The following is a 108,723-nucleotide window of genomic DNA, read 5'->3' on the forward strand; positions in this document are numbered from 1 at the left end:
ATATATATACATATATATACATATATATATATTTATTTATTTATAATATGTTTGTATAAATATAGAAAATTAGAGGGGGAAAAAAGGAGATTAGGTTTAGATCAACATCTCACACCCTACACCAAGATAAATTCAGAATGGGTGAATGACTTGAATATAAAGAAGGAAACAGACAAAATGGAGTAAATTTATATTCCATAAAGAAGTGCATGGAGCGAACAGGGGAGAAGATCAATACACTGGAAGAGTAAAGAGTTTGGAGAGAGGAAATACGTAATACTTAAGTGCAATGAAATTAACTTAGAGAGGGAAGAACAATCAGATCCATTGGGGCAGAGAATTGATTTGTTCCCTATAGAAAAGTAGAATGCTAACAAAAGGACTGGTAGGGAGGGAAGCAACACTAGGGAGGGGGGAGTAGCTTAAAGAAGAAGAAGAAGAGGGGAATAAGAAAGGAGAGGGGATAAAGGAAGTACAATAATGGAGGGGATCAGGGGAACTTATTAAAAACAAAACACTGGTATAGAAGGAAATAGTGAAAGAAGAAAGGACAGAACTAGGAGAGAGAATCAAAATGTCTGGGAATACACAGCTGATCATTGATGTGAATCAGATGAACACACCCATAAAATGGAAGCAAATAGCAGAGTGGATTAGAAACCAAAATCCTACCATATGTTGTCTACAAGAAAAACACATGAGACAGGCAGATATACATAGAGTAAAAATGAAAGGCTGGAACAAAATCTATTGGGCTTCAACTGAGAAAAAGAAGGCAGGAGTTGCAATCATGATTTCTGACAGAGCCAAAGTAAAAATAGATCTGGTTAAAAGAGATAGGGAAGGTAATTACATCTTGATAAAAGGCAGTATAAACAATGAAGAAATATCAGCACTCAACAAGTATTCAACAAATGGTATAGCATCCAGATTTCTAAAGGAGAAGCTAGTGGAGCTCAAGGATGAAATAGATAGCAAAACTATACTAGTGGGTGACCTCAACCTTCCCCTATCAGATCTAGATAAATCAGACCAAAAAAATAAGAAAGAGATAATAGAGGTGAATAAAATCCTAGAAAAATTAGAGTTAATAGACATGTGGAGAAAAATAAATAGGGACAAAAAGGAATACACCTTTTCAGTAGCACATGGAACATTCACAAAGATTGACCGTGTACTAGGGCATAGAAACATGGCAAACAAATGCAAAAAAGCAGAAATAATAAATGCAACATTATCAGAGCATAATGCAATAAAAATAGTTATTAGCAAGGATACATGGAGAGGCAAACCAAAAACTAATTGAAACTTAAATAATATGATTCTCCAAAATAAGTTACTTAAAGAACAAATCATAGAAACAATTAATAATTTCATTGAAGACAATGACAATGATGAGACTTCTTACCAAAACCTATGGGATGCAGCCAAAGCAGTTCTAAGGGGAAAATTTGTATCACTGAGTGAATATATTAACAAATTAGGGAGGGCAGAGGTTAATGAATTGGGCATACAACTTAAAAAACTAGAAAGCGAACAAATTAAAAATCCCCAGATGAAAACTAAATTAGAAATATTAAAAATCAAAGGAGAAATGAATAAAATCGAAAGTAAAAGAACTATTGAATTAATAAATAAGACTAGGAGCTGGTATTTTGAAAAAAAAACAGATAAAATAGACAATGTACTGGTCAATCTAATAAAAAAAAGGGAAAGAAGAAAATCAGATTAACAGTATCAAAGATGAAAAGGGAGGTATCACCTCTAATGAAGAAGAAATTAAGGCAATCATTAAAAACTATTTTGCCCAATTATATGGCAATAAATATAGCAATCTAGGTGATATGGATGAATATTTACAAAAATATAAATTGCCTAGATTAACAGCAGAAGAAATAGAATACCTAAATAATCCCATATCAGAAAAAGAAATTGAACAAGCCATCAAAGAACTTCCTAAGAAAAAATCGCCAGGGCCTGATGGATTCATAAGTGAATTCTGTCAAACATTTAAAGAACTAATCCCAATACTATACAAATTATTTGATATACTAAGCAAAGAAGAAGTCCTACCAAATTCCTTTTATGACACAAATATGGTACTGATTCCAAAGCCAGGTAGATCAAAAACAGAGAAAGAAAACTACAGACCCATTTTTCTAATGAACATAGATGCAAAAATCTTAAATAGAATACTAGCAAAGAGACTCCAGCAAGTAATTAAGAAGATCATCCACCATGATCAGGTGGGATTTATACCAGGAATGCAAGGGTGGTTCAACATTAGGAAAACCATCCACATAATTGACCATATCAACAGTCTAACAAACAAAAATCACATGATTATCTCAATAGATGCTGAAAAAGCCTTTGACAAAATACAGCATCCATTCCTATTGAAAACACTGAAAAGTATAGGAATAGAAGGACCTTTCCTAAAAATAATAAACAGTATATACCTAAAACCATCAACAAACATCATATGCAATGGGGATAAATTAGAAGCCTTCCCAATAAGATCAGGAGTAAAACAAGGATGCCCATTATCACCTCTATTATTCAACATAGTACTAGAAACACTAGCAATTGCAATTAGAGAAGAAAAAGAAATTGAAGGTATCAAAATAGGCAAGGAGGAGACTAAGCTATCACTCTTTGCAGATGATATGATGGTCTACTTAAAAAATCCTAGAGAACCAACTAAGAAGCTTGTAGAAATAATCAACAACTTTAGCAAAGTTGCAGGATACAAAATAAATGCACATAAATCATTAGCATTTCTATATATTTCCAACACATCACAGCAGCAAGAGTTAGAATGAGAAATACCATTTAAAATCACCCTAGGCCAATGCTGGGCAAACTAAGGCCCGCAGTCCAGATGTGGCCCCCTGAAATGTTCTATCTAGCTGCACATTATTCCTAATCTGACAAATACAATGAGTAGGATACAGTACAATGAAACTTCGAAAGAGTTGCCTTAGAAACAGACTGATAGATGAGCATTTACTTTCCTTTGGCCCCCTCTTTAAAAAGTTTGCCCATCACTGCTCTAGGCAATATAAAACACTTAGGAATCTATGTATCAAAACAAACACAGGAATGATATAAATACAACTACAAAACACTTTCCAAAGAGTTAAAACTCGATCTAAACAATGGGAAAAACATTGATTGCTCATGGGTAGGACGAACTAACATAATAAAAATGATCATTCTACCCAAATTAATTTGCTTATTTAGTGCCACACCTATTAAACTACCAAGAAACTTTTTTACTGAATTAGAAAAAAACTATAGCAAAGTTCATTTGGAAGAACAAAAGATCAAGACTATCAAGGGAAATAATGAAAAAAAAACAACGTGAAGGAAGGTGGCCTAGCAGTACCAGATATTAAAATATACTATAAAGCAACAGTCGTCAAAACAATATGGTACTGACTAAGAGACAGAAGGCAGGATCACTGGAATAGACTTGGGGTAAATGACGTCAGCAAGATAATCTATGACGAACCCTAAAACCTCAACTTTTGGGACAAATATACACTATTTGACAAAAAGTGCTAGGAAAATTGGAAAACAATATGAGAGAGATTAGGTTTAGATCAACATCTCACACCCTACACCAAGATAAATTCAGAATGGGTGAATGACTTGAATATAAAGAAGGAAACTATGAGTAATTAGGTGAACACAGAATAATATACTTGTCAGATCTCTGGGAAAGGAAAGAATTTAAAACCAAGCAAGAGTTAGAAAAAATTACAAAATGTAAAATAATTTCAATTGCATTAAATTAAAAAGGTTTTGTGCAAACAAAAACAATGCAATCAAAATCAGAAGGGAAACAACAAACTGGGGGGAAAAATCTTATAACAAAAAACTCCCACGAAGCTCTAATTACTCAAATATACAAGGAGTTAAATATAGAAATCAAAACTATCAGTAAGCACAAGAAAGTGTTCTAAATCTCTAATAATTGAAGAAATGCAAATCAAAACAACTCTGAAGGGGGCAGCTGGGTAGCTCAGTGGATTGAGAGTCAGGCCTAGAGACGGGAGGTCCTAGGTTCAAATCCGGTCTCAGACACTTCCCAGTTGTGTGACCCTGGGCAGGTCACTTGACCCCCATTGCCTACCCTTACCACTCTTCCACTTATAAGTCAATACACAGAAGTTAAGGGTTTAAAATTAAAAAAACAAACAAACAAAAAAACAACTCTGAAGTATCACCTCACAACTAGCAGATTGGCTAAAATGACAGCAGCAGAGAGTAATGAATGTTGGAGGGGATGTGGCGAAATTGGGACATTAATGCATTGCTGGTAGAGTTGTGAATTGATCCAACAATTCTGGATGGTAATTTGTTACTATGCCCAAAGAGAGCTAAAAGATTGCCTGCTCTTTGATCCAGCCATAGCATTGCGATGTTTGTACCCCAAAGAGATCATAGAGAAAAAGACATGTACAAAAATATTCATAGCCACGCTCTTTATGGTAGCAAAAATCTGGAAAATGAGGGTATGCCCTTCAATTGAGGAATGGCTAAAAAAATTGTGGTATATGTTGGTGATGGAATACTATTGTGCTCAAAGGAATAATAAATTGGAGGAATTCCATGTGAACTGGAATGACCTCCAGGAATTGATGCAGAGTGAAAGGAGCAGAACCAGGAGAGCATTGTACACAGAGAATGATACACTGTGGTAAAATCGAATGTAATGGACTTCTGTACTAGCAGCGATGCAATGACCCAGGACAATTCTGAGGGATGTATGGTAAAGAACGCTACCCACATTCAGAGGAAGAACTACAGGAGTGGAGACACAGAAGAAAAACAACTGCTTGAACACATGGGTTGATGTGGACATGATTTGGGAAGTAAACTCTAAACGACCACCCTAGTACAACTATCAATAATATGGAAATAGGTCTTGAAGAAATCAGTGGAAAGGTGTGTTAGCTACGGGGGAGGGGTAGAGAAAGAAAATGAATCATGTAACCATGGAAAAAATTTTTCAAAAAACATTTTTAATTAATAAAAAGAAGCATCTGATCTTTTTTCCCTGGGTCATACTTGTATTATTATGCAAAACACATATCCATATTGGTCACTGTTATTAGAATACACTCATACAAAACCAAAACTCCAAAATAAAACTGTAAACACGCTCATGTAAAAGAGAGTGTGCTTTAGGGAGCAGCTTGGTAGCTAAGTGGATTGAGAGTGGGGCCTAGAGACAGGAGGTCCTAGGTTCAAATCTGGCCTCAGACACTTCCCAGCTGTGTGACCCTGGGCAAGTCACTTAACCCCCATTGCCCACCCTTACCACTCTTCCACCAAGGAGCCAATACACAGAAGTGAAGGGTTAAAAAAAAAAGTAAAAAAAAAGATAGTGTGCTTTGATCCACATCCATCAGACTCTTAACAGTTCTTTCTCTGGAAGTGGATAGCATTCCCCATCAAAAGTCCTTCAGAATTGTCCCAGATCATTGCATTATGAAGAGTTGATCATTGTACTATATTGCTGTTACTGTGTACAATATTCTTCTGGTTCTGTTTATTTTGCTCCCTATCAGGTCTTGTGGATCTTTCCAGCTTTTTCTGAAATCATCCTGCTCATCATTTCTAATAGCACAATATTATACCATCACCATCATATACCACAATTTGTGCAGCCATTCCCTGATTGATAGACATTCCTTCAGTATTTTTGTAGAGGTAAATCCTTCCCCCTTTTTATTATCTCTTTGAGACAGAGACCCAGTAGTGGTATTACAGGATCAAAGGGTATGAAGGAACACATAATCTAATGAGAAGAAACAACATGCAAACAACCATGTACAGTATGAATGGGGGATAATGTCAGAGAAGAAAGCACAGAGAGATAGGAAGAGGGACCACAAAAGCCTCCTGCAGAAGGTAAAATTGGAGTTGTGCCAAGGAAGTTAGGAAGCAGAGGTGAGAAGGAAGAGTTTTCCAGGTCTAAAGGACAGTCAGTAAAAAAAAACAGACTTGGGAAACTGAGCCTCATATTTGAAGAACTGCAAGGAGACCTGTTCCACTGGATCTTAGAGTATGCAGAAGAGAACAAAGTATAAGAAGACTGGAAAGGCAGAAAGGGTCTAGGTCATTGATTCCCAAAGTGGGCACCACTGCCCCCTGGTGGGTGCTGCAACGATCCAGGAAAGGGGTGATGGCCTCAGGTGCATTTATCTTTCCTATTAATTGCTATTAAAATTTTAAAAAAAATTAATTTCCAGGGGGCTAAGTAATATTTTTTCTGGAAAGGGGGTGGTCAGCCAAAAAAGTTTGGGAACCACTGGTCTAGGTCATGAAGGGCTTTAAAAGCCAAGCAGAGAATTTTATATTTGATCCTGAAGACAATGACAAGCCACTGGAATTTAATTTTTTAAACACCTTATCTTCCATCTTAAAATCAATACTATATATTTATATTGGTTCCAAGGCAGAAGAACAGTAAGGGACCAATGAAGTTTATTGAGTAGGGGCCTGGGGAATGTGTGGGAGAGAGAAGGACATGGTCCAACTTGTACTTTAAGAAGATGACTTTAGGGAGCAGCTGGATGGTTCAGTGGATGGAGAGCCAGGCCCAGAGATGGGAGGTCCTAAGTTCAAATCTGACCTCAGACACTTCCTAGCTGTGTTACCCTGGGCAAGTCACTTAACTCCCATTGCCTAGCCCTTACCACTCTTCTGCCTTGGAACCAGTGCACAGTATTGATTCCAAAATGGAAGATAAGGGTTTAAAAAAAAAAAAAAAAAGATGACTTTGGCAATTGAAAGGGGAGGGACTTTAACGAAGAAAGACTAAAGGTAGAAAAACATTAAGTTTTTCTCTGACCAGTGATGGCAAACCTATGACATGTGTGTAGCCATTTTCGATGACACATGGTCACATGAGGCCATATACAAAGAAGTATGGGGCTGCATGCCGAGGATGAAACATTTGCTGTAGTGTAGTGTAGAAGCTCTGTGCAATATAGATAACAATTCTACCTATATTAATTTACCTATTTTGGTTTATTAAATACAGTTATATATTACAATTATACATTTTTAACTATGAATATCGCGAAATTATGGGGTTTTTTTTCTTGAAGTGACACACCACCTGAGTTATGCTTGGCTTTTTGACGAATTTTGACACACCAAGCTCAAAAGGTTGCCCATCACTGTGACCTAGACCTTCATGAACTGATGCAGAATGAAATAAGCAGAACCAGAAAAAAAAATTGTAAACAGCAATATTGTGGAATGATCAACTGTGATAGACTTAGCTACTATCAGCAAATTAATGATCCAGGACAATTCTGAGGAACATAGGATGAAGAATACTATATACCTCCAGAAAAAAGTGGTTGGAGTCAGAATGCAGATGAAAGCATACACTTTTTCACTTGTTTATATGGTTATATGTTTTGGGGGTTGTGTTTTATAAGATTATTCACTTACAAAAATGAACAATATGGAAATGTGTTTTGTGTGATAATGCATGTTTAACCTGGATTGAATCAACAGCCAGCACTGGAAAGGGAAGGGAAAGGAGTGAGAGAGATAAGTTCAATTATATAACTTTGGAAAATGTTTCTGGAAATTTGTTATTACATGTAATTAGTAAAAATAAAATTTTAGAAAGAAGTTTTTCCTGACATCCAATCCTTAGTTTACCTTTTTTTCAGTTCTATCCATTGCCTGTGTTTCTATGTCCAAGGAATAAAGAGACCTAGTAAAATCCCTCTTGCCTATGATGACCCTTCAGTCAATTCCCCCTATGTCTTCTCTAAACTAATTTTCCCCACTTTCTTCAAACAATTCTTATATGATATGAATTTAAGACCCTTAACCATCCTGGTGCCTTCTGGGCAATGCACTTAAACATTTCAAGTTCCTTCTTAAAGTCTGGCACACAAACTGAACACAGTACTCCAAATCAGAGAGAGTACAAGGAATCTCTGCATTTCATAATTTCAGCCGAAGGTTCCACTAGCTTTTTTGGGCTGCCATATCACACTGCTGATTCATAAAGAACTTGTAGTCCATTAAGATCCTCAGATCTTTTTTCTGTCAAACCATGCCTTCCTCATCCTGCACTTTTGATTTTTTTGAACCCAAATGTAAGAATTTACATTTATCCCTATAGCAGTTCTTGCTACTAAAGATAATCCAATGTGCTAGCCATTCAAGATCTTTTTTGAATCCTGACTCTCCATCCAAGCTGTGTGCAAGACCAGTCTTACCTGGACTACTTTACTAGTTCTCCCTGCCTCGGGCATCTTTTCTTATCTATCCATCCACCTCACAGCTGCTAAAATAGTATTTCTATAGCAAGAGTCCAACCATTTTAGTTTCTAGCTCAAAATTTTTCAGTAGCAACACATTTCCTCAAAAGCATGTGATTTTCTTTGTTTTTATTTAATAATATCCTGTGGTTATCTGCAAACATGGCTAGCTTTTATCCAAGTTATTGATAAAATTGTTTAAATGTCCAAAGACAAGTACTGAAGCCTGAAGACCTTTCAATGAGGTGACATTGAATTGTCCATTCTCAGCAGCCACTGAATCTGGCCATCCAAGCAATTCCAAATCCATCTAATTGCATTTATCATCAAGTCCATATCTTTTCTACTAAAAATTATATTAGTGGCTTTATTTTTTAACCCTTTGATCTGTCTGAGAATCAATGCTAATTATTTATTTCATGACAAAATGGAGATGAGGGCTAGGCAATTGGGGTTAAGTGACTTACTCAGGGACACACAGCGAGGAGGTGTCTGAGGTCACATTTGAACTAAGGTCCTCCCTACTCCAGAACTAGCTCTCTATCCACTAAGTCACATAGTTGCCCCATATTAGCTACTTAAACAGATGCTTTGCTAAAATCTAGATAAATAATTATCTATACCTATGTGAATAAGTAAATAAAAAATTGAGGTAATATCTACTAGCTTAGTAAACCTATCAAAAAGGGAAGTAAGGTTTGTCTGGTATGACCAATTCTTGACGAAGGCATCCTGGCTCTTTGTAATCACCATTTCCTTTTCTAGATATTTACTATCTCTTTAAAAATCCATTCTAGAGTTTTCCCAGAAATTGCAGTGAAACTCACTGTCATAAAATTGGCAGATTATACTTTCTTTCTTTTTTTGAAAATCTGATCAATACCTGCCTTTCTACAGGACTATGGCAACTCTCCTATTTTCCCTGATCTTCCAGAAATTTCTGACAATGGCTTAGCAGTCACATTTCTCCATTCTTTAAGTTCCTGAAGATGTAGATCATGTGGTCCAGGATAGGGTGGCTATGTTAATAGAGAAGAGATTTATTCCAGAGATGTGTAGGAGCAGAGCTGACAAGATTTGACAAATAATGTGATATAGCTGGTGAAGCAGAGTAAAGGGTCAAGAACATGATTCTGATGTTTCTGGGAGAATGTGATACCCTTGACAGATAAAGAGATGTGTAGAAGAAGAATAAATTTTGGTGGGGGGTAAGGGAAGGAATAATGAATTTCATTTTTGACATGTTGAATTTTGAGATGCCTATAAGATACCCAAGAGATGTCCAGTAGGCAGCTGATGAAAGCCTGAAGTCCTAGAGAGAAATTAGAGATATAGATAGATAGATAGATAGATAGATAGATAGATAGATAGAAAGATAGAGAAATCATCTGCAAAGGAATGATGATGGAAGCAAGTGAAATCATTAAGAGAATATATGTAGGGGGCAACTAGGTGGCTCTGTGAATAGAGAGCCAAGCCTAGAAATAGGAGGTCCTGGGTTCAAATGTGGCCTCAGACATTTCCTAGCTGTGTGACTTTGGGCAAGTCACTTAACCCTACAGCCTAGCCCTTACCTCTCTTCTGCCTTGGAACCAGTGTAGAATATTGATTTTAAGACAGAATGGAAGGGTTTAAAAAAGAGAGAGAAAGTATGTATGGAGAGATGATAAAAGGTTTCGAAAAGAATCATGGAGGAAGATAGATGAAGATCTAGTAAAGGAAAGCTTTGAAGAAAGAGAACCAAGAGAGAACAGAATCATGGAAGCTAAAAAGAAAAGATATTGAGTAAAGGACATAGTTGGCAGTGTCAGAAGCTGCAGAGCGATCAAGATTGAAAAAAAGACCTTTGGATCTAGAAGTTAAAATATTATTGGCAACCTTGTAGAGAGCAATTTCAGCACAGGTGTGAGGCTAGAAGCCAAATTACAGGAGGCTGAAAATTAAGTGAGTGGATGAGGGAGTAGCAGGAATGAGTGTAGACTATTTTTTAGGAAGATGTTGGTATTAGAGTGGAAATAAATGATGAATTTGCAAGTGTCAGATAAATTTTTTTAAAGGATAGGTACTTCTATAAGCAGGAGAGAAGCAACCAGTACGATAGGGAGAAAGAAATGATGAGAGAAAGCCTGCTGGAGCAGGCTCTTAGAGGAAATGGAATCAAGAGTGCAAATAAGATGAAATTGGCCTTGTCAAGAAGTAAGTATGAAGAAGGAAGGCAGAGAAGATAGTCTACTGCTGAGAATTAGCAGGGTGTTAACAAAGGATGGGAAAAGGAGGTAAGGGAGTCAAGGGCGGAGAGCAATGTATAGATCAGCAGTTCTCAAAATTTTTGGTTTTGTGACCCCTTGATACTCTTAAAAATTATTTAAGACTATCCAAAATGGGTTTTTTTTGTTTATGTGGGTTATATGCTTTGATAGTTATGTTTTCAAAATTTAAATGTCAATATTATTATAAAAAACTTGTGACCTTGTAGACCCTTAAAAGAATCTTAGTGACCCTGGACCATTATCTAAGAACTGCTGGTGTTGGTAAATTGGTTAACTACAGTGTCAACTCTGAAAGGAAAAAAAGGAGGTAAGAGGGCAGGGGTGATGAGTCCATCAGGAAAACAGAGGCATGGGAAGACTAGAAGCTGTAATGAAATTTAGTTTCAGGAGGAGTGAAACAGAGGAGATGATGGGAGGACAGGAAGGTTTAATGAAAGATGGGAATTTAGGAATGATCCATGGGAGGTGGCCAGTGACTAAAGAGCTACCATGCTACCAACAGCTGCCATTCCTATGGGTTGAGGGAGGCTGAGCTTGATTGAAAAACACCCTTGACTTGTATTCAGAAGTCTAGCCTAGACAAGAAGTGGCTTTGACATCTTTTTATTTTTAAACCCTTACCTTTCCTCTTAGAAGTGATACTTTGAATTGGTTCCAACACAGAAGAATGGTAAGGGCTAGGCAATGGGGGTTAAATGACTTGCCCAGAGTCACACAGCTAGGAAGTGTCTGAGACCAGATCTGAACCCAGGACCTCCCATCTCTGGGCTTGACTCTCTATCTACTGAGCCATCTAGCTGCCCCCTGATATGGCCTCATTTATAGTCTTAGTGTGTCATAGAGCCTTGTAGAGCTATTTTACCTTCTGTGACTCAGGCCAGGGTCTTCCAATGTTAAGATGTCTCGTAGTCCACCACCATAACTCTGGGTCCTGAATCAGTGTGGTATGGTGGCAGAAGTACTATATTTGGAGATAGGAGAGGTCTGGGTTTGAATCTTGGCTCTGGCACTTACTAACTGTGTGGCCTGGATAATTTACTTCAGTTCCCTGAGAGTCAGCACCTTCAAATGTAAAATACATTTTACGATATTTAGAAGCAGTAGGTAGCATGTTGGACTATGGGATGGGCCTGGAGTCAGGAAGACTTGAGTTCAAATCCAGTCTCAGACACTTCTGAGCTTTGTGTCCCTGGGCAAGTCACTTAGCTTTTATTTGCCTCAGTTCCCTCAAGTGTAAATTAGAGATGATAATTTCAACATTGTTGTGAGAGGAAGATAAAACAAGATAATATCTGTAAATTGCTTAGCATAGTTCCTGGCACATAGTAGGTGCTATATAGATATTTTTCCCCCTTCTCTCTGGGAGATGCCAACAGTCCACCTATACTGCCTTTCTCCTAGATGTTTAATAATAATAATAATAGCTGTTATTTATTAAGTGCCTGCCAGCCATTGTTCTGACTACTTCAAAAATATCTCATTTGTTCCTCACAACAACTTTGAGAGGTAGATGCTATTGTTTTTGTCCCCTTTTTTACAGTTGAGGAAACTGAGGCAAACAAAGATTTGTGACTTGCCAAGGGTTACACACCTTAGCAAGTGTTTGTGACTGATATGCTTGCATATGATCAATATGTTTCTACAAATGCAGATGGAGGGACACGTATGTTCCTCTATGTGCTTTAATTATGGCTCTGTTTGAATGCAGCCATTTACCAAGTTTGATTGGAGTGGCAACATAGGAAAAACAGGGCTGCTTTTCCAGACTGTCAGGTGGCACACCCAGATGTTTGTGATCCTTTTCTTCTCTGTTCCACCAGGCAAAAACAAGGAGCTGTCTGGCTGTAAGTTCTAGTTGCCATGGGAACTGTGTTGCAGAATTTGTGACTAGTGCGCAATTAAAATTTCGACCTGAAGATGATGTTAGCAAATGGCATGGGCTCCTATGTTTATTTCATTTCCCAGTCAGCACTTCTTCTACCAGACGGTAGAATGATTTAGCTGACCTTGATAGGGTATAGGGGACACAGTTCCCTAGGGATTCCATTGTGGTGGGGCTGCTAAATAATTCATAAACATAGGAGAGGCCAGTGACCGCCCAGCATCTGGTGCTACATTGTTCTTGCTTGTGCCCGAGGGACAAGGGACGCAGGCAGAGCATTGTATGCCCTTCCCAAATATCCCCAGTTTCACCAAGACCCTGTGCCCTTCTGCCCAGAAATCACTAGCAGCTGATATCTTTGCCCACACCTAATTCACCTTCATAGTCAAAGGGAATTTGCTAAGTCATTTGAAGACCACATGAAAGAAATGGCACCTGCTTTCAAAGTGATGGTAAAACTTGTGAGCTATTTTCTCTGTCTATGAATTATTTCTATAAAGGATTAGGAGTGCATCTGCCTTCAGCCCACTGGGGCTGTTGCTTTGTACTCTTCAGCCTTCCTGCTTTCCTTTTGTCAATGAGAGAATGTCACTGAGTTCTTTTCAGTCAGTTTAAAAGCCATCCTGCCAGGATCCTCTGCCTGTTCATTCAGCTGGAATTCTTAGAATACTTTAATTCATTTTCCCCCTGACTAACCTTTCTCTCTTCCATTATTCTGAGAGCCAGAAAGCTACTCCAAGCATTCTGACCAGGTATAGCCACTCTGAAGCCAAAGTCACCCCAGGTTAGGTAGGAAAATTCACCAGCCAGCATTGACTGAACAGTAAAAATTCCTTGTCAGTGTGAAGATTTGGGGGCAGTTCAGTGGCATAGTAGATAGAATACAGGATCAGGAAGACTCACCTCCCTGATTTCAAAGTCACTTCATCCTGTTTGCCTTAGTTTCCTCATTTGTAAAATGAGCTGGAAAAGGAAATGGCAAACTGCTACAGTATCTTTGCCAAGAAAACCCCAAATAAGGTTATAGAGAATCAGACATGATTGAACAACACAGCAAAGATTTTACTTTATTTATAGGCAAAGATGGAAGTATGTCTTGTTTTATAATCTATTCTCTTTAAGGGCATGCCCAGTTTTTTTTTGTTATTGTTGTTTTTAACCATAACAGGAGCCCTAAATAGTAATTATGAAACTGTCTTACATTCTGTTGTAAACATGAGCTTCATCCATCCATCCATCTATCTATCTATCTATCTATCTATCTATCTATCTATCTATCTATCTATCTATCTATCTATCTATCTATCTATCTATCTGTCTGTCTGTCTGTCTGTCTGTTTTTCTGTCTGTTTAGATACAGATTTTTTTTAATCATTCCTTTGTTTCTTTGCAGGTTTCATGATGGCCTTCCCCTTGCCAGCGGGGCCGTCCTGGGGTAGTTATGGCAGTGCCTGCCACCTACTGGCGAAAGAGAATCATCATCGTATAGACCAGTCTACACGATCCTAATGGTCAGGCAGATGCTATTTCCTTGTGACACTGCCTAGACATCTAGGGACAGCCAACTGGGGGCCACCAGAATTATGATGAAGAAAAGTGGTGAAATGGTGCCACAGTACCAAGGAATAAGCCCTCTGGGTTTCGACTCCAACACCATGCTTCTGATGAAGAGACCTGAGCTGCGCTTGCTTTTTGGCCAAGGCTTTGCCTCCCCTACAAAGATGTGACTGGCTCCAGGCTCAGGAAGGGATCTGATGATATGGAGCCAGAATTAAACTGCTCTGATCTGTGTCATCGTATTCCCAGCCAGGAAGTGAATGACAGGTCGCTTCAGGATTTTTGTGGAATAGCTATAGTAAGTGCATAGTGCCAAGGGAACAGGTTGTTTTTCTAATATAAATGGAGACCCGTACCCACAAACCAAAGAAAAGACCAAGGAGGAAAATTCAACTTAACAATCTAAGGAGATGCTGAGTTTGTCAGGCACAAGCATCAGTAGCCACACCCACTGAACCTTAACAAAAGTCCATATTCATTTAACTAGTCTTCCTCTAGTGGAGAGAAGGATTTAAGGCATTTGCCTAATTCAGAGGAGAAACATTTGAGTAGATGGAGTAAAACCTAGAAATTCACACAGATAAGTGTATATACATCTATATCCATCCACAAATATATTTATATAGGGACACTGATACAAATGTGTATGGAGGGGGCAGCTGGGTGGCTCAGTGGATTGAGAGCCAGGCCCAGAAATGGGAGGTCCTGGGTTCAAATTTGACCTCAGACACTTCCCAGTTGTGTGATCCTGGGAAGTTACTTGACCCCCATTGCCTAATCTTTACCACTCTTCTGCCTTGGAACCAATACACAGATTCTAAGATGGAAGGTAAGGTTTTTTTTTTATTTATTTATATGGAGGCAGATAAGGACACATATCTGATATTCTTTGGTTCTTACACATGGTATACACGTAGGCACATAGATACAGATCCATATTTTGGATGGATTAGAGGAAATCGTGTTGCCTTTCTTTTTTCCTTGCTCCATGAGGCTCAGGGAGAATTCATAGATTTTCCTTGCAGCATGGACAATTATCAGTGGTCCTGCATGGTTCCTGGGACAACAGCATCAAACACTTTGATGTCAGTGGGACTGCCATGGACCTGCAGGTCTGCTGGGGATCTTAGAAAACTGTGACCACAAGAGGTTTGCAAGGACTTGCCCAGGTCAAGGTTGCTAGTGGTGCCCTATTCATATAAGCATTTGGCAGCAGATTGCCCCTCTATTTATGCTTAGGTGGCTCCTAAGGGTCACCTAGTTGCCATAACACTCATCAAGCTATAGACACAGCAATACCACCAGAATAGAAGGACAAGATGCAGTTGAGAAGATAGTGGGTTAATGTATAGGATACTGAGTGATTGAATGGATAGGTAGTTGGGAACACATGAGAGCTGGATGGGACAGAGTGGTTTTGGAGGAGATGAGTGTGTGTGTTTGTGTGTGTAAGGTATGTCATCAACAGGGCAGTCATCTAAAATCATCTACTTTGACCCTTCTCTTTGTTATTGCAATAGATAAAGATCAGAGTTTTCTACTCAGCTTAATAATAGGCATGGCAATTACTACCACCTAGTGTAAATTGAAGGTTAAGATCATTTCTTCTTCTTAGGAACACTTTACTTAAGCTCTTACATCAGGAGAGGGAATTTTTTTTTTCTATTCAAGGTTGCTGACCCCCAGGGGGAAAAAAATCAATTGGTTCATAACACAATTAAAAAGCTACTTACAGCTAATCCAATGTTTTGGGGTTGTTTTGTTTTGTTTTGTTTTTGAGGAAAATACTGAATGCACCATTAATTAAATATAAAGAACCTAACATTGTTTATAAAATTATATATATTGAATACCTATAATTCAGTTTTAACGTTCTAGAGTAAGAAGAGAAAAGAAGGGATTAAAAGATTTCGAGAAAACTTGAGGAAAAACTGAAGAGAGGCAGTCTCCAACATCCCTTGCCTATTATTCCCTACAACTACTCATATTTACTTCCTTTAGACCTTTTCTGGGACTTATTCCTGAAAGCCCTTTCACCCAACATTTATGTTTATATTCAAATAATCAACAAACATTCATTACTATGTGCCAATTTTGGGGCCATGTGTTGGAATACAAAAACAAAACAAAATAAAAATTAGACCATGTCTTTAAGAAGGTTACATTTAAATGGGGAGAGAAGACACGTGTGCAGAAGAACAGTGATAGTTTAGAGAAAGAAAAACATCATTGGAGATTGGGGTAGTTGAAGACTTCAGAGAAGAGTTGGACTTGAGCTGGGAAAGATTTTTAAAAATAATTTAAAAATAAAATAATTTTTTAATTAAAAAAATATTAGTGATGACTTTTGTCTTTATATCACAGTTATTTTGCACTCTCCACGTGGGGAGTACTGTTACTAACTTTTTCCTTGTGACAAAGACAAAGTAAAAGCATCTTCTATTAGAACATAATAGTCTCCTCACTTCTCTTCCATGGGAGAGGAGATAGGTTTTGCCGTCTCTTTTCCAAGACCTTCATCAGTTATTCAATTACTCAGAGATCAGCTAAGGATGAATTAGATTTGGAGAGGCAGATGACACTCCAGTCAAGGGAAACAAGTCAGACATTTGAGCCAGACTGGCCTAACATTCTTTGTGATGCATAGTGGAAAGGGTGAAGACAAGGCCTGGGTTCAAGTCCTTATCTGTATGACATAAGTCACTTAAGTTCTTGGAGTCTAACTTTCCTCATCTGTACAATGGCAATAATAACAGCACCTACCCCCCAGGGTTGTTTTTAGAATAAAATGAGATTACCTTTATAAGTGTTTTTGCAAACCTTCAAGTGCTTTGAAAATGCTAGCCATTGTCATTATTGTTGCTGCTATTATTATTATATGCTATCTTGCTTTCAGAGTAGTTGCAAGGAAAGCATTTTGCTAATCTTAAAGGAAATAGGGATTGAACCTCTGATTTCATTGGTATAGGGAACTCCTAAATGAGGAAACTCCCTCTGCCTATTTAGGTCAACAATCTTTTCCCCTAAGTTATTATCTTAGAAAGTTACCTAGAACCAAGAGGGGTTAAATGACTTGCACACAGTCACATAGCTAGCATGTGTCAGAGGCCAGATATGGACCAAGATTCATGGCCAATTATCTATCCATTGCCCCACAATGCCTCTTTAAATAGTTCTTCAAAATATTGGTTGCTGTTCAGTTGTTTTTTGGTTGTGTCTGATTCTTCATGACCCCATTTGGGGTTTTCTTGGCAAAGATAACTGGAACGCTTTGCCATTTCCTTCTTTGCCATTTTTACAGATGAGGAAACTGAAGTAAATAAGGCTAAGTGAATTGCTCAGGGACACGGCTCATGTCTGCAGCCAGATATGAACACAGGAAGATGAGTCTTCCTGATTCCAGGCCTTGAACTCTATTCAGTGGGCCACCTAGCTTCCCAGCTCTATGACTGGGAACTATTATTATGTATCCCAATCCCTGACACTGCCTCAAAGGCATGCACTTCCCAAATATGGATGGATTTCCTTATTGGAGTTTGCTCTATGGAAGATCCTTCATTCTGAATCACTCTTCCTTGTTCTTTTCCTCAGACCTCTTCCGACCTTGGAACTGAGCCCACCTCCTCATTATCTTCTGTCCTCTTGGGCATCGTGTGGACCTCCCTCAGTGGTGGACTTCTCCTGGTACTCTACTTTCTCATCTTCACGATCCGATGTAGGAACAACAGGTATGCCACTGGATGCCATGAGTTTCTCAGCTCCTCTGGTCTTGCTGGTCTGTCTACATTTTCAAAACTATAAAGGTCAACAATTCTCAGAACTAGTAAGCATAGATCAACAGAAACTTGTTGTGGCGTTTATACCCATGTCTAGTCAGATAATTTCTTTTCTCCCCCTCCCTCCCTCTCTCTTAATTATTTCCATTCAAATAGGGTGGGGAAGAGAGATTTATTTAGGTGGGCAATTGGTTCCTGGTCTGTAGGCACCATTAATTCAGAGTGAAGGAAAAAATGCATTAAGCATTTAGGTCCCTCTGTGCATGCCAGTATGTATATTCACAAGAGAAATGGGAGCAGGTGGGGAAGAGATAGATGATTTGCCAATTGAAAGGTGGCATTTACATTTAGGCTTTCCTTTCAAGCTTCAGATTTGGATTTTAAGTTCTTGTTGTTTAGAGGAAGAGGGACAAGACAGCTGTTCTACAGTCATTTCTGTTGTTGCCCTTCTGGGGTAGAAGTGTATTGTTCAGGCGTGTGACACAGAGCCACATTTCAATGCCAATGCAACCATTCCGGAAGTAGGAGTGAGACAGAGACGGAAAAGAAGGAAGAGAGGGCTGAGGCAGCTGGATGTGTGTAGGGGAGTAGTGGGGGAGGAAGGGGCTAGAAGAGCTATCCATGAATCACCCCAGTCATTGCCAGGCAGCTTTTACAATTTAACCCTTTGTCTATACTGACCAGGACAAAGCCCAGTTTATTTTTTGTGAAAAGTGTTCCCAAAGGAAAGCTCTCTGTCTCCAACTGTGAAACTAATTGATGTTCTTCAAGGTCCCCAAGGAACCTCTGCTGGCAGTCGGGGCTGCTGTTTCAAAGCAAAGAAAAAAGGCAGAAGGAAATTATGAAGGGGAAATGTAGTCTGTGTACTGCAGAATAAGATGGGCCTTGAAGATGTTTTATATCTTCGTGGATTTTTGTCAGTATCATAACCAGGCTTTGAATAATTAGACTAATTCCAAGAACCAATAAGTGAGAAATCTTCCAGCAATGCTCTAAAGATGAGTTTTAAAATACAAGGATATCTTTTAGAGTATTTAAAGCCATTGATTGTCAAAGTTCACCTTTTTACCTTAAAAACAAAACTGGATTTTAGAATAATAAAGTCAGCTGTCTCCATTTTAAAATATAAAATCAATGGTATGCATAGTCTAGGGGGAAGCTAGGTGGCAGTAAATAGAGTACCAAGCTCAGAGTTAGGAAAATTCATCTTTCAGAGTTCAAATCTAGCCTCAGGCACTTACTAACTGAATGACCTTTGGCAGGCCACTTACCCCTGTTTGCTTCAATTTCCTCATCTGTAAAATGAGCTGGAGAGGGAAATGGCAAACTACTCTAGTATCTTTTGCCAAGAAAAGCCCAACTGAGGTCACAAAGACTTGGACAGTACTGAAAAGGACTGAACAATGTGTAATCAAACTTATGGTTATCATAGATCTAGAACTCAAGGGATCTTATCAATCGTCTGATCTTAGTTCCTGTTTTGCAAACAAGGAAGCTGAGACTTGGAGAGGGAAAGTCATTTCTTTGCGTAAGGCCAAAATGATAAGTTGCAGAACTAAGATACAAATCAAAGTCCTCTGATTCTAAACCTAGCTTCCTTTATAATACACCATGCTGACTTTCTTGCACACAGCTAATTTTGATTAATTGACTAATTTTTTTACTAATTAAAAACCCTCTAGTGTACCTTCCCTCAGCTCAAGGGAACAAGAACATCCATACTTTCTCTCCTCCGGGATCTCTGTGTTGAACCCCACCTTATAAATTGAGGGTTTTAACTCATTCATGTTGATATAATCCCTAGTTTACTAGATTGTAAACAGTTCCATTTTCTCTCCACCACACCCTACTTCCAAAACTTAATCAGCAACCATCACTTCATTTGACTAGGGTATGAAGGAATTCACACCCCTAACTCTTCTCTTTAAAGTAATGAGGAAGAAAGAATGTTGCCAGGTCAGCTTCTATCCTTAATTATGCTGATCTAAAAGGTACTGAGGATTTGAATTTTCTCTGACTTCTTATAAAGAGATCATTTTATATTAATTTCATTTTTAAAATAGAATTTTCTAAATTTCACTTTTAAGTATCAGGGCTAATAAAAAGCCAATATCCAGTCTTTTAAAAAATATATCCAGTTTCATCATATAAAAGCTTATTAGGGGGTATCTAGGTGGCTCAGTGGATAGAGAACCAGGCCTAATGATGGGAGGTCAAATTTGGGTACTATTCTGGCCTCAGATACTTCCTGGTTGTGTGACCCTGAGGAAGTCACTTAATCCTCATTGAATATCCCTTTCCTACCACTCTTCTGCCTTGGAACCAATACTTAGTATTGATTCTAAGATGGAAGGTAAGCATAAAAAAAAAAAAAGAGCTTACTAGAATGTGATCTGAATGATTGAAGATAAAAAATTAAGAAGAAAGGAAGTGAGGAAGGAAAGAAAATTATACTTCAATTTATACCCAGAACTCATCATTATGGAGATGAGTAGCATTATGGAGATGGGTAGCATTTTTCATCATGAGTCCTTCAGAATGATCTTAGTTCATAGTATTGATCAGAGTGGCTAAGTCTCTTCACTGTTAATCACTGTTATATTTCTGTTACTATGTACAATGCTCTCCTTGTTCTGTTCACTTAACTTTGCATCAGTTCTTGTAATCCTTCCCAGGTTTTTCTAAAACCATTTCCCTCACTATTTCTTAGAGCAGAATAGTATTCCATCACAATCATATGCCATAATTTGTTCAGTTATTCCCCAATTCCCCGATTCCCCAAGTTATTTCCAATTCTTTACTACCACAAAAAGAGCTGCTATAAATATTTTTGTGCATATAGGTACTTTTCCTGTTTTATTGATCTCTTTGGGATACAGATCTACTTGTGGTATTACTGATTCAAAGGGTATACACAGACTTATAGCCCTTTGGGCATAGTTCCAAATTGTTCTCCATAATGGTTGGGCCAGTTCTCAACTCCACCAATGGTGCATTAGTGAGGGACCTACTATTTCTAATCACAATTTTTTTGCATTTCTTTGCTTACCATAGTGCCTAGCTCATAGTAGGCACTAAATAAATGTTTGTTGATGTGACTTGTTCTATCTGGAGCATGGGTCACATGTTTCATCCTGAAGGGGCCTTTGCCCCATTAGGACTCTCAGATGGGATACAAGGTTCAAGCCTAGATTATAGCTTCTCCCAGTTTCACTACATTCTTAACATTTTTCTCCCAAATGAGGTTTTATCAAGCTGTTGTGTTGCTTAGGGAAGATGGTTCCAGACCCCCCATTTTCCCTATCTTCTTCCTTCTCCCTAGAACTGGATAGTCAGAGCTTTGCTGTACCATTTTTCTTCATATGGCCCATCCTCCCTAGAGGTGGAGGTTGGAATTCAAAAGTCTTTACAATAAAGGCTCTTCTCAAGTTTGCATCTAAGAACCCTTTGTATCTCATTTTAAAAAAATATTTCTTAACTTAAGAACTTATCAATTATCAACAAATACAAACCAGAATAAAAATGGAGATATGTATCAGTGGACTTCTGTCATCTATGGTATGACTTTCTTTGAGAACAAAAAGATATTGTTTTTTCCTTTCCCCGCCTCCAATTCTAATTCTGGCACTAATAACCTCTTCTCTCTAGGAACCTTGGACTTAGGCTTCTATTGTTACAAAGGAATGATTGAACATCATAATTCTTTCTTACCAGTCCTGTTGTGTTAGAAGGAAATTGCCCAGATCTACGACTGAATCAAAAGACAATTTGTATTAATGAACCAAGTGTCCATGGGCCCCAATTGAAAAATGTGGCCTCATGGCTACACCCTCGAGATTAAAGGCCTTTATGTGATCTTTAGGGTCGTTTCCACTTCTGCTTTTCCCAACCTGAATACCAGGAGTGCTGGTGAGCTAGATAACCTAGGGCTCTACCAAAAATTCAGGCAGTGATTTGCCCTGATCTTTCAGCACTGGGATGGTCTACTAATGCCAAGTAGGTTCAGCTACATGGTCTCATGACTTGATTATGACTTAGATTATGACTCAGATTTCCTCTCTAATCTTTTGGATCTCATGTCCATCCTTTGTCTGATATTTGTCTATCATCTCTGGATAAAGAGACCAAACAACAATCCTTCAGTTGCTAATGCGGAGGAGGGTACCTTTCAAGGTGGTCTTGAAGTTCATCATTTAGTGACTATTCAGTGTCTCATGACCACTTCTTCCCAGTGCAAAGTGATTTTCAAGTACCTGAGCTTATTCAGATTTTCCAGTGGCCTGGTATCAACAAGTGGTAGCAACCCATGTCTCATTTAAATATTAATCAACAAAAATGTATTAAGCACCTACTATATTCCAGGCTTTATGTTATGCACCGGGCATACAAATCTATAGAAGGAAATAATCCCTACTCTCAATAAGCTTACATTCTACATCTCCCTAAATGTCATTTTCTGGATACCGATAATTCCTTAACAAAAAGCTCTCCTCCATGGTCCAGGCCAAGGCCACACTCTTTAGTTTACCAAGGATGTGGGCTACCTTGGCCTGCAAAGTAGTCAATGTGCAAGGTTACATCTTAACGCCAGATGGTGCTGTCCCCAAGACACCAGGCACCTCCTGCTTCCTCTGGGAAACTGATGGAGAAATGGAAATTGGCACCTACAGATTCTGGGGCTTCAGGATCTAGGCAGCATCGTCAGCCCTGGGCAAGACCACTACTGGGATTAGCCTCTGAGGTCCCATCTACTCTGGAGAATCTGTGTGATTCTTTGTTGACAATTTATTGGTATCTCGTTTTGAAGATCAGAGAAGCAAACCACTCCACTATATTTGCCAAGAAAACCCTAAATAGGGTCATGAAGAGTCAGACAGCTGAAACTACTTGAACATCTTGAAGAGATAATAAGTGATCAATATAATATAGATTTTTTTAACTCTTACTTTTTGTCTTAGAAGCAATACTGTGTATTAGTTCCAAGGCTGAAGAGTGATAAAGGCTAGGCAACGGGGGTTAAATGACTTGCCCAGGATCATACAGTTAAGAAGTATCTGAGGCCAGATTTGAACCTAAATTTAACCTCCCATCTCTAGTCCCTTCCCCCCCAATCTTTTTAGTTTTTACCAATGTGACTGCATGCTCCTTATTTATAGAGAAATGGCAGTAGGTTGGGGCAAGGTATAGAAAGTAAAGGGAAAGTGATAGCCATTCCTTCCTTGGTCCAGAGTGATCATAGCATTTCATGCTAGAAGAAAACTTAGATCTTATATAGTACATCTAGATGAAGAAAGCCCAGCTAGGAGAATAGAAGAAGAAGAAGAAAAGGAGTGTGGCATTTTGACCAATGTCACACAGATAGGAAGTGGCAGAACTTGGAATTGAACCCAGGTCCTCAAAGTCCAGTACTCTTTCCTCTATACCACAGCTGCCCCACCTATGAGGGATCTTGAGTTACGCCCATGGCCCTTGTTGTTTCTAGCTTCCCAGCCTTTGGGCACTTATTCCCATTATGAATCACAATCCCAACCTCCCTTTGCCCCACCCCACACAGAGTGGGGAGATGCACTCTTATGATATTTAATGCACCAAAAAGGGCATCTTCACCAGCGCCGTGTGTTTTTTATGCCTCCAGAGACTCTAGCTGTGCACATGATTTCCCTCTTTTTCCAGGCATAATGATTCTCAGACGGTTTTCTGTCACATCCCTCTGATGTTTCCCTTATGCTTCACTGTGTCCCTCCCCCCATCTTCATAACCTGAGCCCCACACTGTGGAGAAGGGGTGGGGTCATCTTTCTTTTGTTTTGCCCACTTCTGAAATGATCAGACTCTCACCACAGTCTAGGCCATCTATCATCATCAACAATGAATACTTGCTGAGCCAAACACCTACTGTGCTCAAGGAACTGTGGGAAATTTGATTAAAAAAACATAGTCCCTCCTTCCTCTACTAACCCCCAGCCACCTCTGTACTTACTTCAACCCCCTCCCTGCAATTTGTGAATTATGTAATGGACAATATTCCCCGAGTTCAAAATAGGAACAAAGATGAACCAACCTAGACAGCACATTTTGCATTTTTTTCTTTGAAAAGGTTAGTACTCGATTGCAGTGGGGGAGAAGAAAATGTATTCTTTTCTTCATCATTATTCCAGGCTTGGTTTCTTCAAGATGAGAATCAAGTTGGGCTTAAAAAGGGAGGGGGTTGGGTTTGCTAGAAGGAAAGGAAAGTAATAGCCATGGGGCTGGCAGGAGGCAGAATTGCTAACCAGCTGCACCCAGCATGGATCTCTGGGAGCCTTGCAATAATTCTCTAGAAACCCTTGTTTGAAAAATATGGATCTCAAGGGAAGGAGGAATGGAAAGACAGTTGTCGTCATCATAATTATTGACTGAAAAAGGAGCCACAGCTCTCATTTGCCCATCCCTTTTCTAGGATCAAATATATAAAACTGAGATATAGATACAATAGATACTCAGATTGTTTTGATGATTTCAATTAAGGGGTCTTGGAAATTCCTGGGAGATAGAACCCCCATCTTTTAAAATGGCCTTATATAGTTCCTAACAACAGGACTGTCCCCATGTAAAAGAAGTTAGCCAATTTTGTCTTTGGTGCCCCTCCCCATTCTCTTCAGTATCATCCCCTATGGGCAACTAGTAATTCAATGCTGCTCCATAGCTCCCAAATCTTTCTTTTACTCCTACTTCAGAGTCCCAACCAGTCTGCTCTCCAAGCAGTACCCCGGACTTCAGAGCCACACCTCCAGCCTGGCCTGGCCCTCAATCATAACTCGTCTTTTCCAAACCCTCAGGGCCCTACATTCAATCCAGATCATTTTGTCAAACTACCACGACAAAGAAGGATCATACAGTTAGAGCCAGAAGGGACCTTGAAGGGTCTCTGGGCCAATTGACATTTTATCAGTGAGGAAACAAGCCCAGAGAAGGTTGAATGACTTCCCCAAAGTATCCTGGGTATTAAGAACCAGACATGGGATTTGAACTTTAATCCTCTTAGACTCCAAATTCAGTGCTCTTTACTCTATTTTGCGTCTAACCGATTCAAGTTGATATGTCAGTAGTTGATAAAGGCATATATCCTTTGCTGACACAAAGATATTTTTATCCTAAAAGGGTATGCTTTAAAAAATCAAATGCATGAATCACTAATGGAGAGCAAATTTTCAGGTCCCTTAGCAAGGAAGAGGAAGATCAGGGGGCAGTGAAGCTTCTCCCCACCTCAAATCATGCCTAGTGGATTCCTGCCTATTCTGCTGTAAGACCAATCCTGACAGCCCAGGGAGAGTGAAATGAAAGGCAGAGAGATTGGAAAGGACAAGAGAAATGCTGGGAGGGAGCCAAGGAGTTGCCCACTCACTCCCTCTCTCATCCACCAGCCCTAGAAAATGGAAAGGAGCCAAAGGGCTTATTGTTGCTTATTTGTCCCTGGTGAAGAATGTGAGATCTGAAAGGGACTTCAGAGAGTATAGTGTATCCTTCATTTTCCAAATGAGGAGACTAAAGGGACTTGGGAGCATAAGTTTAGAGATGGAAGGCACATTAGAGAGCGCCTAAGTCGAAGCCTCTCATTTTACAGTGGGAGAAACTGAGGCCTAAAAAGTAAAATGACTGGGTAAAATGAATATATATACTCAGTATATATGTTCACATGCATATTATCTACCCAGATACCCAGTATATATAGTTTATAAAGTAAAATGACTAGTTATATATATTCAGTGTATATATATGCATATTATCTACCCATAGAACCAGCATATATATAGCATTTATATACAGTATATGTATACAGTATTTATATATCTATGTTTATATATGTATAAAGTAAAATGACTAGCTATATCTACTCAGTATATATGAATATATGCATATTATCTACCCTTATAACCAGTATATATGTAGTTTATATATCTATATACATGCAATGTATATCTGTTTTTATATATATGTATATATATATACAATATGTATTCACATACATGTGTATGTTTATATGTGCTTTCATGCATTTTGTAGCAATAAACTGGAAATAAAGAAGGCATTAAGGGGGTGAGAAATTCAGCACTAGAACCCAGATCTGTCATCTCCACAGCCAGGGTTCTTTCTAATACTACTACGGGGCATTTTGATCTCTTCCTTAAACCCTTTATAGATATAATAAACAGAAGCTGACATGATCTTCCTAAAGATCCTGGCCAGGCTGCCCCACCCCCAATAAACTACAGTGTCTCCCTTATCACCTTCAGGATCAAATGGTAAAATCCTCTGGCTTTCAAAGCCCTTTCCTATCCTGCCCTCCCTACTCCCCCCTTCCTAGTCTTTTCCAGGCTTTTTATACCTTAACACCAGAAATGATCTTTGATCCAGGGTTGCTAACCTCCTTGCTGTTCCACAAATGCAATGTTCCTGACTAAGCCCTTTTCCTGGGCTGTCTCCTGTGACTGGAATATTCTCCCTCCTCATCTCTGCCTCCTGGTGTCCCTCAAGACCTCAAGAAGGTAAAATCCTACCTTCTCCAGGAAGCCTTTCCTAATGCCTCTTAGTCCTAGCGCCTTTCCTCTATGGCAGTGGTTTCCAAACTTTTTTGGCCTACCGCCCCCTTTCCAGAAAAAAATATTACTTAGCCTCCTGGAAATTAATTTTTAAAATTTTAATAGCAATTAATAGGAAAGATAAATGCACCTGTGGCCATCACTGCCTCCCTGGATCGCTGCAGCACCCACCAGGGGGCGGTGGCACCCACTTTGGGAACCACTGCTCTATGGCTTATTTCCACTTTATATAGCTCCTTTTGCATGCTGCTTTCCCTGTCACATTATGAACTCCTCTAGAGCAGCTACTAGCTTTTACCTTTCTTTTATCCCCAGGGCTTAACACAGTGCTTGGCACATCAGAAGTAATTCATAAATCTTTATCAACTGTCTGGCAAGAGTCATTCTCCAGTAGATTAAATGGTTGAAATATAGGAACAAGTAGTTTTCAAAGGAAGAAATTCAAGCTATTAACAACCACATGAAAAGATATTCAAATTAAAAAGAGACCCACAAATTAAAAGAATTCTGAATTCTACCTCAAAGCCATCAGATTGGCAAGGATGACAGAAGTGAAAAATGGGGGATCTGTGGGAGGGCAGGAAGGGCTATAGCTTGGTCTGTTCATTCTGGAAAGCAATTTGGAATCATGCTCCCCAAACCATTAAATGGTGTATGTCCTTCAACCGCTAACAGTATGTGCCCGTAGACATAGATATGTATGTATGTAGGGATATATAGTATATATATCTCTATCTGTGTGTATACATGAACACACACACACATATATACCTATCCACATACTCTGCATGTATATATAATATATACCCACACACTCAGGATATATATGTATGCAATATGTGTGTGCATATTCATATATCTACCCATATGCCCAGAATATATGTCTCAATGCATATATATCTACCCACACTCCCAGTGTATATACATATTCAGTATCTATATCTATACCTACATTCATATGTATGTTTATGTATACATCCATATATATTGTAGCAATGAACTGGAAATAAAGGAGCACTAATCATTGGGGAATGTCTGATGAAAAAAAATGATGACTTTGATTTCAGACTTGCTACCAGCAGTCCGACCCAAGAAAAATGAGACAGAGAGATTGAGTAATGTAGCAGAGCTTTATTTTGGGAAAGGCTGGGGGTGAGGGGTTGGGAAAGGAGAGCAGGAGGGGAGCTGGCAAACCTGGAGATGGCTAGGGGTCTCCACCTGGGTGGAGAAGGGAGCCATCTTTTATAGGGTGGTGGTCTGGGATGAGGTAACCTGGATTTTCTCTACTGGGCAAAGTTGGAGTACTTGTGTCCAGATGACTGGATAGCCCTAAGGGAGTTGGGAACCTCAGTCTCTGAGGGTGGGAAGTTCTCAGGCCTGATGGTCAATGATGCAGGAGGTCACTTGTCTGGACCCAACAGGGATATCTTGGTGTCTTTCCAGGTTTTATTGTGGCAGTGTCTGTCCCAGCCTTGGGCAGGTGCTAGCGGAAAGGGAAAGGCTTTGGTCTCCAGCAGGGATTAGGGAAAGGGGGGCTTTGGTCCAGGGGCTATCATATTCAGAGAAGTCTAGGAAGACCTCTGTGAAGTGATAGAGTCAAATGAGGAGAATAACTTCTCTGATGACTACAGTAATGTAAAGGAGAACATGTTGAAAGACTTAAGAACCGTGAGCATTGCAATAACCAATTCTGACTTCACAAGACTGATGCTAAAGCATTCCTCTCACTTCTTGGCAAAAAGGTGAATGGCCAGGGGAGAAGAACAAGATGTCTGCTTTCAGACACAGCCAATGCATTGATTTGTTTTGCTTAACCATACCCCTTTACTAGAACAGATTTTATTTGGGGAGGGAGTTGATGGATATTGATAGTGTTGCCAGAAAGAAAAGAAAAGAGCATTAATACAAAATGTTAAAATACATAGAAAAGAAGCAGGTTCGGTAGGGAACAGAGACAATATTGTTTTGTGAAATGTGAAACTTAAAAAAAAAAAACAAATCAAGGTGGCTGGGTGGCTAAGTGGGTTGAGAACCAGGCCTAGAGATGAGAAGTCCTAGGTTCAGATCTGACCTCAGACACTTCCTAGCTGTGTGATCCTGGACAAGTCACTTAACCCCAATTTGCCTAACTCTTACTGTCCTTCTGCCTTGGAACCAATACACAATATTGATTCAAGGACAGAAGGTAAGGGTTCTTAAAAAATCAAATTGTACCTAACAGAGTTCAAAGTTTCATATACAATCCCCTTTACATGTGAAATGTTCATGTTTGTTGTAAAGTTTATAATGAAGAAAATTATTTTTAAAAATACAAGTTGGCTTGACCAGTGTGACAGTGGCCTCTTCCACATCTCTGTTTTGATTCTCTGAGCCATGCAGGAGAGCTCCAGAGCTGTTAGTGAAACAGAGGCAATATACCCTAGAGAGGACAGAACACTTCTCTCCAGGGAGTCAAGTAGCAGGGTGGCTCTGGGAGGGAATATGAGAAGAGAGCAGAAAGATTTTTGCCCATTCCCCACCCCCATGCATACAATCAGAGTACATTTCCATTCACTGGCTGTATGACTCCATCCAATGCCCATCAACTTACCATCTCAGACCCAGCATATTCCTCACCAGGCTTATCATCTTTACCTCTAAACCTGCCCCTTTTCCCAACATTTCTGTTACTGTGGATGGCAATGCCATCCTCCCAGTCACCTAGGCTCAAAGTGATCTTTGGTTCCTCCTTCTCCCTAAGTCATAATATTTCATAACTCATCAAGTCCTCTACTTCTCATCTCCAAAATCGCTCTTACAACTGGCTCCCACTTCTCCCACAAACCTAGTCTAGATTCTCACTACTTCTCACTTGAAATCTTATGGAATCTCAGAACTACAAGGGACATTAAAAGTCTCACCCAAGCAAAAATGATTTCCTTTTACAACATCTCTGCCAAATAATGGCTTTCCATGTGAAGACTCTAATGACAAGAAGCTCACTGCTTGACAAAAAAGTTCATTCCATCTTTGAAGGGCTCAAATTTGACCAAAGTTTTCATTTTATTGTGCCCAAATCTATGCCAGTGATGGCAAAACTTTTAAAGACCAAGTGCCCAAACTACAACCCTCACACCACATATGAGCCCCCTGCCTTACCCTAGACAAGGGAGGGAGGAAGTGTTCCCATTGGGCTACTGGGCTGAGGGACAGGTGATGAGAGAACAGTCCTTAGGTGGGCATGGAAAGGGGAAAGGGAGCAGCCCTCTGGCATGTGTACTGGAGTTTCACCAACATGGTACTAGACTATTATAATAATAGCATCCTATCCATTATCCTTTCTTCTGGTTCTTTCCTGCTCTGGTCTATCACATTGCTGGCAGGATAATTTTCCTGGTACATAGCTCTGAGCAGGTCATTACCTTGATCAAAAACTTTGATCAGGTCTGACTTTCCATTGCCTAATGAAGAGAGTCTTGATCCTGGAATTCAAGACTCTCTGCAGTTTAGATCTGACTTCTCCTTCCAGTCTTATCTTACATCATTATTTTCATACACCCTACAATCCAACAACTTGACTATTTGTCATTTCCCAACTCATAATGCCTTTGTCTATCTCCATGCCTTTGCTCGTGCCATCCCCAATGACTACATGATATTGGCTGCTGAGCCCAGAATCAGGCTGGCAAAGTTTTTAGTCATTTTATTTCTCTTTTTTCTCCCCACTGACAGTTCTCTACAGCATGTCTTTCTCGCTAGCCACTCCTTTCCCCCGGGGATGGTTTCCTTTCAAACCAGCCCTGAAGTAGAGGTAATAGCCTAGTCTGGCTTTCCCCTGACCTCTATTCCTGCACTGTTATTGATGAGTGTCTCCTCCCTACTTGGGAAAGTTGCATATAAAATAAATCCATAACTCTCTTTTTCTTTCTAATATGAAATCTCAGCCAGAAATGTCACTCCATCAGAAGGGACCATTTAAAATCTGTCTCCCCTTCTGAATATTTCCCAGTCATACCCCCTCAATATTGCATTCAAGCAATAGAACATATACTTTAGCAACTCTGTTGATTAATAGATTTCTGGTATTTTGGCTTAAGAAAAAAAGCAAACCTTTAAACACAAAAGTAAATGTCTCAAGCCTGGAGAAAAGCATTAGTTTGGAAATCACTGTGCTTGCCCAGTTAGGAGAAAAGGGGAGGGGAGTGTCTAGGTAAGCCAGCTTTCTGTCTTTAGCCTGAACCAATTCAGTAATACACATTTCACCTTACTCTTCATTCCTAATGGATCATCCCCACCACTCTACTTGGAGCTCTCCTGGGAAATCTCTATTGAATTGAGTGGTGTAATGAATAGGGTACCAGGCTTAGAGCTGGGAAAATCTAGTTCAAATTTGGCCTTGGGCACTCTCTATGTGAACTTGGGCTAGTCATTTACCTTGTTTGCCTCAGTTTCCTTATCTGTAAAATAAGCTGAAGAGGGAAATGGCAGACCACTCCAGTATTTTTGCCAAGAAAACCCCATATGGGGGTCACAAAGAATTGGATATGACTAAAACAACTGAACAACAACATGGCAATCTCTGATCTGAACACCATGATAGAAGGCCATCTCTAAGTCCTTGATTCCTCATGGTCTTTCCACTACTTGCTCCTTAAAACCCCTTTTACTTAAAGGTCAGGACAACTCTCTGCAGGGATTAAGGGTGGGGGGAGGATATTAGGAAATTTCTACCAGAACTATCTGGTATCCATCAGTAGCTGCTTATAGGAGGCATGGCCAAAATGATGTCAACACCTATAAACACCTACCTTTTCTCCTCTTTTCTTATTGAAATCTTTCTATTTCAATTTTTCAAGGCCTGATACAGATGTTTCCTCCTCCATGAAATCTTCCTGATCTGCCCTGATCTGCTAGAAATGATTGATTCTCCCCTTCTTGACCTCTCATAAAACCTTTTTTTAAACCTCTACTTTAGTTCTTAGAATTGACACAAAATATTGATTCCAATGTAGAAGAGCTGTAAGGGCTAGGCAGTTGGTGTTAACTGACTTGTCCAGGGTCACGCAGCTAGGAAATGTCTGAGGCCATATTTGAACCCATGTCCTCTCAGCTCCAGTCCTGGCACTCTATCCACTGAGTCAGCTGCCCCATAGAGAACTTTATTTAAACTTCTTCTGTGCACTTATAATACTCTAATTTATATCATAGTTAGATATTATGTCCTTTTTGAGGCCAGAGAATACTCCTAATTTCTATCTTGGTATCTTCTGAACCCATCACAATGCCTTCCTTACACAAAATAGGGGGATAAATGAATATCCAGCATTGTGAAAAGTGGAGTGTAGAATAAGAAAAGAAAAAAAAAAGGATTTGTTAGTTGATGTTACTGGAGTCAGAGGCCAGATGTCTGCAGGAGAACTAAATTTATAGATGAAAGCTCAATCATCTAGATATTTCATTTACATAAAAACTTCTGATTACTTCCAAACAGGTGTCTACACTGATCCAGATGCTTTCACAATTCCCTCCTTCAGACTGTTTTTGTAGACATAACCCACCACCAGAATTACTTTCAGCTTGGCCATTAAGAAATTTAGACCATAACCTAATATTAACAGTTTCTGATTCTATATTCTGGTGATACCATAGAAAGAGCATTGGAACTGGAGTCCAAAGGCTTAAGCTTGACTTCCACTCCTGACTCTAATGTTTACTAATGATGGAATCTTAAGCAAATCACCTCTCCTCTGTGATCTTCAGTTTTCTCAACTATGAAATGGGATCATTATTCAGATCTCACTAGGTTGTTGTGAGGATCAAATGAGATAATGACCACAAAGTGATTTGTACAGTAAGCATCAGGCCCAGAGTCTAGAAGATTTGAGTTCAAATCCAGTTTCAGACACTTACTAGCTGTGCGATCCTGGACAAGTCATTTAACCCTGTTTGTCTCAATTTCCTCAATTATAAAATGACCTGGAGAAGGAAATGACAAACCACTCTGGTATCTTTGCCAAGAAAACCCCAAATGGGGTCCCAGAGGGGCTCACACAATTGAAACCACTGAACAACAACAAATATGAGTTATCTTATCATCATCTCACTCCCTACATCACACCATTTTCAGCCAGGTCAAAGATATCCTTTAGATACTTTGTGGTTGTGCAAGGGAAAAGGTGTTAGCATAATGTGTCTGGTGGGAGGAAGAGGAATTTCCATAATGCTGCTAATCTATGCACAGTGACCTTTGTTTCTGTTTGACTGTGCAGATGCAGGAATTAATCATTGTCACTTGGAAAGGCTACTATGGCTGCTCACAGCCTGCTGCCTGTACTCTGCCCCATGATAGTGGGGAAAACAGGCTTGTTTTCTTGAGCATCAGCAATTAGTGAAGCTTGTTAGTAGGGCTGTTTTTCTGAAACACAACATAGACTGTCACATAGTCTCAGATATTGTATTTTGTCTTTTAAATAGCTCTATCTCCCATGAATGCAGCATTCATTAAATTGTAAACTCGATGAGGGCTGAGATTTCATTTTATTAGTTCAGTAGTAGCAGAGCCGGATTCGAATCACAGGACCTGAGTTCAAATCCTAGCTCTTGTAATTACTATCTATGTTGTCTTGACCAAGTAGAGATGAGCTTCTACAGACCTCAGTTTCCTTAATGGCAAAAATGAGGAGGTTTGATGAGGTGCCCTTTGAAATTCCTTTCTTATTTCTGAAACCACACTCCCATGTTCTCCTTTGGTGTCCAACATAGTATATGCCACTTAACAAGTGATTTGTTAAAAAAAAAAATTAATCAAAGGGAATTGAAAAGATAGCAGAAAAGAGCAAGGAGATCAAATAATGATGTTCTCATTCCAAAGACGCAGAGTCAGGGGCCTAAGAACACAGATGCTGCTGCCTCCAGCTTTATCAGTGAATGGCAGGAAAGCAACTATTAGAGAAAACAGCTGAGCTGACCCCTGGGCACAGATAGGACCCATTCACTGCAGAAAAATGCACATTTTTGTTCTGGGAAGATGGATAACTTTAAAATGAATGAGAAAAACCTGGGAGGGATATTGTATTAGGTTAGGGTTGATCCAGAAGACTGGTAAGATCTCTTCTAAGTCTAACATATTACACCCAGAGAGGTCAGCATCTTGCATATGCTGTGTATAGCAAGATGAATGAAAGTCTTAGAAAAAACAACTCGATTTCTCTAAGCCTCAGTTTTCCTATCTGTAAAGTAGGAATAATACACTAAGAGGCAGTATAGGGGTGGGGTCGGTGGATAGAGAACCTGGGTAGAAGCAACTAAATGGCACAGTATAGGCAGCTAAGTAGCTCAGTGGATAAAGTGTAGAGCCTTGAGTCAGGAAGACTTTTCTTTTTCTTTTTTTTTTTTAACAAATCCAGTCTCAGACATTTACTAGTTGCGTGACCCTGGTTAGTTACTTCACCCTTTTTGCCTTTGTTTCCTCATCTGTAAAAATGAGCTAGAAAAGGAAATGGCAAACCACTCCAGTATCTTTGGCAAGAAAATTCCAAATGGGGTCACAAAGAATTGGACACTACTAAATAACAACAGATGGCACAGTGGATAAAGTGTCAGGCCTGGAGTCAGGAACACCTGAGTTCAAATTTGGCCTTAGTGATCCTAGGCAATCTTGCCTAATCTTTGCTTCATTTTCCTCAACTATAAAATGGAGATTATTATATCAACTACCTTCCAGGGTTGTCAGGAGTCTCAAATGAAATAATATTTGTAAAACACTTAACACAGCCTCTAGCACATAGTAGGTGCTTATTAAATGCTTGTCTCCTTCCTCTGAGTCAGAATGACCTGCGTTCAGGTCCCACCTCTGACACTAAATATTTCTGTTTCCCTTGTCAAGACATTTAATCTCTTAGTCCTCTAAATAGCTCTCAAAGACTAAATAAACATTGTGGAAAAGATAGCAACCTGCATTGGTAGAAGGAATTTTCCCAACTGAGAGTTTCCCATTCTGATCAAAAAAGAGCTCCAGTATCTATATCTTTTATTGGAAGACTGATTTTCAGAATCAGCAAACAAAATTATATACGTCTGTCCAAAATCTCTTCCTCATTTGACTCATAATTAGCATTAGGATGCTTTGGTGGCTCAGTCATCATGATGACACCCCTTCCTCACTCCATCCTTCTATAAACGTGACTACAGGCTGTTCAACTGAATATGGACTCACCTCCAAATGAATCTCATAAAGTTGCTTTAAAAATCTAGCCCAGATATTAGATTGCTTACCTATCATTTGCTTCTTACACATAAAAGTTGAAGACAGAATGTTCAGTTGTTATTTGAGATTGATGTCAAGTGCCTTAAAGGCTGTCGCCATCGTCCAAACTCGGGGATATCTACCTTTGAAGCCTGTTTGTTTCACAGAAATTGTCCTTTTCCCTCAAACATTGAAAGGAAAATTCTTTGTTTGAGCTTTCACTCTGATTAAGGAGGCAAATCTCAGGATACAGAGAATTAAAAGAATTTATTAAAAATATGTAAAGGTAGTGACACACGGGGGTGGGGGAGGATCAGCAAAGGCTTCAGGAGGGAGCTGGCTTTTATGGATAACTTTACTAATGAGATAAAGACAATAAGGATAGGTCTAGGTCAGCAAAAAGGGATGTCACTGCATCTCGATTCCTCCCCAAAGTAGGAGGATGTAAAAAAGAGCAGGAAATGTAAAAAGGATGCAGACTTGGGGCAGGGAGGTGGCAGAGTGGATAGAATGCCAAGCTCAGAGTCAGGAGGGAAATGAGTTCAAATTGATCTCAGTCACTTCCTAGATGGGTGACCCTGGGCAAGTCACTTAACTCCCTTTGCCTAGTTCTTACCATACTTAGTATCCATTCTAAGACAGAAGGTAAGGATTTAATTTTTTTTAAAGTCCAGACTCCACTGATTGACAAGCAGAGCTGGAAACAATGAGTCACTGAGTCAACATAACTCTCTGATACAAAGTTATAATAACTTTCCCCCTTAATTTCACATAAAGCCATTTTGTAAGCTCTAATGTATTTATGTGATGTTGTATATTTTAACTATATGCATTTGTGTAAGCTCCATGGGAGCAGGGATTTTTCTCTTATTTAAATTTTGTATCTCGCCAGCAACGAACAATTCTGCCATGCATATAGTAGTAAGTCATTTGGTCGTCAAACACTTAAGTGCTTACCATATGCCAGTCACTGTGGGTTGTAAAGAAAGACCAAAAAAAGTCCCCGCCTTCAAGGAGAGTACATTCTAATGGGGAAGGCAATATGCAATAATATATGCAAAATGGACAAAGTAGGTCAAAGGACTATGAAAAGGGAAGGTAATTGGGTAATTCACTCATTAGGTAATGACTCAATGTTCATTGGACAAATGAACGTAGGGGTGAGGCAAGAGAACAGAAACGAGGCCATCCAAAAAGGTTGCTACAGCTAAGCTAGTGGGTGTCAGTCCGACTGACTGGGGTCCAACCGGAGAGACTAATGAGACTAGAGTGAGGTGGTATAGCAAGGCTTTACTGGAGGAAAGGAAGGGTGGGAAGGAGAGGAAGGTGCAGCGAGGGAGAGAGGTCTGATGCCAGGAGAGGTGGCCGCTGAGACGGGATGGGGCGGGGGGGAAGGGGTTGGCATAGGGCTAGCAAGTGGGAGAGGGGAGATCACCGGTAAAGACGGCTACCGAATCTCCACCCGAGTGGAGAAGGGCGTAACTTCTTGTAGGGTTGGAGGTATAGAAAGTTGTCAGGGATGACTTAACCTGTGTTGCCTCTATTGGTTTGCCTCTGGGCAAGGTGAGCTTCCTGGATTCCTGGATTAAGTTCATTGGATGTCCGGGAGAGGAGTGGGGATTCTTGGTCTCCCGGTAGGGGGCTGGTTCCTAGGCTGATGCTCAGCCATGCAGGACAGGCTGAGGAAATAGTCTTGGTGTTCTGCCAGGTTTTGCTGGGGCTTCGTCTCCTGGTTTGGGCAGGTGCTAAGGGGTGGGGGTGGGGGGGCAGGAAGCCTGTTACTTTTGGTAGCGATTGGGGAAGGGAAGTTTTGGTCCCACAATCTGTCAGTGGGTAAAGACTGTTCGAGTTAATATAGCCACAAACCCTATAACAGTCAAGACCTCAGATATTGGGAAGAGTTCAAAGGCAAAGGAATGGATAAAGCAGCAAATGGTTATCTCAGGACCTGCACACTAGAGCCAGTCAGAAGACAGATACTGAAACAATCACATTTTCTGGCTATTTTTTGCTTGGTACTAGATGATGGTATAGCTTTTGACTGTAGGCAGTCTAGGAAGCTGAGCTTTCTGCTTCCTGTTTTGACAGCCATCTTGGTGGGAAGAATTGAGTTGAGTTTTGATATGATTAAGTAGTTGAATAGAGGAGGGAGAACTTTATAGGCAAGCGGACTACACAAAGACTGTGCCAATAAATATTTATTAAAACTCTTCTATGTGCCAGGCACTCTGCTAAATCCTGAGGAGAGTTGCTGTTGGCTAGTGGTTGTTATTGTTCACAAAGGATACCACCAAGGGAATTAGCCACTATTCCTCTATGGCCTCCCCACTTAAGTTTTTTATTCTGTCCATTCAGTTCAAAGTCAAAGGAATGGTCAAAGCTTGTGTAGTTCCAAGGGCAGAAAGTATTGGTGGCCACTGCACCTTTGTTGAGCTCCCCTGATCAAATTTTTTTTTAAACCCTTACCTTCTGTCTTGGAGTCAATATTATGTATTGGCTCCAAGGCAGAAGAGTGGTAAGGGTTTAAATGGGGGTCAAGTGACTTGCCCAGGGTCACACAGCTGGGAAGTGTCTGAAGTCAGATTTGAATCTAGGACCTCCCGTCTCTAGGCCTGGCTCTCAGACCACTGAGCTACCCAGCTGCCCTCCCCCCCATCAGATATTAAAATACTTCCTCCTATGCTGGGGTGGTCAGAGGCTTAAAGGACAATCTTGGGAGACTCTAGAAGCTGAGGTCTAGGTCTAGGCACTCCAGGAAGCTGACTGCAACAAACTAGATCTAAAGACTATATGGTCTGACCCTGCTGAGGTAGGATGAACTCCTTGTTAGTGATTCTTCACTTGAATCCAGGCACCATTTTTGGAGCTAGAATAGAGCCTTAGAGATCATCCAGGGTCTTGGTTGGTATAGAGTTCATGACTATATTGACTTGGACAATCTTAACTCACCAACTTTGCTGTAGCAACCTTTTTGGATGGGCTAGTTTCTCTTCTCTTGCCTCATTCTCACATTTATTTGTTGGATGAATATTTAATCATTACCTAATGAATTAATTACCTAATTACCTTCCCTTTTCAGAGTCCTTTGACACCTACTCTGTCTGTATTGTATGTATTATTACATATTGCCTTCCCCATTAGAATGTATTCTCCTTGAGAGCAGGGACTATTTTTTTTGTCTTTCTTTACAACCCTACTTAATAAGTGTTTGATGACCAAATGACTGACTGCTATATGCACGGTAGCCATAAATGTGTTAGGTGTTAGAGCGATACAAAGTTTAAATAAGATGGCTACTGAAACAATCACATTCTCTACCTACTTTTTTTTTAACCCTTACCTTCCGTCTTAGAATCAATACTGTGTATTAGTTCCAAGGCAGAAGAGCAGTAAGGGATAGGCAATGGGGGTCAAGTGACTTGCCCAGGGTCATACAGCTAGTGTCTAGGCCTGGCTCTCAATCCAGCTGCCCCCCTCTCTGCCTCCTTTTTGCATGGTACCAGATGATAACTGGACTGTAGGCAATCTAGGAAGCAGGGACAAACCTTTGACCAGGCCACATCTGCCACATGAGATGAGGCCTGGAGACAATGCTACATGTGGTAAAGAGAGCTCTGACCTAGGAGATAGGGATCCTGAATTCGAATCTCAAATATGACACTCAGTCTTGTAAAACTTGAACAGGCTACTTTAACTTTTTGGGCCTCGATTTCCTCATCTATAAATTAAGGGAGTTTGATTAGATGTAGACAAAGCAGGAACAGAGTGTTCTCCTGTGCAAGTCCGAAGGTGATCAGGAAACCTTCTCCACCTGCCACCACCAGAGCCACAGAGACTACCTGCCTCTGACACATCCTGGATGTTTGCCACTGGACAAATCACTTAGCCTCAAAAAGTCCTAGGCGATTCTCTAAGATCTTAAATTGTGGTATAAGGTGCTAATATGTCTCAGTAGAGATCAATTCTTTACTAAGAGTTCCCTATACCAATGAAATTACAGGAGAAAGAAACAATCCAAAGACAAGCATTTATCTGGTGCTTTAAGATTTGCAAAAGACTATGCGTGTTTTCTCCTCCATGAGACCATGAGTCTTACCTTTCTTTGTATCTCCAGTGGCTAGCACAGTGCCTGGCACATAGTAGGTGCTTAATAAATGCTTCCCTGCAAGATGGGTATCCATGGGAATTGTTATTTTGTATGGTAGGTTTAGAGAGGTTGAATGATTTATTGATGGTCACAGTAACACAGTGAGTGTGTGACATAGCAAGTGGATGACAAACTGAGTGTGTAACACAGTGAGTGTTTGAGGTAGGATTAGAACTCAGGTCTTTCTGACTCCAAGATCAGCAGGTTCTCTCCCCTACCACACTCCCTCTTAAACCCTATTGGGGGGCGGGGTTGGATGCTGATCTCTGTGGATGCCTATTTTTCTTGGTATGCTTCTAACCTTAGCTGGCCAGAAAGGCTCTTCTGGCACATCCATTTCTGTTTACGTCATCGTGCTATCGCACGTGGTCCCTGTGCCCCTGCTTGCCCTGTGCAGAAAATGTTTATCCTTCCCTTCCTCTCCAGCGTTGAAGAGGCTGTTGCTGCAGCCTTGGGCCTGCACTGCAGTGAGCTGAATGAAGGGAACAGCCTTTTGCACAAAAGGAAGAAAACTGTGGAAATATTAATGACCACAGGAGGGCAGGGCCAATTCAAAGGAGACAAAGAGCAGGATAAGAAGGGACTGTTCATATTCTGGGTAGCAACAAGGTGTCATTTGTATGCGGTTGCATGGAAGTGGAAGAAGGCGAGCTTTCCTAGTGCAATCACAGACAGGAAGCTCTCTCCAAAGTCAGCAGAACATTGTGTAAGGAGGGAAACGTAGACAAAAAGAGGCAGTAGTTGGTATGATGCCGCAAATGAACCCTCTGCAAGTAATTGGTCTTCAGAAAAGGACTGTCACCATATCACTGGGCCTGCTTGGACCCTAACACATCATTCAATCAATAAAAAATTATTAAGCACCTCAGGTCCTGGGTATTGGGCATATAAATAAAATAAATGAAAGAATCCCTGTTTTAAAAAACCCTGACCGTCTGTCTTAGTATCAACTCTAAAATAGAAGAGCAGCAAGGGCTAGGCAATTAGGGTTAAGTGACTTACTCAGGGTCACACAACTAGGACTTCTTCTTTATTTTTTTTTAACCCTTACCTTCCATCTTAGAATGATGATTGTCTGTATACTGGTTCCAAGGCAGAAGAGCAGTAAGGGCTAGGCAATGGGGGTTAAGTGACTTGCCCAGGGTCACACAGCTAGGAAGTGTCTGAGGTTAGATTTGAACCCAGGACCTCCGTATCTAGGCCTGGTTCTCAATCCATAGAGTCACTCAGCTACCCCTGAAAGGATTCCTCTTAAGAGGAATATTTTGATTCTTGGTAGGGTCAGAATTTAAAGTGACTACAACTAATTAAAACTCCTTTGGAGTTCTTACAGTCCTTTATGACTTTTTAAAAATAAAGTTTATATCAATATCCTAGGCAAAGCACCACAATGATCTGCAAAAAAGAAATTCTAGTAGAGATTTCTGCAATAGGCAGATTCTCTACAATGTAGTTTGGGGAGAAGCAATAGCACTTCGCTAGTTGTGGGGTTCAGGAAAAGTTTCCTGTAGAAGGTGGTGTTTGAGCAGCATCTTGAAAGAAGCCAGGGATTATACAAGGCAGAGATGAGGACAGAGTTCCTACCTAGCATGGAGAATGGTGATTGCAAAGTCATGGAGATAGGAGATGGAGGGGGGTGTGTGTGTGTGTGTGTGTGTGTGTGTGTGTGTGTGTGTGTGTGTGTGTGTGTGTGTGTGTGTGTGTGTTTGAATTTGGCTGGATCACAGACTACAGAAAGGGAGGGGTCATGATATACAAAGAATATAGAAAAAACTCATCTGGACCTGGTTGTAAAAGGGCTTAATGGTGATCTAGACAGAAGCATAACCTAGGAGAGAGTTCCAAGAGGAGCTCAGTCATTTTTTAAATGGTCTATTTTAATGACTTAGTTCTATTGTTCTGTGGGTAAAAAGAAAAAGGAGTGTGTAAGCATGTATGTATTCATACACAACACCTCTTATTTTCCCTTTTTGCTTATATATCATTAACATGCCATGAATGAATTAAGCATTTATTAAATGCTTAGTATATGTGTCAGACACTGTAATTAGACAGAGTTTGCCCTCAAGGAGCTTACATTCAAAAAGGAGAAAACATACAGGGAATGGTGGATAGGGAAGAGAGTATTTGTTTGGGGACAGAGATAATGAGTGGAGGCAAAGGGTTAGAATTTTCTCTCTTTGAATCCTTGTCTCTATCTTTTTTGTCTCTCTTCCTCTCTCTATGTCTTTCTGTTTCTGTTTCTCTCTAGCTCACTTTTTCTCTTATTTTCTCCCTCTTTCTTTCTTTTCTTCTGCCCAACCTTCCTTCCTCCTCCCTTCCTTCTTTCATCCTCTCCTTTCTCACTCCTTTCTTCCTTTCTCTTCTCCATTCTCCCTTCTTTTCCCCTTTCTCCTTCCTTTCCTCCTCTTCCTTTTTTTCCTTCCTTTCCTCCCTCTTCTTCCTCCTTTAATTCTTTCCTTTTTTGGCTTCCTTTTTCAATTCTTCCTTTCTTTCTTCTTGCCTTCCCTCCCTCCCTCCTTCCTGCCTTCCTTCCTTTCTTCTTTTATTTCTTCCTTTCTTTTGCCCTCCCTTCCTTACCCCTTCCTTCCCTTCTCCCTCCTTTCTTCTCTTCCTCCCACTATTCCTTCCTCCCTTCTTTCCTCCTTCCCCTTCTTTCTCCCTCCTTCTACAAGTAATGCCTGTATGTTCCTACCCCAAAATGAAACCAGAATTCAGAGATGCCAAACCACTGATAATGCTCTCTTTTTAGCTTTTGTTTCAAAGCAAGTTTTTTGCAGACTCATGGTTTACTTCTGACAGAGTTAAGTGGCCAGGTCCCTTCACTCACAGCCCAAGCTCATGAAGATTGAAAGACAGATGGGAACTTCAGGATGCTAATGCTCAGAGTTTGTGTAAAGCTGCAGATATCCCAGAGGCTCTACCTCAGGGGAAAAGGTGGCTTTTAGTGCTTTCCTTCCAGGAGAATTTTGTACCACTCTAGGAGGATATTGGGAATTTCTGGCCCCTAAGAACTCCCCGAGCCACTCATAATAAAGGTCATCCCATAGAATCTACAAAATTGAACTCTGAGTTAGAAGCACAGGAAGACCAGATTAGCGATCTACTGGCTTTTCCTGCTAATCCTTGCTAGGCATGGAACTAACTCATGGCTCTCCACCAGATGGCAGGGGGATCCAGCAGCAACTACTGCAGCCAAGTTGGCACTAATTCATTCCATCCACCCTCAATGTCTCTTCTTTGCAACTAAGAAAAACATCATCAAGGCAGTGGAGAAGGGGGGCAGGGGGAAATGATAAAAGAAATGAAGAAAATAAAACAGACTCAGCAGATTTCTTTGGCTTTCAGATACTGTTCAATTCTTCTCCTTTCCAACTAAAAACTGTCCTTAGAAGATTCCAAGGAAATCAAACTGGACCTCTTGATGGGGCAGTGATGGGGAGTGTTGGGGGAGCCGCTTGTCAGAGTAGATAAAGGTTCTGAGTGAAATTTGAGTCAGAAAGATCTAAGTTTGAATACCATCTCATATACTAGCTCTGTGACTTTGAACAAATCATTCAACCTCATTCAACTTCAGATTCCTCCCTTATATAATGAAGAAAATAGCTCCTATCACACAGGAATGTTGTGAGGATTCAATAAACGATGTGAATATGTAAAGCATTTTGCAAACTTTAAAGGGCACATACATGATATATATTTTTTTAAAAAACCTCTTACCTTCCATCTAAGAATCAAAACAATGTATTGGTTCCAAGGCAGAAGAGCAGTAAAGACTAGGTGATGAGAGTTAAGTGACTTGTCCAGGGTCACACAACTAGGAAGAGTCAGAAGCCAGATTTGAATGCAGGACTTCCCATTTCCAGGCCTGGCTCTCACTCTACTGAACCACTTGGTTGTCCCTTACAAATGATATTATTAAAGCAGGGCATAGAAAAGCTAGAGTCAAACTAACCTGATACCTGATTTTTTTAACATTCTTTTTTAAACTTTGAATTCCAAATTCTCTCCATTCTTACCTCCGTTTCCCCTTCCTGAGATGGTAAGCAGTCTGATACATATTTTACATGTGCAATCATGTAAAACATTTTCCCATGTTAGTCATTTTGTGGAAGATATCTCAAACATAAAAGAAAAGAAAATTAAATATAGTACATTTTGGTCTGCATTCAGGCTCCATCAGTTCTTTCTAAGGAAGCAGATGGCATTTTTCATTATGAGTCTTTTGGATTGTCTTGGATCACTTTATTGCTGAGAATAGCTAGGTCATTCACTAGTATCTGATTTTTAATAATAACATTTAGTTTTGTTTAGAAACTCCTAGTATAGGATCATAGATCCTGAGCTGGGAGAGACTTCAGAGCCCATCCAGTCTATCCCCAGTGTTTTTTAGATGAAGAAGCTAAAGGCCAGTAATTTGCCCAAGGTCATAGAAATGGTGATTATCAGAGATAGAATTTGAACCCAGTTCATCTGATCCCAAGCCAGTGATCTTTTCACTGAACCATAACATTGCAATATCCATTCATATCTCATTGTCTTCTAGCTATTTGAAAGAATGGAGGACATACTTTTTGACACTTTCCTAATCCAATCATGCCTAGATTCAGCTTGAAGAGTGGATCTTTGAAAAGAATGGAGAGCAATAGAGCAAATGACTGGGTTAGAGTCAGCTTTCTATAATGAACAGAGTTGGACCTCCTCAATTCAAAATTAACCTGTCCTTTAAAAAGGGGACAGTTCTCTCACAATAACCCTAAAATCAGTCATAGAGACTGAACTTCAGAAACTATGATTTTGCCTCAGCTCTTGGTGAACTAAAGAGCAAATTATGAGAGATGAAGTGAGATGTCCAAAGAACCTTTAATACATTATCTGTTTGGATCCTTACTCTGACCCTGTGAGGTTCTTCTATTCTATGTATCATTAGTGACATTTTGCAGATATGGAATTGACACTTAAAGGCAATAAGTGGCTTACCCAGTTTCACATAACTATTAAGTGTTGGATTTGAGATTCAAACTCAGGTCTTTCCTGACTCCAAAATCCAGTTTTCATCCCAGTCTACCATGTTGCTATGGAGACTCTAACAAGAGAAAAGGTAATTGCATATGACCTGACTTGACTGAAAATAATAGAGAAAAGAATAAACACAAGACTTTTTCCTTTCTTTCTCTCTAAATAGACTTCTCTTTACTAATAGAATAAGTGGCAACTCATCCAAAGCCTTTCGACTTGTCCGTACTGCCTCTTTGTACCATTCACCTTTCAAATGGTTAGAGTATCAGGCAGATGTCACTCTTCTTTTTTTTCAGTTCGGTGTCATCCATAGGCTTCATCTCTCTTCCTTTCCTCTTCCATTCCCTCCTTCCCTCAATCCTATTACTCCATGCCAAGTAAGCCGGCTCAGCAGGTTCTAGGAGATATACTAATTTATAATTTAATTCCATCCCCTTCACATGAACACTTGTGTACTTCTGTCTAGTATTAAGAATTACATTCTCCATTCAAAGAAGTGCTTTTTGACAGATTTGTTTTGAGTTAGTGATTTCCCTGAAAATCCATATGCTTATATGTTCTTTTTGAATATTCTCCATATATAACAAACTGGTAGAAAGTCCTATCTCTTTTGTTATGTGAGATTTAGCCTGAGAGCTAGGAAGGGAAATCATCTACATGCCAAATCACTTTTCAGGACAAATATATATGGGGTTATCAAAGGGATGATCACATCACAGGAATACAGAATGCAAATTGCATTTAGAATACAATATACATATTTTTGAGAAAAAATTGTCATTTTTTTTAACATTTATTAATATTCATTTTTAACATGGTTACATGATTCATGCTCCACCTTTCCCCTTCAACCCCCCCCGCCCCCCCCACCCATGGCCGATGCGCGTTTCCACTAGTTTTGTCATGTGTCCTTGAACAAGACCAATTTCCAAATTGTTGGTAGTTGCATTGGTGTGGTAGTTTCGAGTCTACACCCTCAGTCATGTCCACCCCGACCCATGCGTTCAAGCAATTGTTTTTCTTATATGTTTCCTCTCCTGCAGTCCTTCCTCTGAATGTGGGTAGCGTCTTTACCATAAATCCCTCAGAATTGTCCTGGGTCATTGTATTGCTGCTGGTACAGAGGTCCATTACATTCAATTTTACCACAGTATATCAGTCTCTGTGTATAGAGTTCTTCTGGCTAAAAATTGTCATTTTAAGAGAGTGTCATTTGAGTATTTACTCAAACTCAGAATGGGGTGGATTAATGACTACATACATTATGAATATAACCTGAAGTTTTAAAAATAAAAATGTCTATCTTAACTGTTTTATTGAGATGTTTGCTGAAAGAAAAGCTGCATAAATAAAAGTTTAATTTAAGCTGTAGTAGCCTTTAGGTGCTCTTTCACACATGGACCTCTCCCCTAATCCTCCTCCAAAAAGTTATCCTAGAACTGAGTCACTCTGTGAATCAAATTAAAATAATAACTCATGAGTTCCTCAAAGGACTCATTAGTTCAAAAGAAAATATTTAATCAAATCATAGAGTGAATAGAGAGACAACAGAATATTCCATCCATCTATACATAGGCTACACTCTTCCCACAGGATATATTTTCACCAGTAGGTGTGGACACATATGCAGAGAATATGGTAACATACAGAGAAGACATGCACATAGGGAATATGTATGACCAGGGGATATATCTGAAAAGCTGTATTCTAGAACCCACATGGCAAGGGGACCTATGTGAAGGGCACACATGTCTGGAGTAATTCATCTCTCTAATGATGTAGGGCTATTGATATCTTCTTATAATCGCATCAAGGTGGACTCTGTCTACTGGGCATCATGTTGCATCTATTGAGTATCTCTACTGTTCTCATGATTACTAAAGTTTCCTTCCTTGATTTTTTGAGACCACATCTTTTCCTGTATACTGAGGTGCAATGCCTAGAAAGCCTCTCTCTGGAAAAAAATCTGTTAGCAGCATTTTAGCCTTAGCAAAAGTTATGAGCTATTGTGTACAGGTAAGGGTCATAGAACAAAAAGCCAGTCAGCATGACCTCAGGTTAAGTTTAAGTATATTCTTTGTACTGTCCGATTCTGGGATTGAATCAAAGTCACAAAGTCCTGATTTGGAGTTACAAATTCTCTGTAACTTCTGTTTAACCTTTTCTGGGGATTCATTGCCCTCCAAACTCCTTTTAGAGGTTTCAGATAATGAAAGCACACATGAGCTGTATGGAATCTGGGACTACAAAGCCTTTTTTGTCCCCAAGATCCTTGTTGATTAGCATACTAATGAAGTTGAATGAAAAAAAAAAACTAAACAAAGACAGAAAAAGTCATTATCCTCCACCTTCCTGGCCCACAATCTTGCCTTTATCACATATGAATGGCAGCAATAAATAATAACAACAAATGACCTGAATTTTGTATTGTATTCCAACTAATTTGATATCGTGCTTCTATAAAAGTATTATTTTAGTCAGCTGTGTTCATGTAATGTTTTTAGAACATTTTCTTCACTAGGTAACAATAGACCATGACTTTGTCTTGCTAGAATTCTCAACTCTGGTTCTATGGTCACTTTCAAAGAAGAAACTATGGCATGGGCATACAGCTGTCAAACATTCATGAATCTAAATATAATAAAATCCATAAAACAGGTGATTACACTAATGAAGTTTTATGAAAATGACACCAATGAACTGGTGGATACACCTAGAATTTATTATCAGAGACTGTTAAAATTATAATAGAGATTTTAAGAATATTGACTTCTTTGAATGTAGGGAAAACTTTGTTTTTGCTTTTGAATTAATTCATGCTAAACTGAGAAATCATCTGAGAACTAAAGAGTCAAGAAAGCTATCGCATTTCTTTTGAATTCTGTAATTAAATAGTGAGAGGAAAGTGAAGATAAGGAGCTATGGAGCACAAGATTTTAATTTCTCATCTCCTTATTCTCTCTCCCTTTCCACTGCTACCACCCTGTCCAGAGTTTGCTTTTACTCATACCTAGATTATTAAATAATGATAATGATGATAAAAATCACATTAATAGGGGCAGCTGGATAGCTCAGTGGATTGAGATCCAGGCCTAGAGACAGGAGGTTCTAGGTTCAAATCCAGCCTCAGACACTTCCCAGCTGTGAGACCCTGGGCAAGTCACTTGACCCCCATTGCCTACCCTTACCACTCTTCCACCTATAAGTTAATACACAGAAGTTAAGGGTTTAAAAAAATTTTTAAAAATTACATTAATAATTACACATTCATAAGACAACAAAATGTAAGCTAAGGGTAAGGACTTATTCTTTTTTGTCTTTGTATCTAGCATAGTGCATGGTACACATTAGGTGCTTAATAAATGTTGTTGGTTTATTTATTAATATGGTCCCACACAGTTTGCAAAGCACTTTTCTAACAACAGTCTTGTGAAGTAAATGGAGCAAGTATTATGATCCTGTTTTGTAGATAAGAAGCTACTACCAAGGCTCAGAGGTAGTAGCTTGCCTCAGGATATACCATAGAATGTGACAGAACCTGGAATCAGATCAAGTCCTGGTGACACATTCAAACCTACCTCTAGTGATATAGGGATGCTGATATCATCAGATGATATCATTCATTGCATGCCAATCATCTCTCTCCTCCATAATCTGCCTTTACCAAAAATTTCAATCATACTGAAATCTAAAACTGGCAAATATTTGTATCTACATATGCATACACATATACACGCGTGAGTTATACCACAATGCATGTTATAGAAACATTTTTAGCTTCCCTAAGTTTGTAGTTCTAGTTATATAAAGTCATTTAAATGCCTTTTGACTAGAGAACTGCTGTCAACCTAAGTGAGTATGGTAAAAAGATTCTCAGTCAATCCATGACCTTAACCAGCTAGTCTAGAGAAAATTCATCTCTGTGACTTCAGAAGAAAATCTGCGTCATTTGTTTTGGCAAATGCAATACTCAAATCAGAGTTCAGCTTTCTAATGCACCTGTGCAGTGATTCTAGGTGGGAGAAAATCAGATGAATCTCCACTTTAAAATGTATAATGTGTCCCTTCTAAAAATGAAAACTACGTCAATCAGTGAGCTAAGAAGATGCATCAGGGTTTTATCAGATAATAAGTATGGTAGAAGATAACAATCATATTGAGTTTTCTTAACCAAGTCAGGAGGGAAAGCAATTCCAAATGTGAATCTGTGCTAAGTCAAATGTACCTTACTTACAAGTAAACTTGAGCATACAGTAGCATCCAAATCGAATGAATCTGAACAAGAACTAGAAAGGATATATCTACATGACAGTAACCTAGACAACATAGCTATTTGAATATGAAGACCCCCCCCACTTCCACAAGGACATTTCTGAAGTGAGGGAGCAGCACAATGTCCTAAAAAGAACACCAGATTCAGAGTCAGATGACCTGAAATTGAATCCTATCTCTGCTATTTGCTACCTCTATGACCTTGGGAAAGTCATTTAATGTCCCTTCACCTCAATTTCTCCATCTGTAAAGTAAAAGGATTAGGATGACTTCTAAAACAGGAGTTCTGAAGCTGAGGTCCATAAACTTCTTTTAAAAACCCTTACTTTCCATAAGGGCTAGGCAATGGGGGTTAAGTGACTTGCCCAAGGTCACATAGCTGAGAAATGTCTGAGGCTGGATTTGAACCCAAGATCTCCCATCTCTAAGCTTGGTTGTCAATCCACTGAGCCTCCTAAGTGCTCCTCATCTATAAACTTAAAATATATATATATATATATATATATTTAATAACTTTCAGTATAATTCATTTCCTTTTAGTCTTATGTATTTTATTTTTATATACATTTAAAAATTATTCTGAGAAGAGATTCATAGACTTCATCAGACATATTCTAGTCAATTGCTCTACTTGCTGTTCTCCATATGCAATATTCCATCTTCTTTCTCTGCCTTTTTACAGGCTGGAATACATTCCTTCCATGTTTTTACCTCACAGAGTCTCTATCAGCTCTCAAAGGCCAACTCAAGAGCCAAAATCCAACAGGAAATATACTAATGCCTCTAGTTGCTATTATCTCTCCCTCCCCTTACCCTCAGGAAATTACTTTGTACATACATTTTTCATTTTTTGTTGCTTCCTCCCCAAAATAATATAAGTTAAGTCCTTCTTAAGGACAGAGACAATTTCATATTTGTCTTTGTATCTCCAATATCTGATGGGCATCATAGCATACCCAATAGACAGCTAGTCACAGAGCCAGGAAGAATTAGGTTCAAGTCTCACCTTTGACACATACTGGCTACATAACTCTGGGAAAATCATTTAACCTGTCAGTATTTAGGTGACTCTCTAAGGCTGTAAGTTGCAGGATAGATACTGACCTGCATTGGTAGAGGGAATTTCTTCATATAGGAGTTCTCTTAGCCAATGAAATCATAGATTTTATCTCCATCTCTAGTATCTGGCCTGTAGTAGATTCTTAATAAATACCTGTTGAATGGTGATTAGAACTAAATCATTTGGTATAGCTAGGAAGCTCAGTGAATACAAAGCCAGGCCTGAAGAGAGGAGATCCTGGGTTCAAATTTGGCTTCAGACACTTCCTAGCTATGTGGTCCTGGGCAAATCTCTTAACCCCAATTGCTTAGCCCTTACTACTCTTCCTCTTTGAAACTGATACTTAGTATTGATTCTAGGCCAAAAGGTAAGGTGTTTTTTTTTTTTAATTACATCATTAGATCTTCGCAATAACCAGTCAATGCATCATTATCACCATTTTATTAACTGGTATGTATTGGTATTTTTTTTTTATCCTGGGACTCCATTCTAGGAGCATAGGGCCACAACCAGTAGGCAATGGGTCACGCAGTCACTCAGGGTCACCCAGCTGGGAAGTGTCTGAGCCCGGATTTGAACCTAGGACCTTTCGTCTCTAGGCCTGGCTCTCAATCCACTGAGCTAGCCCAGCTGCCCCTACTTTAGGTTGCAGTTTCTTTAGCAGTTGTAGTTTTTACAGGGTGGGGTTGCTAGCCCCACGCCCAACCCTCCTCCTTTTTCATCCTGGCTAGGGACCGTCCTTGGCCCAGGAGTGGTAAGGGTGGGCGATAGGGGTCAAGTGACTTGCCCAAGGTCACACAGCTGGAAGTGTCCGAGGCCGGACTTGAACCTAGGACCTCCAGTCTCTAGGCCTGGCTCTCAATCCACTGAGCCACCCAGCTGCCCCAATTAAACCCTTGACTTCTGTGTATTGGCTCCTTGGTGGAAGAGTGGTAAGGGTGGGCAATGGGGGTCAAGTGACTTGCCCAGGATCACACAGCTGGGAAGTGTCTGAGGCCAGGTTTGAACCTAGGACCTCCTGTCTCTAGGCCTGGCTCTCAATCCACTGAGCTACTCAGCTGCCCCTTTTTTTTTTGTATTGGTATAATTGGTATAAATATGGTATGATGGATATATTGGTATTCAAGATGGTATAGAACCATGTTGGCAAACCTATGGCATGCATGCCAGAGGGGGCTCCTCTCCTCCTCCTCTCCACATGAGGACATTTCTCACATGCCCCATACATCTTCCCAGCAGCCAATGGTAACACTTCCTCCCTCTCCTGTCTGGGGTAACGTGGGGAGCTCACATGCAGTTTGGGTACTTGGTCTCTAAAAGGTTCACCATCACTGGAATAGAAGAAGGATTAGAGCCAAGAGACTATTGTAAAAATCTAGATTCTGATCACTTCACACCTGGGAATATTATAATAACAATAGCTAACATTTGTATACCTCTTCAAGGTTTGCAAAGAGCTTTACAAATCTTATCTCATTTGATTCTCAGAAAGATGATATTATCATCCCCTTTTTTGCTGCTGCTGTTTGTTCTTTATTTTCACATTATGGAGTGAATTGGATTTAAGTGTGGCAGAATTGCACAAAACTGTCATCCAAGTCCAGTGGCAGGACAAAAGTCAGGACAATTGACAATGGCCCATGATGTGGTGGATAATGTTGGCATCTTTGATGTCTGACCAATTTCTAAATGTTACACAGTGCCTGCTTTAGCTGCCTCATGGCTGTTGGAATAAATTGTTCTTAATTCTCCATTTGAACAGGAAAAATCTTCACATGCTTGGGGTGGACACCCCACCTCCACCCCAACTCACCACACTCCAGGTCGAGCTCTTAATCCAATGCACTATTAAGCTGCTTTATTATTTTCTGTAGAGGATGATGGGTTTTAATACATATAATTTCTGATCAATGTACCTTCTTTTACAATCAAGCAATGACAGAACTTATCATTTAAAAGCATGCAGAACAGAAAATAACAAGTTTATAAAACAAAGATATGGTGGTTTCTTAATAATGGAACTTTCTTTCTAATACTCTTCATGCTTAGGCAATGTTGTAGAAGAAATAACTACATATGTTTATAATCCCAGTGTGGAAGGGGCCTAATTACAAATTTCTCTCTTCCTGACTCTTGTAGGATTGTGAAGATGTCCAGTCCCAATCTGAACATTTTGACCTTGATGGGCAGTGGTCTGACATATGCAAGTGCATATCTCTTTGGGGTCCCTGATCAAGATATTTTTCTGGGGCCTTCCATGACAACACTCATTCAGGTAGGTAAGAAAGACAATAAATAAACCTGACTACTTTGATTTTTCTATATCACCCCCAAAATGTCTCTGTTAGGCCCACTTGATTCATGACAGCCATTGGTAGGTGTCACATTTCTAATAGGAAACTTTATAACTGACAGCATCCTCCTAGATGCCCATTTCAGATTATTCAAACATGTTTCTCTCTTTTCTTTTTGGTGTCTTTCACTTCCTCATTCCTTTCCCAGAGAGATAGATCTTGTATTAAAGAATAAAAAACAATATTAAAGATAAAGATGAAAAATAATTAAAAGCTATTTAGGCAACCCAATTGATAAATGAGCAAAAGATATAAAAAGAATGAATTTTCAGATGAAGAAAATATAAAAAAATGCTCTAGATAACTACTGATTATAGAAATGCAAAGCAAAACACTTCTGAAGTACCATCTCACACCATCAAATTGGCTAAATTGACAAAAGGGCAAAATGACAAATATTAGAGGGGATGTGGAAAAATGAGGACACTAATACAGCATTGGTGGGATTGTAAACTGAGTGAACCATTTCAGGAAGCAATTTGGAATTACACCTAGAGAGGTATAAAGCTGTATATACCTTTAGACCCAGCAATACGATTTCTGAATCTGTTTCCCAAGGAGATTGGGAGAGGGGGGGAAGAACCTATATGTCCCAAAATATTTATAACAGCTCTCTTTGTGGTGGCAAAGAACTGGAAATTGAGAGGATGTCCCCCAGTTGGGAATGGCTATACAATTGTGGTAGATTGCTTCTCAGACAGTCTTGAAAAATGTTGAAGAAACTAGATTTAATTGCTATGTGGCAATAACTTTGGAAAAAATCAGAATATTTCTTTTTCTCAAGTACATATGGAATATTTACAAAAATTGAGCATGTCATAGGTCATACAGAATTTTTATGTAAGTTAAGGAAGACAGAAATTTTAATTACTATATACTTCAGGCAATAATTCAATAAAACCAGAAATAAAAAATATTATCTAGAGGTATAGGCCTATGTGGGAAAGTTTTATTAATCATAATAAAATTTTTTGGATTATACCTGTGTTAGAAAAATTATAGAAATCATAAGTGATTAGCCCAAAGAAAACACCATATCAAAATTTGCATGATAAATCCTAAGTGATATTCAGAGGCAAGTTTATAGTAACAGTGTCTAGATCAAAAGAGAAAAAATAAAGCAAAAATTAGAAGATGAAATTAGAACATGAAAAATATAAACTATAAAGGGAAAGGAGAAAAGGGGAAAATTTCAAGTTAAATATATAAACTAATAAAATTAGTAATAAGAAAATAAGTGAATTGATAAAACAAAAAGGAGATTTTTTTAAAAATTCAGTGATCAAATACATAAATGAATCTGTGATAGTGACAATGGGAAAATTCTCTCTAATGACATAAATCACTACTCATTAATGCCTACTTTACATCTCTTGTGCATGACTTTCCATAAATTTATCATAGACATTCCATCAAATACACTTTCTTAGTCTTAACATTGCGAGGGTACCAATGGGGCATGTAGGCCCATGTTGGCGAATGTATGGCATGCATCTTGGAAGGGCTGCTCCCCTCTCCCTCTCTATGGGTGGCTGAGGACATTTCTCATATGACCCTCCTGCTCAGCAGTCAATGGGAACGATTCCTCTCTCCCCTGTGTGGGGTTAGGGGGAGGCTCACATGCAGTGTGAGGGTTGCAGTTTGGGCACTTCGTCTCTGAAAGGTTCACCATTGATGACATAGGCCATCCTCATTTTTATTTATCATTAATATTAGTGATAATCATTATTATCATTCATTCTTGTCATATGACTATCTTATTTTCTTTTTTATTCATGTTTCTTTCATGATATCCATTCCACTTTTTGTGTATAATTCCTTTTTTATAACATATGGTAGCCTATTTGTACCTACCATGTACCTTTCTTTACCCTTTAAGTGATACTCAATTTAAATTCTTCAGAAACTATCATATAACTAGTAGACATACAACACTAGAAGAATATTGGTGTTAAAACAATGGATCTTTGTTTCAAGGAGAAGCTTGTAGTCATTAAAAACTTTACTTTTTCCCAAAGGCAATTCAGCCTACAATCCTCTCATTCATTTGCCCAATTCATTATCCATTTGCAGTATTCATTGAGAGAGAAAGAAGGAAAGAGGGAGAGAGAGAGAGAGAGAAAGAGAGAGAGAGAGAGAGAGAGAGAGAGAGAGCGCGAGCCAGAGAGTTCTATACATTCCTATGGAAATGAATATGATAATTTATCAATTATTTTTCTTTGCCTACTTGGTTTTTACTACATGGATAATAAAACTGAAGTCTTGTGTGGTCATGGATTTCATTTAGAAGGCTCTGCAGTGAACAGGGGTTTGATTCTATTAGCACAATATCATCCACAAACAGGGACATCTGGAGAACCTTAACTTCTATTGGGAACCACTCTTTGACTTGGTCTCTGCACTAGATCTTAATGTTAGGGGCAGATACCTTTGGTGAGCATACATCTTCTTGGTTTTTGCCTTACTTGATATCAATGATAGGAGGATTATTAAATAAAGTTATTTCTATTGCTATATCTTTCAAGAAATCTTGTATAATTTTAATATATACCATTAAGGCAGAATTTTACTCTACCGAATCAAATGCTTTAAGGTTAAAAAATAATAAGCATAGTGAGATCTTGTATTATTTACATATTTCAGCCAATTTTGTGATAATAAAGATATGTTCTATAGTAGAATATCAAAGGTGAGAGGCTGCCTATTCCAGAAATAACTATTTTTTCCTGGTTTACATCTTCTTTGGTAGAAATAATATCTGTGCACATAAAATCTTTTATTGCGTTGCTTCCAGCACACAGCTCCTCTATATACACTTGATCTAGACTACATTCTTTTACTGAATTTGTTCTCTTCCATGTCATTTCTACCTTTTATTTGACATAGCCAAGACAGTAAGAGATACTAAGAATCCTTACTGAAAAAGAGTTTGTCATAGAAGACTTGGCAGACCATTTCCATCTTTTCTCCATTTATTTTCATCTTTCCAGTTTCGTCTTTAAATGTCTTTGGAATGACTTTACTTTATCAAATCTCCTGCCAAACTTTCTTTAATCTGGGTTTTCCTTCCATTTTTCTTCCATTCTGTTATATATATATATATATATATATTAATTAATGCTGTATATAATCTTCTACCATCCTCTTTGTAAAAATTTTTTTTAAACCCTTACCTTCTGTCTCATAGTCAATACTGTGTATTGGCTCCAAGGCAGAAGAGTGGTAAGGGTAGGCAATGGGGGTCAAATGACTTGCCCAGGGTCACACAACTGGGAAGTATCTGAGGCCACATTTGAACCTAGGACCTCCTGTCTCTAGGCCTGGCTCTCAATCCACTGAGCTACNAGCTCCTCTATATACACTTGATCTAGACTACATTCTTTTACTGAATTTGTTCTCTTCCATGTCATTTCTACCTTTTATTTGACATAGCCAAGACAGTAAGAGATACTAAGAATCCTTACTGAAAAAGAGTTTGTCATAGAAGACTTGGCAGACCATTTCCATCTTTTCTCCATTTATTTTCATCTTTCCAGTTTCGTCTTTAAATGTCTTTGGAATGACTTTACTTTATCAAATCTCCTGCCAAACTTTCTTTAATCTGGGTTTTCCTTCCATTTTTCTTCCATTCTGTTATATATATATATATATATATATTAATTAATGCTGTATATAATCTTCTACCATCCTCTTTGTAAAAATTTTTTTTAAACCCTTACCTTCTGTCTCATAGTCAATACTGTGTATTGGCTCCAAGGCAGAAGAGTGGTAAGGGTAGGCAATGGGGGTCAAATGACTTGCCCAGGGTCACACAACTGGGAAGTATCTGAGGCCACATTTGAACCTAGGACCTCCTGTCTCTAGGCCTGGCTCTCAATCCACTGAGCTACCCAGCTGCCCCCTCTTTGTAAAATTTTACCAGTCAGTTTGTATTCTAACCCAGTGTTGCCTTTGGATGCTTTTTCTTTTGAATTCACAAACAAGTCAAGTGTTTGCTGATTGAGGTAGTTTTTAGGTTCATTTGGTCTTATTGTGGAAATTGAATAACACTGAAAACTTCTTTGAAATTATCATAGTGTTGATGTCTCTTCTCATCCATTTCCCATTTTCGGCATCAATAATTTGTTTAAATGAGTCAGGTTGGAGTTGTTTTAATTGCATACTATGCCTCTTTGCCATTTTTATTCTCTCTTCTAGGTTTGCAATAATTGTGATCTTTGCTCTAACAAGTATGTAGTGTGACTATGCAGAAGGTTGATTCAGGAATGAATCCCACATCAATGATGAGTCATTTCCTGTCTGTTAATATGTAACCATTTTTATCTTTGTGATATGTGATCTTGGTGCTCAATTTATTTCTCAAAGTATTCATGATGCATTATCAAACATGAAGTTTCTGTGTAGACTAAATCTAACTTCTTTCATTCTTTATGCCTGAACCATATTTTCCAACATATTTTTCCATCCTTGCCTATTCCTACTTTTGCATTAAAGTCACCAAGTATTGAAGAATCTGTTGATTTAATTTGGAGAATATTTTTAAATTCCTGGTAGAATTAATATCTATCTCTTCATCCTCTGTGACATAGCATAATCTGCTATTTTTATATTGCTAACTTTGCAAATACTTATCATGAGCACTATAATATAAAAGAACCAAATGCCCTCATGAAATATTGACTTTGGAATATGATAAAGGTAATACTGCCAGCTCCTTTATTGGCCTCTCCAAGGATAATCTGGTGCTATCTTTTAACTTGCTGCAACTTATTTCTGTCTTCTTGTTTCAATCATAGTATGAATACGAAGACTGATGTAATGGTTTCAAATCCTCCAATAGCACATCTACTCAGAGGTCAATGGGATGATGATTTTATATATAGAGTACCAACGACTAAGCTAAAGTTCAGAGATAGTCTAAAAATTATGATTTTTTGCATACTTAGATTTGTTATTAACAGACCAACAACACTGACAATTTGACAATTTGAATATAAAAGGAAAGACATTAGCAAAATTAGAAATAATAAAAGGAAAAGAAATGCAAAAGAAATTAAGAATAATCATCTTAGAATTGAATAATAAGAGTAGTATAGAATAATAATCTTATTAGAATAATAATCTCATGAGTTGGATAATTTTAAAGAAATTGATGACTATCTACAAAAATATAAAATGTAAAAAAAATTATAAAATAAGATGTTATACATACTCACTCATATGTAAAACCTAAATGATACAGATCAGAAAGAAAAAATCAGAATATCAAAAGATGTTAGATAAAAAGATAGTGGGACTAGGAAAAATCCACTAGAAAATTTGTCCAGACCTTCATAGAACCTTTGGAGAAAGTGAGATGTGGTAGAAAAAGCACTGAATTTGGAGTCCAAAGTCCTGAATACTGACTCTGCTACTTGCTATCTGCGTGACCTTGAACAAATGACTTACACGGGTCTTAGAGTTTCCTTATCTTTAAAATGAGGGGATTGGACTAGAAAATCCCCAATATCCCTTCTAGTTCTATATCTTATGATCCTAAGTAATCTTTACATTTCATGTGATATTTCTAAATCTAAAAAAAGTTTTCTTTCTGAGAAGTAAAAAAAAAAGATGAGTTTTTGGTAGCCTAACTTAGCAAAAATAAGACAGGAAATGAAAAAAATCTACTAGCTAATTTTATTAACATTTTGTGTGTAACAACATTTTTTAAAAAACTATTGGCAAGTATAATCGAGTAATATGACAAAACTTCTATTACAACCAAGAAAACTTTTTTTTCTAGAATTCAATTAGTACAACAAATCCAACAATAATAAAAATCATAAAAATTGCCAAATATCAAATTGGCCCCATTTTCTTAGGGCCAGGTTGCTAAATCTTCCCCTCAGTATTTGGAGTGTCTTCTCTGTTATTTGCCCTAGCCCCCACTAGCTGTGCTCCCCACCCCCATTGTTAAGAGGCCAGCGCCCAGCACTCCAATTCCATTACTTTGTCTTTTTACAAAAAAGATATTTACTTCACAGATATAGCAAAAACAAATATACAAAAGTTCCCCCACAAACCTTCCAGGACCTATTCTCCTCTTCATCACTTCAGTCTCTCAAGTGATAGGAGGGAGAGTAGGCTCAATTTTGCTCAGTTCCTAAAAAATATTGGTTCCACCAAGTTTGCTTCCAAAGACAGCATCTCTACCTGAATCCCGAGTTTAGCTTCCTCTGGCTGCTAATTTGAAGGTTCACCTGAAGATCATTCTTTGATAGTTGGAGTAAAAATATTGTGATTCGAGAAACCTGGCCTCAGATTTTTGGATTCCTCTAGTTGTCTCCCAACCTTTTAAAACTCCCAGGATCGGAGACTCCACTTCCTTCACCAGATACCCAGAGCAAAGGAATCACCACAATCTCTTAGAAATAAACGAAGCAAAGAAACAGGAGCTGAAGTTAACAAGCTTTTTTTATATGTCTCCACAGCCAATAAAAGCACCTCCTCCTCTTCAGCACATAAGTTAGCCAACTGGAACTAGTTAGAGAATGTCTATGAACCTCCACAGTCTGTTTCTCCAACACACTTTCCATTCACATCACGATTCTCCAAGAGGCGGCTTCTTCACATGGAATTGCCATCTCAGGCACTCTGGGAATGCACCAGATCCCCATTATAAATAGATTTCGAAAAGGCCTACAATCAAATATAGCATCTCTTTGTCTCCTGAAAAATTTAGAATTAGACCTTTCCTTTAGAAGTAGTAGAAGATGCTAAAAACCAATAGCTCACATTATATGTGATAGAGAAACAGAGAGGACATTCTTACTAGAAACAGGGACAACCCAGGAATGCTTCTTCACAAAGGCATGTTTGTCATGGCCATCAGGCATGAGAAAGAAATTAAATGAATAAGAATTTATAATAAAGAGTTTCAAATATCTTTATTCACAAAAGGCATAATGAAATGTTTGAAATCCAAGAGACTCAAAATTACTTGGTAATTATTTTAATGATAATATGGCAGAAAGTAAAGTTTCTTTTTGTTATTTTTTTGTGTGTGGTTTTTTTTTTTGGTCTGGACTTGTGATTTTATTAGTATAGGAAAAGATTTGTGGGAAAAACCACTCAACCAATGTAGATCCAAAAGAGCCTGCAATTTATAGTCTTCGATAGGCACTGAGAGATTAAGTGAATTCCCCCTAAGACAGATAGCCAGTATGTGTAAGAGGCAGGATTTGAACCCATCTTCTTATGACTTTCTAGTCACTGTGATATATAATGTCCCAGTGGGGTAAAACAAACACTCAAAAAGACATGCATTTTTACATATAACTTTTTAATCAAGAAAAATGATGTAAAATAAAATACCACTTGAAGAATGGCAAAATTTATAGAATGTGTGAGCATTAGTTTATTCAAGATAAAAAATATAGGGGGGCAGCTGGGTAGCTCAGTGCAGTGAGAGTCAGGCCTAGAGACAGGAGGTCCTAGGTTCAAACCCGGCCTCAGCCACTTCCCAGCTGTGTGACCCTGGGCAAGTCACTTGACCCCCATTGCCCACCCTTACCAATCTTCCACCTATGAGACAATACACCGAAGTACAAGGGTTAAAAAAAAAATATAGGGGCAGCTAGCTGACTCAGTGGAGCCAGGCCTAGAGATGAGAGGTGCTAGTTTCAAATCTGGCCTCAGACACTTCCTAGCTGTGTGACTCTGGCAAGTGACTTAATTTCAATTGCCTAGCCCTTACTGCTCTTCTGCCTTGGAACTGATATCTAGTGGCGATTCTAAGATAAGATTCTAAGGTAAGGGTTTTAAAAAGATCATAAATGTACCCTATATGAAGATAACTTTCTTTTTATCTTAACAGAAATGAAAGAAAAATAGAGCAGTTGGAGATATAGCCCTCGCATATGAATAGGCTGAGCTAATACGACTAAGTTTATATTTCTAAAATAAATTTCCAGATTGAATGCATGACCAATCAAAATACCAAGGATTTATTTTGTAAAATAGAATAAAAATTAAAATCCTATGGAGCACAAAAGAACAAGGATGTTTAGAAGCAAAAAACAATGAAATTAAATTTGACCTGTCAGATTTCAAAAAATAGTAGAAAGTAGTAAATATCAAAACTATTTGGTTCTCAGAAAATTAAAAAAAAAAAATAAAGTGAGCAGAATCAGGGTCAAATGTATATGAGAAATCCATATTTGACAAGTCCTCAAATTTTAAAAAATGGAAATAAAGATCTCTATCTAATAAAAATCTGGAAGAAAATTAGTGAAGATAAAAATATGAATCTGTCATACTAACTTTTATAGTAAATTCTAATTGAATCAGTGATTGAGATATTTTTAAAGATTCGAATAAAGAGGAATAATATGTGTCAAGATTTTTTAAAGTTTTCAAACCAATGGAATTATACAAAAAATGGATTTGATCATATAAAAATAAAATTTTATATAAATAAAAAAGCAATATGGCCATGATCCAACTGTGGTTTCACATCTAGTGAAATAGATCACTCAGAGCCTAAGGGGTCCAGATAAATAATTCCTTTAATAACTACATTCAGTTACTTGGGCAGCCAGGGTCACAAATGGCAGTTTTGCAAGTCAACAGCTGTTCCCCATCCCCTCATCCCTGAAGCAAAGCCAGGGGACCCCATCGAAACAGCAACAAAGGGCCAGCATGGGCCTCACATTGCTGCTGGCCTGCCCATCCATCAGTATAGCACCTGCACCGTTTCCAGTGCCTCTTGTTGGCTGGAATCTGCCCATTTCGTCCCATGCCTGCTTTGATGTTCCTCTGATTGGCTGAGGCCCACCTGCAGCTCTTTGGAGCCACAACTGTTGTCTTGCCAACTAGAATGGGACTGTCTTTGCCCCTATCTTATGACAAGTACTAGCAAAATAGTCTGGGTGCCATTATGAATGTCACAGTCTCAGGACTCCCAATGCTGTTGGTGCCAGGGCCCACTTTCCTATTATACTGGCACTGCCAGGTTTTGTCATTACTATTGAAGCTAGTGCCCAACTGGCCAAGAAGGCCTGGGCACCTCTGCTTTCTCCATGGCTTTTTTACAGAGGTCAACACAAGCCCTCCTTTCCACTAGTACCCTGATCCACAACAGATGACAAGATTAAAAAAAAGAATCTGATTAGAGAAAAATTCTTCATGGCAAACAATACTGATAAACAAACAAACAAATTAATTAATTAATATATATACATATATATCCTACAAACTATGACAAGTTACAAAATTTAAAAGATATTAACTATTCTCTAATGGATTAATTAGCAAAAGATACAATCAACAATTTTAAGAGAATTAATTCCAAATTGCTAATAATCACCTGAAAAAAGAGTTCAAAATGCCTGTTAATCAAAGAATTCTAAAACTTCCTTGAAATGCCTCCTTCTAACTATCTAGTTGGCAAAGGTAGTTTAAAATAACAACATTCAGAGTTGCTGGGGCTGCTGGGAAATCAGCATAACATCACTCTGTAAATTAATGTAATATTTTTGTAAAGCAACCTGACAATGGAGTAGGAGTTATAGACTAGATCATATCCTTGGACTTAATGATCTCATTAATGGGACTAACTCCTAAGGAGATTGTTAAAAAAAAGATAGTTTATCCATATGAAAATATCCATGGTAGCTTTATTTTCAATTGCCAAAAAAACTGGGAATAAAGCTAATAATTAGGGAACAGCTGAACAAATTTTAGTATATTCATGTCATAAAGTATTATTAGGCTGCAAAAGTGACAAATATGAAGAATATAATTAAATCTGGGAAAAGTTTTACAAAATGATATAGAGCAAAAAAAAAAAAAGAGAGAGAAGAAACCAAACTTGAACAACACATACATTTACTAGAACCAAAAACAAAAACAAAAACAAAAAACCAGCAAAAAAGAGGTGAAAAGTGAGGAGGAAAGGGAAAAATTAGCTACTGAGTTACTGTCTTCTCCAAGCCTATATATGTCATTCAAAATTTATCAGAATGTAAATATTTTCACAGCATCATATCTTTAGCACTAAAAGAGACATTAGAGATCAATTCGTAAAATCCTCTGGAGCATCTGTTTGGCACAGTGGATAATGCCAGACCCAGAGTCAGGAAGACTCATCTTTATGAGTTCAAATCTAGCACTGACACTTACTAGCTAGTTGACCCTGGGTAAATCACTTACCCCTGTTTGCCTCAGTCTCCTCATCTATAAAATGAGCTGGAGAGGGAAATGGAAAACCTCAACAATATACTTGCCAAGAAAACCCCAATTGGGATGATGAAGGGTCAGACATAACTCTACAACAAAACATCAATACAATCCTTTCATCTTAAAGATGAGGAGACAGGCCCAAAGAGAAAGTTTAAGGTGCTCACCCAAGATCACACAGACAGTAAGCAACAGAGCTAAGATTGAAACCCAGATCCTCCAACTCCAAATCAAGTGTTCTCTCTACTGTTTATTCTTTTTTTTTTTTTTTTTTTTAGTATTTTTTTTAAAACCCTTGTACTTCGGTGTATTGTCTCATAGGTGGAAGATTGGTAANGTGGGAGGAGGAGAGGTCAATTTTTTTGTTGTTGTTTTTTTGTTGTTTTTTTTTTTTTAAACCCTTGTACTTCGGTGCATTGTCTCATAGGTGGAAGATTGGTAAGGGTGGGCAATGGGGGTCAAGTGACTTGCCTAGGGTCACACAGCTGGGAAGTGGCTGAGGCCGGGTTTGAACCTAGGACATCCTGTCTCTAGGCCTGACTCTCACTGCACTGAGCTACCCAGCTGCCCCCGATTTTTTAAATAAAAAATGTATATATTTTTCAAAAAACCCGAGTTTGAATCCCAGTTTTATTTCCTAGCAATGCTTCTGCAGGAAAGTCCCTTTACCTCTCAAAACCTCCATTTCTTCATCTGTAAAATGGAAATCTACAACAGTATTTCATGGGGATAAAGTGTGATATGAGTAAAATACTCATATAAATGTAATACCTAGTTCTCATTTTAACTGGAGGACTCCTGGGGGTAACAACATCTCTATTCAAATGAATGAATTTCTAATCTAGGAATTTCATACCCAATAGTAGGCTGTTGGGGAAGGGATTTTTGGAAAGAGTGAGAATTTCACAGTTTCCCTCAAAATCACACCACCTACTCTGTCTGTGGATATAATAATATGCTTCCTTACTTCCAGGATCTGTGATTTTGTGGATATGAGACTTTCTTCACCAACATAGATCATAGCTCCTCTAAAATTCAGTTTGTGGACTTGGAGAGTTACTCTAGCTGTTAGACTTATTTCCTTGTGGCCAACCCTAGAGATGAGCCTCTCTCACCTTCCTGGGTTAGTCCTCAGAGTGTGACACACAGCCTGTCATCAGATCCATCCATAGTCAAGCTCTTCCAGCTTGTCAAAAGCTGACATAACTTGTCTTTGACTGGCATAGACTTATGAAGTCCAGGATTACTTCCATACCATACAGAGGCCTCACAGTAGAATTTTAGTGGAGGCTTCTAATAATGAAATAATTTTATAGTCCAGGTCCATGATTTCATTGATATAGGGAACTCTCCTTGAGGGAATTTCTTCTACCAGTACAGACTGGCATTTACTTAGAGTTGGTGCACTGAATGGATAAGTAACTTGCCCAGGATTCCACAGCTATTTTTTGTCAGGCGGGGTTTAAACTCAGGTTTCTGTCTAATTTTGGGGAGTCATTTTAGTCATGTCCAATTCTTCTTGACCCCCTTTGGGGTTATATTGGCAAATTTACTGGAGTGGTTTGCCATTTTTTTCTCCAGCTCATTTTACAGTTGAGGAACTGAGACACGTAGGGTGAAGTAACTTGCCCAGGGTGATATAGCTAAGAAGTGTCTGAAGCTAGATTGGAGCTCAAGAAGATGAGTCTTCCTGACTCCAGGTTCAGCTACTACACTAATGTAATAAGGATCAATTAATCAATCAATAACTATTAACTAAATACTTATTGTAACTAGACCAGAGATACAAATATAATAAAGAAATGATCCTTGTTCTAAAGGGGCTTATATTCCAATGGAGAGACAGCAGGGATATACTTGAACATATGCAAAATAAGTATGAGGAGAATAAATACAAATAAATGCAAAGGATAACACTGTGCATTGTAAAACAAAACAAAAAACACTTTGCAATTACGAAGCTTTTTCTACATTTTAATGTATATCCTTGGCTAAAGGAAAAAGCAGTAGGCATGTGGCTGGTCCTTGAGAGATCAGTCAATCAAGAGGTATTTATTAAATGCCTCCTGCATGCCAGGTACCAGGAATACAAAGACAAGAATGACAATTTCTGCCCTCTAGGAGCTTATAGTCTATCAGAAGAAACAGCATAGAAGTACACAATGTCATTTTTGGCTTGGAGAATATAAGGAAAACCTCATATAAGGGTGATAGTTGAATTGAACTTAGAAGGAAGTTGGGGGTTTTGAGAGATGATGGTGATAAAGGAGCGTATTCTAGGTATGAGAGACCAGATTATGCAAAGACGTGGAGACAGAAGATAGAATGTGGTGCATGTGGAATGGCAAATAGGGCTGTTTGGCTGGGATTCCAAATGTTGACAGGGACAGGTAAGTGGCACAATGGCTAGAGCACCAGCTGAGAGTCAGGAACACTCATCTTACCTGAGTTCAAATCTGCCCTTAAACTCTTACTAGCTGTGTGACCCTGGGTCAGTCACTTAACCCTATTTGCCTTGGTTTCTTCATCTGTAAAATGAGCCGAAGAAGGAAATGAGAAAGCACTCCAGTATTTTTGCCAAGAAAACACCAAATGGGATCATGAAAAGTCAGACATGACTGAAAAACGGCTGAACGTCAATAATCACCCAATATTGACTCTTCAGATATGTATAAACTGTTTTTACTAAATGCTTGAATGTTCAGTGCCTTTAGACACTGAGCTAGATTACAGATGACTGGGTATTAGAGCTAGAAGGAACTCTTTCTAAGGAAAACACTTAGTCTGATTCCCTTGGTTTAGAAATGGAAACTAAATACCAATAGACCCCTCAAACATAACTGCATCAATGTTCTCTTAGATCTACTTTAACCATAATGTCCATCCTTACAAGATGGATCATGTGTCTATTATGAATAAGGTTAATGGAAATATAGAGACAAATAAGACAGAGCTCCTGCCTTCAAGGAGCTTATAGTCTAGTTAGAGCAGCAGCTATTAAAAGTAGTGAATTGTGCAGAAGAACGGGAACAAAAGCAGAACAATACAGGTCCTTCCACATAGTGACTTTTCCCATCACAGTTTTGATTTACTACTGGTTGGCATAAGAAATTAAGTGGGAATTTTAGGGAGTCTTGCAGAAATAGCAGATAATACAGAAAAAAGTTCAAAAACTCATTTTTACTTAACATGACCTACATATAGCCAATGACTAAATAATTCACCCGAATTTTACAGTAAGGTACTGTCAAAAACCCCATAAAAGAAAAAAAAAATATCAGACTTCTCTGGTACTTTGATACAAATTTTCTAGATCTTGGGGGTGCCAGGCCTCTAACCCATGATGTGGAAGGGATACCTGTATACCCAAGGACTGCAATGATGTAAATGGAAATAACAGAGGCAACCATAAACAAAACTTTACACTTGTGTAATTATAAAAAAGCCAAGCCTGGATCTGGAAGAGTTTAGAAAATATATCTTTCCTCCCTTTTTAGCAGAAAATGGGGGACTATGGAGGTAAAATATAGCATATAATCTTAAGATTTGCCTGATGTGCTGGCTAGTTTTGTTTACTTGCTTTTTTGTTATAAAGGAGGTTGTTAGGGATTAGGGGTAAATATATTTATATGTAAATGGAGATTATATTTTTTAAAGTATCCCTAAAAATAAAATGAGTTCTTAAAAATAAAATAGTATATTTTGGTCACTATTCTTCTTACCTCTCTGAGAGTTTGTATCAGAATTAGGCTAACAGTATAGAACCTTCCCAATATTCACAGGCAGCCATTAAAGAAGTAAAAGTCTGATTCTGTCCCTTTCTATTCCTTAGAAATGTTTTCAAATTATTCTTCTAAAGGACATTCGTTGTTTCTTATTTTTGACTTCAGGGCATTGTCCTGCTCTATGGTGCCTACCTGGCTGGGCGGACAGACCATGTCAGCTCTCCACCAGTGAATCAGTCCCTGACCATCATGGTTGGAGCCAATCTTGTTGTGCTGGCTGCTGGGCTCCTTTTCTTGGTCACCAGATTCTTCCATGATTGGCCCAACCTCGTCTTTGGACTCACAGCTGGAGGCATCTTTGTTTGTACCACAACGATTAACTGCTTCATCTTCATTCCACAAGTGAGTATGCCAGGAGGGCGTTATGTTAGTAAGAACTAATGGGTTTCGTGCTCAATTGTCTGTCTTAAGTTCCTTTGATTCATTCAGGTCCATCTATTTTCATAGTCGGAAATAAGATGAGTGAGAATCAGGCTGAATAGAAAACTAGCCTCACAGTTGGGAAGACCTGTCATGCCTTGGCTTTGTGATCTTGGGCAAATCATTCACCTCTCAGTGCCCCCAAGAAACTCTGTAAGATTATAACTTGTAGAATTGTCTATCCGTTTTGCTGGAGGGATTGCACTCATCTGGGCATCCCCTATATTTGTGAAATCAGAAGTTTGGGCTATCCCCATCCCCCAAAGAATGATGGCTGGTACTCTATGGTAGGGCTAGTTCACTATTGCATTTAGCTCCTCTAAATCTCTCCTGCCCTCCTATGAGTTACCCTCACTGGATGTTTTCTCCACCGTATTCTTGGGTCATTCAACCAAGGCCAGCTTCCATGGTCCCTTTATACAGGGCACCTAAATACCTTGGCAAAAGGGGCTATTGTCATGCAGTCAGCTGCCACACAATCCCACAGCCCCAGTGTAACTGCCTGTTATATTATCTGTATCCCTTTAATGTTGACAGTATCCTCCTGTCTTCCTCATTGGTTCTTTTTTCCTTCAAACTGGCACTTCCTTTCCTGAAGCCCAGGCACACTCTCAGTTCATTTAAGAATTTTAATCTATTTCCCACTCTGGCCTTCAAGATGACTTTTTGGTAGGCATAGTCAAGGGGAAAGGGCACTAAATATTAAGTCAGAGGACTCATTATAAGCAGATCTCTTATCGAGCTATGTGACAACTGAGCTCAACAGTTCAACAAAAATTAATTTCCTGAACTATATGCAAGGCACTGTGGATACCAAGATGAAACCCAAAGACAAACATTAGAATATATTCCTCTTTCCCTCAAGGAACACACATGCTATTGGAGATTAGTAGAAGGAGTGAGATATAACACATATACAAATAAATAAAGCCAATGTCATTCCTGAAGTAGAAAGCTGCTAATAACTGGAGGACATTGGGAAAAGCCACATGTCAGAGAAATTGCAAGCTGTTCTTTGTAGAAGGAGAGAAATCTTAGGATGTAGAGGTGGAAAAGGGCTACATGCTAGACATGGGGAGCAGCCTATGCAAAGGCAAGTGACCCCAGGCAAAGTACCTTAACTATTGAGGCCTGGGTTTTTCCATCCTGAATGAGGGATTTAAACTAGAATAGGGACTCCCAACCTTGGATATATGCTGGGATGTGCCAGTAAGTGTTAAACAATTGATTCTTTTTAAAATAACATAAATGTAGGATACATTTTAAAATTATATTTATTTTTAAATATTTTCCCATAGTTATATGCTTCATTTTCTCTCCCTCCCCTCTTCCCTCTCCACTCCTGGAGCTGACAAGCAATTCTACTGGGTTATACATGATTATCATATTATTCATTATTCTTTTAAAACCCAAACCCCAAATCTTATACCCATATAAATAAATGATAAATCATAGGTTTTCCTTTTGCATTTCTGCTCCCACAGTTCTTTTCTCTAGCATTCCTTCTCAAAAGTCCCTCAGGATTGTCCTGGATCATTGCATTGCTCTTAGTAGCAGAGTCTATTACATTTGATCATCCCACAATGTTTCCGTTACTGTATACAATGTTCTCCTGGTTCTGCCCATTTCACTCCATGTCAGTTCATGTAGGTCTTTCCAGTTCATATAGAAGTCAAGCTGTTTATGTATGATATATTTTTTTAAGTTAACCTGCATTATTAGCATTTCCTCAATCATTTTCTTAAGTCTAGATAATCAACAAAATAATCAACAAAATTCTGACTTGTAGTCTGCTGATTTCCAAAGTGGAAATGTTCAGAATGAAAAATTTATAACTCCTAGATATACATGGCCCTAAAAGGCTTGACAAGGGGTATTGGATATTTGACAAATAACTTTGGCAAATAACTATATTATCCTATTGAAGTTAATGAGCATGTTAATTTTATTTCTTATGTGCATATATATAGTGAGTCCTACAATATATTTCCTTTCATATTGAATAGAAGGAAACAGAAAGTTTATTGAAAACAAAAGTAATTGGGGACCCAAAAGTGTTGAGAACTCCTAGGCTAGGTGATTTCTATAGTCTCTTTTAGCACTAACTCGATGAAAGCTGTCTTTCATTTTATTAGCTAGTAATTAGGTAATTACTAGTTACTAGTAACTAGGTATCAGGTAAGAATTAAAATGTTTATTAAAACCCTGGCTGAGGTAGTATTGTAGGACAATTTGCATTTCAAAAGGAGCATTTTTCAGATAAAGGGTCTGTAGAATGGGAAGGAAAAAACTCTCAATGTCTTAGTTCTCATCAATTGGATTCACTCTGCTACTTGGAGCTCAAGGCAGGGTTCATCTGACTGGGCTGGTCATCTCTGCCACTTTTGAAGAAATTAATAACTAATATTTGGAAGATCAAATTGACTACCCTAGACTTGAGTCAAAGAATCATAAACTTTTAAATAATATTTTCAATATTATTTTCCCCAAGTACATGTTAAAATAATTTTCAACATTCATAGGTTGTACATGTGTAATCATGTAAAACATAATTTCCTTATTAGTTATGTTGTGGAAGAAAACAAATGAAAAACAAAAAAATGAAGAAAGAGAAAGAAATGAAAGAAAATTTACCTCAGTCTGCATTCATATTCCATCAGTTTTTTCTCTGGAAGCAAATGGCAGTTTTCATCATGAGTCTTTTGAGATTGTCTTGGATCATTGTATTGTTGAGAATAGCTAAGTCATTCACAGTTGATTGTAGTACGGTATTGCTGTTATTATATACAATGTTCTCCTGGTTCTGCTCACTTTACTATGCATCAGTTCATGTTAGTCTTTATAGGTTTTTTAAAAAAATTCTCTTGCTTGTCATTTCTGATAGCACAATATTTATTCCTATTATATACCACAACTTGTTCAGCCATTCCCCAATTAATGGGCACTCCATCAGCTTCCAATTCTTTGCCATCACAAAGAGTTGCTTTAAATATTTTTGTACAAAAGATCCTTTTCTCCCTTTCTTTTTTGAGGATCATAGATTTCAAACTGGAAGGGACCTTCCAAAGGTCATTGAGTCTAGCAGTGTGGTATAAATATTCAACAACCAGCCCTCCAAAAAAATTTACACACAACACACTTTTAAGTTTAATGTGCATTATTAACATTTTCTCCATCACTTTCTTAAGTCTAGACAATCAACAAAATAATAAATTAAACCCTGACTTGAAGCTTTTACCGATTTCTGAGGTATAAATTCACACTGAAAATTTAGCCATTTCTCATGAACCAGTTCAAGCTGGCTCATCTTATAGATAAGAAAACCAAGGCCCAGAGAGATGAAGTGACCTGTCCAGAGTCACACAATTAATTGATAAGTATCCAAGGTAGGATCAGAGAAATTTCCATTGGAAACAAAGATGAGAGTCCCTTTACACTGTTAATCCCATCACTCCTTTTGACATATGTATAATTATTTCATCATTGTCCCATGACTTGGGGCACAAGTACACCAAAAGGATAAAGAATAGTTTACTCACTTAAAAGCCATAAAACTATGCATACCTTTTGACCCAGTTCAGCAATACCACAACTGGATCTGAATCCCAAAGAGATCAGAAATAAGGGGAAAAGGACTTACCTGTACAAAAATATTTTAGCTGCAATTTTTGTAGTGCCAAAGAATTGGAAACTGAAGGGTTGTCCATCATTTGGGGTATGGCTGAACAAGTTGTGGTATACAGTTGTAATGGAATACTACTGCGCCATAAAGACTTATTTCAAGTGATGCAAAGTGGAACAGAACCAGGAAAACAATGCATACGGTATCAGAAATATTATACAATGTTCAACTGTGAGGTACTAAATTATTATCAGCAAAGCAAGTTTCCAAGATAACCACAAGGGACTCATGATAAAAAATATTATCCATAGCCAAAGAAGGAACTGTTGGTGTCTGATTATAGACCAAATCATACCATCTTCTATTTTATTTCCTTCACGAGCTTTTTATTGTATGCATGATATGTGTCTTCTATCATGACAGGAGTAATATGGAAAGATGTATTGCATGAAAGCACATATTTATTCTGTATCAGACTACTTAGTGCCTCAGGGATGGAGAAAAAGAGAGGGAGGGGGAAAATCTGAATCTGAAGATGTCAGAAAACAATTATCAAAAATTTTTTCTATGTGTAACTGAACAAAATCAAAATTAATTAAATTTTTAAAAAGGATGGTTCAGAACATGTTGCCAAGGATTCAGCAATTGATGAACTTAGGCAAATTCATGGGTCACTCATGTGTGCTGTTTCTTAAAACCTCTAGTTGGAGTAGCTAGGTAGCACAGTGGATAGAGTACCAGGTCTGGAAATGAGAGGTTCTAGGTTCAAATTTAGTCTCAGACCTTTCCTAGATGTGTGACCCTCAGTGTCACTTAACCCCAATTGCCTAGCCCTTGCTGCAATTCTATCTTAGAACTAATACCAAGACAGAAAGTAAGGGTTTATTAAAAACAAATAAAATGAATTAAAAAAAAAACTTCTAGTAGCTTGCAGTAAGGATATTCTCCAGAGTCATATAAATACAAGGAAGGCCTCTTGGTACCTAGATATATCCCAGAGGAGCATTGCTTTACACAAAGGTCTTTTCTATCTCTCTTTCTATGCTCCCTGATAGCAGCTCTATAATATGAGGAACAATTTCCAGAAGCTTCTGTCTTTGATATATGGTTATGGGCAGCCTCCTTCTGCAGCATTCCCAAATTAGAGCTGTCCAGAAATGGAATTGATTGCTGGAGCTGTTTAAACAGTGTTGTACCAAAGATGTGATTGCTTTTTCTTTGTAATAATAATAGTAACCAAAGCTAGCATTTACATAGCACTTTAAGATTCGCCAAGTGCTTTATAAATTTTCTCTTATTTGTTCCTCACAATAACTCTGATAGCTAGGTCTTTTTTTTTTTTTAAACCCTTGTACTTCGGTGTATTGTCTCATAGGTGGAAGATTGGTAAGGGTGGGCAATGGGGGTCAAGTGACTTGCCCAGGGTCACACAGCTGGGAAGTGGCTGAGGCCGGGTTTGAACCTAGGACCTCCTGTCTCTAGGCCTGACTCTCACTCCACTGAGCTACCCAGCTGCCCCATGATAGCTAGGTCTTAATATGTCTCTCCAGTTTAGGGAAAGTGAAGCTGAAAGAGGTTGTGACTAACCCAGTTAGGGATACATAGCTAGTAAATGTCCGAGGTAGGTTTTGAACCAACATCTAGAATGACAAAAGAAATAAATTATATTGAAATAGTTATCTAATATGCACATATTCTAAAAACAAATTTATGAATGTTTGATTCCCAAAGTGGGTGCCACCACCCCTGGGTGGTGGGTGCTGCAGCGATCCAGGGGGACGGTGATGGCCACAGGTGCATTTGGGGGTGGTGAATAACTGTAAGGGGGCGGTGATAGTATGTGACCGGGGGGTGCTAAGTAATATTTTTTCTGGAAAGGGGGCAGTAGGCCAAAAAAGTTTGGGAATCACTGCTCTAGATTATAATAATAAAGGCACGTTTTTATGACACTTTTCAGTTACAAAGACATATATATATGTCCTGGGAATATTCAAGGCAAGGGCCATAGGTAAGCCAAGGTGACCAAAAACCAAAGTGGTTCCCCGGTGTCCATGGACTCATTTGACATTTCTTTCAATGGGCATCCACCAGGTGGCAACAGTGCCCCTCAAGTCCCAGCCTAGGCATGTGACTTTCTCCACATTCCCCCTATGCAATGCCACCCCCACCTCTGCCTTTTATAATCTCTACCTCCCAACAAAGCTCAGTTCAAGGGCTGCCACCCACATGAGATCTTTTCTTATGCCCCCAGCTGCTGGTGTCTCCACCCTGCAAAAAAATTATTTTGTATTTACCATATATATTTACCCACTTATATGTCTTTCTGTTGTTTCCCCTTCTTGAACATAAACTCCTGGAAGATAGGAACTAATTAATTTTTAACTTTCTATCCCAGCATCTAACACAAAGGTGGGCTTTTAAAGGTGCTTAATAAATGCTTGCTGATTTGTTGATGAATTACACTAATTAGACTTCCATTTCTTCAGATTATTTATTCCTCCAGATTTTCTTCTCTGGGGATATTCTCCCTACATTACTATAGTTAATTGCGCAGTCAAACAGTCTAAAAACAGTTGGCTGGGGTTGGATGATTTCTTTCTGTCAGTTAGACAATTGGTCAACAAGCATTTACTAAGCACCTGCTGTGTGCCAGGCAATGTGCTGGGCATATAAAGAAAGGCAAAAGTACAGTCCCTGAGCCCTGCCTAAATTCATCAGGCAAAGAATGTTTTCATAAAGAAAACACTGTTGCTACTCTGTAAAATGTGAAATAAATAAGGGGAACTGTACACAAATAGTAATCATTTCACTGTGCAAATTATTCTTATATTTGGAACATACTTGCAACTATAGAATGACTCTATATGCATTATAAGTGGCATCATATGTCAATTCTGATTTCCTTTCATTCTGTTTTGTTGAGTGACTAATGGGAGAAATCATCAGTTTAGAGTTAAAAGAAACCTAGTGCCCATCTATTCCAACCCTCTCATTTTACAAATGAAGAAATTGAACCCTGCGACTGATAAATGACTCAACATGATAAGAGAAGGTTTTTATCCTCTAGCTTCTTTCTCTAATGATTTGTGTCTTCTGTCATTTTGGTGGGAAACAGGCATAACAGATGGTCTTCACACATATCCTTCCTTCAATAATTCAAGAGATCTCTGATATCATTAGTATGGGTAATCTATTCACTGACCCAGATTGCAAGCCCTTCAGTCCTTAGTAGACAGGAGTTGTGAGTTGCTGTCACCTAGTAACCAACCCTTTTTAGTGATGAGCCTCTCCAAATTTAGCTGACCTGGTCCTGGGATAGCAGACATACATCCCATTGCCAGACTCTTACTTGAAACTCTTCCAGCTTAGTAGGAACTGCTAGATAGAGTACACTTTGCTGGCATACCCTTAAAGAACCCAGGGCCATTTCCATACCATGATGAGTGACTGGATTAGGACTAGTGTAGACACACCTATCATTGGGCTTTAAAAAAAATATGTCCTTGCTTTGGCAGCATGAATACTGATTTTAATTCTAATTTTAATTAGAATGATTCAGAGGCTCACATGCCCCTGCACAGAAATGACATATAAATTTGTGATGCATTCCATATTTTTAAAGAATACTAGATGTTATCAAGAATTCGCTTTTCAATAATTGTGAAGGGAAGAAAGTTCTTTTGGACTTGTACCTAGTTATACTGATTTCAGTTGACTGTAGGAAGACATAGTAGCTTTTACATTAAACTAATATGTCCTCTGTTGCCTTAGTAAAAGTAAACAGAATAGTAGTCTTGAATGGATGCTGACCCATCAAATGCCTCAAAACTAGAATGGTTTTCTGAGAGCCCATGTGCTGTGCTTCTGTGATGGCATTTCTATATGTATAGGCGGGAAGATGTGTGTGTCTGCACACACACACACACACACACACACAAGAGCACACTAGTTTCTGAGTGTGCAAATGAATAAAAAGTCTGATTTTTTTACCCAACAGCTGAAGCAGTGGAAGCCATTTGACGAAGAAAACCAAACAGTTGGCCATATGGCAAAATACTTCAGCAGCCCCAGCAAAAGCTTCCATACCCCATATAGTGAGGAACAGATCTACCATCTAATAGGGGAGAAGAACTCCATGAAAAAACTCCTGACTGAGGTAGGCTGGCCAGCTGAATTAGAACAAAAAGCAGCCTAAACACCTCTCTCTCCTGATGTATCAGTGGCTATGTTGCTGTTTCTCTCTCTCTGTCTCTCTGTCTCTCTCTCTGTCTCTCTGTCTCTCTCTCTCTGTCTCTCTCTGTCTCTCTCTCCCTCCCCCCTTTCTTAATTAGCCTCACTTTTCCCTTGATTTCCACAAGAAATCAACATCAGAGATAGAGTAACTCAAAGAGATGTGTTGTTGTTGCTGTTTTTCACCACTGGCGTTATCAAGAGTAATGACAAAATTTGCCTTTTGTTCCATGGTTGGTGTCTTATTAACATCACTCATGATGTTAGCCTTGGATCCAGGTAAGAGCCAAGGAGGGAAGGAAAAACTAATCAGGGTCCTCTGTTGTGGTGTCAGATCAGAATGAGGGAGGAGATAAGCAGCCCACCAGCGTCTTTTCCCTTTTGGCTCGCCATTGGCAATGCTCCAGGCAAGCCTGTATATCTATTTAAGAGTCCAAGTGTTACTTTTCCCAGGCTGTGTCAGCATTACATAACATAATGAGGTCAGCATCAGGTACATTAGAAAGGAGCAAGAGCTGACCAAAAGGGCTTCCCATGGATATTTACATTAGCTGAATTAAACATAAGGATTTTTTATTGTTTTTGTTGTTGTTGTTTTTTATTTTTTCATTAAAATTCAAAAACTTTTCATTGTGTTATATTTTATATTTCCAACAGAAGACATAAACAAATACACATTTTTGAGTGTGGGTGCTCTTTGTGATAGGATGTTTTAGCTTCTGCAAGAGTAATGTGATTAGATCTTTTGTTCAATGGTTAAAGTTATAGGATAATATAATCATAGCAGAGTGGTTCTCTTCTTTCCTTCTCTCCTTCTTTCCCCTTTAGGCATGCTCAGTTGCCTGCCTGGTGTCCACATGGAAGTTTTCAGGATAGGGGTGGGGGCAGCTTCCAGCTGTTTATGACTCCTCATTTAGGGGCTTGCAATGGGAGATGGAGATGACAAAGAATTCCCTAACTGGCTACTGAGTCAGAGGAGCTGAGGGCTTGGTAGAAATATTGAAGGAATTATCATGTCCCTTTGCCTTTTTCCCCCTTTTTCTTTCTGGCTGTATTCTCAGCTTTGACTTTCCAGGTGGTACTGTGAAACTTAGGTCCTTCCCTTCCCCATCTTATGGGGACCCCACACCAGTCCCCACCTGGACCAGGAATACAAGGTGTGCTTTCCTAAGGGCCCTTGGCTGCCTTTGCTCCTTCCATATTTGCTCTTTCCTGATTTGAGGCAAATGAGTTATCCCTGGATGGACAAGTCCAAGAATTGAAATTTCTGGATTTCAAAGGTTCTGGGTTTCAGCTCAGTGGCCAATTAGGGAATTCTCTCATCTCTCACTTTAAGTCCCTCAGGGATGAATCATACTTGACCAGAAGCTGGCCCCTCCCAAGTTTCCATGTGGTCTCTAGGAATGGAGACTGAGCATACTCCATGGGATCAGGGAAGTGGGGAGAGGAGCCTTTATTACACTGATATCATACAATCATAGATTTAGGTCTTAAAGGGACTTCAAGGCCATCTAAATCTTTCTGCTAGTATTCTTAATTCCAATCTGGTGGTCCAGGCAGCACCTACAAAATGGAAAGGGAAATGAACAAGCTCTCTTGTTTTCATGTTTTTTTTCATTTTCTGAGAGCTTGGCATGCTGATTACTTGGAAAATATAGATTTCAAGCCTAAAAGGGAGGAAAGAAAATGCAATCTTCCATCACAGAACTCCTTCCCTTCTTCTCTCATGTTGTATGCTCAAATGAGCACCCTTTCTGTCAGAAAGACCTGCTCTTTTCCAGCTCCTCAGCATTCGGGGTTTTATTTCAAAGCCAGATGTCTTTTAGCCTGGCAAAGACAGAAAGAGGGTCTTTGATACTAAGTGAGGAGGCTTCAAACAGGATCTTTAAAAAAAAGAAGAAGAAGAAGATATGTAAGCACATAAAAGAGGGGAAAATAGCTAGATGTTTTTCATTCTCAGTCAGCAAATGTCACAGCAGCCGAACAGACCTAGTCTTTAACCTCTGAGGTAATTTGTGACATCCTTTTTTGTGTGTGTTTCAGCCGCGGTATATCATCTTTCTCACAAGGTGAATGAATCTTTTCTGCCCAAAGAGATGTCATTAGTTGAGGGAGGGGGAGGGGAACCACAGACGAAGTACAAAGGAGGATGCAGTGTAAGCCTTTTGTCTGCAGTGGGGTTTCCAGGGCCTCAATGGGGTGTGCCTCCCAACCACAGCCTATGCCTTGGGGAGTTGCCAGAATCCTGAGAGACAGACATCCCCTAGGCTCAGATTAGGGAACTCAGCAGTCATTTCCAGAACCTAGTCCCAGGCTATCACAGATTTTAGCACTCCTGATTTGGAAACCCATTGGGTAAAAATAAATGCCATTTCTCTCTCTCTCTCTCTCTCTCTCTCTCTCTCTCTCTCTCTCTCTCTCTCTCTCTCTCTCTCCTCTTTCTCCTTCTCTCTGTCAGTCTCTCTGTCTCTGTCTCCCTTTCTGTCTCTCTTGGACTCTCTCCCTTTCTATCTCTGTCTCTCTCCCCCCTCTCTGTGTCTCTCTCCCTCTCCTTCTCTCTCTGTCTCAGTCTCTCTCCCTTTTTGTCTCTGTCTCTCTCGGTCTCTATCTCTCTCTCCCTCTTCTCCTCAATGAATATTCATATAAGTCTGACCCTTCCCAGACTCTTATGCAATCTAGAGCAAGGGCTATCTTGAATGTTTCAAAGGTCTTCTGAGATCTGTGTGATCTTAGGTAAGTCATTGAAATTCTTTGAGTCCCAGTTTCTTCATCTATAAAACAGGGAGAATTGTAGTTTCAGTGCCTATCTCTTGGGTTTGTTGTAAGACACATGAAAGAACATTTTGACAACTTAAAAACCCTAGATAGGATTATAGATTTAGAACTGGAAGAGACCTTAGAGGATATTAACTCTAGCCCCTTCAATTTAAAGATAAAGAAAATGAGGCACTAACAGATTACATGATTTATCCAGTCACAGAGCTAGGGAGTACCTGAGGTGAAATGCTTTATCTACTACCTCTTATTGTTGCTCAGTCATTTCAGTGGTGACTGATTCTTTATGACCCCATTCTCTGATGGAGTATGCTTTAGTCTTCATTCCTAGAAACCACATGGAAACTTGGGAGGAGCCAGCTTCCCTGTGTGTGATTCTTCCCTAAGGGGCTTACTTACAGGAGATTAGAGAATACCCTATTTGGTCACTGAGCTGAAACTCAGATATTAAAATCCTTTGCCATTTCCTTCTCTAGTTCATTTTACAGATGAGGAAACTGAGGCGAACAGGGTGAAGTGACTTAACCAGGGTCACACAGCTAGTAATGTGTCAGCATTCAGATTTTAACTCAGGAAGATGAGTCTTCCTGACCCATTGTGCCATCTGACTGCCCTACCTTTCATATGACTGTATTATATTATTACCATTACTGTCTTGGACAGCCTTCTGCCCTTTTTCAAGGTCTCTATAACACAGCTGAAAGTCACATCTTCTTCCCATTTCACATTGTTTCCACTCCCTCAGGGCAGGGCCACAGACAGGGATGAAGTCCCCTGGTTTATGTACTTCCTGATGGTGGGAATGCTCCCAGGGCAAAAGTTACTCTTGCAATAACCACTAGAGGAAACTCATTCATTCCCTTTTTTCCCCCTGGCACTGCCTAAACAGAAGGGGATTTCCTCTTTTCCTGGTTGACTTTACATTATGAGACAAGCCTGTGGAGATTTTCCTTCCAATTATAGGGATGTGCAGAAAGCAGAGATGAATAAGGCTTAGCCAAAGACAGCTGCCTAAAGTAGGTCAGATTTTGGTCTCAAAACGGCAGCGCCTGACCTTGTGCCTTTAATTAGGATCTAGTCATGGTGATAGCACAGTGCTACTTTCTTTACTTAGTGACAGAAATATATTGTTTAGTTGAATGTTATTAAATCAGCCATCAATCACCTTGGGGTGCTTGGCTTATGGGGAGATCCTTTTTACCCTGCTCCATGTTTAGGCTACTGCCTTGTATTCACAGTGGTTTGAGGGAGAAACGAGGGAAAAAAGAACCAACCTCTCAGCTTTGCACTAGCCCTGGAAGCTGATTGTCAGCCCCTCCTGCCAATATTTCATGGTTGAAATTTCCTCTTGAAGTCCAGTCTATTGAATTTACAGGAGAATCTTAATATCATAAATTTACAATTGATAGGGCCTTAGAGGAGCCCTAGAGTCCAATTCCCTCATTTTATAGAAAAAGAAACTGAGCTATGGGGAGATTAAGTAGTAGCAGCTAGTATTCATGGAGAAGCCAGGTGATACAATGGATAGAGTGCCGAGCCTATTTCAGGAAGACTCATCTCCCTTGTGTTCTAATCTAAACTCAGACACTAGCTGTGTGAATTTGGGCAAATCGCTTATCCCTTTTTGCCCCAGTTTCCCTATTGGTAAAATGAGCCAGAGAAGGAAATGGTGAACCTTTCCAGTATCTTTGCCAAGAAAACCCTCCAAAAGGGATCACAAAGAGTCAGAGAGGACTGAAATGGCTAAAAACCACAGGCTGGCATTTATAGAACTTTCAGATTTGTAAATGACTTACAAATGTTATCTAAACAGAGCCCCATAATAGCCCTATGCTCTCTTTATTCTAGTATTACAGATGAGGAAACTGAGACTAGGTAAGGTTCAATGACCTGGCTAGGTCTATTAAGTTAGACTTGTCATTGGTCTTCCCATTGAAAAAAAATGTCTAAAGTAGAATTTGAACTTAAGTCATCCTGATGTCAAGGCTAGAGAAAAGGGGACTTTGATAGAGAGGGTAGGGCTGCCTTTCCCTGCCACCCTGAGAGACCCAAGTAGAAGAAAGACTGGTACTGTACAGAACAGGCGCCTTAAGTTAAATGCATCCTATTACTCACCCACACTGCCCTTAACTGAGTCTGAGTCATCCCTATTCACCTGACAACACCCAAGATTTTATTGCCTGGAGGTAGAAAAGGAGGAAACGGGGAGCCTGCACTGGAGGTAGGGGCTCCTACTGTGTGATACAGTACCAACTCATCTGTGACCTGCACCTTCATTGGATTATTTCCTTTGGTTGAGGAAACTGAACAAACACAGGAGGATTGCCCAAATCTGACAGGAAGAAGGAAAAAGCCTGTCTTCATGCTTATAAATGCAAAGCACTGTCTTCTAGTGATGTTGCTATTGTTCAATCGCTTCAGTCATATCTGATTCTTCATGACCCCATTTGGGGTTTCTTGGCAAAGCTACTGACTTGTTTACCATTTCCTTCTCCAGCTCCTTTTGTAGATGAGGAAACTGAGGCAGACAGGGTGAGAGGACTTGCCCAAGGTCACACAGCTGGAATGTATCTAGGGCTAGATTTGAACAGTGAGGTTTGATTGCCCTTATACAGTTAGTAGCTCTGCCAGAGGTCTCTACATGGAAACATTTGTCTCCCTCTCCTCCAAGTCCACCTTCCCTACTCCAACACTATGGCCAAAGTTGGCTGTTGTTTGACTCTTCTACCCAGTCACTGAAGACTTAAAAATGTCATTCATTTTCCCTAAACTCAATTCATGCAAACTGGGCACAGGTCAAAAGCTAGCTTTACCTATGGCTTATCCTTTAGCATCCAGGCTACTCACAAAACAAAGATCTAGAGTTGGAAGGGACATTAGAGATTATCTAATTTAACTTTCTCCTTTTACAAATGAGAAAAAAAGAGGTCCAGAGAAATTAAATTACTTGCCCAGGGTCACACAGGTAATAAGATGCAGAGCCAGGATTCGAACATCCAAATTCTTCTTCAGCATTCTAGCTTTTCTTCTAAAGATTGACAGATTGTAGCTGAGGATCAAATTCCACCCACTGCTTATTTTTGTATGGCCCATTATGAGTGATTTGTGCATTTTAAAATATGATAAAAAAAATTTTAAACCCGTACCTTCCATCTTAGAATCAATACTGGGTATTGGTTCTAAGGCAGAAGAGTGGTAAGGGCTAGGTAATGGGGGTTCAGTGACTTGCCCAGGGTCACACAGCTAGGAAGTGTCTGAGGCCATATTTGAACCCAGGACCTCCCGTCTCTGAGCCTGACTCTCAATCTACTAAACCACCCAGCTGCCCCCAATATGATAAAATTTTATTTAAAAAAAACTCAGCCCTGACCTTGCTAAAAACAGAACAGGCCATAGTTAGTCGGTCTCTGGGATCCCTGGCACATGATACTAGTGTTGTGTCATATATGAATTTAGATTCCTGTCATTGCCAGACTCAGAGCCCAGTGGTGCATCATCATTATAGTGCCCCCAGGAACTATCCTTTTCTAGGTCCAGAAAAAGTCAATCTTCTACTCCCTACTGATTTGTAAAATCTGTTCAGGAGCTTTTACTGCATCTTAATAAGTAATTATTAAGCACCGCTTATGTGCCATGCACTCGGAGATCCAAAGACAAAAGTGAGATAGTCTTTGCCCCTAAAGAGATGATAGTATAATGAAGGAGACAACAGATATGTATAATGGCACGTGCAAATCAATTGCAACTTATTTGCCAATAACAGTTCAGTGGCTCACCTTCTTATCCTTACATGGTGCTTCTTTGTCATACAGATGGCATAGTAGCATTCCCATACCACTTCCAGCCAAATAATCCTCCCCAGGGATACCCCACTCACTCATCAAATGGCAACAAAGTGGTAAAATGTAGATAGCATTGGTCTTGAGTTAGGAAGACCAGAGAAGATCTACTGCCTAGGACATTTCCTGGCTGCATCACCCTGGGCAAGTTATATGACTTTGCTCAACTGTAATTTTTTTTAACTATAATAGCACTGACTTTACAAGGTTCTCATGAGAGTCCAGTCAGATTACATATAGGTCACTTCATAAACCTTAGCTAGATAAATTCTAGAGGTTATTGTTCAATAATGTTCCCCAAGATGGCTCCTTAGCTGGTCGCTGACATTCCCTATCTGACCTTGGTTCCTTATTTACCAGGTTAATGGGAAGAAAAATTCTATTGCTTTTGACCTGCTGACATAAAGATTTCCAGTCCCCTCATTTTACAGATGAGGAAACTGAGGTCCAGAGATGTTTGTTCTGTCTTGTTTGACTATGCAAATTGGTGACAGCACAGAGATTTGGGTTTTCTTTTTCTTTTCAATGAAGTGAGGGGTTGAGAGAGAAAACATTTTTGATTTTTTTTTAATATTTTAAGAGAGGGGAAACAACTTACACAAACAATTTCATTTTGTGAATTAGTGGCAGAGACAGAATTAGAACACAAGTTTTCTGATGGCATCACAGATCCCTAGCTAGATTCAGCCAATCCTACTGAGAGCCTGTCCTCCCTCTCCTTGCTGAAGTTCTATCTATTTGGATCAGAGGTTATGAAAAGAGTCATATTACTTTCAGGCAGAAGAAAAATCACTTAAAATTTTTAAAGATTGGATTTTTAAGTAATTTTGTAAAAAAGATCCTTCATATAACCTAAATCCTGAAAAACAGTTTTATTTTAAATGCTTCAAACTCAAAAGTAACATCATAGAATAGGGTTTTTTAAAGTATAATTATTTAATAATTCACATAACCTTTTTAGAATTTAAATTCAATTCAATAATCAATCATCCATAGCTCAGTTTTCCTTCTTTTCACATGCACCTTATCCCCTTTGAACTTCTAGGCTGTTTTAAGGAGACAGACTCTGCTTCTCCAGTCACCTATTTCCATGAGGTTGTTCCTCAAATTCTTTATTCTGAGAAAGTGTGACTCACTCAACCTGCCCCAGCAAGCATTCCAGAAATTGCCTGTTAATAGGAGGGATAAGTCAACCTTCTCAGAAGGGGGAAGGAAGCAGTGGCAACCACTGTTCCTTCTCAATAATTAAGCTCTGTTGATGATGCCACATAGAATATTACCAATCTCCTCATTCTGCCCATCCCCATTTGGGGATTGATACATTGGAAAGACCTTAGACTCACAGATAGAAGTAACTCAGAAGAGTAGATCCATAGAATGTGAGCTGAAAAAGACCTTAGTGATCATAGGAATAAGAGCTAGGTATCTCATTTAGTAGGAATATCTAATCATTCAGAAGGCTCATTAAAAAGAAACAAAACACAATTCCTACTTTCTGTCTTAGAATCAGTACTGTATTGTTTCCAAGGCAGAAGAGCTGTGAGGGCTGGGCAATCGGGGTTAAGTGACATGCCCAAGGTCACACAGAGAAGGCTTATTTTGTAGTCAAAAAACTGAGACTCAGAGGAAGAAAATAGGAAATTGATTCCTACCTTGGAATATAGAAATAGTCGTATTACTTTAAGGCTGAAAAAATCATTTTTAAAATTTAAAGATCATATTTTAAGTATTTTTGTATAAAGATTTTTCATAAAACCTAAGCTCTATAAATAGAATTTTATTTAAGATGCTTAAAACTCAAACATTAATGTCATAAAGTTTTTAAGTATAATTATTTATTACATAAGACAATAAATTCACATAACCTTTTTAGAATTCAATTCAATTCAACAAGCATTTATTAAATATTTACTATTTTCTAGGTACTCTGCTAGTAGTCAGTCACTGGAAATTCAAAGACAAAAATGAAATGTCCTCAAGTAATTTTTATTCTATGGCACCCAATCATGGGGTGAACTTGTTTGTGTGAATCATTTCCCTTCTTTTTATTTATTCTGAGGAGGGTAAGGGATAACACATACTAAGATAAACCCATATAAAGTAATTATGGGGGAAGAAGATTTAAAACTTAAGGAAATCAAGAAAGACCTTTTATAGGATTCTCAAAGAGATTCTAAAAAGTGGAGGTGAGGAAGGAATGCTTTCTGAGAATCCAGTCAATGTAGTGACCATCAATGATTCCAGAACACTAATGCTGAAGCATGCTCCCCACCTTCTGATCCTTGCTAGGAGCAAAATGCAGAATGATGGAAGATATATTACTTTCTATCTCAGTAATAACTGTAAAACAGAAGGGCAAAGGCTAGGCAAGCAAGGGTAAGTGACTTGCCCAGGGTCACACATCTAAGAAGTTTCTGAGCACAGACTTGAACCAAGGTCCTCCAAACTCCAGTCCTGGCACTCTATTTACTGTGCTACCTAGTTGCTCCAAAACATATTTTTAAACTTGGTCTTCATGAAAATTCATTTAACATGACTATGTATATTTGTCACAAGGGCATTATTTTTCCTTTTTTTCTGTCCAGTTATGGGGATGGGTAGCGTGATGAGAGGAAAAGAAAATTGATTTTGTTCATTTAAAAAAACTTTAAAAAGAAATAGAAGGTCATAAGTGAGGCCCATCAGTGGGCCCGTTTCATCAGAATAGGTGAAAGTCTAAAGCTATATAAAAATAGGATATGAACTGTTTGGTATGGTCTGACTTTGTGGAGTTCTCAGAGGTTTCTCTGTAGATTACTTAGAAAGATTAAAAGAAGTGGCCCTACCTAGTGGAGTTTAGTGCTCAGTTAATATAGAAGATTGCTCTGGAGTCAGTAAACGTCTGAAGTTTACTATCTGTGTGTAGTAAATCACTTAATCTCCTCCAAAGTCCCTTCCACCTGTAGAGCTAAGTGTTTATAGATCATTAAGCATTCAAATTGAAAGGGAAATATGGTATTAACCCCAGAATTAAAGGCAGTGTGAGAGTGCCCAATGTGCGTTCTCTCTCTCTCTCTCTCTCTCTCTCTCTCTCTCTCTCTCTCTCTCTCTCTCTCTCTCTCTCTCTCTTCCTCCTCCTCCTCCTCCTCCTCCTCTCCTCTTCTCTTCTCTCTCTCCTTCCTTCCTTCCCTCCCCCTTCTTCTCTTCCTTCCTCTCTCCTTCTCTCATTGATGATTTCACTTTGATTTTTACAGAAAAATGCTGTGATTGAAAGCCTACAGGAGCAAGTGAATAATGCAAAAGAGAAACTGATGAAACTGATGTCAGGCGAGTGCACCAATGATCATCCTAGCCGAGCAGCCACTCCTGTCTTTGCTCAGAGCAAGGCTAGCCCCACTGAAGCCTCTGTCCATGGGGGTGTGGGTGCTGAAGGTCTCTTCAACAGTCTGTTGGATTCTGGTGGGGAATCGTGCCCTGTCTTCCCAGATACACAATGTGGTCCAGCCCTCTTAACTAGTTTACAGAGTCTTAAGGATCTTGTAGAGGACCAAAACTCTTCCCCACAACACCAAGAGCAAATTTCTGACTCAGAAGACACGTTTGATCATTTACACTTGGAAAACACCCAGAAGCAACAGGCTTCCCAGAGTGGTGGCCCAAAAGCAGGAGACCAGGCGCTGACATCCCCAAGGCAGGATCTTATACAGGATCCCAAAGCCAATATTCCTCAGAGACAGAAGCAGCTCAGAAATTCAGAGACACTCCGAGAGCAGCCATCAAAGATTAATTATGTGAGCAGTGAGATGCTTCAAGAGGTCTTACAAGAACTGAGCTTAGGCAAAGTAACTTACCCTTCTTGTTCTCCCAGTGGCCCTCAGTGTCTCAGCCCCAGCATGCACCAGGAGGATAGAGCTGCCCACAGTCCCCAAAAGAAATTTCCCTCTAATGACATGGGCATTAGCCCATACATGGTGAGAAGGAGACGGGCAGCTCAACGAGCCTCCATGCGTTTCCTAGGGTCTGTGCCTTCACAAACATGGTGCCTAATGAACAAGACAGTTTCCAGGACACAGGGTGGACTGAAGGTTCAGAGTGAGAATAGGTTCAACCAGGAGCTCCAGGCTGGAGACCCTGAGGGACAAAAGTTCGCTTCATGGAAACCTTCCCTTCTCACTCCAGCCCATGGTAGTCTGAGCCCTCAGGTTGAGAACAGGCAGAGCCAGTCTGAGGATTATCGGACCAGAGTAAGAGTAAGAGATGGATTCCCAGACCAATCTTCCTGCTCTGGTTACACAGAAAATCAAGTTGGCCCTCTCCTTGCCAGTAACCCACCAAGTCTTCTAGGGCTAGAGCGACCACAGCTGAATGCCCGGGGGCGTATGGGCTGGCCAGCCCTGCCTTCCTTATGTGACTATGGAGATTCGGAGTCCAGTAGTTCAGATGAGCCATTCTGCCGCTGCCATCGGCCTTACTGTGACATCTGCTTCCAGAGTTCTAGTGACTCTGGTGACAGTAGCACCTCCGAGAATGATCCTGAACCACCACAGGGCAGAACCCACTGGGCCAAAATGTATGCCAGATCCCAGCCTGTTGTGAACTTCAGAGAGGACCTGAAACCCACATTGGTATAAAAAGGAGTGGAACCAGTCTATTTTAAAAGGGGACAATGATGCCCCCAGAGGTTTGCAGGAGAAGCTTTAGACTCTAAGGAAATGAACTTAAGTTTATTCTACAAGCATTTATTGAACAACTGCTCTGTTCATGACCAACTCACTGTGTGACCTTGTTGAAGTCATTTCTTCTCTTTATTATTCAGTCTTTCCACTTGTAAACTAGAATGTTGTTACCTGCCTTGTCACTACCTCACAGGGGTTCACTGACAGTCCCTGATGGGATGTCTACAAAACCATTAAGTTGCTGAGAGGAAAATTTCAGCTCAGCAAAAAGAAGAACTTCTTAACAACTAAAGTTATCCCAGGGAAGAATGTGAAGTCTGAGGAGGGGCGGGATAGGGGAATGAATTCCCTATTCCAAGAGTTTAGTAAATAGAAGATACTGTAAAATACTTCCTTCAAAGGGAGGAGGCAGCTGGATGGCTCAGTGGATTGAGAGCCAGTCTAAAGGCAGGAAGCGGAGGTCCTGTGTTCAGATGTGGTCTCATTTCCTAGCTGTGTGAGCAAATCATTTAACCCCCACTGCCTAGCCCTTACCACTCTTCTGCCTTAGAAACAGTATACAGTATTGATTTTAAGATGGAAGGTAAAGGGTGTTTTTTTAAAGGTTTCCTTCTGAGGCATCAAATTAGATGAGATGCCTTCCCATTCTGTAACTCTGTGGTTCTATAAGGTGCTTTTGAGATTCATAAGTAAAAGGCAAATATGAGTACAGAATTTGTATTGAAACTATAATGGTTGCACTGAATTTTTTGGTGCTTGATGAATACTTATTGAATGAATGGACAAATGGATGTCTGAAATCTATGGAGCCAGTTCAGGCACATGAAGTTGGGACTTTGGGCAGAATGGGTTCTATTTTCAGAATAAGTACACAACCTCAAGCAGTCTCCTCTTTCCCAATCATTCCCATCTTTGAAATGGGGTTTTATTTTAGTGCAGGGCTAATAAAAGTCATTTTGGTGCTACTGAAGACCATAGTGACTATCACTCATGTTTCTGCCTCTCTGCCCAGAATGGGTTTAGAGCTATGCCCTCAGCATATCATACTGTGGGAAGATGGGAGGTGGGATGCTGATTCACCTGCAGAAATGAAGACAAGGGAACTATAATCATTGTCTTGAAGTGTCTGAATGGCCTTTATGTGCAAGAGGGATTAGACATATTCTATTGACCCCTAAAGGAAGACCTAAGGACAGTAGGGGGAGATGAAGAAAGACAGACTTGAGCTGAGTGGAAGGAAAAATTTACTATCAATTAGAGCTGCCCCAAAGGGAATGATCTCTCTTGGGAAATGATGGGTTCTTCCTCATTCCTGAAAATCTTTCATTGGAGACTATTTTACTATTGGGGGGGGGGGTATGTCATAAAGGGTACTTTCTGTTCAAGATTGTGTTCAACTAGATAACTTCTATTTCTGACTCTGGAATTATGAATAACATAAAATTTGAATTTGGGTTCTTTCTACCCCTTCAAGGCTTTCCCTCATTAGCAATTTCACAATGTCTTCTGGTCTTCCCACCCCTCCAATGAAATATCCCCTAAATAAATTTAGATAATATCCCCTTAACTCTTTCCATCCCTACCCTAGATTTACCCAATGTTGATGGCCTATAATCAAAGCTGATTTCCCAATGGTGGACATAGATTTTTAACTTTTTAAGACTGAACCTGGATATTTTGTGCACAGTGTAGAAGATATTCTAGGCCAGAAAACTTTATATCAGCTAAGGGACCTTTTCTTCTACCTGTGCACAAGACCAGTCCTGAATAGATCCTCTTACCTTATGGAACAGGAAAGAGGAGAGAGAAGAAAAAGAGGGAGAGGAGTGGAGAAAAGAGAGGAATAGGATATGTGGAATTGTTTATCTCTTCAAAGGCAAGAGCAAGAGGTAGGAAAGAAGTTTTAATACTGTGAGAAAAAAAGAAAATCTGGATAGTTTGTGGGAAAATTATGATAAAACATTTTTCTTTTCTTCCTATATACCAGAGTAGCAAAGAATTGTTTTGTTTTTTCCTTATGTGGTAGGATGAGGAGAAGACCTTCTTCATAGGATTATAGGATCATGGAATTAGAGCTATGAGGTACCTTAAAGACTTGACCTCGTCCCACCCCCTCATTTTACATTTTAATGGTCACTGTGGATAAAATATCCAGTCTGAATTTAGGAAAACCTGAGTTCAAATCCTACCTTGGATACTTATAATAACTATATGATGCTGATCAAGTCCCTTCAACTCTCTTGGCCTTCAGTTTCCTTATCTACAAAATGAGGATAATAATGCCTACCTCACAGAGTGGATGTGAGGATCAAATGAGATAAAAAGCTCATTGCAAAGCTGAAAGTGTTATAAAAATGCTAGCTCTCATTACTACTAAATGAGAAGTGTGTTGTTAGCAGATGGGGAAACTGAGTTTCCTGAGCTAGTCAAATAGTTTGCTCAGGATTATACAATTATTAAGAATCTATAGCAGGATTTGACTCAGGTTTCCCTAACTTTAAATCCAACACTCTATCCACAATATCATAGTCTTTATCTTCTGACTCTTTGTCAGTCCTGAGTTTGTGTAACCTCATTATTTATGGGAAGCTGAATTCCAGGCTGATACTCTACTTGTGAGCTTTGCTCCCTGATCTAATGTCTCATTTGTAGACCCAGTGTATGATTACTGAATGTGTATGTTTCAGTGTGCATGTATATGCATTTGAATGTATATATGTAAAAAAGGATTTTGGACATTTTGACTGTGTGCAGTGTGAAAATGTGACTTTTGAAAACTAGTAGGGGGCACAGAATGGGGAAGCTAGGTAGCACTTGGAGTTAGGAAGACTCATTTTCCAGAGTTCAAAATGTAGGGCCTCAGACACTTACTAGCTGTGTGGCCTTGGGTAAGTCACTTCACCCTGTTTGCCTCAGTTTCCTCATCTGTAAAATGAGTTGGAAGAGGACATGGTAAACCACTCCAGTATCTTTGCCAAGAAAACCTCAAATGCAGTCATGAAGAATTGGACAGAGCCGAACAACAAAAGGCAAAGAAAAGAAGCTTCATGACATTGAATAAGGAGCACAAGAATCTATTCAACCCAAAGGCCCTGAGTTCAAGGATCAGCTCTCCTACTTACTATTTTTCTAACACTGGCTTCAGGTTCCTCACCTGTAAAATAAGAATGGAGCAAATTAAACTGTCTTTGAGTCCCCACTGACTGCAGATCCCAGGATCGTATACTTGGGCTCTCCTTTTTATCTGCAAATCTTTGAAGACTAATGCTCTGAACCAATGGTCCAAGGATGACTTTCCCGAGCAGTCTATCATGTTGCTGTTATTTATTTTCCACTGATTTTATAAGTTATAATGTTTGGGTTTGTAGTTCCTTCTCATTTTGTTCTTATGTTGTTTGAGCTGTAGTTTAATAAAAAGAGAAACCATTTTCCAAATCTGGCTTCATTTCAAATCCTATCTTCAGGCCAAGAAGACACTGAGGCACCTAAGGGAAGAGACAAGAAGTGACCGGGGTTATTGACTCTGGACATTCCCAATCTCTAACCTACCCAAAGTTACCATTTATATCAGATTTCTCAGTGGTATTCCTGAGAGGCTCCTAAGTCTCCCTAACAGAGACCAGAATGATTACTATTGAAATCCTTTTTCTTCATAGTTTATCTTGGGTCCTATGATCTCTTTCATGAGTCATTCCCCGTTCCTATCTTCACAAGCCCCACCTCCCTCTCTACTGCACTTTTCTTATGCACTGATCCCCATTCTAACTGATGTCCTTGGTGTACGTGTGTTTACTTCACACTAAGTCTGTAAACTCCTTGAATGCAGAACTGGATCTTTTTGTTTTTTTTTTCTTTATCTTTGCGTCCCATCTAGTGCAAAGAATGGTACTCTCTACAAGTTAAGTGCTTGATAAATGTTTGTTGAATTAAACCAAATTATGTTTGAGACTCTGACCTCATGTTCATACATACCCACAAAGTTGTATCCTTTCAGCAAAACTCTATGAAGTGTTTATTATGTATAAATCACTGTGCTAGACAAGAGGTGGGATGCAAGTATCAAAGATTTAGGGCTGGATGTTTAGTCTAACCACTTCATTTTTACTGATGAAGGAACTGAGGATCAGAGAAATTAACCGATTTGCCCAACATTAAACAAGGGCATAGTCTTCGTCTTTAAGGAATTGACAATCTTTGTTTACCGGGGAGGAGGTGAGATATATTAGAATAGATCATAAGTTATTGTCTTCAGTGCTACCGTTTCTGGGTACTAGAGCTTACCCAGCAGGTTATTCAGAAAGATTTTTATAAGAATATCCATTAAATATCTTCTCTTCTGCATTATTTGATTTTTTTTAACCCTTACCTTCCATCTTAGAATCAATGCTGTGCATTGGTTCTAAGCAGGAAAAGTTGTAAGAATTAGGCAATAGGGGTTGACCAATCAAACAACACCTGCTTTGGTGTAGGCACTGTCCAAGGTTCTGGAGCTACAAAGAAAAGGACAAAGTCTCTGCCCTTCAAGAAGCTTACAGTCTAACCAGGGGAGATAATGTGTGCATGCACATATATGCATAGAGAGAGAAGGAAGAAGGTTAGGACAAGAGAGGAAGGGTGAAAGGGAAGGGAAGAAGGAAGAAAGGGTAAGGGAGATGGTGAGAAGACAGAGGGAGATGAAGATGGATGGAGGAGGAAAAAGGAGATGGAGGAGGCAGAGGGTGCTGGAGGGAGAAGGAGAGGAGAAGGAGGCAAAGGGAAAGGGGGAAGACAGCAAGGAACAGTGAGGAGAGAGAGAAAAGGAAAGATACAAAATATATACAAAATAGCTTACAAGGTAGTTTACAAGAATTTTGCCTCAGACTCTTAGGAACTGTGTGTCACATAAACTTTTCAGACCAGGGGCAGCTAGGAAACACAGTGGACAGAACACCAGGCCTGGAATTGGGAGGACCTGGGTTCAAATCTGGCCTCAGTCACTTCCTAGCTTTGTGTAACTGGGCAAGTCACTTAATGCGTCTTTGTCTAGCACTTGCCCATCTATCCTAGACTTGTTACTAGGACAGAAGAGGTTTTTAAAAAAATAATAGTAAATAAATATATGTGTGTATATGTATATATACATATACATATATATGTAATAAAAATAAACTCTCTTGGGCCTCAGTTTCCTCATCTATAAAATGAGAGGGTTGAGCTCAACCATCTCAAAGGATAAATCTATGATCTTATGACTCAGTTCATTATTAGGGTCAGAGATAGAGCAGAAATGCCCATGGCATATTGTGTAATATGCTATTTTGAGTTTTGACAGGCTTTCCAAATGTAGGGCAGTATTTCCCAACCCTCTTCAGTCTTTGACACACCTTTAAATGTCTTAATAGTTTCAGGCACGTCATGGACTCTAGGGAGGGGCCGATGGAGCTATCATCACAGAGTTGCTTCTTCAGAATGGCCCAGTGAGGCTTGAAGAAAGGACCAATGAGGTTGCTGACAAATGCAATCATTCTCCTACTACCAAGGAACCCCTGAGACACAATGGAAAGAGCATAGAACTTGGAGAAGAGATACTTGTTTTGGAATCTTTGCTTTGATACTTACTACCAAATTTTCTGGACCTCATTTTCTTATTTATAAAAATAAAGAGTTTGGGACTAGATGACCTCTAAGATCCCTTCCAGCTCAGACTTTTGATCCCCTGCTCCAATACATGATTAGTGAAAGAGAGTGTGATATAATAGCAAGAAGGTTGCACTTTGGGACACCTGGGTTCCAATCCAATAACCTTGTACACTCAAAACTCTGTGATCTTGGACAAGCCTCTAAACCTCATCTCCACCTATAAAATGGGCACAGTCATACATTGCCTACCTTACAAGGTTATTTTAAAGAAAAAATTGTGTGTGTGCATATATATATATTTGCGTGTGTGTGCATATATATATCTATATATCTATATCTATATATATTTGCTGTTAAACTCTAATAAGGAGAGAAAATGAAAAGTAGGTATCACTGACTTCATGAATGTCCCCCTCCACTGACCAAAAAAAATACATCCTAGTGTGCCCAAGCCAAAAGTTCAGAAAAATATCCAATTACTTATTGTTTATTTTTTAAACCCTTACCTTCTCTATTAGTACCAATTCTAAGACAGAAGAACAGCAAGGGCTAGGCAATTGGGGTTAAATGACTTGCCCAGGGTCACACAGCTAGAAAGTATCAGAAGCCACATTTGAACCCAGGACTTCCTGACTCCAAGCCTGGTTCTCTATCTGCTGTGCTACCTAAGTGCCCCTCAAATTACTTATTGTTAAGAGGTAGCATGTAGTAAAGCCCTGGGTTCAAGTTGCACTTCAAACTCTGGCTGTGTGGTCATCAGCAGTCATACAAGACTCAATTTCTACTTCTATAAAAATGGATATAATAATAGTTACAATACCTATCTCATAAAGGCATTAGCAAAGCTCTTAAAGTTGGATAATGTATGAAGCACTATATCAGGAACAGCTAAATGGTTCAGCAATTAGAGTGCCAGGCCTTCAATCAGGAGGTCCTGGGTTCAAATTTGGCCTCAGACACTTCCTAGGTGGGTGACCCTGGGCAAGTCACTTAACCCCCCATTTCCCAGCCCTTACCACTCTTCTGCCTTGGTACCAATACTTAGTATTGACTCTAAGATGGAAGTTAAAGTTTTGAAGAACAGAATACATAAAGACCAGGTTTGGGTTTGGTCTTTTTAGAGCAAGAGATATTTCATGGTATTGTTACTATACTATAGTAGAGAGAGGGCTACATTTGGAATCAGACCTTGGGTTCAAATGTTGTTTCAATATCCTAATTAGCTAAGTGATCCTGGAGAAAATGACTTACTTTCTCTATCTCCAGTTTCTTTATCTGTAAAATGGAAATATTAAGAGCAATTGCCTCCTAGGGATGTTGTGACCTTTGGGATCAAATAAAATGAGATGATATACGTAAAGAGCTTTGCAAGTCAAAGTGCTATATACATTTTGGTTTTTATTTTCAAGATAAGAATAATAAAAACTGAGTCACGTGAAATTATTTTACAAATCTTAAAGCCCTATAAATTTATTATATTATTTACTATTATTTGTTATAATTTGAAAAATTATGCAGAGGCTTAGAAAGTTATCCAAATGTCCAAGGCCTCCTGGCTACTGACCTAGGGTCTGAGACTCATTTGCTTGTGATTTTTACACACATTTTTCGTGAATTTTCCTTCTTTGTTCTCAACTTAGTGCTGACAACCACCTCTTCCAAAAAGACCTGGCAGAGCAGGGAAATAACTTCATTTTACTTTGCCAGCAAAAGTGAGAAGAGAACAACAGGCATTTACTCTACTACAAGTCCTACTGAAATTCTTAGAAATAAAGTCTCTCTGGGATCTTGGCCTCACAAACTCAATGGTTTGTATGGTGCAATTGCCCTGGGGCTAAAGTCTGGAAGATCCCCAGAGAATGGGGGAATTGTTGGGAAGCCAGTGAAATGAGCATGAATTTGGGGCACAGGCAGTACTGTCAATTCTAGTACACGCAGCATCCTCAAATCAAATTAATTTTTAATACAAATTCAATTGAGGTTAGAGGAACTCTCAAGGAGAAAACTGACACCTTGGTATAAGGTCCAAAGAAATGGAATTGAAAAACGTTAGTTCAGTTCTTCCTATGTGAGCACTCTCTGAGAAGTACTGATGATAAAAATAGAAAATCAAAAGTCCTTGTTCATGAGGAACTCGCATTCTAATTGGGAATACAACACATAAAGGAAGGTTTTCATTCATATTCAGCTCATGGCAGATGGAAAAGCCAAATAGTATTTAGGTAGGCAAAGTACCAGGGCAGACAGCAAGGCCTGAGGACCTTGGAGAGTGATGGTAGGAAAGGCTCTGATCATGGGCCAACAAAGACCATTGATAGTGAGCCACACCTGGAGAGGGGTCAGGGTAGGGCCAGACTAAGCTGGAAAAGAGTTCACCTCGCTGAAGTTCTATGGATGTGGAAGAAGGTTTTATGTCTTCCTGTTTTAATTAATGATTCTTGACAATGACTGCTAAATTCAATTGTTTCTACCTACTGCTATCTGTGCCTTGGGGGAAAGCTCTGTTCTCCCCTTTCATAGTTCCAGCTCTGATTTAGGAAGTGGGAATATTTTCTTTCCTCTGTTATATGGCCTATGCTAAATTATGGTCATCGACACATTCTACTGGGGAGAAAAGGAATTCTCAGCAAAGTAAAGTCTTAGGCTTATTTCAAAGTAAATATCTTAAAGACTTATTCCACTGCACAGTGATATTTCTGTAGGAAAAGTGAGCTGGTCTGGTTCTGTGTGTTTCCAAACACTTTTCCATTGTAACAGCCTGGGGCTAGAACAAGGAATATAGAAAAGATATCTTATTAGTTCCCTTCATTTCAGAAGGACCTCAAATCAACAACCTCCTGAACAACTAAGAATCTCTCCTGTTTTGAAAGATTTCCATCACCCTGGCTGGAATCCTCTCAAATCTACATGACAAGCTCTGGGTCTTCTGTACAGTGCTAAGCAAAAGCCTTGAAAACCCTTCAGGAGATAAAACACAAAACATAGCCAGATCCCAAATGGGTTGGATATGAGAGTTTGGGAGATCACCAGAGGTCATTAATTGATTGTTATGCCACTACTGAAAAATCTTCAATGGTTCCCTTTCACCTATATATAAGCTCAAGGTCAAGTTCTTCACCCTGGCCTTTGAGGCCTTCCTCATACCAGTATCCTTTTTTCTTCCTGTTTTTCTTCTACCTAAAGTACCTTGTACTTCAGCCACATTCATTTGCTTGCTACCTGCCCCCTGAAAATGAGTTGCATTATTCCACCTCTGTGGTTTAAATAATATTTTCTACCTACCTTAAACACCCTACTCATTCCTTTGTGTCTTTCCTTCAAATCCATATCCTCTACCCTAGTTTGAAGGGGGTATAAACTGAGTTCCTATAGCATTCGTAATTTTTATGTAGATAAGTATTAAGGTTCCAGTCCTACTTTTCCTTGAATTTGTTTTTTTTAAACCCTTAACTTCTGTGTATTGGCTCATAGGTGGAAGAGTGGTAAGGGTGGGCAATGGGGGTCAAGTGACTTGCCCAGGGTCACACAGCTGGGAAGTGTCTGAGGCCAGATTTGAACCTAGAACCTCCAGTCTCTAGGCCTGACTCTCAATCCACTGAGCTACCCAGCTGCTCCCCCTTGATTTAGTTTTTATGCTACTTCTGATCATTTCTTTCTTGGTAACATATTACCATCTCCTCACACCCATTATTCATCTCTCTATTGCCTTCTGGGTGACCTGGAGGTAGATCTGTCATGTAGTGAAATCAAGAAGTAATCTGAGGCTTTAGGGTAGAATGAAACAATAAGTGGGTTTGGAGTCAAAGGTCACAGATGCTGGGATGTGTACTAGAACCATCTTTACTAGACTCAAGAGAGTTGATTGTTAAATTTTAAGTGTGAGCATTTACACCTTGGAAATCAGCAAACACTATAAATCAGGACTCGATTTATTGTTTTGTTGATTGATTAGACTTTAGACTTTAATGAGTGATGGAGAAAATATTAATAATACAGGAAGAGCTTAAAAGCAGATCCTGCATTCATTTCCTACCCCACAAAGACTGATTGTTAAACATTTACCAACATATTACTACATGGGCCTGCATCTTGGCTCTGCCACTTGCTACCTATATGACATTGGACAGGTCATTTAATCTCTTGAGTCTCCATTTTCTCATTTGCAAAATGATGATGCTAGATTAGATGACCATTAAAGTCTTTTTTTAGTAGTTCAAAATCTATGATCCTGTGAAAACCTATGTGCTTCATGAGGACCCACACAATATCAAGAGATCTAGAAGAGTCCCCAAAATGTTGAGTAAGATATCCTAGAGGATAAGGTTGAGATTGAGGTTATCCAAGAATATAATTCAATTTTAAACACAGAAGTGCTTTCTATGTACCAGCCACTATGCTAGATGATGGGGATAAATGCACACACACACACACACACACACACACACACACACACACACACACAATTAAACAGGCTCTGCCTTCAAGGAGTTTATATTCTAAGGAGATAAGCCACACATACATAGAAAATTAAATTCAAAATACATACAAAGTAATTTTTCTCTGCAAGATACTCTACAGGAAGGGAGTAGAGAATGGAGGAATCGAGGCAGACTTCCTGTAGGAGTTAATGAGCTGAATTTGGGGAAAAAACCCTAAGAATTCCTTAAGGCAGAGGAGAGTAGGGAGTGCATTCCAAGCAGGGAGAACAGAGAAATAAAAGAAATGCTATCTGTACCATTGGAGGGAATATCTACATTGGTCTTATTGTAGTTCCATGAAAGTATTGAAGTATAGCATGGTACCATGGAGAGATCCTGATACCTGATTGTGTCATAGAAATATTCTAAGCCTTAGTCTCAGCATGGAAAAACAGAAGGAGCACTACACATGGAATTAGGAAACCTATAGATTTGGAGCCTGGCTACTATATGTCAAGCTCTATGAGCATCAAATGACTTCACCTCTCACAACCTCAGTTTCCTTATCTATGAGTATAATTCTTATATTCCCCACCTCCCAGAGTTATAAAGAGATATCTTTATAAACCTAAAGTGCTATAGAAATGAGTTACTAAAAATAATGATAAAAAATAGATGATAAATTATTACCTATATCATTATTATATTATTGTATTATCTATATCATAGGATTAGAGTGAAGATCAAATTAAATAATGTATGTATACTATTTCATTGTCTCTGAGATCTCATCAAAGAGGGTACTTGCTCTACTGGGTCAGATTGAATCTCATCCAAGCCAATTCTATTCTTGTCTATCCTGGTCTACTGATATTGTACAGAGAAGCCACTCAATAAATCAAAGACCTTCCTCTAGATCTTTTCATAGGGTATGACATCAGTGGAGTGCCTGAGCTCTCCATCTCTTATCCCTTGTTCTTTGTGACTTTACTTCCTTTTTTCAAAAAAAACCCTTATCTTCCATCTTAGAATCAATATTGGGTATTGGTTTTAAGGCAGAAGAGTGGTAAGGGCTAGGCAATGGGGGTTAAATGACTTGCCCAGGGTCACACAGCTGGTAAGTGTCTGAGGCCAGATTTGAACCCAGGACCTCCCATCTCTAGGCCTCTCAATCAACTGAGCTACCCAGTTAACCCCTTTACTTCCTTTTCTGATCCTGCATTTCCTTATGCTTTATACTAGTAGTTTCAAACTCAAAATGGAAATGGATTCATGTGGGCTGCATATTAAATTAGAAAACTACAAATTAATGTCATCTATGTTATACTTTCATTTACTTTGTTAAACATTTCCCAATTACATTTTGATCTGATTTAGGCTTCACAATTTTTCAGGCCTTGCCTGGAACAACTTTCACACTTTTGCTTTACACCACTTCTTGTAGGAGGTTATTGCAAGACTTATTATAAATAGACTGATTCTTTTGTTTAAGAGAGAGGTCAATCTAAAGTAAGGGAAAAGAAAGAAAGGGATTTATATCCAGAAATATCAGTGATGTAAGAACAAAGGGAATCGATAAGATGGATTTTTAAAAAAGATAGGTCTTTGAATGAGAGAATATTATATGATTTCCCAGTCTTGCCTACGGTATTCCTCTTATGCATTTCTGGGGCCAATTCATTGTCCATCTTCAATGCCTTTCCCCAAACATAGGTTCTTATTAGCCAACTTAATGGTCTTCCTCTTCAATTGCATGCCAAAGTTTGAATGGTAAGCATTGGGGTTTTTGCAATTAATTTTCCTCCTCTGTATTGTTAGATCAACTTGCAAATAATCATACATCTCATTTACAACATTCTGCTATATGTGGAGTTCTCGTTTGATCAGCAAAATGACATCAATCAATTGGAGCATCTTAACATCCTCACCATATATAAAGAATTTCTCTTCCACTTAGTCTCTCTTGAAGATATCCTCCTCGGCAATGACAAATACTTTGGGGGAGCATGTATCTCTCTGTTTTATGCCTCATTTCTGGTCAACAATCAGGATCATTTCTGAACAGTTATCTTTGTAGTCGCATTTATCAAGAAATTGTGTGTGATTTTAAACTATCCATAAGAGTGTCCTTGTAGGAAGGAATCCTTTAAAGACCTCATTTTAGTCTCAAAGTCAAATACTTCTTTGCAGCCAATAAACTATAAACATAGCAATATCTTCTATCATATTTACCTTTTAATCAATTCTGTAACTACAAAGACATGATCTGTTCTCAAGAATAACTTTCTTTTTTATTTTTATTGATATCCTTTTTTAAAAACATCACCTTCATTTCCAAAAATATCCCTCTTCCTCTCTTCCCCCATAACCATCCTTAGTAACAAAGAATAGAAAAAGGAGAGAGGGAGGAAACATTTCAGCAAAGCTAATCAACACATTAACTGAGTCTGTCAGTATCTACGATGTTCTGCAGCCATCTTCCCCCACATCTGCAAAGAAGGGAAAGAGTTGCCTAGGGAATCATTTTCAAAAAATCATTTTTAAACTCTAAAGTGCCACAAGAATGTAATATATTATTGTTCATTTGGCAATTAATTATATACCTCCTTCACATATCTTTATTGAATTTTTTTTGGTATTTTTACTCCAGTATGCCATTTAACCAGTGTAGAGAACTCTGGATGAGAAATCTCCCCGCACCATTACAATTGGACTAGTTTTCAGGGCCCTAGTTTTCTGAGTTTCCCAAAAGATGAAGACTTAACTAGATTCAACAATCCAGCATCTCTCTCAAAAGCTAGTTTAGCACTGTGCCCCATCCCAATCTACCTTTTCATTGAACAGTTTTTTTAAAAACATATATTTTTTTGTTATTTAACTTTTCATATTTTTTTCAAATAGACTGTAAGCTCCATGAGACCAGTAATCTATGTCCTAAGCTTATTTCGCCGCCACCCCCAATCCAGTGCTTAACACATAGCTCCCACACACAAAAAGTGCTCAGTGATTGGACTAATAGGAGATCTAAATATCCAAAGAAACTTTCCTGCAGTTGCATATACTTCAATTATAAATGGCCCTCTATATTGCTTTCCAGATTAATTTTCCTTAACATAGTCTGAGTGACAGCAATGTGCTTTAAAATTTTCAGTGGCTCCCTATTGCCATAGTACATTAAGTTAATGTTCTTTGCATGCCATTTCAAAGTTCTTTGTGACCCAGCACCACCTTCCCTTTCCAGTGTAAGCTACATTATTCTTCTTCAAGTATTCTATCCTCCAGCCAAATTGAAGTACCCTCTACCCCCTAAAAATGCACCGTCCTCTTCCCACTTCCATGCTTCTACTTCTATCATTCCTTTGTTTTCCTCTCTCTTTTTGACTGTTGAATTTATGCTCCTCCTTTATGGCCCATTTCAAGTGCCCCCTCTACATAAAAGATTGCTTGGACTCTATTTACCACTCCATCAGTAATGATTCCCCCCCCCCTCAAATTTCACTGAATATATTATTTTGTAAATTCATACTATACTCATACATACTCAAATTTGTTTCTTCTATTCCCTCAATTTCCCTAGATGAGCAAACTACTGCCCTCGGGCCAGATGCAGCCCCCTGAAATGTTCTATCTGGCCCCATGATGTTATTCCTAATCTGACGAATACAATGAGTAGGATACAATACAATGAAACTTTGAAAGTTGCCATAGAAACAGACTGACAGAGGAGCATTTCCTTTCTTTGGCCCCCTCTTTAAAAAGTTTGCCCATCACTGCCCTAGACTATAATCTCCATGATGCCAAGGACACTGTTTTGTGAATGAATGAATGAAAATATACATTAAAGGAGCAGCTAAATGGTGCAGTGGATAGAGTGCCAAGGCTGGAGTCAGGAAGACCTGAGTTCAAATCTAGCTTCAAACATTACCTGTATGACCCTGGGCTAGTTATTTAACCCTGTTTGCCTCAATTTCCTCCTCTGTACAATGAGCTGAAGAAGAAAATGATAAATTGCCTTTTGCCAAGAAAACCCTAAATGGGGTCACAAAGAATTAGACATGACTAATAATAACAAAATATTATGTGTCAAGCTTTGTGCTTAGTACTAGGGGTGAGAAAGGGATAATGAAACAAAAGTAAGAATAGTCTCTGACCTCCAGGAGCTCACATTCTAATGAGAAAAATAACACACGAAGGGGAGTTGGTCCCAAAGTTTCAAGTAGAATGAGTAGAATGATAGAGGAGAAGATTGACACACCTATCTAGGGGGCAGAGTTGATTGTATTGTGGTTCACTGTTCCTAAACTAGATTAATGGAATTTACCTGAAATAGCAGTCCAGGAGTGGTTGGCATCAATGAGAAAAGGAGGGCCCCTAAAACATTGTTATCTCCCCCAGTACATAGCACAGTGCTTTGCTCACAATCAACCCCAGACAAATGTTGGAATCAATCAAAGAAAGAGACAGTCCATGGTTGCTCTGGAGACTAGTAAACCATGGCTTCTTCCCTGAATTTCTGTTTATTCAATTCACAGGATTTAAATCTAAAAGGAAACCTAGAGGTCATCTAGTCCAACCCCCTCAATTTACAGGTGAGGAAACCAAAACTCCTAGAGATTAGATGACTTGACACTGACACCAAGTAGCAGGGCCTGGATTAGACCCTCAGATTTCCTCATTCCAAATCCAACACTTTCCACTACCCTGAGCCATCCAGCAATATCACCGAAAGGAATTTGGCACTGTCACTCCCTCCTGATTGTGAATTTAGGTTCCTCATCTCAGACTGCTGTCTCTTGTCAGGAAAGAAGTAAACAGAGCTTAGAGACTCCAGCTGCAGACAGGCTGAGAGACCCTGGATCCCAAGAGACTGAAAAAACAAAATCCCCAAACCGTGGACTTTCCAGAAGGCTCTTTAAAAAGCAATGTGACCAAATGTGTCCTGTCCTAAACACTGTCCTGGAATCCGAGGGCAGGCGAGGACCAGTTTGGTCCTGTCCCTGCCACCACTGCTGCTGCTGTTGCTGCTGTTCCTGCTGCTGTTGCCATGAGACTATGGTAGAGAATTGGAAACAGGATATAAGTCTGTCAACACATTCTTCTGACGTCATCAGCAGAGTGTGGGTACTTTTTGCAGATGGGGGATAAAGGCCACGTCAATGGAATGAAGCCATATGTCATGTTTCCGGCAGCAATCCCATCTCTCCTAAATTGCAATGCCTTGTGCCCATTCCTGCTCATCTTGCCCTCGTGCCCCCTTCCCTCCCCCACTCCTGCCATTTTGGCTGCTGCTGCAGGTGGGACACGAAGCTTGCATTTTCAGGCACTGATTGTCCCAGGCTTCCTGTCATGACTTCTTTCCTGGCAGTCATGGAGACTGCTGGTTCACCTCTGACTGAGAGGGTTCCACAGCTACTCCTGAGGGAATAGGTGCTCTCATTATCCTCTAACAGCAGGTAAAAATTCAAGGCAGTATTCAAATCCACATAGTATCATAGATATAGAACTAAAAGGCACCTCGGAGTTCAAGTCCAACCCCATCATTTTACATATGGGGAAACTGAAGCCCAAGGAAGATAGAGGAATTGGCCAAATTCATACAGCTACTAAGCGTCTGAAGCAGGATTCTAATCTAGCCATCTCTGACTCTGAGGCCACTACTTTATCCAGTACAACATGCTGCCTCTAAGGGTACTTCTAGTCTTAAATTTATAGGCTAATAGGAGTCTATGAATTTCCAATAAGTATGCTATGCATTTTCTCCATTACCAAAGTTAGTTGTAAACTAATAAAATTCGAATTCTCTTGCAAATGCATTCCTAACAGTAACTGAACCCCTTTTAGTCCAGGAGTCTAGACGCAAAAGAGCTGTTTACCAATGCTGCAATTGCAATGGCAAAGCTGTAGCCTTCTGATGTTTTCAAGTGTTTCTCACCTGAAAGCAGGAATACATTTACTCCACCTAGATGTACTTACTTAATTCTTATTATTTCCTCAGTGTGCCTAGGACTCATCGAAAGGGCACTGAGAATCTAGACATTTCCCTCCTCCTCTTTTCTCTTCCCTCTCTTCAAATTCTACTCATTCTTCAATGTCCAGCTCAAATCTACTCCATGAAGCTTTCCTTGGGCTCTCCAGACAACAATTTCTCTCTCCTCAGTTTATTATTTGCCATTTATGATGGCCTATTCCGTGGTATTATATATATAAATTTCATGTGTATGTCCCATCCCTCTAGTGAGAGAGACTCCTTGAGGGCAGAATTATGTCTTGTACTCTCTGTGCCTGCCACATTGTCTCTTATGTAACAGATACTCATTAAGACATTAAATAAATGAAGGAAAAACATCTTGAGAGAGTTCTACTGCTTATATTTCTGTAACTCCAAGTGACATAGAACAATATGACAAAAGTTTGACACAGAAGGGACTTCAAAGGCTATTTAATCTCTTTCTCCTCAATTTCCAGGTATGGAAAGTGAGAGCCAATGATTTGTTGTCCAAGGTCATGGACATAATAAGTGACACGTTAGGGTTTTGAACCCAGGTCTTCTGAATGAAAATTTCCATGAAATGTGAACTTTAGTTCAAGTAAAGTAGAAACAAATACAAATAACATAACACAAAGGTCACAGTCAATCCATGTGAGTATATTTTTTTCCACCCAGACCATCCAAGAATTGATAAGCTACATCCAACATCTTTCTACTCTACATAGGGCACATACACACTGGGCAGAGTTGACTGCCGACACTTCTATGAACATTTTAAAAATTTTTCAGGGAGAAAGGGACAGCATAGATTAGCACAAAAGATCATGACAGACCAATTGAGCATAATTCCTGAAACTCTGAGTCAGAGGTACAATGTTTCCATGTCACAAGATGTCTGTCTTTTTTTAAGAAACCATATTGGCAAGATAACAAGAGCTGTCTGAACAGTCAGATGTGACTACAGATCCCCTCTGCTCTCCTCCCCTCAAATCAGTAGCCTCCACTCTGACATAAGAATTCTCTATATAGCAACAAGCTGTGAATCACAGAGAAAACTAGACTCCATGGAGGGAATGAATAGCAATCAAAAGAAAAAAAGATTTCCCAAGATTGAGCTCCCTTTTTGAGAGCATAGAATAAAGGAAAAAATATAAATTTCAAATTATCATCTGGAAGAATAAAAGATTAAGAAATATCAAGGGAGCTAATGGAGATGGGAGAGTGGCAGGGGGAGAAATGTGAAGGAAGGTGACTTACCTGTACCAGATCTCAAACTGTATTATAAAGTGGTAATCAACAGAGCAATCTGGTACTGACTAAGAAATAGAGTAGTGCATCAATGCAATAGATTAGCTACACAATACACAGCAGTAAATGATCATAGGAATCTAGTGTTTGATAGACACAAAGATTCAAGTTTTTTGGACAAGAACTTACTATCTGTCAAAAACTGCTGGGAAAACTGGAAAGCAGTATGGCAGAAACAAGGTATAGACCAACATCTGATAATGTATAAAAGATAAAGTCAAAATGGCTATATTATTTGACATAAAGGACATTACTACAAGCAAATTAAGGGAGCATGGAATAATTTATCTGTCAGATCTATGGATAAGGGAAAAAATTTATGACCGAACAAGAGATAGAGAGCATTACAGGATACACAATGAATAATTTTGATCATAATAAATTTTAAAGATTTCGCACAAACAAAACCAAAGCAACCAAGATTAGAAGGAAAACAGAAAACTTGGTGGGAGGTGGTGGTTTACAGAAGGTGTCTCTGATAAAGTCTTCATTTCTCAAATATATAAACAAATTTGTTATACAAGACATTCCACAATTCATATATAGAGGCACCTTTCATAATTCTGGCTAGGGAAAGAACCCAGCCAACAAAGAATAGAGGCAGTGGGCAGCTGGTAAGGTTTAACAACTGGTTCTTTGCATGAAATATTTACATGACACATATTTTCAGTTTAATCTGTATTATTAATATTAATATTACCATCACTTTCTTAAGTCTAGACAATCAACAGTGATAAAACAAGCCCTGATCAAGTCCTTGTCAATTTCTCAGGTATAAATACACTGAAAACTGAACCACTGGTTCTAATGAACAACTTTGAGTTGACTCCAGGGCACCTCTGGATAGATTTGGCCATAGGACTAAGGATAGGGATAGGGGTTGCTATAGAAAACACAGATGATTCAAAAGATAAAATAAATAATTTCAATTATACAATATTTTAGAAACTTTTTGTATGACCAAAATAAATGAAGTAATGGAGATAGAAGAAAAAAGAAAACCTATAAGGAGGTATTTTTCATAATATTGCTGAAGGAGAGCTCTAAAACAATGGACAGATGTAAACATAAACAAACAGACCCTTTTGATAATATAAAATTGAAAAGCTTTGGCATGAGCAAAATCAAAGATTAAATAAGATTAGAACCAACATGAAGTATCTTTGCAATAAATATTATAATAAAAGTCTGATACCCAAGGCATATAGGGAATTAATATGATGGAATTGTGGGAACTGAGGGAACCACATTGACTCCATCTTTTGATTCAATTCTGGTGCTATCTCGGCCTTCTTTTCATTTAATTATGGATCTAATCTAACTTCTGTCTTGTGAGAAAACTTCATTCAATTATGAGAATTGTAAGAAATATTGTAAGAAAACTTTATTGGATTGTTTGAACCTAGTATTGTGTAGCTAGGAAGCTGGACCAGCTCCACCTGTTGCTCAGAGACCCTTAGCTAATGGTCAAGGTTGTGCTAACCAGAAACCCAGTCAAAGATGAAAACTGATGCAAGGAATTTCTTCACAATTTTATATCTCAAGCTACCCATATGTTTATCTGAAAAGTGGCCTTATGCTGGTCAATCAGTAACTGTTTCCTTGTTCCTTTGATTGAATGTAGACACTTGTTGGGGAGTGGGACTAGTATTTTGCTCTCCCCTCCCAATTCAGAAAGCTTCTAATATTTGCTTCAAATAGAAATTAAATTACTCTTGTATTTCTGATTTATATCTCTACTAATTGTTTTCTTTTAAACCATAGAAATCTATCTCCCCCTGTATTTGGGATCTAATGTCAAGCTGGGAAGGCCTAATCCCAAACTGCATGCATTGCTAGATAAATCAATATCCTTGGAACCTCGATCCTTTGTTTTCTTAGTCATTTCAGATTTCACCCATCATAAATATAAATATAAGACTAAAAGCCATCTCCTGGTAAATAAGTAAGAGAGACAGAAAGACATGTACATATTTTCCACAGAAGAATCAAAAACTATAAATAGCAATAAGAAGTCATTCCACATAAGAATAAAAGAAAAACACATTATAACTATACTCCCCTCATACCCATCAAATTGACAAAGCTGATGGAAAAAACTAGTGAATGTTGGAGAACTGTAGAAAGAAAGGCACAATAGTAGATTGTTTGGTAGATGAATGAATTGATGCAACTATTTTGAATATCAACTCAGAAATATGTAAGAAATATGACTAAACTATATATCCTTTATGACACACAGAGATCCCACTACCCCCAAGGAGGCTGAGAGTGACAAAGGTCCAATTGCCAAAAATATCCAAAATCCATGGTACATTTTTTTCATAGTAGCAAAGAACTGGAAATAACATGGGTGTCCATAGGCTGAAGAATGGTTGGATAGACTATAGTTTGACATTGAAATGCATTATTGTATAGTGAAAAAGAGTGAACAAAAGCAATTCAAAGAAGCATGGGAAGATCTCTTAAAACTGATGCATGATAAAATGAGTAAAACAAAAAGAGCAGTATACATAATGACTACAATACTGAAAGTGAAAAAGTCATTTAAAAAACTGAACTCCAAATAACTTAAAACGTCAATATTAGTCCCACATTACAGATTTTAAAAAAGCTTACCCCCTTCCTCAGGAGGCAAGAGACTAGTAAGGCAGAATGAGATTGTAAGGGCAAGGACTGTCTTTTGCCTATTTTTGCAGCTCCAACACTTAGCACACTTCTTTACTATTATTTTCTTCATTTAAGGCAGCTAGACAGTGCATAGAGAATTAGACCTGGAATCAGAAAGTCCTGAGTTTAAATGCAGCCTCAGATATTTACTAACTATGTAACTGAGTAGGTTAACTAATCTCCATCTGTCTCAGTTTGCTCATTTGTAAAAGGGGGATAATAATTGCTCTCACTTCCCAGGGTTATTGTGAAGATCAAATGAGATAACAGTTTTAAAGAATTAGCACACTGCCTGATACATAGTAGGAGCTATGTAAATGCTAGCTAAAATGACAATAATTACTACTATTATTATTACAAGGGTGGGTTCAATTTCAGGGATATAGGGAGAGCAGGACCAGAGTGGAATTTTCAGAAATATCTATGGTATAAAAAAGATATCATGGGACACTAATGCATTGCTGGTGGAGTTCTAAATTGATCCAAGCATTCTGGAAGGCAATGTGGAACAAAGCCCAAAGGGCTTTAAAAGATTGCCCTTTGATCCAGCCATACCACTGCTGAGTTTGTACCCCAAAGAGATAATAGAGCAAATATATGTACAAAAATATTTATAGATGTGCTCTTTGTGGTGGCAAAAAATTGGAAAAGGAGCTGAACAAATTGTGGTATATGCTGGTGAGGAAATACTATTGTGCTGAAAGGAATAATGAACTGGAGGAATTTCATGTGAAATGGAAAGACCTCCAGGAATTGATGCAGAGTGAAAGGAGCAGAACAAAGAGAACATTATACACAGAGACTGATATACTGTGGCACAATCGAATGTAATGGACTTCTGTACTAGCAGCAATGCAATGACCCACGTCAATTCTGAGGGATCTATGAGAAAGAATGCTATCCACATCCAGAGAAAGAAGTGTGGGAGTGGAAACACAGAAGAAAAACAATTGCTTGATCACATGGTTCAATGAGGATACGATTGGGGATGCAGACTCTAAATGATCACTCTAGTACAAATATTAATAATATGGAAATGGGTTTTGATCAATGACACATGTAAAACCCAGTGGAATTATTCATTGGAAGGAGGGTGGGAGGAGGGGAAGAAAAACAGGAATCAAAAAATATTCTAAAAAAATTCATTAAACAAGTAAACTTAATTTAAAAAAGATATCAGCAATATTTTTAAATGACCAAATCCGACACAGTACCTGCATTCAAAAATGTTACCACATTCCTCCTAAATGCTTTATCTTCTCTTCAAAGTGTACTCCCAAATACTATATAAACTATCAGGAGCTCCTTGGTCTCCTACCCTGGAATCCTAGTCTAGGTATAACTCTTTTGTTCTTGTCATACACATTCCATCTATGCTAGCCACATCTAAAGCTTTTTATTTATTCAAGGGACATCAGTTGAATACTTAACTATGATAGGGCACTTTGCTACATATTGGGAGATATTCATAGATTAACAACTCAGAGTTCATACCCTCAAAGAATTTGAGATATGGACTATTATCTCCTAACAAAAGGAAACAAAAGTCCCTGAGATCTCCTTTTAGCAAATAATAACCTGAAGGATCAGAGATTTGGAGCCAAAAGGGGCCTTTGAGGTTATCTTTTCTAACTCCCTCATCCCACAGGATACTGAGGTCCAGAAATGTTAAGCGATTTGCCCATAGAATCATTGATAGCAAGAAATTTGAACCTAGATCCTCAACTCTAAATTCAGTAATCCTGAACAATATTCTTCAGTGTTCTTCCTGAATGCTTACTAGTGTTATGTCCTGTTTTCTTTCACTGTCGCGGCCTGTGACCTCCGCTCCTAAGCATGAATTCTCATTCTGATGATTTTCTGTTAATGTGTCCAGGTCCTTCAACCTGCCTTTATATATTATGGTTGCCAGTCTTCTTATGACCCTGCTCCCTATATTCAAACCTGACCATGCCCCTTCCAAAATGTGATATGTCAAATTATACATTATTTCATGCATAGAATAATTAGGGTACAGCATAAGGGAATCATCACCTCCCTTGATCTGGATAAAATGTTTCAATTAATGCACAGACCATAGTAGTTTTGGGGGAGTTACTATATCACACTGCAAATTAAGTTTGAACTTAAAGTTGTCTACAGCCCAGAAGCATTTTTCACATGAGCTGTTTTATAACGATATATCCCCCCATTCTGAGCTTGCATATTTTTAAAACAAAGTGTAGGCTTTTATATTTGCACGTATTAAAAATCCAAACTGTTGGAGGCCTTTTTGCATCCAAATTCTGTCATCCAGAACATGGGTATCCCTCTTAGCTTCCTGTCATATGAAAATTTGATAAACAGGTCATCTGTCCTAGTTAATTGCAGTAGTCTTGAAGAACCAACTTAGCCTCATGGTATATTAATTCAATGAGATTATATCACTGTGGGAAATAATGAATGAGATGATTTCAGAAAAAAAAACCCTGTATGAATTGATGCAGAGTGAAGTGAGCAGAACCAGGAGAATGATTTATACAGTAATATCAATATTATAAAGATAATCAACTTTAGAGGATTTAGTAACTCTAGTCAACCACCATTCCAAATGACTTATGATAAAACTCATTATCCACCTCCAGAGAGCTAATAGATTCTAAATGCAGATTAAAACATATTTTCTTCTCTTTATTTTTTTTCCCATGTGGCTTATGTGGTCATTTCTTTTCCACGCAACCCATTTATAATGGGTTTTGTTTTTCTTGCCTTCTCAAAGGGCAAGAGAGGGAAAGGAAAAGAGAGTGAAAATTCAGAAATAAACATCAAATAAAACTGAATTGAAAAAACCAGGACAGCCACTGAAAATTTACTCTTTTAAAATTGTTATTATAAGCATTATATTATTATATATAATGTACTATATGTAATATGTTATTTATTATATATAATACAGAACATATATTCTATGTCTTATTAATTATTAATATATTATATATTATTATTATAACCTTTTATTATGGTCCATTTTAACTTACCCAAAAGAAGATTTAGCTTAGGAAGAAAAACCAGAATAAGGAGGAAGGGAAGGGGAGAATCAAAGAAAAAATACAAAGAACAGCCAGCCAAAGCAGAACTGACAGCTCAACACCAGAGTGTGGACTGATATTTGCAAACCAAAGCAGGGAAGGGACACCCCCAGGGTGTTCAGCAGGCAACATTTATTAAGCACTTAGGCAACCAAAGAAGCTTGTTTACATAGGTCAATCAATAAACAAGCATGTTTTGATTTTGGACCAGGCACTATGCTCAGTTCTGAGGACATAATGAGAAAGAATAAAACCCAGTACTTGCCTTTAAGAAGCTTACATTCTAATGGGAAAGAACACGTATATAAGTAGGTCTGTACTCAGAGATATAGATATAGATATAGATATAGATATAGATATAGATATAGATAGATACATAGATATAGATATATATGCAGATATATTTGTAGAGAAGAGAAGAGAAGCAAGGGAGCTCTAGAGGGAAAGGCACTAGCAGTTCAAGGTAGGGGGAAAGGTGGTGCAGTGACCTGGGTAAGAGTAAGGGTCACCGTTTTTACAGGGAGGGACTGGATTCTTGCTTAGGCATGAATGTCTGATTTGTTTCCCTTTTCTGATTTCACAGGTAGGGAGATACTGGGGATTCACCAGTGAACAGGCTCCTCCAAGCTATATATATATATATATATATATATATATATATATAT

General features: G+C 38.9%; 1 protein-coding gene across 1 annotated transcript; it reads left to right on the forward strand.

Moving 5' to 3' along the window:
• The first annotated feature begins 14,214 nt into the window (after window positions 1–14,214).
• On the forward strand, window positions 14,215–84,941 carry GPR156 (G protein-coupled receptor 156). Its single transcript, XM_044669170.1, has 6 exons — window positions 14,215–14,310; window positions 17,604–17,740; window positions 51,228–51,363; window positions 65,551–65,787; window positions 73,485–73,643; window positions 83,565–84,941. The coding sequence occupies exons 1-6, from the start codon at window positions 14,215–14,217 to the stop codon at window positions 84,939–84,941; spliced, it is 2,142 nt and encodes a 713-aa protein (XP_044525105.1).
• The last annotated feature ends 23,782 nt before the right edge of the window (window positions 84,942–108,723 follow it).

This window comes from Gracilinanus agilis, chromosome 3 (genome assembly GCF_016433145.1).
Source record: "Gracilinanus agilis isolate LMUSP501 chromosome 3, AgileGrace, whole genome shotgun sequence".
Lineage (NCBI taxonomy): Eukaryota > Metazoa > Chordata > Mammalia > Didelphimorphia > Didelphidae > Gracilinanus > Gracilinanus agilis.

Bases quoted from the DNA above. Each gene is read 5' to 3' on its own strand.
- GPR156 (XM_044669170.1), top strand. From the start codon at position 14,215: ATGGAGCCAGAATTAAACTGCTCTGATCTGTGTCATCGTATTCCCAGC. The intron at 17,741-51,227 runs GTATGCCACTGG...TGACTCTTGTAG, and splicing joins ATCCGATGTAGGAACAACAG to GATTGTGAAGATGTCCAGTC. The intron at 73,644-83,564 runs GTAGGCTGGCCA...TGATTTTTACAG, and splicing joins TGAAAAAACTCCTGACTGAG to AAAAATGCTGTGATTGAAAG.